General features: G+C 33.7%; 3 protein-coding genes across 3 annotated transcripts; all 3 read right to left on the minus strand.

The window, feature by feature from the left end:
* Positions 1–5,580: 5,580 nt before the first annotated feature.
* LOC134251436 (uncharacterized) lies at positions 5,581–69,223 on the minus strand (the record flags this gene model as incomplete). Its single annotated transcript, XM_062733857.1, has 3 exons — positions 68,711–69,223; positions 10,165–11,287; positions 5,581–5,996 (listed from the first exon to the last, which is right to left on the minus strand). Coding segments are annotated over exons 1-3 (1,998 nt in total), but the record flags the coding sequence as incomplete, so codon positions are not given.
* Positions 23,394–34,732, minus strand: LOC134251432 (angiopoietin-1-like). The gene is made up of 5 exons (XM_062733842.1): positions 34,227–34,732; positions 29,414–29,556; positions 27,401–27,497; positions 27,076–27,240; positions 23,394–23,656 (listed from the first exon to the last, which is right to left on the minus strand). The coding sequence occupies exons 1-5, from the start codon at positions 34,717–34,719 to the stop codon at positions 23,406–23,408; spliced, it is 1,149 nt and encodes a 382-aa protein (XP_062589826.1). The 5' UTR covers positions 34,720–34,732; the 3' UTR covers positions 23,394–23,405.
* Positions 69,224–90,217: 20,994 nt separating the features above from the next.
* Positions 90,218–107,807, minus strand: LOC134251454 (uncharacterized; the record flags this gene model as incomplete). Its single annotated transcript, XM_062733881.1, has 15 exons — positions 90,218–90,276; positions 90,450–91,724; positions 95,718–95,845; positions 96,660–96,914; positions 97,102–97,353; positions 97,505–97,753; positions 98,108–98,623; positions 98,790–98,951; positions 99,364–99,639; positions 101,013–101,036; positions 101,138–101,380; positions 101,830–101,889; positions 103,784–104,064; positions 104,175–104,241; positions 107,684–107,807. Coding segments are annotated over 15 exons (3,945 nt in total), but the record flags the coding sequence as incomplete, so codon positions are not given.
* Positions 107,808–144,179: the final 36,372 nt, after the last annotated feature.

A 144,179-nucleotide genomic window follows, 5' to 3' on the forward strand; every position in this document is an offset into this window, starting at 1 on the left:
GTTTTTGTGAGCTTCCCTCCATAACAGTTGATAAGAGTTTGAAAGACTCTTTTGCAGTCTTCTTAAACCCGTCAACTGCTTTTTTCTATTAAAAAAATTAAAAGATAAAACATCTTTATGTTTATGAATGAAAATGTGATAACTTCTCAAATTGTTTTTCCTCATGAAGGATATGGAGATACGGAGAAGTATTCAAGCTCAAAGTCCATGAAACAATACGAAACAGGAGCAGAGCACACACAGACCTCCAGAACATCAGAGGTGGGATCAGGTGCCACGGAGGAGTGAGCATCCCCCTGTCAACCGGTCGCACCCACCGTGTGCTCCTTGTCATGATCGGGAAATATCGGAAAAAACTGTCGTCATTTCAATGTATAAATAAAGAATTAACAATATGAAAAACGTCAGTCAACATTTGACTGAATGATAAATTGTATTTGCTGACTAGGTTATTGTATCGACCAAAGAACGTACGAAGTGATGATTTCAAACGAGACTGCTGATATTCTTTTTTTTCATCAACTTGATTGTCAATAATTTACCTCTTTTTAGAAATTGTTTATACGAAGAGCATGCTATTGCGTTTCGAATCAATTGACATATATAAACTCCGTATGCATTTGATGAAGGTATAATGCTGCATTAGTAAGGGGAGTTGACGATTGAAAAGTTAAAGTCATCACGTTTATTACAGAGCTTGGTTGTTAGATTACCATTAACATCTTTTTCCAGTTAAATATCAATTATGAAATAGATGTGTCAGATGTGTCAGACTCTGTGGTATCTTTTATCTCAAGCTCAAACAAAAGGCCCAAGGGCCACAGCGCTCACCTGAGCACATCAGCTAGGAAAAAGCACATATCATGATTTGGACAAACTTGAATCTACACTACCTGAGGATAATTCTACATAAATATTACTAATCATGGCTTTGAAGTACTTGAAAAGAAGATTTTCAAAGGTTTCCCTATATATTCTCATGAGAATTAATTTTTATTCGGCCATTTTGGCCCCACCCTACCCCCGGGGGTAATGATTTGAACAAACTTGAGTCTACACTACCTGAGGATAATTTCACATGAGTTTCATTTTTCCTGTGTAAATGGTTCTTGAGAAGAAGATTTTTAAAGTTTTTCCCTATATACTCCTAGGTAAAGCTTTGATCAGCCATTTTGACCACACCCTACCCCCGGGAGTCATGATTTGAAAAAAAAAAACTTGAATCTACACTATCTGAAGATGAATCCGTATGAGTTTCATCTTTCCTGTCCCAGTGGTTCTTGAGAAGAAGATTTTTAAAGATTTTTCCTATATTTCCTATGTAAAACTTTGATCAGCCATTTTGGCCCCACCCTACCCCAGGGGGTCATGATTCGAACAACCTTGAATCTACACTATCTGAGGATGATTCCACATGAGTTTCATCTTTCCTGGACCTGTGAATCTTGAGAAGAAGATTTTAAAAGATTTTTCCTATATACTCCTATGTAAAGCTTTGATCGGCCATTTTGGCCCCACTCTACACCTGGGGGTCATGATTTGAATGAATTTGAATCTACACTACCTGAGGATGATTCCACATGAGTTTTATCTTACCTGGCCCAGTGGTTCTTGAGAAGAAGATTTTTTAAAGATAGCATTAATTTTTCTCAAATTCATAAGTATCTCCCTTGGAAAAGGCCGTAGCCAACTTGAATCCCATTTACCCAAGGATACTTTATAGCAAGTTTGGCTGAAATTGGCCCAGTGGTTCTTGAGAAGAAGATGAAAATATGAAAAGTTTACGAGACAACGACAACGACGACAGACAATGGACAAATTTTGATCAGAGAAGCTCACTTGAGCCTTCGGCTTAGGTGAGGTAATAAAAAGAATGATAAAATATTGGTTATGAGTTGAAGATATAAAACACTGCTTCTAGCAGAAAAAAATTGATTTATTTTTGTAGCACGATTTAATCAGAGCCTCTCTCTAACCAAGGAATTTCGAGTTTATTGACTGTATTTATTTAAACGCTGACGACTTTTCAACTATACACATCCATTCCACACAGGGAATTGAAGTCCAGGCCTCCGATATTATTGACAGCTGCTTTTTCAATTAAAGTACTGAAAGTACTGGGAAGCGCTAAGCACATTGCAATTTAGAATCATCAGATTTTATTTAATCTAAATTGCCTGTTGTATTGGAATTGAAGCAGTATCTTGAGAGTGCGGCTGCACTAGGACGAGCACAGTTGTTTGATTCATAATCAAACATGTGAATCTACCCGTTGGGATATAATTTCAACATTGTCTTATGCCTTTTTATTTAAAGCATTTTACATTTTCTTCTTCTGTCAAAGATCAATCAATTTTATATACATAAAATCGCAGAAAAATATTTCTCCTTTTTCTATAAAAAAAAAACAAAACAAAAACAAACAAACAAAAACAAAAATATGTACACATTTTTATGGCAGATATCTAGTCCAAACAGCCATGTATTTTCCCAACCTAATATAAAAAAGAAAAAAAAAACTTAAAAATATTTTCTTTATCCATCGCCTTATAGGAGTCTAAGAGATGTATATTTGAGTATAATTCGCAATTTATTGGAGGGGGATAGTCGACGAGTTTTGTGACCTTTAGACTATAAATGTAGCTATACATTTGCTGGAAAATGTACATGACTATATATTTCTATATAATTTTGAACATTTGAAAATGTCGCTGAATTTCCTCTCAGCTAAAATGTTCTGGTGATATTTTTTAAACAACAAATTCATTCCGATTTTACACTGTACGAGTACGAAAGTTACAATTGAATTGAAGTATTTGTTTATTGCGTCGATGAAAAAATTCTTATTGACAACATAATTATTTATAAGAATTATGAATAAAACATCTCAGAAATATTCTCACTAACTTTTTTTTACATATTCAGAAGCGATTTATAAATTTACGATTTTATAGAAAAGATTTCACAAAAAATACATTAATGGAGTGTGTGAGATATTTATAAAATCGCTTCGAGCGTCCATGCACTATTTATAATTGATAACTAAAAGTTAGACTATATGTTACATTTTGTTTTGAATATGCTACAGCTGTAAATCATACATTTTAAACACTTAACATTCAGTACCGACACGATTTAAAATGAATTGTTCAACAACAGTGTATATACAGAAAGGCATGACATGAACCGCCCTTATCTACTAACAGTGGATGGCCGTACAATGTACATGATATTTTTACCTACTTATTGACTCCTATTATTAGAATTGCCGAAAGATAGTTGGGGATGTCCAGTTGCATATTTTTAGAAAAACCAGTGGAGTTATCTAACTTGCTTATATAGTGGTGCTGGATCGCGAATGGAAGTAGATTTACGACGACAGAATGCGCTTTGCGCTGCGCTTAGCGCTCAATAAAAATGGGCCTCGTAAATTTACTTACCTTGACATTGGTCATTTGCAAAATTACTTTGTTAAAAAATATTCTGATTACTTGTAAAAGTACTTGCTACTAAAAGCGTTTTTGATTGACTATATCCACGTGGTTTCTAAAGACCAGGTCTTCCAACAATAGATTGGAAAACCCATGGGTACCAATTACGCTCCGTTATTAGCAGACCTTTTTTTGTATTTATATGAAGCAGACTTTGTTTAAACTATTTTACCAGAAAAGAAGAAAACACTTGTTGTGGCCTTTTACTCGACATTAAGATGTATATATACGACGAATTTCAATTAATAACTAGAACTGTCCAAACGGGACAAAATCCCCCCCCCCCCCCGCTGGGTTTTTCAGAAGTTTTTTCCATAATAAAGATATGTATCAAACATGAATAATGAAATTTCACTTCCAGTGACCTTCAACTTCCCCAAATGACCTTGGGTCAAGGTCATGACACACCCTTAGGTCATGGGAAATCTTTGTGTGAAATAAAAACCTACCAAGATTATCCTTTAGGAAGATATGGACCACACACGAATTATAAAATTTTTCTTCCAGTGACCTTGAACTTCCCTAAATGACCTTGGGTCAAGGTCATGACACACCCTTGGGTCATTGTCAATCTTTGTGTGAAATGAGAACCTACCAAGTTTATCCATAAGAAAGATATGGACCAGACACGAATTATGAAATTTTTCTTCCAGTGACCTTGAAGTTTCCCAAATGGGCTTGGCTCAAAGTCATAACACACCCTTACGTCATGGGCAATCTTTGTGTAAAATGACCACCTACCAAGTTTATCCATAAGAAGGATATCAAACGTACACGAATTGTGAAATTTTTCTTCCAGTGACCTTGAACTTTCTCAAATGACCTTGGGCTCAAGGTCATGACAAACCCTTGGGTCATGGACAATCTTTGTGTGAAATGAGAACCTACCAAATTTATCCATAAGAAAGATATGGACCGGACACAAATTATGAAATTTTACTTCCAGTGACCTTGAACTTCCCCAAATGACCTTGGGTCAAGATCATGACAAATTCTTAAGTCATGGGCAATCTTTGTGTGAAATAAAAACCTACCAAGATTATCCTTTAGGAAGATACGAATTATAAAATTTTTCTTCTAATGACCTTAAAGTTCCCCAAATGACCTTGGCTCACGGTCATAACACACCCTTAGTTCATGGGCAATCTTTGTGTGGAGTAGTAGATTCTAATGTCCCTCTGTAAGAAAGATATGGACCGGACACGATTGCACAGACAGACGGACAGCTAGACAGACGGACAGACGGACAAGGTGATTCCTATATACCCCCCAAACTTCGTTTGCGGGGGGTATAATTAAGTCTAATGCTGACAGCCGTTTTTCATAATAATTGCTAGGTCATTATTTACACATTGAGTTGTCCACGGATTTTTTCTGTTTTTTCCAGATCATGTTAGATGGATATCTCTTAATTTATTTGACAATTATATTCACCCTTATCTAAATTATTTCGTTAGAATTTATAAGTGTGGAACCTTAATACATTTAATTTTTGTATTCTAACGTATAATAAGTAAGGGAACTGTCAAATGCTTACCGTATTGGTGGAATTTTAGCGAGATGCAAATTTAGCTATTTTTCCTCATTTTTTTTTATTTTCAGCGAGGAGTAATTTTAGCTATTTAAAAATGCTCACTAAAGAAGCTATTACAAGTAAAACGCAATTAGTTTTTAGCGATATTCGCTGATATTGCGAAAATTAAATCCATGCTAAAAATTCTGCTTTTCAGTAATTATCAACTCCTGTGCTACATTCCAATGGCATAATGTATAACACAAGGTATCTTTTAGGTTGAATGTTGCATTTTACGTTACAGAAAGGTGTATTTTATGATCGGTTAGAATTTGTTTTGTAATGGTCCATGCACACACCTGTTGAGGTTTCAAATTCAGATTATACGAGCATAAGATTACCTTGGCTTGTGTATAAAAAGAATATTTATCATGAAATACGACAACAGCAAGCCCCAGGCTATTATTATTCTGTGCGAGAGTATTTAATAAAATAAAAATGAGACCTTCAGATATAACAAAATGTCATTGTGAATCCTTGTACATGTATCTAAAGATTAAGAAAAAATTGTCTTACTATGTTTTCTAAATCATTCATTTTCTCTTGTGCCTCCTTTTTATGGTAACAGACAAATTCATCCAGTTTTTTGGCGAGGAGATTTTTCGTCTTTTCCACCTCTTGTGTTACTTTCTCTACAGTTGATTCACTCTCTTGCTTAAGATTCTGTTTCAACTTTTGAAATTCCTTTTCCATTTCATTTGTGTCTTGAATAAGTTCACGAAGCTTCTCTAACAGTATATCATCTTCCTTGGGATTCCGCGTTTCCGAAATGTCTTCTAAAGATTTGACATCAACACAAGAACGATGCTTGGTTGCAAAACAAACACTACAACAAAGTTTGGTGTGATCAACGCAGAAAACTTCTACTGTTTTACTACTGTGTTGATCACAATAGTATTCAATTTCAGGGAAAATGTCTTGATTTCTAAACTCTTCAAGTGTGATAATTCTGTGATTCTTTATTGCATTAAACATAAGATGGACATTTTTGCAATCAACACAGACAGGATGTGCACAATTGATGCACCAAAACGATGACTTTCTTGTTCTGTTTTGACGCCAACATGCTCCACAGTTTTCACTGTGGTCGCCAGATTTTTCCATCAAAGTTAAAATTAAATAGTTGTCAGGAAAATGCTTTGCCCAGTCTTTCCCCTGTAAATCTTGATTTGGAGGTTTTATACTTTTCCGACATATCGGACACGCGAAATCAATTTTGGAGGCATTGATTGTTGATTCCACCGAGGTTTCGATGTACGCATTCAAACATACATCACAAAAAGTGTGGAAGCATGGAAGGTTTTTTAGTGTTTTCATTTGTTCCAAACAAATTGGACAATCAAACACATTTCCAGCAATTGATACTTCCTTTTCACTAGCCATTTTAATCTGCTGTTTTGGTAGACGTGTGCACAGCCACCCGGAAATCTGATACCTGATGTATTAACAAGGTTATCTCTACAAATTGCGGGTGTCGTACTGTTTTTCTCTAAAACCCTTTCAAACCGAGGTTTATTCAAAGCAGTGTACTTTAACGGCGATTTGTTTCACTCCACTAGCTACCCATGCCATTTGCACTATGGTTTTAGTAACAATAATCACATATATACACATTACAATATAGAGTAATACAAGCATATTGTTTTAGTTGGGGATTACAACAGTTTGGTTTTTTGTCCAAGTACATTGTATATACGTTTTTGTATGTAAGCGTTCTAATTGTTTTCAATATTATCCATTAATTCATTTTAATTAAAATGCACGACCATATCATTTGTGTAACGAATTAGCAATTCATAGTTGTGAGTATGAGAGTGTTTGCTTTGATTTTATAAAAACTGAAATCCCTTATTGTTATTTTTGTCAAGTTTAATGAATTGTTATTAAAAATGTTAGTTGAATACATTTCATGTTTGTTCACTTTGTGCATTCAAAGTCTCTTTATGTTAAATACATATAATAGTACTTGTCTTTGAAAAATTAACATATTTTCTGTAAATTCAAAATAATATAAAGGTTTTTTTTCTTCTCATTTATAGTTTCTGATAGAGTTAATAGGATTTTATTTAAAATATTTTTACCGTAAAGTACATATTGAGAGTGGGGTCCATTTAAAGACATCTTAAGTTCCCAGGTATCTCTGATTTTGAACATAAAATCAACTGTTTTACATTAAAATCCATTTTTAAAAAACATTTCTAGCTAAAAATAATTTCTATTCACATGTTTAAGAACATTTCTGTTGTATTTGTATTAAAAATCCATCTTTAATTTCTTTGATTATATTTACAGAAAAAAAATTATTATAAATTTTCAGAAATCAGTGAAAATTGTGTTATTTTTGTATTGACCCCAAAATGTCTTAAAAGTGGTTTTTTCGTCAAAATATGTCCGAAAAGGTGTGATTCAATCATAATTCTTTTGATATCTATAATTTTTTGTCCATTATGGTTGGGGCATATTTAGGGTCTTAATGCCCCTGATTCTTTGACTCAGCCTCACCACGTGATTTATAAGATAATTCACAGAATAAATGGAGTCTGTTGAAATTAAATGATTTACAATCTGAGTAAGAATTACATTCCTTGGAACAACCACGGAATCCAATAGGACTGGGTGACGTGATGATATATCCGGTCAGTCGGGAATTCTGGGTTTCTCCAGAGGAGAGAGCAGGGGAAAATAGAAACGCAAACCATACAAGCATCCAGTAACTTTACATTTTGAAAGTGAATATAGTAAGAAAGAAAGTGTTTATATCTTTTAACTCAGACTTGTTAATAAATAATTTCATATCGGTTTATTTGATCACGAAATTTTGTTATTTTATATTCAATTCGAAACAAAAGATTGAGACTTTTTGAATTGAATTATAAATTAAAGAGTTGCCCTTCCTGGCAGAGAATTGAACTACCTTAATGAATAGCCCTCGTACAAATTATACAAGGCCGTTCAAAAACTACGTGGGCTCTGCTATTATTTACTCTTACGAACGTCATAAAATAATGAAGTTTCATAGAAAGTTTTTTTATACAAAGAAAATAAATTTTTGGTAAATATTTTGAATTGTATTTATTTCTTTTTAAGTTATTGCTCTTTTGATATCGCTGATGTTGATGTACGAAGAACGACAATCTTTCCTTTAAAAAAAAATCCAGATGGATACATGTAAAACCTGTCGAAATGCTGATTTATGAATCCTCTCTAGTAGCTGAACAAAGCATAAATGATCTAGAGCCTCCGCTTGCTTTGCTATCAATCTGTATCGTTTCGATGAACTGTTTAGCTTGAATACCCTTTGTTATTTTTATATTTTATTTACTACAATACAAGCATACTCTGTAAACCCAAACAGAAAAAACAGCCTATGGGATCATGCTAACGACTCATGATGCAAAGTCTTTTCTTTTAAATCAGCAACAAGAAAACGTGCACATCTTGTTCAACAGAATTCAAATTCTAACCTAGATAAGCTGTGAACCACTATACTACAGCATGCTGCCCGGCAGGAGAATTGCATAACAAGGTTACTATGACTCTGAAACTGACCAGTGAGCCAATCCTAATCTGATGCCTCAAAGTTAGATTGGGAGTGGATCGCAAATATTATATGGAAAGAAAGATTTTAATAAAATCCTAGCTGTGTTATTTAAACAGTATACTTGTGTGCTAATTTATTTATGAATTATTGTATTAATTTATTTATTTGCAATTTCATTCAACTTAAAAAAAAAGATTGTCTTTGTAACTACCAGTATACGCTGTGTGCATTTAAATTATTAAACTTAATTTTAATCCTGTTCTCTTAAAATTTTAAATATGGCTATTATTGATGTATGCATGTTGTTTGATTCTCCAAGCTAGAGTGAATTTAAAGCTTGCATTTTCACCTATCATAGATGACAAATTTAACAAACCATATCAGGATCATACAACCAATTCTGACAAAGTTAACAGATCATATAAAACTCATGATTCTCAAAAGAGAAGTTAACAGATCATGTGTAACTCGTATGGAGTTTAAAGACAAAGTTAAGAAACCATATCAAAATCACAAACTTTTAGCAGTTAAAGTTAACGAATCATTTCAAACTCATGTTCCTTTGTTTTCTAAGTTAAAGGCACATGCCAGAATCGCAAGAAAATCACAGCAGACTCATACCCCAGAAACAAACCACATCAGGATCATGCTTCCTTATTTGTCATCTATGATTTCAGTATGATCCATTTAATGGATCAGGTCTAAATCATAGTTCAAAACCACGAATTCATGAGTTTGATATGATTTGTATGTGATTTTGGCATGATTTGTTAAGAAAAGTTTTTGTTTGGGAAATATCCAAATAAAATAAACAACATGATGTGCAACAACTGTTTATGAATGCGTATTATTTTTTTTTAGATTATAGAGTTATGGCAGGGATAATTTCAGAACAATCAGACTCTAAACCAAGACAGGTGACGGACAATTTTATAAACAATATCGTTGAAAGACTCTGAGTAAAAGCATCAGCTCGAATTCTATATTGGACATTGACTTGGTCATTCTTTACTGAAAAATGTTATCCTGATTTTTAAGAATAGCCTGTTAAGTTAAGCAATAGAGAGGGCTCATCAGATGGAATTTTTAGAATATTCTCTTGTGTTTGATAAGAAAGCTGTGTTATTTGGTGAGATATAGACCATTTTTTCTGGTCGGCAGAGGACTGCTTAGATATTTAATCTTCCCTCGTTTGTTTCGAGAGCTCCATGTTTTGCCATGTGAATGCCCTGCATTGTTAGCACAATGTTTTGAGTTTCATTTTTTAAAAACTTATTTGACGAAAGGAATGATTTCAGCTTTTCCATCGAATTTTCGTTAGATCGTTATACTGATTTAAAGTACCTTTAATAATAAACATATACTAATACGAAAGGTCGACGGATATAAATATGGGAAAAGTTCATCTCTGTACATGTTTTTAAATATGATCCGTTTAAATGAATTCGTATTCATGAAACTTTGTTCATAATAATGTACAACTTTCCCTTCGTGCATTTTTCTTTAAGTTTGCAATTTAATTCCACAATATATGTTTTATCGATTTTAAAAGTATTTACTTGTTCCTCTAGGTGTTCCCGTATCTTGTTTTGAAAGTTGCTGAAACCATTCTTTTGTCTTATCTTCTTCGGTATAGCCCCTTTTGCCGTCAGCATTTGATGCATAGAATATTTGATGTCCTCTAAAAGGTGTTCCCATATTCTGTGACAGATGTCGCTGAAACCCCTTTTCTCTCTTACTCTCTTCTATGTATCCCTTTTGTCCCTCACTAATTGACGCATTTGACGCTTGATATCCTCTAGAAAATGACACCATATTTTTGTTTTGATTGTCACTGATACCAACCTCATAATTACCAGTCATTCCAAATTGTGCATTCCTTTCCCAATAAGGTTTTGTATCTTTTTCTAGGTAATGATTAGCCTCTGTTTTGTCTCCCCGCTTTTCAGTAGAGTGTCGTAGATTTGCCTGATAGCTTCTAGAACAAGTACCAGTATATATATTGGAATCACTGTTCAAATATGTTACTTCGTTTTTGCAAAGCAACATTTGTTTTTCCACTGAGTATGTAACTGGAATGCTGCCTGTCCCAAATTTTGTGATTTCTTCAGATGTTTCCGTTGTTACGTCTGTTCCCAAGCTGCTAGAACAAATATTCCTGTCATTGTTGTCACTCTTAGTGTTTTTACATTTTATTTCGCAAATTTCTCTTTGTTGTGATGTCTCAGTATCTCTTTTTTCGTTCAAATTTTGTTCTGTGTTATGACATATCCACTCGACTTTATCTTCGGATTTGCTTCCAGAATTCACGCATTCTTTGGAATTTATCATTTTTTCTGACTCCTGATGGTCAGTTTTGCATGGGATTTCGTTTGACTTGGATCTTTCTATCTTATATAATAATGATTGCATCCCTTTTAACGGTTTTCTAGTTGGCTTAACTCCGTTGAAGGTAAAATGCCTTACGACATCCTGACAAATCTCGTCTGTAGAATATGTGTAACCTGCAACCACATCAGGTGGTAACTCAAGGATCTTCTGTAGTGTTTGATTAGATAGCTGTGTTATTTGGAGAGACACAAGGAAGCGTTGTTTTTGTGAGCTTCCCTCCATAACAGCAGATACATGTAAGATTTTGAAAGACTCTTTTGAAGTCTTCTTAAACCCGTCAACTGCTTTTTCCTGTTAGAAAAATTTTAAAGATAAAAATCCTCATGTTTATGAATGAAAATATGATAAATAATATCACAAATGGTTTTTTCTAAGAGTACAAATGAAGAATATGGAGATATGGAACAGTATTCAATCTCAAAGTCCAAAAAACAATACAAAATAGGAGCAGAGCAAACAATAACCTCCAAAATATAAGAGGTGGGATCAGGTGCCAAGAAAGAGTTATCATCCCCTGCGATAGGTCACACCCGCCATGTGCTTCTTGTCAGGATCGGGAGATAACGGAAAAATTCGTTTGACTCGATGAAAATTGTTTTTGCTGACAAGTTCATTGTATAGACCATAGAACTTACGAAATGATGACTTTAAATGAAACTGCTGATATTCGTCTTTCATCACTTGTTTGTCAATAATTTATCTCTTTTTAGAAATTATTCATATGTAGAGCATGCTCTTGCGTATCGATTCAAATGAGATATATAAACTCCGTATGCAGGTGATGAAGGTATATTTCTGCAAAAGTAAGGGAAGTAGCCGATATAAAAGTTAGTATCATCATTTTTATCATAGAGCTTGTTTGTTGGATTACCATTTACATTTTTTTCATGTAAAATATCAAGTATGAAACAGATGTGTCTGACTCAGTGGTATCTTTTATCTGAAAAATGCATTGGTGAGGGTTCAGATTTGACCCTGGAAAAAGCTATGAACTTTGCACGTACATGTGAAATTTCTAAGCAGCAAATACAGTCTATGAAAGACAAATCAGTACATAGAATCTCGAAAGGCAGGACATCCCCCACCCGGAAGTCATAATCGACTAAACGCGAAAGTGAAAGTAAAAAATCAATAGTGAAAGACTGTAAATATTATGGCCAAATGCGTTTAAACACTGTCATGCATATGGTGAAACATGTAGAAAGTGTGGAATTCCAAACCACTTTGCTATTAAGTGTCACACAGTCGAAAAGCGTGCTGTCGCTAGTTCAAAGAAAAACAATAGATACAAGACTATGCATGCAGTAGATACATCAGATGAAGAATTCTTTGTTGGTTCAGTGAATATTAATTGTGAAAATCATGATGTAGGATGGTATGATACGGTGAAGGTGAATGACAATAATGTTCACTTCCAACTTGGCATCGGAGCAAAGTGTAATGTTTTGTCATCAGCAGATCTCACGAAAATAGAAAAAAAACCCTGAAAGTTGCTCTTACCTTTTCATCACGGAAGTCGTTCTTTGGACACTACATTCGTTGTGCTGGTATGTTATACTACCGTGTGTATGGAAGGATGAAATGCTACCATATGTAAAATTCTACATTATCGACCAAACTGTGAATTTTGTTCTTGGAGCTGACACATGTGCCAAGCTAGGACTCTTTCAGCGAATACACAGCATTGAAGGGAAAATCTTACTGTACCACATGGCATTCTCCAGGATTTTTAGGACTTATTCAGTGGACTTGGATGCTTAACAGGTACATACTCAATCAAGGTGGCTGAAAACATACAGCAAGTGATACATCCACCACGCAAGATTCTTATAGCCTTGAGGGACAAGGTCAAGGAACAGCTCCACGGAATGGAATTGAAGGAGTGATTGTGAAGCAACGCGAGCCGACAAGATGGGTCAACTCCATGGTAACTGTTACGAAGCCGAATGGATAGATCCGGATATGCATTGATCCTCGCCACCTAAGAGTTCGCAGCTAGGATGCTTGGAGCCAACATTTTCAGCAAATTAGATGCCACTTCTGGATTTTGGCAGACCAAACTAGATGATGAGAGTTCAAAACTCTGCACAATTCATTCTTCCTTTGGACGTTATCGATTAACTCGAATGCCCTGAAGTGTTTCAACGTGCCATATCCGAAATTGATTCAGGATCTCGATGAAACATGTACAGAAGCGATTATTGATGATGCCATTGTATGGGGGACCACAGAAGCTGAACATGACAGATGTTTGAAAGCCTTAATGGATCGAGCAAGACAACATAACTTGAAGCTAAGCGAGGACAAGTATGAGATCAGACGCTCAGAGCTGACTTACATTGGACACAGATTAACTGTCTCGGGTCTGAAACCCGATCCTGAAAAAGTCCGTGCTTTACAGGAAATGAGCCGTCCCAATTATGTGAAGGATTTTTGGGCTCTGTTCAATACTTAGGAAAGTTTATGCCCAATCTATCAGAAGTTGGCAGTCCATTAGGACAGTTACTGGAGAAAAGCACACTCTGGAAATTGGAAAATGAACAGGAAGAAAACTACCAGATATTGAAACGCATGACTAGTAGTGTACCAATCCTTGAGTACTTTGATCGAAACAAGACAGTGATGTTGTCAGAAGATGCCAGAACCTATTGGAATTATCGTGATAGACTTCAGTGTATTGATGGTATTCTCTACAAGTCACACAAAGTGATTGTCCCAAAGTCGATGGAGAATGAGATGCTAGAAAAGTTATATATTGGACACCAGGGAATTGTGAAAACCAAAAACAGAGCGAGAGACATTCTTTTGTGGAACGGTATGGGAAAAGACAGAGAGAACCTTGTAAGTGCATGTGTAACTAGTGTCAAATATCAGGCGCGAATCCTATGGAACCAATGATCCCAAGTAAACTTCCATCAAGACCATGATCTAAGATTGGAATGGATCTGTCTGAACTTAGTGGAAACCATTACTTACTGGTAGTATTTATCTAAGTTGCCAGAACTTGCAAAACTAGAGTCGCTTACCGCTAAGTGCGTGTTAACTCCTTTGAAATGCATAGTTTCCATATACGGATTTCCAGATATCATGATTAGTGATAATGGGCCACAATTTAGTAGTTATGAGTTCAAGGAGTTTATGAATTCTCATTACATGTCAACTTTATACACAACCATTCCCCACAATGAATTGTAGTCCAAGCTTTCTGACATTATTGACAGCTGCTTTTTAAATAAAAATGGGTCTTGTAGAATTACTCACTTTGCCATGGGTCATTTGCAAAATTACTTAGTTAAAAAATATTCTGATTACAAGTAAAAGTACTTGATACTAAAAAATATTTTATTGACAATATCCATATGCATGTGGTTTATAAAGACCAGGTCTTCGAACATTCGATTGGAAAACCCATGGGTACCAATTACGCCCTGTTATTAGCAGACCAATTTTTGTAGTTATATGAAGCAGACTTTGTTAAAAATATTTTACAAGAAAAGAAGAAAACACTTGTTGTGTCCTTTAACTCGACATTAAGATATATCGACGATGTATTACAATCACTAAGTCAAATGCTGACAGGCGTTTTTCATATCAATGGTTAGGCAATTATTTACTCACTTTGTCCACGGATTTTTTTCCGCTATTTATTAGATCATGAAAAGATGCACACGGCGAATGTGACCGGTCCGCTGGGGATGTCCAATCCTCCATGGCACTTGATCCCACCTCTGATGTTTTGGAAGTTTGTTTTACTTTGCTCCGATTCTGAACTGTTTTATGGACTTTTGATCTTGAATACTATTTGTCATCTTCACATATATCATTCTTCCAAATTCTACTCCGCTAAATCCAGTGCTAGGTAACATATTAAACAATACATATGAAAATACGTAACGAGTGAGCAAATGAGTTTATTACACGAAATAATTGGTAAACAAATAGTTGTGCTAGTCTGTAAATTCTATAAACATTAATATTTTCTTTTTTCGTGTTAAATGCAGGTGACGATTCTTTACACCCTTATCTAAATTATTTCGTTGGAATTTATAAGTGTGAAACCTTAATGCATTTCATTTTTGTGTTCTCTTCTCACCTATACTAAGGAAGGTGAGGTGTCAAATCGATACCGTTTAAGTAGAATTTTAGCAAGATGCAAATTAAGCTATTTTTCCTCATGTTTTTTTTTATTTTTTATTTTTAGCGAGATGGAATTTTAGCGATTTAAAATTGCTCACCAAAGAAGCTATTACAAATAAAACGCAATACGTAATATCGTGTTCCTCGCCGTCATCTAACTTACTACCGCTCTTTTGCGGGGGAGTCGAGAAGCTCAAATCTCACGAGATTACTGGGACACATGGCATATGGTTTACAGAAATGACAATCGAATGGTTTGAACAATTTAACGTCGAAAGTACAATGTATTGCTAAGAACTGAACTCCAAATAGTAGATTGTCAAATAAGGAAAGGTTTAGATTATTTTATCAGCTTGAAAATGCGACGATTGTCAATGAAAAGTTAATGAGAAGAGCTCGCTTAATTAAAAAATATTCTAAAAATGTCGTAAAAATGTAACATTTTAGGATTAGCTCATCTCAAAAAGTAATTAGAATCTACAAAGATTGATCTTGCATAGTACAATAGCAGTTTTGTCCCCACCCAACAGACTTTTCCTACCTCCATCGCGAAAGAATTCCGCTAAGTTAAGTAAATACAATATCAAGTAATAGTTTTTAGCGATATTCAGATTTAGTTATTTCAGTACGCTCTCTAATATTGCGAAAATTAACTCCTCGCTAAAAACTTTGCTCTACGGTAATTTTCAACCTCTGTGCTACATTCCATAATGTATCACATTAGGTATTATTATTTGGTTGCATTTTTCGTTACAGGTAAGTGTATGTTATGATCGGTTAAATCTTGGTTTTTAATGGTCCATGCACACATCTTTTGAGGTTTCAAATTTAAATTATACGAGCATAAGATTACCTTAGCTTGTTTATAGTAAAAACATTTATCATGAAATACGACGACAACAAACCCCAGACTATTACTATTCATTGCATGAGTATTTGATAGAATAAAAATAAGATCTTCTGTGTTAACGAAATGTCATCGTGAATCCTTGTACATGTACCTAAGGGTTATGAAAAAATTGTCTTACTATGTTTTCTAAATCATTCATTTTCTCTTTTGCCTCCTTTTCATGGGAACAGACAAATTCACCCAGTTTCTTTGCTAGAATATTTTTTGTATTTTCCACCTCCTGTATTACTTTCTCTACAATCTCTTCACTCTCCTGCCTCAGATCCTGTTTCATCTTTTGAAATTCCTTTTCCATTTCATTTGTGTCTTGAATAAATTCACAAAGCTTTTCTGAGAGTATATCATCTTCCTTTGGATTTCGAGTTTCTGAAATTTCTTCTAATGATCTGACATCAATACAAGAACGATGCTTGGTTGCAAAACATACACTGCAGCAAAGTTTGGTGTGATCAATGCAAAAAACTTCTACTGTTTTACCACTGTGTTGATCACAATAGTATTCAATGTCAGGAAAAATGTTCTGATTTCTAAACTCTTCTAGAGTGATAATTCTGTGATTCTTTAATGCATTGAACATTACATGGATTTTTGCATTCAGTGCAGACAGAATGCGCACAACTGACGCACCAAAACGATGACTTACTTGTTTTGTTTTGACGCCAACACGCCCCACAGTTTTCACTGCTGTCGCCAGATTTCTCCATCAAAGTTAAAAGTAAATAGTTGTCAGGAAAATTCTTTGCCCAGTCTTTCACGGATAAGTCAAGATTTGGAGGTTTTACACTTTTCCGACAAATAGGGCATGCAAAATCAGTTTTTGAGGCGTTGCTTGTTGATTCCATCGAAGTTTCGATATACGCATTCAAACATACCTAACAAAAAGTGTGCAAGCATGGAAGGTATTTTGGTGTTTTCATCTGTTCAAAACAAATTGGACAATCAAACACATTTCCAGCAATTGATACTTCCTTTTCCATTTTACTAGCCATATAAATCTGCTGTTTTGAATAGAAATGTGTACAGCCACTCGGAAATCCGATACCTGATTATATTAACTAGGTAATCTCTGGAAAATATGGGTTTCGCACCGTTTCCCTCTAATATCCTTTCAAACCGAGGTTAATTTACCGCAGCGTACTTGAACGGTGAATTGTTTCACTCTACTAGCTACCTAGGCCATTTGCAACATGTTTGTAGTTTCTTGAATCATTCACATTAAAGAAAAAAGCGATACACGTATATTATTTAAGTTGGGGGTTATAGTTTGTTTATTTGTCTCAGTACATTGAATATAAAGTTTATTTAAAGGCGTTTTAATTGTTTTAAATAATATGTATTAATTCATTTTTTCATTTCAATGTCCGACCATATCATTTGTGTAACAAATTATAATAATTCATAGTTGTTAGTACGTGTGTGAATGATTGTAATAGTGGTTCATTTGCGAATTTGAATGCAAATATACCCCGTAAATTTACTAAATTAGGAACTCCCTTAAAGTCTGCAACACAGTAAATTGAAAATAAAAGCTTGTTTGATTTATCAAAAGCACTTTTAAATACTGGTAGCGGGAGAAATTGTGGGTCAGAGAATTATATTGAAGTCTATAAAGTAACTTAATTGTTGAGGGGAAACTTTCATCTAACAGTACTTACTTTAACCTTTTTCATCTACATTTACTTTTGGATTAATAAATCTATCAAAATATTATAGATAATATAGCTAAAATGAGTCGAGTAAAAATTCGTTATCAAAAATATAAAGTACATGCTAGATAGAAGATTTAGAGAATATAATACTTTTTTAACAGCTCGACCTGTTTAACATTTAAAAACTGTTTTAAAAAGATAAGCATACTGATATAAGACGACTGATATAACCTGCCTACAATGGTGGGATATCATATTCAATGTAATCGAAATGTAAATGTTTTTTTTATAGTGATCAATTATAGCATTGTTTTCATTCACAGTCCCAGTAAGTGTACTTGTGGGGCTTTGGCTTTGTGATAGAAAATTCTGGAGTTCTTTTCTTTTCCTCATCGGACATAATTAAAGATGTTTAATAATTCGTCTCTTTGTAAGTGAAAAATTCTAGAAGGGGACGCCCCAATATCCTGTTGAGATTGATATATAATATACCACTGTCTGACACATGTGTTACATACTTGGATATTTTACTTGAAAAAGACGTTTATGGTAAGCTAACAACCAAGCTCTATGATAAATGTGATGACTTTAACTTTTCTATCGTCAACTTTTTTTCTTTTGCAGCAATATACCTTCATCACCTGTATACGGAGTATATATATCTCAATTGAATCGATAAGCAAGAGTATGCTCTACGTATGAATAAGTTCTAAAAAGAGATAAATTATTGACAATCAAGTTGATGAAAGACGACTATCAGCAGTTTCGTTTAAAGTCATCATTTCGTAAGTTCTATGGTCGATGCAAAGAACTTGTCAGCAAAAACAATTTTTCATCGAGTCAAAGGCTGACTAAAATTTTTCATACTAATTGTTAGTACATTATTTATACCCTGAATTGACGACGAATTTTTCCGTTATCTCCCGATCGTGACAAGGAGCACATGGCGGGTGTGACCTAGCGGCAGGGGATGATAACTCTTTCTTGGCACCTGATCCCACCTCTTATATTTTGGAGGTTATTGTTTGCTCTGCTCCTGTTTTGTATTGTTTTATGGACTTTGAGATTGAATACTGTTCCATATCTCCATATCCTGCATTTGGACTCATAGGAAAAACCTTTTGAGATGGTATATATCACATTTTCATTCATAAACATAAATATTTTTTATCTTTAAAATTTTTCTAACAGGGAAAAGCAGTTGACGGGTTTAAGAAGACTGCAAAAGAGTTTTTCAAAATCTTATCTGCTGTTATGGAGGGAAGCTCACAAAAACAACGCTTCCTTGTGTCTCACCAAATAACACAGACTTGAACTTTTCTATCGTCAACTTCTCTTACTTATGCAGCAATATACCTTCATCACCTGCATACGGAGTGTATACATGTATGTCTCATTTGATTCGATACGCAAGAGCATGTTCTAAGTATCAACGATTTTTAAAACGAGATAAATTATTGAAAAACAAGTCGATGAAACAAGAATATTAGCAGTCTCATAAAAAATCACCATTTCTAATTTCTAAGTTTGTCGATACAAACTCTTTTAAAACCTTATGTTTATGTTTCATTTTACAATTCTCATTCATATCGACGAAACAATATTGTTCTGCATGTGATGCAAACAAATCTTTTATGATTATACAATTGATCAATTGTAAAGCATATCAAATCAAACATTCATGGGTAACCTAAACTTTGATAAATCAAAGCTTTACATTTACTAGTAATATACAAAATCTTTATAACATTGTGATCAAGGTCTCATAATTTTTTTTTGAAATTCTTATAAACAATAACTTCAAACAGATTCACATGATGTATGGGGATCTTAATTTTGACCTTATCATCATTTTGACTGATTTCAGCACTTGATCCCCAAAATAGACCTTTGGCGGTCTTTTTGTCTTTTTGGATGAAGACCTCGTGTCTTCATCCAATGATCATATTAATCTCTCAACTAATTTTTTTTTATTAGGAAAAATTGCTTTCAAAGCCCTATTTCCAATTTTGTATTTTGGTCGACTTTTTCAGTGAAGCAGGCCTACCGATCGAGCTTCTCTCGCTTACCATGCTGTTTTGTTTGCGAAAACTACACATGCGTGTATAGCATGGAATGTGGAAACCGAACACATTGTGTTCTTTAAGTCGGCATCTTTGGTCACTGCAAGAGACGCTGGTGTAACAATTGTTTTTTTTTTTTTTTTTGGAAAAAAAAATGAAGATGTAAAAATGTTACGTTAACAATTCTCTGATCATTAAATCAGTTAGAAATGTTATTATTGAGTAATAAAACGTAGTATTAATGTCATGACTATAGTATGTTTAATGTAAGTTGACAATTTTTAAGATTATTAATCATTGAAGCTGAAAAACTATGCATGAAAATATAATCGCTGCCAAAATATGCGCCTACCTTTACGACACAGATTCATTGCCAGATATACTGTAGAAGCACAAATTTTCGTGGGGATAAAATTTCGTCGATTTGTTATCAAAAAAAGTTTCGTGGTCATTTAATTTCGTTGTTTTGAGAATAAGCCTATTCAATATATAGTCATAAAATTTCGTGTGGGGTTTATTTTCGTTGATAATTGTTAACAACGAAATAAACGAAATTTAATCTTCCACAAATATTTGCGCTTTTACGGTATACACATTATTATAATAGTAACTTGATCCGAAGGGCCGTATCAAGTCTTGTTGACAGGCGCGGGTCATCATGATCAGATCTAACGAGACGCGAAGCGTCGAGTTTGAACTGATGATCCGCGCCTGTCAACGAGACGTGATATGGCTCTTCGGTTTAAGTTAATGTTGTAATGATAATTTATTATATACCTCCTTATAACTAGCAACACAAAAAAACGAAATAAAACTTTTATGACTGTTTGTTTATCGTTCATGATAAGACGCCACCGATCTGTTTCACCATCTTCTGGTCGTATTCTATCTCTGACATGTTTTGTATCAATTGCTAGGTCAATGTTTTATAGTAATTTATTGATATCTCATTATGTGTCATTTGATATGGAGTTTTCCTGTTATCCAGTTATGATAAAGAACAAACACGGTAGATGTGACCTGTCAACTGGGCAGTCGTATTCTTTCGTTGCACCTGACAATGATTCCATAATATAGACTAATCTTATCTTCTCCCTTCGAATTAGAATTTTTTTTTGTTTTGGTAATATATTTTTTTTAATCTCCAAGTTTCTCCACAGATATCTTCAGATAAACCATTGATGATATTTCCTTGCTTGTATCTCATTGAACATTCTAAATTCCTATGCTTATTATTTTTTATTTATTTCAGAAACAATTGTCAGTTTTCTGTGGTAATATATCAAGTTGTTATCAGACATACTATCATTTTTCCCAAGAATTTTCAACATTTCTAAGATTTCGCTTACTTTCCAGGTTTTTCATTTCAAGATTCGGTTTTTCGGATATTTCGGCAAAACTATTTTTTAGATTTCTTTTTTCAAGACGATCTTTCAATCCCCACATACTTTGATATCATCACTCTAGAATTCCCCAATCTCTGATTTACAACGAATTCCACTCTTTCTTCTGATTTAATTTTTTTTCAATTTCTTCATTAATTTCTAGCAGTTTCTTTGATACGCTTGAGAAAATCTGTGAGCTGTCTCTTTCGATTGCTAGCTATTGTTGATAGGACATCCCAGTTAAGATCATCATGGTCAGATCTAGCACATTTAGAACAAATAAATTAATCATAGTCCTCACAAAAATTACTGGGCGTATTTGATTTAAACACGAGCTGCAACTCTCGAGTCGGATTTCTAAATCAAACACCTCGAGCACGACGCGCGTGTTGTATAACTAGGTCACTAACATACTCTCCAATTTTACAAGAGTGAGCAAGAACAAAGATGGCTGCCAACATTGACAATGGAAGGAAAGTGAGGCAAGGCAGATGTTTGGTTAAGAGTTTAGAAATAAATCATCATTATAATTATTAAATAAGGATATTGGCTAATATTTCAGACGAGAGCGTATAAAAATATTGAATCACTCAGAATTTTTGGCTACATTACATCTTTTATTCGTTGATTTTAGGCAGAAGAAGATAAACAATATATTTGTCGTTTTCCTAATATCGCCTTATTCTTTGCTTTTCAAAAAATCACCAATAAAATATAGGCAAAACACTGTCTGGGTATTTTCAATGCACTCGAGTTGCGTTCTTGTCGTTTGAATAAAAAGAGACTGTGTTTGTTTGTGCGCATGCTCAATATCAACCCGACACGACACTAGAGTTGGCAAATCAAATACGCCCACTGAAAAGCAACTCATGTTTATCGCAGTTTGGAATGTGCTTCTCATCGGAGATTCTTGAAGAATTTGTTAGTTCATTTGTTGCCATTTTCTATTGAGCAGAGTTAAGTTGACGATCATAAAAAATGTTGTACATTGTTTTTTAAACATTCGAATACAAAAGGCGAAAATACCAAACCGTTGATGATCTCAAATCGATAAAATCAGATGACATCTTGTATCAAACCTGGTAATATTTTCTGTTTACAAGTATTCCATGTCTGTAATTTAATCAATACATTTGTACCAGAAAGCAACCCATACTGGCACTGATATTTAACGAGGAACACAAAGAAATTGTTTTAATTAAGAAATCAATTAAAATATTAAAACCCATTATTTACTTGATATGCACCCCCCCCCCCCATTTTTTGACATGGAAAGAATCGAATAGGCAAAGATATGAACAATTTGAAAAGTTAATACGAAAAAAACAGTACAAATCTTAGAAGAGGGCATGAAGTACGGAACTTTTGAAATCCCGAAGGTGGAATCAGTTTTCAAGAAGGAGTGAATATCCCTTGTTGATCGGTCACATCCTTCGCATTTATCAGGTTGAGGGATTAATCTATAGTCAAAGTACAAGAATATTCACAATCTTATGGAGCACCTTATTCATGTTATTTGAAACGAAAATCAAAACAACCGCATTAATGATAAATCACAACTTTAAACTTAATTAATGGTTGCCTTTAAACTATTTAAAGTCAACCACGTGGCGCAGTGTTAGAGAGACATCTGAAGAGTCGTGGAATAAGGAGCTGATTCTTTCATCGTAGGTTCGAATCCGCTGCAGGGCAAAGAGACTGGTCCTATGTATGAGGATTTTAAATGACTTTTAAAAATTCAATTAAGTTTGAAATTAAAGGTCTGTGTTTACTCTGTTTTGTTTAAATGGACTTACAGCTTGATCATTGTTCGTTATCTCTATATCTCATCAAGGCAATTGTATCTGTTCTGGTTGTTGCAAGGTCCTTTTCATTCTTTCATTCTTATGCTTTAAGATATTTAATTGAGTCTATTCTTTATTGCTTGATAAAAAATATTTATTCACCACATATCCGCCCAATCCTTTTTCGTGTAAGCAAACCCACTTTGACAGTGATAGCAAGAGATTAAAAGAAGAGAAATTACGTTCATGTTTTATTTGTAAAAGTGCAGAATGAACGCAATCAAAGTACACATATAATTAATATACAATAAATAAATATTCTAATAGCTTAGCTCAAACATTTTCTTTAGTAACTAAAATGAAAATTTGCGTCACATCAATTATTTATAGTACAATAATATGACTTTCTTCATTGAAGTTTTTTTCTGATAGTTTTCAAATAAATGAGACAGATCTCATTTGCAGTTTGTTCAATTTTTTTTTATTTTGATCTTATCATCAATTTAACAGATTTCATATTATCACAATTTCCTCCCCAAAAAGCACCCTTACAGTTTTCCTTATTAGAGGTCTGGTAGACACCGTTGAGATTTGAATATCCACAGCTATTGTACCACCATCCTCCAGTGCGATACTCAACAGCACAGTTAACACCTGATTGACGGTCGTTATCACGATCCTTTGTTGTAAAATACATTCCATTCAAATAATGAGATTGTATCATCATGTCCCCTAAAACATATAAATTTTATATGTAGAATATTATATCGCTGTTTAATAAAGCAGTGTTTCTTTTTTGATATTATTGTAAGTATAGGTGGGTTGTCCGTAAAGTTCGTGGACAAGTAAAATCTTAATAAAAATTGTGTCATTCATATTTATAATTTGCATATTTATCATACAAAATGTAAATTTATATTCAATTTAAAACGTAAAATTACAATTATGAATGGATTATAAAGCTTGGGACGATGACCCCGAGCACGGCAAAATTTAATTAAAAAGTAATTTATCACTACATGTGTATATTTTGTAAATTTCCGTGGAAATTTGGATGACTTGTACAGTATTAGGTTGACAGAAATAATAACATAAAACCTGAAAAATTTGAACGTTCAAATACTGTAGTACTCGAAATGACTGAGAAAATTGCAATTAAGTAGGCAATGTTAAAAAAAATGACGTTTTAGGAAAAAGTGGAACAGCAGTTGTGAAATTTTATGTAGACATCGGGAAAACACAACAGAGATCTATTAATTCTTTAAACAGAGATAACGAACAGAATTCAAGATCAAAAGTCCATAAAACGATTAGAACCTCCGAAACGTCAGAGGTGGATTCACATGCCATGGAGGAGTGAGCATCCCTTGCCGATCGGTCACATACGCCGTGTGTTCCTCGTTGTTATCGGGAAATGACGGAAAAATTCGTCATCAATTGAAATGTATAAATAATGGACTAACAATAAGTAAGAAAAACTTCAGTCAGCATTTAACTCAATGATGAATTATATTTGCTGAAAAGATCATTGTATTGACCGTAGAACTTACAAACTGATGATCTAAAATGAGACTGCTGATATTCTTTTTTAATCAACTTGTTTGTAGATAAACATCGTTTTAGGAATCGTTCATACGAAGATCATGCTCTTGCGTATCGAATCAAATGAGATATATTTACTCCGTATGCAACTGATGAAGGTATATTGCTGAATAAGTAAGGGAAGTTGACGATTGGAAATAATATGGCCTCACATTTATCATATAGCTTGGCTGTTACATTACCATTAACGTCTTTTTAAATTTACAATGGTTACTTTCATTCTTATGTAGATACGTTATATCTCGGTGGGCTTGTGATAATGACGCCACAGAGTATGAAACCTTTTTGTCGCATTTTGATATTTTACTTGAAAAGACGTTAATAGTATTCTTACAGTTTCTAAAAGTTGCTTGTATTCTACAGAGTTCTTAAAATAATTTACAGAAAATACATCCTCAAAATAAGAAATTAGAAAGAAATATTATATAGATATAGCCCTTTGATGAGTTCGATCCATAGATATATCGACTTCACAGAAAAGCATATATCGACCGAGCACGAAGTGGAAAGTCGATTTGCTTTTCTGTGAAGTCGATATATTCATGGATTGACCGAATTAAAGGGCACCATTTGTAAAATTATTTTTTACTGAGATTGACAAAACAAAATTTGAAGATAAGGGGTTCAAGCTTTACTTTTTTGTCTTTTTTAACACTGAAAGACTATAGATCAAAAAAAAAATCGGGGTGTTTAATGTAATTGTTTTCCCCTTATATCAATAGAGTAATTAAGGGAATTTAATAATCTAAAAGTCTACATTTTTTATTATGTTTTGTATTGATTTTTAAAAAAACATTCTGTAATTTGTTTTATTAAATGATAAGGAATTTTGGTGCTCTCTGATTGGTCTAGACGCCATTTACTGGTGTGTACCTCAGAGTGAGTTCACCTCGTATGACGTTCTGGGAGGTTTATTCGGGTTTTAATTAATTCCCTCTCGACCAACCATAGATTTGCTTACAGCTTTTTCGACCAATCAGATTGCGTGTTTCAAAGCATGTGTCGGTGTGAATGTAAACATGTCAGACGCCATTACCAAGGAGATTACGAACTTTTGAAAGTAAATGGTTGAGTATTTATTGTTTATTAATATTGTTTTTAACTTTTAAACTAATATTTGTTTAGCTGTTGAAGTATATAAACATGTAAAAAGTGTAATTACACTTTACATTATGGATGTTTATATTTGATGGAGACAAGAATGAAAGAGTCAGCAGTGTTGTAAAATTCCTCATCATTTAATAAAACGGTTATTGCCTTCGGCCTCGGTCAACCAATACCTGACCAGGTCTGTATAGTCACGAGTAGACCTCATCAAAAGTCAATAATTGTATATTAATATAAAGTAGATTTTTATTCAAGGCATTGTAACGTCGTACCAATTACAGAACATGAGAATTGAAAATAGAATATAAAGTTTATTTTTCTTTTTCAGAAACATCAAGACATTAGCTATTGCTAACAGCAAATTGTTTCCTTTTTTGAAACATCAAGTTGACATGCATTTCAGAATCTATAAATTTCAACACAAGTCTTTATGCTGTTATATACTTGATCGTGTGTTCAAGTTCGAGCAATTCAGAGAGCTTGGAACCAATGAGAAAAATAATTTATGGAAAAAACGAATAGAATTCAAGCTTAAATGTTTATAAAACAATACAAATTAGGAGCAGAGCAAACACGGACCTTCAAAACACCAAAGACGGGATCAGGTGCCATGGAGGAGTGAGCATCCGCTGCACACCGGTCACATCCGACGTATGTACCTTGTCATAATCGCATAATGACGGAAAAATCATAGAGCTGTACTTCAAGAAATAATCATAATATTCTCCGCAAAATGAAACTTATGGAGATATCGAACAGTTTTCAAGATCAAAAGTATATAAAACAGACACAATAGGAGCAAGCAAACACGGGCCTCTAAAACATCGGAAATGGGATCAGGTGCCATGGAGGTGTGAGCATCCACTGTAGACCGGTCACACCCGCCGTGTGCTCCTTGTCATGATCGGGAAATAACGAAAAAATCTGCATTCAATTCTTGTAATAATAATGGACTTAGAATTAGAAAGATTGATTGATTGATTGATTGTAGATTGTTTAACGTCCCTCTTGAGAATATTTCACTCATATGGAGACGTCACCGTATGCTGGTGAAGGGCTTCAAACTTAGACCCTTACTCGGCACTCAGGGCCATTGAGCAGTGAGGGTTCTTTATCGTGCCAGCGCCTACCGTGACACGGGACCTACATTTTTAAGGTCATATCCGAAAGACCCGTGACATTCACTTCTAATGCCGAGCGCTTGGCGAAGGAACAGTCACTACCTATTTTTACGTCTTAGGTTTGACGCGGCGCCGGGAACGAGAATCGAACCCGGACCTCCCGATCACGAAGCGAACGCTCTACCACTAGGCTACCGTGAACGGTAGAATTAGAAAGAAAAACGTCAGTCAGCATTTGAATCAATGTCAAATTGTATTTGCTGACAAAGTCATTTGATATGATGCCATACAAGAACACATAACAAGTATGCAACATTTTACCTGCATTTCCACTGTATCCTGCAATAGACAGTTGGAATTTGTCTTGCTCTCTGCCAACTGAGAAGTTTGAATATCTAGCATACACAAACGAACCAGAGAATTTTTCTAGGTCAATCCATAATTCTTCTTGTCTTCTATCGGTCAGATCATGTATTGCGTCATTCCCTTTAAAAATATAAAATCCCCCATTTTAAATGTAAAATACCTCGATTATCCATGCTAAATGCAAACAGGCAATATCAAAAAAATTAAAAAATGTATATATATTAATCTTTCTTATTTTTAACATTGTCAGCACTGATCATTAAAATTATATTCATCTTACCTAACCAGTATTCTTTGTTAGGATCTCCGAAACCTTCTTTGTAGTCTTTCCATTCTCTGTTAAAATCTGTCGATCCATCAAATCTCCTCTGTATCACCTGTCATACACGTATCTACAGTTGTATATATTTCCAATCTTTTTTTATATAAAATTAAACTGACAAAAAATGCACATTGAAAGTAAAAAGAAACTCAGGGTACATATTCAAAGTAAATTAATGCTAGTTTTTAAGATGAACATGCAAAATAATTAGGCCTACATGTGCGCGAGTAAAAGTATCACTGATGTAAAGTTGCTGCGCTGATGGACTAAAATAATAAGAAAGTATTTCTTTCAATTTCAGAGTGAGTGTAATACTTATTGTTGCCTACTGTATTCAGTGATACACGTAATACCATTCAGATAATACAAGTGGCAAGATGGAAAGCGCTCTCTTTAGATGACCTTAATAGCGACAACGTCACCGAAACGTTTGGTTGAAAAACATTCTTGTTCCTCTCTGACAATGTATATAATTAATTTAACAAATTGCATAACAACATATGATTTTGTTTTCCTTAAGCTGTTCAGTTACTAGACCAATAGGACTTGATTTTGGTTCGACGAGTAGGCTCCAGTGCATCAAGAACTACTTTAAACTCTGTAAAAAACCTAATATAATTAATATGCACTTTTTTTTTGCTTTTTATCACTTTTCCGACGTAATGTCATACCGTTCCAGCTTGACATGACAAGGAGCACACGACGGGTGTGACAGGTCGGCAGTGGATGCTCACTCTCCATGGTACCTGATCCCACCTCTGATATTTTGGAGGTCCTAGTTTGCTTTGCTCCTATTTTATATTGTTTAATGGGCTTTTGAGCTTGAATACTGTTCGTTATCTCTATATACGAGGGTTGTTCGAAAATTATTGAGACATTGTGTATATTTTGCTTTCTAATGAACGTCTTTCAGTGAAAATTGGCATATACGTTTGACAAACAACAAAAATTAATAAGAGCAAGACATATTTTACAATTATTAAATATTTTCTCTACAATGGTATATAAATGTGTCAATAGTAGGGGTACCCGGAGCAGTCGCGGAATCAGATATTGAAAATATGTAACCCCAAAATTCTAACTCTTCGTGGATCCATAATGAGAGCGAAAATAATTCAGTTTAAGTGTATAATATTTCAGCTTTGGTTCAAATTCATGTTGTGCAACTTTGATAGAATTTTGATCAGAAGTACGGGGATAAAAAAATAATAAGCGCGGTAGAGAAATCTGCTAACAACAAAAAAATGGATTTTGACGTCAAGGGCGGAGCAGCTAGCATACCTAAAATTTTGTGTAGCGCAATGCAGAACTCTTTGCAAGACTGAACGACCTGATAAAACAATAACAACGAGAAAAAAAATGATGTGTTAGGGTTTGTTATTTCATTGGTATACATTTTTTAGCAATTAATTTAACAAGAGTAAAATTAAAAGATCTGGACGACCATGAGTTGTTAATTACAGTATTGATATTGTTACGGTATTTAACCCGCGTTGCATAAATTTGCAATGCATGGTTCTAAGTCATCCTTTCCCATAAATAAAAAATTTTGATTGGGGTAGCAACAGCATACATTTTTAAAGAATAGTTTAAGGAAAGAGACTGTTTGATTTTGGTAATGTTATATATGTAATAACAAAGGAAGAGTATTAAACGCTTGCCGATCGTTTCACATGCGAAACAATCTACGTCTAACGTAACGTTAAATGACGTAGCGAGGCTGCTCCGGGTCGATAGACATATGCGTATTTATTACTTCACAGAAACTTTTATAATTATCGTAGGATTAGAAAATTTGCTTAAGTGTTTATGTCGTTCTTTATAAGATGTGGATGAATTTTGATGAAATTATCTCCGTCCTTTAAGAAGTAAATGTAATTGTCTCAATAATTTCCGAACAGCCCTCGCATGTACTTATACATATACCGAATCTGTTTTCAGAGAATTTTTCTATTTATATAGATACTATACCGTCCATCCCCCTCCATTCGTTGTCATGTCACAGAAGATCTTCCTTGGTTTGTTACATCCCAGATAAATCGTATATACACCGTTCTGGTTCATCAGACTTCTATTCTCCTTGAGAATCTCTTGGCAGTCCCTGTATCTTTTATCTAAAAATAATGGCAAAACTATTGGGCTTTTCCTGATTTTTACAGCATTGTTTTGTTAGTTCCGACTTTAAAAAAATCGACATTAAAGTTGATTATTTCAAGTTTATGTTGATAATTTCAGCTTCTAAGTTGATAATAGCAGTTTTTAAGTTGGTTACTTCAACTTTCAGATTAGATCTCAAGTCCATGACAGGTTGATATTTCCAATTTAAATCCTGGTTTTTCAATCTTTAAACTTGCCTAACTAACTTCCGCTTATATTTTTCAATTTTTCCCCATGTTATTCCATTGACCATGCATTTTAATGCTTGACATATATATAATTTTATTAATAGTTTAAAGATATATTTGCACACGATGGGTAAGCAATAAAACTGTGTTTATTATTTTTTTTCCGTGACCTCCCCGATGACGTTACTTGTAACTTACAGTTTAAAAAAACTTGGTTGTCTCTAAAACACAGAAAGAGTTGAATAGATTAATTGAGGACACGTTAACATCATATAACTTTGCATATTAGAATAATTCAACTACATGTATGATTTATGCCTATTTTAGGGTCAAGTCAGGTAGTTTGTTTTGTATGAGAAAAATAAGACCATATCAGAGTTTTCCCTGAAAACTTTTTAAATATTTCATAACCTACCTTATCAAAATTGTTCATTTTTGGCGCAATGCTGGGAATGATGTTTCCTTCATTTTGACTAAATATTATAAGATTATAATTAAAGGCTATTAAACGTCAGTTGTCGACGCACGACAAATTCTCGACTTTTAAATAAAAGCCTTGACCATGATGTTTCTCTTTATAACCAGGCTATTGAGAATTATTATGCTTCCTGTCAGTTTGTCTCTATATAACCCATACCCTACTATTCTCGCATAGTGGTCTAAGGATTTATATAGCGTAAGCATACTATGCCGAAATAGTGCACGGCTTCATTTACTGAATAAAATTCTTCCATGCACATGCCGGGGATCGAACTCACGACCATGAGATTGTCAGTCCGATGCCTTATCGATTACGCCATAGAGACTATCACTGATTTATATAATTTTATCAAATATATAAACTTAATTTATACAATTGACACAAGAAGGAGAAAATAGACAAATATTATTTGAAAACAGTTATATTATTCTAAGGAACTTTAGATTAATGTGTACAACAAACTTTCAAACTAATTACATACAGATCGTTAGATGAACTGATTTTATAGGGTCATTAAAACGCTTTTTTATATGACGCTTGATTGAAGGATGTAAAAGAAAATTATCAATGAGAATCGACGTCTGCAAACAAATAAGGCTTACGAAGAAAACAGAAAATAAAGATGTGTTGCTTTGGGACAGAAAATCCCGACTTATTTAGAGAAAATACTAGTAACCAAAATAACTAAGCATGCAAACAATTTTAGCATGAATATTTTGAATGAGTTCTTGCAAGTGCGCTGTTGAAGCACCGATATATTTTCAGGAAAAAGTCAAATAGATTGCCGCATAAATAATTACAACAGTCAGCATAATAATAACAATAGTGTTGCATTATGCATGTACTATGCCTAAATAGTAGGCAGGGTTTGACACATAGTGCACTCGCCTCCGGCTCGTGCACCATGTGTCAAACCCTGCCTACTATTTAGGCATAGTACATGCATAATGCAACACTATTATATAAATATAATTTGATAGAAATTGTATCATAGAATTTGTATGATCTATAGTATAAGTGTGATAAAGAAATCATACTTTGACATAAAAAATAGAGAAAACATAGCATTTTCGGTAATCAAACAAATTAGCTCCATGATAAACGTGATGACCTATTCTATCGTCACCTTTCCTTACTTATGCAGCAACATACTTTTAACACCTGCATACGGAGTCTATATACATGTATCTCAGTTGATTCGGTACGCAAAAACATGTTCTACATATGAACAATTTCTAAAACGAGGTAAATTATTGACAAGCAAGTTTAAGAAACAAGAATATAAACAATCTCGTTTAAAGTCAACATTTCTTAAGTTCTATGGTCGATACAATGACATTGTTAGCAAATACAATTTATCATTGAGTCAGATGCTGACTTTTCATGCAAATTGTAAGTATATTTTTATACACTGAATAAATGATGAGTTTTCTCGTTATTTCCCAATTATCACAAGGAGCTCACGGCGGGCGTAACCGGTTGACAGGGGATGCTCACACTTCCATGGTACCTGATCCCAACTCTGATGTCTTGGAGGTCACTGTGTTTGCCTTGCTCCTTATTTATATTGTTTTATGGACCTCTGAATTTGAATACTGTTCGTTGTCTCCATATCCTTCATGCACAATTACTATTTGTTCGATATCGTCAAGAATGTGGGTTGTAAATGGCACACCAAATTATCTATTGGTATTTCGTGAAGCGGAACACTAATGTTAAACTTTTACACCACATCAGAGGCTTTTAGATTCATTTTAAAATGAGGGGTTATTAGTTTTAACTCCATAATATCAACAAAAAATATACACACAGAGACAGGTTAAGATCTCTGCATTTAAACTTTTTTCAAGAAAGAAACCAGACTTCTGCAGAAAAAAAGCTTAATGACCTAATATTAAGAGGGGTGATCACAAAGGTTGCGAACTACCTCTATATCTACAAAACCTCAATTCAGATTAGAAAAAAAACTTGGTACACACATAGCCATACACAACTCCAATAAATAGCATATGCTGAATAAAGTTTTGCTCCTTGTGACGTCACAATGTGAAAATGACGTCACTATGTAGGTCAATTTTCTTAGTCTTACTCGTTCAAGAAACTGTAAAATTTAAAGTACATTTATATCTTAGAAATCCCTTAGAAGTTGCCTATAATACTCTGTACATAATTTATTAAGACACATGACTTCCTATAAATTCAATCAATGATTGGATTGATCATTTTAGTGAAGGAAGGCAGATGGTTAGAAATGATACTTGTTATGTTGGCCAGTTAAAGCAAGTTTGAATAGAGATGTGTTTTTAATTAAGGAATTTGCTAACAAAAACCCCCAACTTACACTTTAAAAAATAGTTTAATATTTCAACAACAATATTATTATTAAATTCTAAGATATCTTTTACTTTAGACTTTAAAGATTTTAGTTATTATATAAAGGAGGCAACACTCTCTCTCCACCTTGAATAAACGTCTTTCCCGAGACAGAAAATTTGGATTTTGAAGGTCGACATGCTTATTTTAGATAGGATATTCTTATCCACTCATTTTGTTACCGAGAATTGACCATTTCTGACAAATGAACTGTTCTTGTTTTAAAAATTAACTTACATGGAAAGAAATATAAAACTCAGAAAAATCTTTCAGTTTTTGTGACAAAACGCTAGGAAGGGGGTCATATGCCCGCTCATATCACGTAATTCGCATATGTGCAGAACGATGGCAGATGTGCATTAAAATCGGAGAGGACTGATTTAAAATATAATTAATACTGAAACCAAATATAGTTTCTATTATGGAAGTTATTTAATTACTTCGCGAACTTTTTGATCACCCCTCGTATATGTATCTTTTTTTATGCTTCACATAAAACAGGTACCTAGGACGTGTAAGCATTCCCTATTCACCGGTCAGTCTGCCTAAAGACCCATGTAGTGTTCAGATAAACTGAATAATCCCAACTTAAATCTCATACTAGTAATAGACAACGGTATAGCAAATGGTATACAATATCATGCTACAATCATTTTCGATCGCAAAACATAGATTATCTGATAAATACGGTTTCACGATTTGTAAACTATGGTTTACAACTCTTAGCAATAGTTAACGATCGTAAATTATAGTTTACAGACGTGAATCTATGATTATCAACAAAATCTATTGTTAACATTATATTACAGACAAATAAACTTAGATTAGCATTCGTAAACTATAGTTAACAACCGTTAAATATAGTTTTACAGATGAAAACTATAGTTAACTATAGTTCATGGTTTGTTAACTATCTTTACAGTCGATAAACCTAGTTTATCAATTGTGAAACTAGGTTTAGCTCATTTTTGTGAATTTGGCGTGCCATAGATATCTTCATTTAACATTTTCAAATGAAAAATATGTCATATTTATTTTTGTACATTGTGATTATACCGATATCTTCCATGTTCAAATGAAATCATTAAATGTTTATCTAATTGATTTTCATTTAATTTTCTTGAAACTTCAGAGTCTGTTATTTTTCTGCTTTATATGTAGATGTTTTACTGAGTATTCACAATAAAAACTAAATAAGAGCAAACCTGTATTGGAAAATAGGATGAATTCAGCCGTTCCATCAAATTTCTTACTTATCTTTACAGCTAGGGCCTAATTTGTACATGTGATACATTTAAACATTAAGGGTCTCCTATGTTGTAGGTCGATTGGTAATTAAAGGGTATCTTTAATTTATTTTTTTTTCACCAATATCACTATTTTAACAAAAAATGCCCCTTATATATACTTTAAATATCACAGATCTACAATTTTGCAAGTGCAATGTAAACTATTTGGCACTTTTTTTCATCTAGAAATTAATATTAATTTTATTTTGAAAGTTTTCATAAGATTTCAACTTTGTGCTGAGTTAAGAAGACGCTTAATTTGCAATAGATTATTTTGTAATTTTTTTGTTGCTTACCGAGAACGTCGTTATCCAACACAGCAATCTTTTGCATCGGGTTTATTGTCACGTTCATATTTTCAAGTCTCTCAAAGCCTCTTAAGAGAACTGATGAAAGCTTGGTAAAATTTTCAGATAATTTTGAAAATTGTTCTCTTTGTAAAGATATTTCATTTCTCATTTCCTCTATTTTGTGATTGTTGACGTTCTCTGCAAGAGTCTGAAAAAATGATGAGTTAATAGAATTCCCCTCTTCCGATGAATGAAGAATTCCTGAAATGCCATTTTCTTGGTTTGTGGCTTCTTTCTGTTTTGATAAAAGGTATTGTTTTATGTTCTCGACGTCTTTGGTCAGAGCTATTCTGAATAAAGACTCCTGGTTCAACAATTGTCTGAGGATATCGACATCCTTAGTTTTCGCCTCATTACTTCCAGTAACTAGAGAATGGGCATTTGAAAGAATGCAGAAGTCCATAATAATGATGATAAGTTTATAACCCAGTGTAATCATTATGTCTTCTTTGCTTTTCACTGCACTCTTTACTGTATGTAAGAAAATCCTTTTTGCTGAAATTGTCAGAATTCTTACTGTTTAAAGGATTCTTCCCAGCAGATTTTTAGCTAGCCTTTTACTACTTTCTTGAAACTTTTCAATGCTTCGAGGGAAAACCATGTTCACAAAGTTTCACTAGTAAGAAATCTGAATCGGTCATAGGACTAAATCGAAAGAAGCTCAGAGGGTTCATCAGAACATAAGAACTTGTTCGAAAGATCATTTTTGAGTATATCCCATTTTTTTTATGTTTTAGTACATCATACGTTTTACCTATTTCTTGTACTAGTATCAAAAACATATTCTTCACGAAAATTTTAAAAGGCTAAATATTGGCTATTAACACAGTAAAATATATTATATATCATCAAGATTATCGGTCACGGTAGCCTAGTGATAGGGCGTTGTTTTCCCCCGATTCTCCTTTTCTGCGCCAGATCAACATAGGCTGAAAGTTCATTCAACAATTGATCCGAACATGAACAAGAAGTGAAAGACACGAGTCTTTCTTTTGAGGCCGCCTGTCATATGAAAGAAGGATATGGAGATAACGAACAGTATCCAATCTCAAAGTCCATAAAGCAATACAAAAAAAGAGCAGAGCAAACATGGGCCCCCGAAAATCAGAGGTGGGATCAGGTGCCATGGAGGAGTGAGCATCCCCTGCCGACCGGTCACACCCGCCGTGTGCTCCTTGTCATGATCAGGAACTAACGGGAAAAATCTGTCGTCAATTCATTGTATAAACAATGGACTAACAATAGGTATGAAAAACGTCAGTCAGCATTTGACTCAGTGATAAACTGTATTTGCTGACAAGGTCATTGTATCGACCATATAACTTACGAAATGATGACTTTAAACTGGACTGTTGATATTCTTGTTTCATCAACTTGCTTGTCAATAATTTACCTCGTTTTAGAAATTGTTCATAAGTAGAGCATGCTCTTAGGCATAGAATCAACTGAGATATTTATACTCTGTATGCAGGTGATGAAGGTATATTGCTGCATAAGTAAGAGAAGTTGGTTGACGATAGAAATGTTAGTCATCACGTTTATCATATTGGTTGTTAGATTATCATTAGTCTTTTTCAAGTAAAATATCCAAGTATGAAACAGATGTGTCGGACTCTGTGTTATTTTTTATCTCACGCTCACCAGGATATATCGTATCGACGTAGGAATGGAAATTATCATTATTAATTGACAATACGTCGTCGATATATCTAAATGTCGATTTGAAAGCCACGGCAAGTGTTTTCTTCTTTTCACTCATAATATTTTGCATAAATTCTGAAATAAAAGTATTTAGATTCAATACAACATACGTTCACATTATAATTTCAAAAGCACGAGTAATAGATGTTTTTTTCTTTCAATGTCGAAGTATCATTATCTTCTTTTCTTGTAATGTGAGATAAACAGGCTTGGTTGTATATAGATATCAGCGTTAGCTGATTGTTATCCTTATAATCAGAGAAATCGGTTAAACAGGGCTTTGAAATTTACATTCTTTTTTACTCAATACAGTTTCTTTATGCATCTGCATTAAATAAATGTTAACATTTTAATATCTTAATATCCAAAGTTACTGTAATAATTATTGTGTTCATCATATTACATGTAGAATGCAATGAAAAACAACTGATAATAATTATTCATTTTAAGAAAGCCATCATAAACATTCGTGAAGAAATTAGAAACTTTAAGATACATAATGTTTCTTTTTATATGACCAATGGAGTACGTGTTCCTGTTTCGAAAATCAATAATTAAATTCTTTATTTATAGTAGATATAATTTAGGTCAGACATAGCGTTCCTTAAATATATGATTTTTATCTCTTAATATTGTATATAAAATATTTCATAATTGTGATTCTTTTCTGATTTTACTCTAGTTTTAAAATGTTTGTTAATTTAAGTCAACATGATTGTGATTTAGGCTTATCAGAAGATAAACCATAAGGATTCTATGAAGAAAAAATAACACCCTCTTGTATCTTGTCCAGAATAATTGTACATTAAATTTGAATTTGATAACAATTGTTTTGGTACTTCAAAAATATATAATACTTCTTGAAGTATTCTTGAGAAAGAAAATACCATTTATTGGTTCACCTGAGCTGAAAGCTCAAGTGAATTTTCTGATTATCCATTGTTCGTCCTCTGTCTGTCTGTCAGTCCGTCCGTCACATATTCAACTTTTTCTCAAGAACTTCTGGGACGATTTTACTAAATTTAGTAAAAACCATCCTTGGGTAAAGGGGAGTTTGAAATTGTAGAAAAAGAGATCAAGCCCCTTCACTTTGGGGAAATAATTAATAAAAGACCAAAAAGGTAGACTTATAAGAAAATCTTCTCGAACAACACTTAAAAATTGACAAGAAAAGCTTAAAGGTACTTGGAGAAACCAAGCAGTTGTGTGAATTGTAAACTTTTAAAGTATTGACCCCGTGGGTTGGGCGTATTCACAACAGGGAATTCAAGTTTTGCATTAAAATATATAAGAAAATCTTTAAAAAGTTCCCCTCTCAAAAACCCTAAAGTTGAAACTTATTTGGAAGCATTATGGGGTATTGTAGATTCTAAATTGTCATAATCTGACCCCTGGGGTAAGGAAGGTGCCACAATAGGAAATCCAAAATTTATCAAAAAAAAAAAATTATAGGAAAAATCTTTAAATATCTTCTTCTTAAGAACCATTGGGCTAGAGAAGCTGAAACATTTGTGAAAGGGTAATTCAGATTTTAAAATGTACAAATCAAGACCCACATGTATGGTGGGGCCGAAATAGGTATTATAAAGGATGGGGAAATCTGGTTAAGAACATGCTTAAAAATTCTCAGACGAGCGATGTGGTCCATGGGCCTCTTGTTTTCAAATGCAATTAACATTGCATACATTGCATACATGCTGATTCATAAAAACTTGGAACACTGTAGCAAAAAAACTAAATGAATAAATATTAGAATAATTGAAAATCAAATTCAAAGAGAAAATCAAGAAATAAAAAGGTTCAAATTTCCTCTGATAGGAAACATGCACTTAGTGCATTTTGAAATATTTGCCAAATCGCTAAATGGCCTTAAGAGTTGTTTTTAATTAAAGCATCTGTATCAAACAGCGAGTCAATATATTTACACAAATTAACCGATTTCAAAATAGAAGCAACACTGCGGGAAATCTAAGCAGAGATTAGATCTCTTATCATAAGTGTTTATTTAATGCATAAACATTGAAAGGTTCGCTGTTTGCAAAGAACGAAATTGATAAATGTAATCAATATGTAAAGATAACTTCAAAGAAATTTGTAACTGTCGACGTAAATATTTTCTTTCAAAAAAGAGAAAAAAATAAGCGCCTTCCCTTCGCATCAATCTTAAATTTATTAAGCTTTAGTTTACAGTTAATGTGACGACTGATATCGTAAGTGTAAATTTTTTTTCACCTTGTCATTAGTAATTTGCATTTAATGATTTTACTGAAATGAAATATGTGGAGATAACAAACAGTACTCGAGCTCAAAATTCCATTTAACAATACCAAATAATCGCAGAGCAAACACGGACCTCCAAAACATCAAAGGCAAGATCAGGTACCATGGAGACCGGTCACACCCACCATGTGCTCCTTGTCATGATCGGGAAATAACGGATAAAAAATTCGGAGACATCTCAGTCGGTAAATAATGGTCTAACAATCAATCAGTATGAAAATCGTCAGTCAGCAATTGACTCAATGATAAATTGTATTTGCTGACAAGGTCATTGTATCGACCATAGAACTTATACAAAATGATGACTTTAAACGAGACTGCTGATATTCTTGCTTCATCAGCTTAATAGTCAAAAACTAACCACGTTTTGGAAAATTGTTCATACGTGGAACATGCTCTACCGTATCGAATCAACTGAGAGATATACTCCGTATACAGTTGACAAACGTATATTTCTCCATAAGTAGGGGAAGTTGACGATTCAAAAACTAAAGTCCTCGCGTTTATCATAAAGGGTGGTTGATATATTAACATTAAAGTATTTTATGTTAGACTCTGCCATTTATATTTTTATTTCAAGCTCACCGTGATACATGTATATAGTATCGACATAAGAATAGAAATAATTATTGTTAAGTTAAACTACGTCGTCAATATATAGAAATGTCGAGTTGAAGGCCACAGCAAGTGTTTTCTTCTTACTCGTAAAAGATTTCCGTTTGAATTCTGCTCCAAGGAATACAATAATAGTGTGCAAATGACGGGGCGCAATTGGTACCCATGGAAATTCATATCGATTGTTGGAAGACATAGTATTATTTAAAAATGGAATCCACTATGCATAAATTACCACACCTTATCCCACTTTACCAAATATTCTTGAAGTGCCAACAAAGTAGACAGTGATTGATTCTATTGACAATGTGAAATAGAATTGTAAATTTTAATTTAATATCGTCTAAAACATTTAAATTACACGAGGTTTGCCTTGTTACTTTCAATAGGCTCCGCCCACTGACGTAAAATACAAAGTCAAACACACGATATTAACTTAAGACTTCTTAAGCTTATGACATTTCGCTTTGCGATATTAACATGTCGATTGAAATACTGTAGACGTAATTTTTCACGGGGTCATAATTCCGCGGTATCTCAATTTCTGTTTAATCCGCGTGTGGAAAATTAAGTGAATTTTTTAGACTGTCACTATATGCCTTACATTCATATGAAGTACGACCAATTTCCGAGAAGAATTTGTGACCGCGTACATAAGGTAAATTAATGCCACGCGAAAAAAAGTACTTCTACAGTATTTAAACATCAACAAACAAACTTTTTAAGAGGAAAATTGGAAATTGGAAATTAATTGCTCTGCTACAATTTTGTAATGTTTAATGGAGTTTTGAGCTTAAATACTGTTATCTCTTTATATTTCACTGAATATAAACTCGATGTCTTATCAAAATTGTTAATATTGCGATGTCCATGATATAGACCTAGAACGGTAAACAATGAAAGCGACGTTAATATGATATTGATAATAACATTGCAGTGTCTGCAATGCAATGGTTGGATTAAGATGTCATAACAGCGTAGATAATATTTTCAATCTACTCAATGAAAGATTTCTTCGATATCATATTACTAAAGTGAATAAAACATGGAAAAAAAATGAAAAAAAAAATCACTGGTCCTCTCGTCCAAAAATTTAAATTAGTGGCAGAACTTAAACTTATATCAAAACACAATTTACATCTTATCATATTTTGTCATGACTTTTTCGTTTAAAGTCATTTATTTTTTTAACAATAAATCTTATTCACATATTTAACAATATATCATTTAAATAATTTGAATTAGAAATGGAATATATGTTAATATCAATCAAAGATTCAAGACAGCAAAAACGAGGTCACGGAGCTGGATTAATTTTGAGTTATTTATTAATTAGACACTCGTAATCCTACACAAGCATTTATATAAAAGTTTATATTGTTTTATTGTTTCATTTCGATGTTTCTTTCAAAGATTCCAATACTGTACACCGCTTTAAACCCTTTCATTACTACAAAGCGATCCGTGTGAAACCATATCATCATCGCGTTTTTGCTGCTTTTCAAAATATAATCTGGTTTTTTGTCTGTATATAGGATTCGACCGGATGAATTAGAAGATCCGTCAAATACGTCTACGAAGTCGCATGAGGTTTCCAAAAACCTTAAATAAAAGAAAATAAATCAGCGTTAACTTTCATTTACGTAAAACTGCAATCAGTCAAAACATATTACTGTTACCGACTTATTGTCAGGGTAAGGGTTTTTGCCTTTTAAAGCCATTACTTTGTGACAGTTGTTTTTAAATACACTCCTCAATGGTACCTGATCCCGCCTATGATGTTTTGAGGTCCGTGTTTGCTCTGCTCCTATTTTGTATTGTTTGATGAACGTTTTGGTTTGAATGCTGTTCGTTATCTCGATATATTTTATTCATCAATATTCAGAAACTCCATGAGGACATTGAAAATGGTTTTTAATTAATTTTTTTCGAAAGATAAGGTAATTAGGATGCTTTAAAGGTTGCGTGGTCAAACTCCAGATGTAAAACAGGGTTTGATAAGAAAATCATAATTCAGTATGCAAATTATGAAAAAAACTAAATTATTCATACATGGCAATTAAGGCAAATATTCACAATAATATTTTTATTTTCTTATTTTATATACAAGTGTTGTCAAACTAAAATGATTGCAGAAGAGGAAAGAAGCCTCGTCTGAGATAATTAAAGGATATGGAGATAACGAACAGTGTTCAAACTCGAAGTCCATATAACAATACAAAATAGGAGCAGAGCAAACACGGACCTCCAAAACATCAGAGGTGGGATCAGGTGCCATGGAAGAGTGAGCATGCCGACCGGTCACACCAGCAGTGTGTTCCTTGTCATGATCGGGAAATAACGGAAAAATCCGTCGTCAATTTTGTGTATAAGTAATGGAGTTAATCATTTTATCGACCATAGAACTTACGAAATGATGACTTTAAACAAAACTGCACTGATATTCTTGTTTCATCAACTTGATTATCAATAATTTACCTAGTTGTAGATATTGTAGAGCATGCTCTTGCATATCAACTGAGATGTATAAAAACTCCGTATGCAAGTGATGACGGTATATTGCTGCATAAGTAAGGGTAGTTGACGATTGAAAAGTTAACGTAATGTCATTACGTTTACCATAGAGCTTGGTTGTTAGATTACCATTACTGTCCTTTTTAAATAAAATATTTAAATATGAAACGAATGTGTCAGACTCTGTGGTATCTTTTATCTCAAGCTCACCAGGATATATCGTATCGACTTAGGAATGGAATACTATTGTTCACTGACAATCAGTCGTCGATATCAAAACGTCGAATTGAAGGCCACGGCAATTGCTTTCTTCATTTCACATATAAGATGTTGCACATATTCTACTGTATATGAAAAGAAAAAAGGTCTGCTAATAACAGAGTGCAATTGGTACCCATGTGAATTCCATTAGGTTGTTGGAAGACGAAAAACCAAATAGATATTGTCAAACAGAAACTTAACGAGTTCCATTGTAAGGCAAATTACAAAGAATTAATCGCTCATATTCCATAATGAATATCTAATGTTTGATAATACCAACTTTAAAATAAAGATATAATTCTGTAAAAGACTAGCACAATAGTAATAACTTTTGTTATATAGTTAAAGCTTATTCGATGTATGATAATGAATAAAGTTAAAGATATAAAATCTATAAGTTTACCTGAGATATATCACTTTGTTAAGACTTGTTGTAATATTCCAAACGACATTAGCATACACTACTGGACGAAAAAAGTGCTGAGAATCCCAAATTTTACTGATAAAGTTTGATAATTACTGATAATGTGCTGTTGTTGCTGATAAATACTGATATTTACTGTTATTATTACTGTTGTTGCTGATATTTTTTGTTGTTTCTGATAAATACTGATAATTACTGTTGCCTTTTACTGTTGAGTCTGATAAATACCGATAAATACTGTTGAGGTACTGTCGTTGCTGAGAATTGCTGATAATTACTGTTGAGGTACTGTCGATGCTGAGATTTACTGATAATTACTGTGGTCATTGTTTTTAACCTGGTAATTGGTTTAAAATAAAACAACGGGCTATAAAAACCTTCAATTATTACTTTCTTTTACTTGAATTATCATGGCAAAATTTTCATATTTTTTTTAAATGTTCTGCTTATGGGTAAATTACATGACTGTATGTATGTATGCTGATCTCAATTTCTACATTACGTTAACTTTGTGAAAATTTTGACAATAATCAAATGAATTATTAATAGAATGAATATATAGAAATAGAATTAATAAAAAAAAATTAACGGCAGAAAAAAATGGAATTTTACTATTGCATAAGATCATATTGAAAAATAAACTGTAAATAAAACGAAAAGTATGCTATCTTAAAAAAGATACATCGCCGCATTTCCCGACTCCAAGAAAATAATGAAGGGAGATCGGTGATCTTTTTTTTCAATAATAAGAAAAAAGTTCGTAATGGATGGGAAAAAAAATCGGGATAAAAAATAGTTTCCTGCAGGTTAGAAAAGTTGGATTTTTCCGTTTTCACTAGGTCAACTGGTCGAGTTTGGATAACATTTTGTTTTTGAAGGCCTTTTTTCTCGAAAACAATTATATTTATCTTGTTAAATGTTCAGTTTTCTGGTCTCTTTTTGTCGAAATATTTGAAAAATTTGCTCGGAAATTAGAAATTTTATCCCTTTTAAAAAGTAACTAAGAGGTGAAAACAGGTTTGAATATGTTCAATCTGTGGGCACTGATTTTAATTAATAATTTATTTATTTATTCATTTATTTTAATGTTATGTAGACGTTTGTAGATCGTCCAAGAATTAAACTCCTCCACAAGTACACACTGTATGCATGTGCAACCGCAAATGGGACGACCTGATTAAAAATTAGAGGTTAAGAATCCCTAGTACAAATTTAAGGTACATGTGTTTAGTTTGTCTTAAAATTTAAATACAAAATCATTTTTATTCAATCAGTTTTGAAATCTCATTAATTTTTTTTATTTAATTTTATGGAATGGGAAATAAGAATTTCAATGAGACTTAGTGTAATCTAAGTATATGATCAAATTAATCGATTTTAAATTTTGCATGGTAAAAAGTTGAAAGGAAAACACCTTTAAATTGATTTCAATTGATCAGAAATCGGTGATCGACCTGTGATTTGGCTGTATTGTGTACATGTCTTCAGCCCCGGGGTAGAACGGGGTACAACTTGTATATTCCATGCAAATTGTAGTGGTCAGCGTAACAATGGGCACTAATTACCTATTGTTCTTCGTCTGCGGCTACCGGTGTTATCAATAAACAAACTACCTACACTGTACATGTACTCGCTACTTTGGAACAATCTTAAAGTTTATGGTCGCACGAAAAAAAAATTCCGTAATATTGAATTTGATGACGAATAAAATTGATAGAAAAATATTTAGAATAGAACACTTTGGTACTATAATGAAAAAAAGAAATATACATGTACATCATGTACGTTGTACAGACTTAATTTCATTATTATTTCAATTCTCAAAGATCTATCTTCTTCAGTATTTAATTTCATTTTTTAGTTTTACGCATATTTCTTCAATCAATCAATCATTTAAATTTGAATCTTTTTACCATTTTACCTTAGTATACATACTGTAGACCACAAAAACATATAAAATGTATGTGATTTTATACATAACAGTAGGTCTAAAAGGCATGCGTTAATAAGAGACTAAATAAAAAAAATTTCATAGGTTGCTATAAATGCGAAGTAAGGGAATTTAGGCCGGGAGTATATCTTGTTTATCAGATAAAAGAATATTCCGGGGGAGGTGGTCACATGTATTTTCAATTCTGAATCTCTGCTAACGATTGTTTGGGACCGGTAAATACGTAGACGAGAAATTGACTTCACTTTTTAATAAAAAAAGGGTGCAAAATATACAATCATATAGATATAAACATGATAAAGAGAAAGATTGTTTAGTGAAGCACTTTTTTTGAATTAATATCAGCATGAATTGTTCCCAATTCAGATACAGGGAAACTCCACTTCGCTTAATCCGAGAAAAAAAAAACCCTTAAATGTATGGATTTTGAATGTCAGAAACATGCATGACGTTGTGTATCGCACTCATGAATTATGTTATAATTACTTCAGTTCTGAAATGTGTATGGTTCATTGCAATTGATTCTCTAAAATAATTTTATTCATGCATATAAAAAATTCGATGAGTATAATATCATAACTTGCATGACTTTTAAAACACACAACTAAAGAACAGACCTTGCCCTATCGGCTATCAGTATTTCACCCCTCCTTTTTGTGCTACATTCAAGTAAAATCATATAAATAAGCACCAAGTCTGTACTGATCGTTTATACAAAGGTCTCGGAGAAAAATGGAATTAAAAAATAATTATAATCACTGCACAAAATTCTAATTTTACAAAAACGCAAGCCGTAACGATATTCCTATGTCAGAATGTACTAATAATTGACCCGATTCTAAAACGAAAGTAGAACTTTTACACGTGGTTGACTTACATGTTCAATAACAACAAGCACAAAGTTTGCATTAATGGAAAAAGTTTATTCAAGTTATGATTTATCTTATTTAGTTTTTTAACTGACTGACCGCATATAACATGTTTAAGGAGTGGCGCATAATATTAGAAGCCATATGCCCACAGATTAAAACTGTATACAATGAAAAAAGAATTAGTCTAAAGAAAGACGTATATTTCATTGACTGAAAATCACTCTGCATAAGATTTATGTCATGTAGTGTACAATCCTTAAGCCTTAACAAATAATTTAAAATAGATTGAGAGAGAGAGAAAGCTAGAAAGCGACACGATATAAAATTCGCAGAGAGGACATCGGAGAACTAGAGCGCGCTGTCTACATAATCTATAAAAAAAATAATTAAAGATGCTTCAATTTAATCATTTAACCCTGTCACATTCTTCTATAAAATAACAAAGTGTACGCTTCAAGACTAGATTTTAGGAAAAATATTTAATACTGTCTTGTTAAAATGAGAGCTGAATTTAAAAGTAATTGGAAAAGGGGGGGGGGGCCGTTTTCAACTTCATGTGCTCATGCATGTTCAGTTCTCCACACGGTAAAATAAATTGATATTTAAAACCATTGACTGTATTGAAGTATTAAAGAAATCCACAAAAAGCTTTTAATGACAGTAGACATACATGTGAGAAAAAATATGAGATGAGATTTTTTTGAACAAAAATTAAACTTTTTAAAAAAGTACCTGGGAAGAAAAACCACTGCAAATACAACAGAATAATTTTCCTCAGATAATGTCATCTACGTGTAAGGAGAAAATTAAAGAAAAAACACAAACATTTATGAAAGCTTATGTTAACATTATGGTAAAAAATTATTATAATGAAATTAATATATGAAAACTGAAAACAAATTAATAAAATGTGACTTTTTATTTAGAATATTTTATTTTGTAATTGACTGTAATGAATTTGTTAAAATACTTAAAAAAAAACAACAAATAATCATTTCTCGGGCTGTTTAAATCCATTCCCAGGTTAAAAACAATGACCACAGTAATTATCAGTAAATCTCAGCATCGACAGTACCTCAACAGTAATTATCTGCAATTCTCAGCAGCGACAGTACCTCAACAGTATTTATCAGTATTTATCAGACTCCACAGTAAAAGACAACAGTAATTATCAGTATTTATCAGCAACAACAAAAATTATCAGCAACAACAGTAATATTAACAGTAAATATCAGTAACTATCAGCAAGAACAGCACTGTATCAGTAATTATCAGACATTATCAGTAAAATTTGGGATTCTCAGCACTTTTTTCGTCCAGTAGTGATAGTTATTGTAATCATTAGGGTAATTTGGTGACAATATTGTACCACATCCCCGCGAACAGGAACTGCTGCACTCTATAAAAGAAGCCAAACTCCATAATTATAATTAGTTTGCATTTATGCTGTATACTGTGAAATCACTTATTTTCTTGGGGGGTTCCACGAGATCCACGAATTTATGACTGCTACGAACATTCTCTTGCCACGAAATCAATTCCCCACATGCCAATATTTTTTCCGCAAACCTCGAAAATTTGACCTCCCGAAATATTTGATTTTGTTTTTGTAAATTATTTTAATGTACTGTGGAAAGCATTTACAAGTTAAATGGGAAAAGGAAAGTGAATTTCAAAACAAATTGCATTATCCAAAGGAACGGTCTCCACGTCCCACAGTAGGATTCGAACCCGCGAAGTATAATCAACTTCTTGTTCGCGACTCTAGAGCAGACGCTCTAACCACTGCGCCACGCAGGCGACCACTTCAACATGCAAACAAAATAAATTGGCTTATTATTGTGGTCGTGAATGTCAATGCAGTAGATTTTTGCTACTTTTTAAGCATATCCTTTTTAGATCACATGAGTAAACTCAGGTGACCTATTGCTATCGGTTTTCGTCTGTCGGTGTACGTCGAGCGTCCTGCGTTTACTTTGACCATTTTCAGCTTCTTCTCTTCAACCACTCAACTAAATGTAACCAATTTTGGCATAAAGCATCTATTGGAGAAGGGAAACAAACATTGCGAATTTCATGGTCCCTGCCCCCGTGGGCCTGAGGGATGGGACCAAAACCACTGAAATTAATGCAATATTAAAAAATCATCTTCTTTACTCCTGGATATTGCGAAGTCAAACTGTTGGCATGATTGTAAATAGCATTGAGTCACTAAAAATATTGTGAAATTCATAGCTTCAGGGTCAGGGGTTCTGGTGCTAGGGCAGGGTTAAAGAGATGATATGGTGAAATTGCAATATTTCTTTGAAAATCTTCTCTGCTCCTGGGTATGAAATAAACTAACTGAGTACATAGTTATATTGAATAAGGCCGTCTCTTCCTAAATTGTAAATTTAATGGCACTAGGGTCAGGGGTTCTCAATTCTAAGTGAAAATGAATAATTTCTTTGAAAATCTTCTTCTCTGGGGGGTGAAGGTGTTTACATGGTCTGAAAAAGAATTAATGCTGCTCTTTGGTATTAATCAACCATTAATAATGAAATAAAATTTTTGATAAAATTTCCAAAATTTTAAAATATGTGGCCCCAGGTTTGGTGATTCCTGAGGGGCGGGGTGCAAAACTGGTTAAAACGACAATGTGGAAATGTATTTTCTCTTTGTTACTGTTATTTTCCTCTGGGTATTAAGTAACCAGAGTAAGCGTGGTAGGTGTATAGTTATGATAAGCAATGGTGCCTCTTTCAAAATTGTGAATTTCATGGCCTCTAGTTTAATACAAATCAAACTCAATTGTTGGAACATTGTTACATGGTGCTCAGGTGACCTATCAGGCCCCTGGGCCTCTTGTATTACACAAGGTCGGACATTTCATTTCTAACCTCTTAAAGATCGAACAGCAGTCCAAAATATATAACTTCATATTCTCAAATATAAATAAGTACACTTCGCTTTTGTTTTCTTTACACAATCTTATTTAAGACGTGGAATTATTCATTTTTCAAATGATCTTAAGGAGGCTGGGGGGTCAACAAATTAACCATAAATTAACCACCAGATTTAACTTATTTTTTTTAGATACGGTATCTTAAGCTGTCTACTATCATTTGGCAAAGGAAAAATTCATACATTTTAGTTTTAAAATTTGATCATTTTTGTATATTTTTATATGGAGCTCTTCTTTTATAGGAGATCAAAATAGTCTGAAAATGGCAGCCACACCCCAGCCTCGTTAAGCCTACAATATTGAGTAACATTAGCTTTTTTAATTCTCTTTTTCTCTATCACATATTTGATTCCTCTCTTATACAAACCGCGGTAAAAAATGCACAACTTATTTTGTTGGAGAACTCCCCACGATGAAATTTGAATATCTTGAAAATTCTTGAAAAAAAGGTAAGTCAATGTTCTAACATCCCCAATAGATTTCGAATTCTGCAAAGCTATATGCATGATAGAGAGAAGATATTATGACTTTTGTTGTTGCATATTGTTTTATCGATAAATATTTGTTTTCGAAAGTGAGTAAGTGTAATACCGGGACAGCTTGTGTTTTCCTGTGTCCAAAGTCCTTCCGAAGAACAAATTAAAATAGAGAAGTTATAGTTGCTAAAGTTATTTTCATTGCCATCTTCCTCCTGCAAGGCTGTTGTGGAACCAACAAGTGTAGAATTTAAACCAGAAGTTGCATTTCTTATTTCCATGTTACCACAATCTACGTAAAAAAATACAAAAAAACATTGAAACCCGTCCTCATAGAAAGACTTGTTATTCTTTTTTCTCTCAAAAAAATATTTTCATTAAATGAAAAATCCTATCGTAACTGGAAACAATTGATGTTTGGTTATGGTTGTCGTTGACTTCGATACTGAGTTTGGAGTGATAGTTGTTGTGGAGGGATATACAGTGTATATCTTCTTCCACTGCCTATGCATGCAGATGAATTTTCCTATGAATATTCATGATAAAAGAGAGGTTCAGCATTTGAACATGTACGTCTACGTGTACCTGTAAAGCCTAGAAGTGATTTTACACATGCACGTAACTAACGTCATGGTCTAATTAGCAAACTGTACGTGTAAAACGTTTAGTAATAACACATTTCATTGGATAAAAGAATCTAAATAAGTGCATGTTTCTGATCAAAGGGTGATAAACTTCATAGGTTTATAATACACATAAGAATACATTTTTTAATTTCAATCTTTATTTATAATTTGTAATTTCCATATTGAAATAGGTATGAATCTGAAACACTGATGCCCCGTTTTGCAACTTTTGGGTTGAAGTTTCTCAAATGAAGGTTTATCTCTAAGGTCAATGTAAATTTGTCGAACTTTTTGATATCCAAAGGAAGGTCACGTCACAAGAAATGCACCTGTATGAAAGTCCTTCGATATACTGTTCAAAAGATATGGCCAATATTAAAGTACTCAAAGAGTTGATAAAACTCTAAGAACGGTAAAAAGGTCAAACTTGTAAGAACAGTAAACATGTATCAAAAAAAGAAAAAAAAAGAAAAAAAAAAGATTATTACAGAATCAGATATGACGAATATCTTTTCAATTCTAATTAGCAGAAAGTCATAAATAGATTTATAGCGCGTAGAAAGTTAGCATATAAGATGGGAATAAATCAATTACCATTTGACGTTTGGTTGTGACGTACACGTGGCAACATTCGCTATGTTCTATGTTTTAACCATTTATAAGATAAATCCAGTTGAATATCATTAAATGGAAAAAAAAATATTAGATTTACAGATGTGCATCTTTTGGTATATCATATTTGATAATGTGACACCAAATTTAAAAGATATGGACGCTGTGACATTACTTTTAGATCAACCCTCATAGAAAGTTCTCATAAGATTTGTCTTTAGACTCTGGGTCAATATTACTTTTTTGTTACTTCTAATTGTACAGCAGCTTTCTAAACGTTAGATAAAAGTGATGATAATGATGTTGAAAATACCTTTTGCTGCGGTTTTTCTAAGTAAACAAAACCTTGATCCTCCACTAAATTTGACTCAGCCTCACCCCGTGATTTATAAGATAATTCACAGAATAAATGGAGTCGGTTGAAATTAAATGATTTACAATCTGAGTAAGAATTACATTCCTTAGAACAACCACGGAATCCAATAGGACTGAGTGACGTAATGACATATCTGGTCAGTCGGGAATTCTGGGTTTCTCTAGAGGAGAGAGCAGGAGAAAATAGAAACACAAACCACACAAGTAACCGGTAGCTTTTCATTTTGACAGTGAATATTGTAAGAAAGAATGGACGACTTTATAGGTCAGCTTGGTTAATGAATAATTTAATATCGGTTTATTTGATAATAAAAAAAAAATGTTTTTTTTATTCTTCGATTTGTAACGAAAGATCTCAAGGTCTTAAACATTTAATAATAAATGTTTATCGATTTGACAAAATTTTATACTGCAAATTTTTATTTACAGTTTAAAGTCCACATGTGAAATTGAATTAAAAAACCACATATACCCTGTCCTGAATAATGCAGAAGTGAATCAGTAATGAGATAGATTACACGATCGTTATATAATTGTTTCAATGCAAGTACGACTGGACGAAAAACGTGCTTGGAATCTCAATTACATTGTATATTACTGATATTTTACTATAAATAGTACATATAATATGGTCACAGCTTATTTGAGGGCAGTTTTAACCAATTACAATCTTTGATTTTAATAAAGTGCCTAAAAATTCGAACAAAATCAAAGCAGTTTATTGTTTTTACAGTGCGTTTATCAACATTCTTTTAATTAAGACAGTAAACGCACTTTGAAAGTATACGTATAAGAAAATAATAAGTAGCCAGCAATAACTTTTTTCTTAAATTTTCCTACATAGCTTTTCTAAAACCCTCCACTTTTTGCTCTTATTTAACCACAAGATTTTTTTTTTATTTTTTACTTGAAAAATCATTATTCTCTGAATTAACAATGATATTAAATCAAAATCAATAAGCCTTACTTTTTCGTTTCGATAGTTGAAATATAATTTAATCTCATAGTTCAGGTGTATATATCAAAAGTCAATATTTAAATACCAACTTTCTCTAATACAGAACATTATCTCTCGGCGTTCTTAATTTAAAATTCATGTAAATAAATTTGAACACACTGCAGATTTTATGAAACGTATATGTTTAGCAATTAAGATATCATTTTAATAATATTCCACTATATATAACTTTAAATTGTTTCCTAAAATCAATGCCGTATGAATGAAGGATATCGAAATAACGAACAGTATTCAATATCAAAGTCCACAAAACAAAACAAAATGGGAGCAGAGCAAACACGGACCCCCGAAACATCAGAGGTGGGATCAGGTGCATGAAGGAATGAACATCCTCACCATGTGCTCCTTGTCATGATCGGGAAATAACGGAAAAATCGGGGTTATTCGTCGTCAATTCAATGTATAAATAATGGACTAACAAAAGGCATGAAAAACGTCAGGCATCATTTGACTCAATGATAAATTGTATTTGCTCGTCATTGTATCGACGAGAGAACTTACGAAATCATGATTTTAAACGAGACTGCTGATATTCTTGTTTCATCTACTTGTTTATCAATAATTAGTTTTAGAAATTGTTCATACATAGACATATGCTCTTCCGTATGGAATCAACTAAGATATATAAACGCCGTATGCAGGTGATAGTAGACAAATCATATTTTGAAAGTACCATGATTGTGTCATGGAGATATGTATAAAGAGAGGTTTCAACATTTAAGTTTGTTATCTGAAGGGAGATTTGGATAAATATATTCAAAGTATATTCAAGGGCAATTCAAAAAGCAACTTGGACTCTGTTATTTTTTACTCTTAGGGACGTCAAATAGTAATTTAATACCACAGAAACATTTTTCTCAAAGACTGCAATAAATTTCAATGAAATATTTTGATTTGCATTCATTCTTATAAAATTATAGCTCTTTTAATATTGCTGATATTAATGTAAGGAGCATGACAAAATGCCTGAGAAAAGAGAACGCTTGATTGATAAAACCAATCGACATACTAACTCACGGATCCTCTATAGCATCTGATCCCAACGTTAATGATTTAGAGGCTTGTGCTTGCTATGCTACCGACATGTTTCTTTTCTGTGAATTGTTTGAATACTCTTTGTTATCTCCATACTTTGTTTATTACAATATAACATGTTTTTAAACAATATCCTTTAAAGTCTCTGAGCATCAGTATCAGATGGAATTCTATGTGGGGCAGTGGCTTGGTCGTTCTTTACTGACAAATTTTATCCTAATCGTTAAGCCTGTCTATTTGAGCAATAAAGGAGGCTTATCAGATGGTAACTCCAGAAACATCTGCTATGTTTGATTAGAAAACTGTGTTATTTGGTGAGATATGGAACATTTTTTTCTGGGCGACAGAAGGCTGCTTAACGACGACGGACCTAATTCATTTCTACAATAGAAAATTTACTCAAATTTTAATATGAGGTAAAGTGACTTTTTCTAAGTTCAAATCGATGAAAAAAATGTATGGTCATCGATATAGATTTTTAATAGGGAGCTTTTCAAAAGTAGGCAACGAAAATCGTTAATTACTATAGGAAGTAATGGGAAAATGCGAGTTTGTGGTATAAAAGTAATGACTAAAAAATTCTGCAATAGAATTTTTATTCATATTAAGAAATAATGTTAACAAGATAATTTAGTAGCAAATAATGCCAAAAAATAAATAGGTCATCGGCCTAGATTTTTTAAGGGAGTGTGTCAAACTCTGGTGAATGGCATATTTTGGGGGAAATTTTCATTGAAAATACCTTGGCAAAATAAATTGTGTCGTTTTATTTCCTTATTCTTCAATTTACTTTTACACTAAATAAAAATAATAATTTAAAGTTGTTTAAAACTCTAGGGATGGTGATAAAGTAGGATTTATGTGAAATAAATGCGTATAATACTCTAGGGATTGTCTCAAAGTACGATTTTTGTGACCCACGTCCCATGGGAATCAATATCTGAAAACCTGATTATTTCAAAAGTTAATATTTTCTTAGCATACCTGTCATTAACTAAAATACTTGTACCTGATACAGTGTTTGTCAAATAAAAAATAAGCATAGATAGTAAAAGTTTAAGTATAAGGGATTGTTTCAAGATAGGTGTTTTTGATCTTTCGTTATATGCGTGCTTTACTGTATACATTTGTATGATCAAATAGTCAAATACTGATGTATTCATCACGAAAATAGTACAGAAAAACAAAAGGATCATGGGCGACATTGCTCACCTTAGCACATTGGCTAGAGAAAAAAAAAGCAAAAATCACTTCAGTATTGAGAGTTTACATAGGGGAGGGGGGGGGGGCTTGAATTTTAAACAACCTGATGATGCTTCCATATCAATATAACAACTTGCTTTGCTGTTATTGAGCAGATAATTTTTTTAAATTTATTCATTTGACACCCCCTCACACATTATGGTCCAGCCCTACCCCTGGGGCCCCCATTTGAACAAGTACAATTTGTACAACTATTACTACCTTAAGATTTTTATGCTCCCGTAAACGAAGTTTCGGGGGTTTATAGTTTTTGTCGTGTCTGTCTCTCTGTCCGCAAAAACTTTAACCTTGCCCATAACTTTTGATTTATTGGAGCTATGACTTTCATATTTCAAACGTGTATTCCTTGTGACAAGACATTTCTTTGGGTACCACCAAATTTGACCTTTTGACCTTGACCTTGGAGTTTGACCCATTTTTACATGAAAATTTTAAACTTTTACTTTGGCTATATCTTTTGAACAGTAGACACCAGGACATTTATACTTCACATATGTAATGTTTGTTGAAAGACCTTTCATTGGATACCAACAATCTTGACCCTTTGACCTTTGACCCTTTGACCTTGTAGATTTCCGTACTTGTGAAAAAACTTTAACCTTAGCCACAACTTTTGAACAGTAAGGGATAAGGCTTTCATACTTCATAAATGTAATCCTTGTGAGAAGACCCTTCAATGGATACCAAGAACTTTGACCTTTTGACCTTGACCTTTGAGATTGACCTACTTTAAAAAAGGAAACCTTGACCATAACTTTTAAAGAGTTATATATACCTTTCATTTGATACTAATTACACTGACCTTTTGACCTTGACCTTGGAGATTTTTGAACTTATGAAAAAAACTTTAACATTGGCTTACTTTCAAATTTCACAATTGTTTTCCAGTGAGAATACCCTACTCTTGGTACCAATTAATTAAATTTGCATTTAAGAAAAGCTTAATCTTTGCTATGTTGGTATTTCTAGGTAAAACTTTAATCCCCTATTGTGTCCCACCTTAACCCCCCCCCCCCCCCGAGCTGAAATATCTATCAATTTGTAATCTGGGAATGTTTTCGCAAAATTAGACAATAATGCACCTGTGTTATTTTACTCTGAGTCTAGGCTACTATAATTGTAAAAGTATAAGAATTTCACACAAAGGTAAAATACTCTATTAATAAAGTATTTTACATTTCAGGACAAAATGATGACAGGTATAACAGATTTAACTATGGAGTATCAAACAGTACCATTCGGTATCAAATACATATATTAATGAAATTTAATATACAAAAATATTTTACTTGTATATGTTTGTTTATAATGATTTCACTCAGTCATTTTAAATAGCTACATGTATTAGCTGTAACCTTACATACAAACTTTGATTTTGTTAACTAGTTTTTTTTATGAGATATAACATATATATACATGTGGGGTAAAACTAACCGTACACTTACTAGAGTTCCTAATTATTTCATCACATCTGTATATCTAAAAAATGATGTACATGCTGTTTACATGTAGAACATAAACTTGCAATATTGTTACATATGAAAAGTTTGTAAAAATTTTCCCAGTGGCTAATAATACATTCTGGTGCTGTAAAGTTGGAGGTCTTTTGGTTGAGAGAGTAAAGGTTGGAACAGCAGACATTGGCATATTAAAGAACCCTCACTCCTCATTGCTCCCAAGTGTCATTCATAGCATCTTGTGACTTCTCATCAGGGTTAAATAATCTTGTAACATGTGTTAAGCTACAACAATCAATCCATGCCTGCAAGGTGCATTTTTGGAATTGCTGGAAATTCAAGAATAATTCCTGACGACGATGGGTGCTCCAATAGATGCAGCAATTTGAACTATCGGTATATTGTTGTTTTTACCTGAAATACACAAAAAAACTATGTGATATTCAGATAAATAAATAACATTCAATCAATCAATATCAAGTGTACATAATATTTTGCATTTTGTTAACAAAGGTAAAACAAGAGGCCCATGGGCCACATCGCTCACCTGAGAAGCTTTGACCATTCTGTTCTTTACCAGATTTCCCGCTTGTAATACACAATGCATCCCCAACCGACCCCACTGATCATAATTTAGTCATTTTGAAATCTAAACTATGATCCTTCCATGTGCACATAAGTTTCAGCTTTTCTGGCCCAGTGGTTCTTGAGAAGAAGATTTTCAAAGATTTTTCCTATATATTTCTATTTAAAACTTGGATTCCCCATTGTGGCCCCGCCCTTCCCCCGGGGGTCATGATTTGAACAATTTAGAATCTACACTATACCAGGATGCTTCCACATAAGTTTCAGCTTTTCTGGCCCAGTGGTTCTTGAGAAGAAGATTTTCAAAGATTTTTCCTATATATTTCTATGTAAAACTTGGATTCCCCATTGTGGCCCCGCCCTTCCCCCGGGGGTCATAATTTGAACAATTTAGAATCTACACTATACCAGGATGCTTCCACATAATTTTCACCTTTTCTGGCCCGGTGGTTCTTGAGAAAAAGATTTTCAAAGATTTTTCCTATATATTTCTATGTAAAACTTTGATTACCCATTGTGGCCCCGCCCTTCCCCCGGGGGTCATAATTTGAACAATTTAGAATCTACACTATACCAGGATGCTTCCACATAATTTTCACCTTTTCTGGCCCAGTGGTTCTTGAGAAGAAGATTTTTAAAGATTTTTCCTATATATTTCTATGTTAAACTTGGATTCCCCATTGTGGCCCCGTCCAATCCCCGGGGTCATGATTTGAACAATTTAGAATCTACACTACCCTAGGATGCTTCCACATAAGTTTCAGCTTTTCTGGCTAAGTGGTTCTGGAGAAGAAGATTTTTTAATGACCCCACCCTATTTTCATCTTTTCTTGATCATCTCCCCTTGTGAGGGGACTTGGCCCTTTATTTTAACAATTTAAATTCCCCTTCACCCAAGGATGCTTTGTACCAATTTTGGTCAAAATTGGCCCAGTGGTTCTTGAGAAGAAGTCGAAAATGTGATTAGTTTACAGACGGACAGACGGACGGAGGGACGGACGACGGACAAAATGTGATCAGAAAAGCTCACTTGAGCCTTCGGCTCAGGTGAGCTAATAAAAAAAAACACTATGCACCCAGAGGCAACAAAGATTTGAAAAGCTATTTTTAGCTTAAGGGTCACAGTCAAGGTCAAACTAAGGGTAATTTACCTTGGTGTCTTTTGAAAACTTAATTAGTGGAGTATGCATACCAAATATGAAGTCTCTATATGTTAAAAGTTATGGCTAAGGTTAAAGTTGACAACAGAGAGACAAACAGATAAACAGACAAGCAGACAGGACAAAAACAATATACGCCTCTGATCTATCTTTTAACATTTATCTCCCTTTTGAAAAAGTCATGAGTGAAGTTTTCATTTCAAAAGACTTCAAAAACATACCTAAACAAGTCTTGAGTTTTTTCTTCAACAGCAGGTACAATGAAGCGCATTGAAGTGGTAAAATTTTCCGTTTGAATGGAATGTTTTGAGCTATCTTTAGAACGTTTATTGTCATCTTATGACACGCCCATTTCTTTAGAAATGGAGAAAACGGTCAATTTGTTTATTCGAATACCTGTAGAACAGGTTTTCCATAAATATAATAGCCAATGAAATTAACGGTATAAATAAATACCGAGTAAACACGTGTTCCACCGAAACATGTGTTTTGGTAACTTCAATAGGCATCATAAGTTCAAAAATATGTACATATTAGTTGCAATTTGTGTTTTACAGAAGCGGAGACTCTCTAACTCTCTCTTCTAATTTTTTTAAAGCTCCATTTCAGTGAAACTCATATTGCTTGTCGCGAAGAATGGGGTGCCCTAAAACATTACGACGAATATTTCTTTCTCGTTTCTAAAAATATGGGCGTGTCATTATGTTATAATTGACGTTCAAAACATGACTCAGAACGTTTCATCCAAACGGAAAATTTTACCACTTCAATGCGCTTCATTGTATTTCCTCAGTACAAGTATCTCAGTCTGCAGATTTTTTCTGTGGTAAAAAAAAATAAAACATTAAATTTGAAATGCAAAATACATTTGAGTATTGTGATCTACATACATGTACATGCATCTTAAATTTGTATAAAATAGTATTATCAGTGTGATTCAGTTTTGAGTTGTTAATTTTTTAAAGCCGCAAGTGCATGTACTGTAAAAGATGAAGGCAACTTATTATTATCTTTTTTTGGAGGAAACAATTATAAATGATACACAACTAATAATTCAACAACTTTTTGCATTAAAACAAATGATTCAAGGGTTCAATTACCATATAATCCCTATTAACCGCCCTGGGCGCTTAGAAAATTGTAAAAAGGGGGCGTTTTTTGGTATTCTATTTATGAATTATGATATTCAATGTCATATTTTAACTTAAATAAATCTTTTGAAAAAAAAAATAAATACAAGGAACCAATAAAATAATGTCTAACTTTACTTAAAGTGAAGATCATCCACCCAAATTATGCTAAATTATTAATTACCATTGAAATATTGGATAATAGATAAGTTTAATTTTCACTTTCTTCAATATTTTGATATGATTCTTGTTGATTTTAATCATTTTACAGGGGGCCCTTATTTCCTGACTATTGAAAAAGACCTAAGGGGGCGCTTATGGGGGCAGGGGCGGTTAATATGGATTACACGGTATATGACATATAAGATAGCATACTGCCATATTTGATTCTAATGATTACATGTTGGTAACACGTACAGGGGAATTACCAACAACACACATGTAAAATCTTTAAAGAAGTTTGCTAGTTTCATTTTATTGCTATATAGGAAAATTTTATCAATGATTGAATGAAGCTAGCACAAAATACATATATTTAAAAATAAAGTGATGAGCCTGTTTCAACATTGCTGGTACTTTACTTGATTCATCTCTAAGCAGGTAAATAGCCAGGTTTATCTGCATGGCTTTATATTTAAGCTTGGTTGAATATTCTTTGAGAATTAAGTATGCTTACAGTGTATAAATTAACTCGGCTACTCTAATAAGGTATTTTGCTTAACATTTACAACCTATTGCAATTGCATCCAAAATCTTTAACATTTTTACACAGACCTAAAGATGCATTAAAAGAAATATATTCAACAATAATAATAAAACATAATGAATAAATGCAACATTTAGCCTAAAACAAAAAAATCTAAATATGGTTACCTGTTCCAAATGAAATACTGAATAGTGTTGATATCACATCAGAAATTTCAAGCTTTGGCAGCTGTTAGGTCCTGGCATTCCGGGCTCTTGTTTTCTCCTTCATTTACAAACACTTTTATATTCATTTAGCATCATGCATGTTTAGTTCATCTTTAGGACGAAAAGGCAACGTAACAGACATTATTCAGTAAAAGATCTTTCCTTACAAATCGTCTCCATCAGAAACATCAACTTGAACTTATTGTCTCAGGCCACGGTCCAGAATCCGCTCTAGAATCGTATCGATAATGAGCGACAGGGGGTCGTACATTTGGCCGTAGTCTATGACAATGTTTGTACTTGCTGCACTTCATTTTTTAATGAAAAACGAAGCTTCAAATGAACAAAGCCAGCCTAACTGGCGAGTCAGGAAAGTCATCAACATCACAACACGTTTTTGTTTACACGCCATGCGCTTATGGCAAATGTCGTAAAATAATCATTTACTTATAGAATCAACAAATGAATGTAAATCGAATTGTGTAAAATATTTTTGAATTGGGAATAAAGGTATGAAACTCTTTGTAAACATTAAAAAATGTATATCAATCATCTTTAGCAATACCTAATTACGTCAACCTGATTCAAGGCAGATGCGCGACTTCCTGCGCAGTGGCGCGAAATTTCGAATTAGGTCTGTCGTCCTTAAGTCTCCTAGATACATAATCTTACCTCTGTTGTTTCGAGAGGTCCATGTTTTGCCTTGTAAATGCTCTGGATTAACACCATGTTTGAGTTTTCGTTCTTTAACTTTAATTGAAGAACGGAATAATTTTCAATCTAGTTTTCGTTAGATCTTTATACTAATACATAGCTCCATTTTTGATATGTATATATGCTGTTATGGATAATATATGGGAAAAAATCAGTACTGTTTTTTAAATATGATCCGTTTAAATAATCAATTGGTATTCATTAAATATTGTTTATAAAAACAAAAGAAAACTATCCCTTCGTTCATTTTCTTTGCAATTTAGTTCCACAATATGTCTTGTCGTTTTTAAAGTATTTACTTGTTCCTCTAGAAGGTGTTCCGATATGCCGAAACCATTCTTTTGTCTTATCTTAATCGGTATAGCTCCTTTGCCTGTCACCATTTGATGCATAGGATGTTTGAATTTCTCTAAAACGTGTTACCATATTCTGTATTGAATCTCGCTGAAACACCTTTACTCTCTCCTACACTCTTCTGTATATTCCTTTTGTCCTTCACCTATTGATGCATTTGACATTTGATATCCTCTAGAAGATAACAACATATCCTTGTTTTGAATGTTGTTGGTACCAACCTCACAGTTACCAGTAATTCCAAACGTTACATTCCTTTCCCGATCAGGTTTGTCCATCTGCTCCTCAGTAGAGTGTTCTGGATGTGCATTTGCCTGATAGCCTCCAGAATGAGTATACATATTGGGATCACTGTTCAAATATGTTACTTTGTTTTTGCCAAGCGACATTTGTTTTCCTACAGAGTCTGTAACTGGAATGCTGTCTGCATCACATTTTGTGATTGCTTCAGATTTTTGTTAGGTTGTTAGGTCTGTTCCCCAGCTTCTAGAACAAAACTTCATATCATCTCATTTGTTGTCACTCTTACAACTTTCAAATTTTATTTCGCAAATTTCTCTTTGTTGTGATGTCTCAGCATCTCTTTTTTCGTTCAAATTGTGGTCTGTTTTATTACACATCCACTCGACTTTATCTTCGGATTCGCTTCCAGAATTCGCACATTCTTTGAAATTTATCATTTTTTCTGACTCCTGTTGGTCAGCTTTGCTTGGGATTTCGTTTGACTTGGATCTTTCTATCTTATATAATAATTATTGCATCCCTTTTAAAGGCTTTCTAGTTTGCTTAATAGTCCATGAGCCAGGTCATGAATTTTTCGGTATCGGTACAATCTCGGGTGAATAATTTTCATAGTTATTTTTTGAAGGACATACATTTCTACGTAAAGAAAATGTATGATAGTATTCAATTGATGGTGGCTTAAATGGTGTATCAACTGTTTATATACACCAACCGAACTTCTTCGTTCTCTCAGCTATGTCTTTGAAAGAAGAAGGTTGGGTTTCTAATACTTAATTTCTATCTTATGTTGAATGATATTTTCTTGAAAACTCTTTTGAATGCAGACAATACCATTACCCTGTCCACTTATCATTTAATATTGGCTCTGTAATGAGCCGTCTAAATTAAGAATATAATTCCACCCTTGATCATAAAAGTGGAATACGCAATTTTGAAATTTTGATCAAAGGAAAGAAATTACTACTGTGACAATTTTCACACCAAAAACAAATTGCATGGTCATTTTATTTAAAGAATTTTTATCACGAATTAGCATTTCAAAACATTTTTCAATAACAAATATATATAACTTGATTTAATGGTAAATCTTTATCCCCATCTAAAAATGAAAATTGAAGGAAAAATCCCTTGATTTATTCTGTGCGTATATTCTTTATTTATTTAACAAAAATATTGTGAATATGTCATATTTTAAGTAGAGCCTTTACGTAAAATGTTTTATTAATTTAATCTCGTGCTAAACAATATTGATAATGGACACTTGTTTGTTAGGGATTGCCTACCTATAATGCATGTAAAGACTGTGCACCAGCAAACTGTGGGGAGGAAACTGTCATGGTTCAACGGAGAAGAAGGCGGACACAGCAAGCACCATGGAATGCTTGGAGCAAGGCAAGGCACATATAGCACGTCTCGGTCGTCCGCTGTATCTGTCTCCATCTCCAGACGTCCTGACATCTGTCTTGCCACTGGATCTAGTTAATTGCGGGTGAGAGAGTGAGGTCGGCAACGTGCAACCCTTCTTCATGTTAATCAAACTCATTGCGCAAGTCATTGATCATCTTCCATCCCTTCTATCCCTTCTATCATCCATCCCAAAGCCCTGTGGCGACAGGCGAGCAACAAAGGTGACAGGTACGGGTTCATTGGAAGTCGGTAGTCGCGGACCTGCACACAGGCGGCACAGGCCATATGGTCGCTCTTTACTGACCGGAGCAGCGAAGGAGTTCGGCAGCCACCTGTGCGACTGAGCAGCCCTCTTTAGGAACGCACTGCTCACCTCCATAGCAAGAGGAGCGGATTAGAAGAGGTATCCCAAACGTTGCCTGATCCACCCTTCCCTAGGCAGTTTACCGCTGCTGATGGGGACCCTACACATGCGGTCGAACAAAGAAACAAGAAGAAAACAAGGATCAGGACTAAGTCATTGTCAGGAATAGAGGCAGACATACAGATTGTTTGTTCACCAAGGCTATGTACGGCACAGAGTGCTGAACAGATCATCGTCTCACAGTCTCTAAACTTCACCTCTCAACTTCCGGATCAAACTCAGGATACGTCCTCGGAAGACTATGGCTTCAACGTTGGTAAGCTCAAGTTGCCCTCCACCTCTCAGTACCTTGCCGACACCCTGAAAGAACGCCTGGAATCCACCCTGCTGGATGGCCATGACGTGGAAGCAGCATGGAACACACTTTGTAATGCAGTGTACAATACAGCCTTCAAGAGTCTTGGACCATCCACAAAAAACACAAAGATTGGTATGAGAATCTTTCTGAGATCACATAGCTTCTAGACGACAAGCATCGTGCTTACAAGGCTCATATAGATGATCCCACCTCCACAGAAAAAGACGCTCTGAGAAACGCTCGCAGCATAGTACAGCAAAACCTTCGGGATATGCAAGATTCCTGGCTGAATACCAAAGCTGACGAGATCCAATGCTACGCCAAATCTCATGACAGGCCCAGGAAGTACTTTTACTTTGGACTTTGGAAAGTCTACGGGCCAACTCCATCAGGCGCATCCCCTCTCCCTAGTGATGATTGGTTAACACTCATCACAGAGAAGGAAGAGATACTCGAAAAGTTGGCGGAACATTTCAATGGCGTTCTGAACCGCCTTTCTACCATCAACGACGAAGCCATCAACCGACTGTCCAGGTAACCATCAACCAGTCACTGAGATCCAGAAAGCAATTAGTATGTTGTCAACTGGCAAAGCACCTGGCGGATACTCCATCCCAGCTGAGATTTACAAAGAAGGGTGCGTGACTCTAGTCGAAAAACTCCATCATCTGCTTGTGCGAGGATCGGCCTGACCAGTCATCTCCGCACCCACCGTCCAGGTCATCCCCCTCCCCGATGAAGATGAGACTGTGGTCATCGTCATCACCGAGGGACAAATAATTAAACTAGTATATGTGCGTTGATACTCATCTTCTTCGTTATACAAATTTTTTAGGTACATGTAATTGTTGAATAAAATTGGTAAAAATATGCATTTTCTGTTAAAATTAAGCCTAGTAACTTAATTAATGCTCTTTTATTATGTTCATCATATCTCGGAGTAATTCTGGTAGAAATTTGAAGTTTCTCTCACGGTTGGCAACTGTGTGACAATTACTTTCCAGGTTGCAAATATATTTAGCTCAAAATACCTAATTTTAGCAAAAAAGGGCAATAATTGTGTCTCCAGCATTGAAGCCACAACAGATTTGATGCTATCATACATTTTCTCACTAGTTAGGGATATCCCTTACCAAATATCACTATAAAGTTTATTCACCTAAGATGGTACCGACCACCCCCAGTGGCTCATGGACTATAACTCCGTTGAAGGTAAAGTGCCTTACAACATCCTGACAAATCTCGTCTGTAGAGTATGTGTAACCTGCAACCACATCAGATGGTAGCTCCAGGATCTTCTGAAGTGTGTGATTAGATAGCTGTGTTATTTGGTGAGACACAAGGAAGCGTTGTATTTGTGAGCTTCCCTCCCTAACAGTAGATAAGATTTTAAAGGACTCTTTTGCAGTCTTCTTAAACCTGTCAACTGCTTTTTCCTATTAGAAAAATTTAAAAGATAAAACATCTTTAGGTTTATGAATGTAAATAACTTCTCAAATTGTTTATTCTAAGAGCCCAAATGAAGGATATGGAGATAAGGCGCAGTATTCAATCTCAAAGTCCATAAACAACACAAAACAGGAGCAGCGAACACACAGACCTCCAGAACATCAGAGGTGGGATCAGGTGCCATGGAGGAGTGAGCATCCCCTGCTGACTGGTCACACACGCCGAGTGCTCCTTGTCATGATCGGGAATAAAGGAAAAATCATTTTAGTGTATAAATAATGAATTAACAATATGAAAAACGTCAGTCAACATTTGACTGAATGATAAATAGTATTTGCTGACTAGGTTATCGTATCGACCAAAGATCTTACGAAGTGATGACTTCAAACGAGACTGCTGATATTCTTTTTTCATCAACTTGTTTGTCAATAATTTACCTCTTTTTAGAAATTGCACATATGTAGAGCATGCACTTGGGTATCGAATCAATTGAGATATATAAACTCCGTATGCAGATGATGAAGGTAGAATGCTGCATAAGTAAGGGAAGTTGACGATAGAAAAGTTTAAGTCATCACGTTAATCATAGAGCTTGGTTGTTTGATTACTATTAACATCTTTTTCAAGTTAATATCAAGTATGAAACAGATGTGTCAGATGTGTCAGACTCTGTGGTATCTTTTTTCTAAAGCTCAAATAAAAAGAATGATGAAACATTGGTTATGAGTTAAAGAAATAAACCACTTTGCTTCTAGCAGAAAAAAAATTGAATTACTTTTGTAGCACGATTTAACCAGTGCCTCTCTCTAACCAAGGAAGGATTGTTGCAAATTTTATTACAGCTCTTTCATCTGTTTATAGTAAAACAGTCGGTAGATGAAGATGTAGACATTAGACAACAGACATACTTGATCAGAAAAAAAATATGTATAGCGTTTGGTTTAAGCAAGCTGAAGTTTTCTAGCTGTATATATTTGTTATGTTTAAAAATATAGTTGTTTTCCAATTTATGCTCATAGTTCCCTTTCTAAGGAAGAAATTCCTCAAAACCATTTATCAGTTTTGAATATTTTCAATATCCCAAAGAACCCAAGTGAATTTGATCTACCATATATATTGACTGAATACCGAAACTTTATTAAAAAAAATAAAAATCCTTTTAAACAAATATACATAGCGGTTTCCAGTATATGTACCACCAAGTCTCTTTCTTTACTCCTCAAAAAAATATATACATTAGTGATGGAGAAACTTGAAGAGAACCATTCAACGATATAGGTGTAAATCAGACGCGGATACTAAAAATTTTAAAGGAACTTTATGAACACTTGTAATCACAAATTTTATCAAAATCAACAACATACACACTGACGACATTTCAACTTTATACACACCCATTCCCCACAGTGAACTGAAGTCCAGGCCTCTGATATTATTGACAGCTGCTTTTTCAATCAAAGTACTGAAAGTACTGGGAAGCGCTAAGCATATTGCAATTCGAAATCATCGGATTTTATTTAATTTAAATTGCCTGTTGTATTTGAATTTAAGCAGTATCTTGAGAATGTAGCTGCACTAGGGTGAGCTCAGTTGTTTGATACATAATCAAACATCTGAATTCAACATTGTCTTATGCCTTTTTATTTTAGGCATTTTACATTTTTATATTTTCTTCTTCTTTCAAAGATCAATCCATTTTACATACATGAAATCACAGAAAAATATTTTCCGTTTTCTATATAAAAAAAAACAAAAACAATATGTACACATTTTTATGACAGATATCTAGTCCAAACAAGCAATGTATTTTTCCAACCTAATATAAAAAAAACTTTAAAATATTTTCTTTATCCATCACCTTATTGGAGTCTAAGAGATGTATATTTGAGTATAATTCGCAAATTATTGGAGGGGGATAGTCGACGAGTTTTCCGACCTTTAGATCATAAATGTAGCCATACATTTCCTGGAAAATGTACATGACTGTATATTTCTAAGTAATTTTGAACATTTGGAACATCGACAGCTAAAATGTTCTGGTGATATTTTTAAATAACAAATTTATTCCGTTTTTACAAGTGTTACAATTAAATTGAAGTTTGACTCTTAGTGACTGTTTTAATTTCAGAAACTGCAATTGGAAAACAAAGATATTTTTTGTTTATTGCGTCGATGAAAATATCCTTATTGACAACAAAATTATTTATAAGAATTATGAATAAAACATCTCAAAAATATCGAATATTAGTATTCTCACTAAATTGTTTTTCTTTTTTTTTAAATACTCTGATGCGATTTATAAATTTACGATTTTGTGGAAAAGATTTTAGAATAAATACTTTAATGGTGTGTGTAAGATATTTATTCAATCGCTTCGAGCGTCCATGCACTATCTATTAATGATAAATAAAAGTACTAGTTAGACTATATATATTACATTTTGTTTTGAATATGCTACAGCTGTGAAATATACATTTTTAACACTTTTAAAACATTCATTGCGCTGCGTAGCATACGTACTATCGGCATCATGTTTGTAACATCTTCATGTGACAAAACTCTGTGTCAATGAAATGAGCACCCGTAGAGATTACGTCTTTATTGAGTATAAAGAAATATTATATTTGTCTTTTTCATTTGATGATAAAACATTCGGTGCTATCACTTTTTAACTGTTTTTCATGTCATGGTTATCCAAGAAAAAATTGTTTTTTCTGTTGATCTCACAATATGTGTGTATCAGATTTTTAATTTTTTGTTTTAAATAAAAAATCCGTACTTTTCTTCTTTGGATTAAACATGTTATTAAACCCCCTAAAGTATTCTTGGACTATTGTTGAAATACTTTTGATGCTTAACAGTCTTTAACTACCACGCAAAACGTGTTTAGAGTAAAAATATCCATGTAGCACTATTGTTGGTTTTGTAAGTTGTATAGGAATACTTAAAATGATTGCCCGTAATTTTTCTGCTATTTACTTGATAAATATTCAACAGCTTAAGATAGAAAATACGGTATATATATCAAGTTTCAATAAATCTTCAAGATGGTATACAACATTGTTTAATTATGTAATTGTGTAGTCCTCATTAAGTTGCTTAGCAGTCAAATCGACAACAAGCACACATCTTTACATAAACTATTTATTCCTAGTTTCCTAATCAAATGTCACCGCGGTTACACTATTTATTTTCAACTTCATCGGTGCTATTCCTGTCCATTGCTAGGGAAGTTTAATTAAAGTTTTTGCATTTTTCTCTATATCTTGCGCACTGTACACACAATGTCAAAGCACAATATTCTGAGAAATTAGTTTTCTTCTTTGAGGGGATTCGCTAAAAACACAGCCGCTATGTGTCCTACATGTACGTAAGCCGCAAATTGCTTTCACTCCGATTTATTTACATCACATTTTTACCCATATTACAAGTAAAGAGTACAACAAAAAGTGTAGACAGTCTGTTATTAATTGAGACTGAGATGCAAAAATCAACTTCATTGATAGCTCTCTGCGTGGTGCAAGGGTGATAATAGAAGACTTGTTTTTACATGTAGTTGAATTGCCTGAAAGTAGGGTCTACGCCTAGAAGAAGAAAAAATAATTTATATGGATATACGTTATATAGAATGTATATATGGAAGCACATTGTAAATGATTTTATGCGAAATTTTCTATTGAATAACTCAATTCCAGTTTGATTTTAAATACTTATCAAAATTGCATCTGCATCTTAAAATATGTACTTATTTGATCATTACATTAAATTATAATACACCGTTTTTGATTAAGTATTTGCGCCACAGATGCAATTAATTGAGAGCTACATAGTAAAGATGTGATGAGTACCGACACGATTTAAAATGAAATGTTCAACAACAGTGTATATACAGAAAGGCATGACAAGAACCGCCCTTATCTACTAACAGTGGATGGTCGTACAATGTACATGATATTTTTATCTACTTTTGACTTCTATTATTAGAACTGCGCGTAACTCAATATTACACTATAATAGCCGAAAGATAGTAGGGGATGTCCAGTTGCATTTTTTAGAAAACCAGAAAAACTTGCTTAGTGGCGCTGGATCGCGAATGGAAGTAGATTTACGGCGACAGAAAGCGCTTTGCGCTGCGCTTAGCGCTTAATAAAAATGGGCCTCGTAAATATATTTACCTTGACACTGGTCATTTGCAAAATTACTTTGTTAAAAAATATTCTGATTACACATAAAAGTACTTGATACTAAAAAAGTTTTTGATTTTATAAATCCATGTAGTTTATAAAGGCCAGATCTTCCAACAATCGATTGGAAAACCCATGGGTACCAATTGCGCCCCGTTATTAGCAGACCTTTTTTTGTATTTATATGAAGCAGAGTTTGTTCAAAATATTTTACCAGAAAAGAAGAAAACACTTGTTGTGGCCTTTGACTCGACATTAAGATATATATCGACGACGTATTTCAATTAATCATTAAGTCAAATGCTGACAGGCGTTTTTTCATAACAATGGTTAGGCCATTATTTACACACTGAGTTGTCCACGGATTTTTTCTGTCATTTCCAGATCTCGTTAGATGGGTATCTCTAAATGTATGTGACAATTATATTCACCCTTATGTAAATTATTGCGTTAGAATTTATAAGTGTTGAACCTAAATACATTTAATTTTTGTATTCTCACGTATATTAAGTAAGGGGAACTGTCAAATGCATACCGTATTGGGGGAATTTTAGCAAGATGCAAATTTAGCTATTTTTTCTCATTTTTTTTTTTTTATATTTTTAGCGATTAGAATTAAAATTTTTAGTATCCACGTCTGATTTACATCTCCTTAGAAATTTTAAAAATTTAAGATTTAAGATTTAAAAATGCTCACTAAAGAAGCTATTACAAGTAAAACGCAAATAGTTTTTAGCGATATTCGCTGATATTGCGAAAATTAAATCCACGCTAAAAATTCTACTACACAGTAATTATCAACTTCTGTGCTACATTCCAATGGCATAATGTATCACACAAAGTATTGTTTTTTGGTTGAATGTTGCATTTTTTGTCACAGGTAAGTATTTTATGATCGGTTAGAATTTGTTTTGTAATGGTCTATGCACACACCTATTGGGGTTTTAAATTAAGATTATGCGAGCATACGATTACCTTGGCTTGTGTATAAAAAGAATATTTATCATGAAATACGACAACAGCATGTCCCAGGCTATTATTATTCATTGCAAGAGTATTTAATAGAATAAAAAGATCTTCAGTGTTAACAAAATGTCATTGTGAATCCTTGTACATGTAACTAAGGGTTATGAAAAATTGTCTTACTATGTTTTCTAAATCATTTATTTTCTCTTGTGCCTCCTTTTCATGGGAACAGACAAATTCATCCAGTTTTTTTGCGAGAAGCCTTTTCGTCTTTTCAACCTCTTGTGTTGTTTTCTCAACAGTTTCTTCACTCTCTTGCTTAAGATTCTGTTTCATCTTTTGAAATTCCTTTTCCATTTCAATTGTGTCTTGAATAAATTCACGAAGCTCCTCTAAAAGTATATCATCTTCCTTGGTATTCCGCGTTTCCGAAATGTCTTCTAATGATTTGACATCAACACAAGAACGATGTTTGGTTGCAAAACATACACTGAAGCAAAGTTTGGTGTGATCAACGCAGAAAACTTCTACTGTTTTACCACTGTGTTGATCACAATAGTATTCAATGTCAGAAAAAATGTTCTGATTTCTAAACTCTTCTAGAGTGATTATTCTGTGATTCTTTAATGCACTGAACATGTCATGAACATTTTTGCAATCAGCGCAGACAGGATGTGCGCAGCTTACGCACCAAAACGATGACTTACTTGTTTTGTTTTGACGCCAACACGCCCCATAGTTTTACCTATAATCGCTGATTTTTCCATCAAAGTTAAAAGTAAATAGTTGTCAGGAAAATTCTTTGCCCAGTCTTTCACCTGTAAATCTTGATTTGGAGGTTTTACACTTTTCCGACAAATAGGGCATGCAAAATCAGTTTTTGACTGCCGTTACTTGTTGATTCCATCGAAGTTTCGATATACGCATTCAAACAAACCTCACAAAAAGTGTGCAAGCATGGAAGGTATTTTGGTGTTTTCATCTGTTCCAAACAAATCGGACAATCAACCACATTTCCAGGAATTTGCATTTCCTTTTCTATCTTACTGGCCATGATTATGTACTATATTCTGAAAGAAGAGTGTGCTGTCAACCGGAAATCTCGTACCTGATCCTCGTGACAGGTAACTAGGTCATCGATTGAAAACACAATTGTGGGTGTCTTGTTGCTTCTCTCCTTAACCTGTTCTCTTCTAGGTTAAATCACCTTAGTGCACTTCATTGGTAGATTGATTCAGACTACCACCTAGATTATTCTGCACTTTCTATGTACTTGTCAGTCATTCTTTTGCTTGTTCAAATAAAGAACAAGGTTCAGTTTCAATACAAATTAAGCCTTTTATTTTTCTAAAATATGAAAGTGATATTAGAGATTTGAATTCATTCTTTCGGATTCATAGGAATTATATGCAGTAAGAATACACAAATTATTTTTCTCATATGACATCCTAAATGTTAATCGTGAAGTCATTAAACTTGTGCATTTTCACGTAGTAATACTATATAAGGGTAGTTGTAATACTATTAATATATTACAACACTCGCAGGTCAAAAATTTTGATACTACTGTTACAAAATAATATTTTGAAAAATCTTGTTTAAAAATTTCAAACTGGAAGATGTGTACAAAGAATCACTACATTGATCACATCTGTTGATATTTCGATAACAATTCAATGGAAGGTGTTTTACCAAAATATTGAATAATGATTTAAATGTTTTCTTTGTAAAAAGCTGTTTAAGATATACCTCCATATTCATTTCAGGTTGAGGGACTCGATCAGAAATATTCTGAGTATATCAAGGCTTGGGAATCAATACATGCAGGCCAACAAACCCTGGGTCTTAGTGAAAGGCAACCACACAGACAAGTAAGATATCATAGACCAACAAACCCCGGATCTTACTGAAAGGCAACCACACAGACAAGTAAGATATCATAGACCAACAAACCCTAGGTCTTAGTTAAAGGCAACCACACAGACAAGTAAGATATCATAGACCAACAAAACTAAATATGTTCCCCCTACTTGTGACTTGTTATATGAAGAATTTAACCATTGCTTTATAAAATATACACAGATTATGTGTTTTATTTTCATAAATATTTTCTTTATTAAAAAAATAACGAATTGTCTATCGAGCCTTTCTATGCGCACTCTTTTCGAGACATTCATATTAAATAGTTATTAACAGGAAATATAAAACCATAAAACAATTCTTTGCAATGAAAACTAATTTCATTTTGTCTGAAAAAAGCAAATAACATTTCTTATAAAACAATTAAGAGTTAAGGTTTTTCAATGCTAAAACCATAGTTTCAGCATAGTTTAAAAGGGATGTCTAAAAGATCTATTAAAGTAAATTTTTGCTATGAACTGCAAAATTTGCTAAAAATATTTTAGCAAACAAAGCAATTCATGAAATTTGTTGAAAGCAGTACTCATTTTGCACAGCAACTGATTTTGTTTTAAGCAAGCAAAGCAGACCAGTTCATGAATTTGTTAAATGCAGCACGCATTTTCACAGTAAATGAATTTGTTTTAAGCAGCGGCAGCACAATGAATTATAGCGTCAGTTTTATGGCTTAGCGCAAACTGACACTTGAGATGACAAAGAAAGTTTAAGCTAATTCAATGGAATGTCAAGCTGGAACTCATCGAGCAAGGGTAAACACACAATCAAAATAATAGCATACACAGACCAATGGAATACCACGACGAAAATCTTCAAGTGACGTGACTACACAAGTCAAAACCTGAAATGATAAAGAAAACCCAACAGCAGACAAAAATTTCATGAAGCTGTTTAAGACATGATGCAAATTATCCCATTATCTACCTTATGGGGTGGATTGGAGTGGGATTTAAGAAACAAATGTGATTGAAAGTTTATTTTTTTTCAAAGTTCTTTAATATATTGCAAGGAATTGTGATTTCCTGATACTAATAGGTAACTCATTCCAGATAATAACCAATGAATATTGTAAATAAATAATTTTTAAGGTCAGATGCTACATTCTCAAATATCTGTTTTGTGTATCTTCATAATATTTGAAAAACATAAAAAAAAGTTTAGTTATTTTCTGATTTCTAAATCGGTTTTTAATTGTTTTTAAAAATTGAAACACTTACAATGTGATTTTGGCAAACTAATTTTTTTCCATGAAGGATTATATAAGAAATGCTATCCTCTGGTATCTCGCACAAATGCCTGGTATAAGGCAACTCAATTTTTTGTGAGTAAATTTGTTAAAGTAGCAATTCTTCAATGACAAAATAGGCATTGAAGGTTTATCATATTTTTCATTTAAAATAATCCTAGCTGCTCGTTTTTGTAATCTATAGATTATATTCAGTTGCATCAAATAGATAGACTATACAAAATTGTTGGCAGAATAAAAATATTATAAAATATTTTTCTAGTATGCATTGGAAGAAACTTCTAAATTTTTTGTAAAGTAAATAATTTATATGCAAGAGTTTTGCAAACTGCATCTACATGACAAGTATATTGAAGATTATGATCAATGTAAACACCCAATAATTTCTCCACTTCTACATTTTCAAGGAGATGACCGAAAAGTTGTAAATGAAGATTAACGTTTTCTTTTGTTTTGTTCCCATTAATATACACTTTGTTTTATTATTATATAATTTAATTTTATGTCTCAATGACTTGCGTCAAAAACGCATTAATCCGCCTGATGTTACATTCAAATTTTGTACAAATTGAAGTCATTTTTTAAAAACGATCATTTTCTTTCTTATACCAAATGAAAGAAAATTAAATTATAAGGAATGAATTTAATAGATACCCATTTTATACGGTATAAAATCGCGGTTTATAAAAAGGAAAAAATATTCCAACCCAGTTTGTACCGTATAAAATGGGTAGCTTTTAAATTCATTCCGTAATATAAGTAATCTGATTTTGTTTGACACCACTTTTGTATTTGATAGAGGTCGTGATTGAGAGTTGTTTCAATAAGGGACATATATAGGTCCTTGTTTCAATACGCCAAATACTGTTACCATGAAAATGCATTGTAGTGTCATCAGCAAACATACTTGTATCAATATCAAAAATGAAATGTGAAAAATAAGACGTTGACACTTTGTCAGAATGGATTAAATGTATCATATCCGTGGTAAAATGGCGTATTAAAAGACTGAGGGCAAAATGAAAACCATATATCCTTTTGTATTCAATAATCTAGAAGTAAAAAAAAAAGCAAATTAGATAGATTACATGAGCAGCACCTACTGGTCCCTGCTGAAAAAGCAGGTAACAATATTGTATTTGTAAGGCTCATTATCTAAATTGTATTTTAGAAGAACTTGGATTTAATTTTAAAAGTGTAATCCAACTTATGCTCTTTGTTCCCTTTCTAAGGAGGAAATTCTTCAAAATCATATGTTAGTTTTGAATGTTTTTAATATTCCAAAGAACCAAAATAATTTTGAATTACCATATATATATTGGATTCCGAAACTTCATAAAAATCCTTACAAACAAAGATACCTAGCGGGTTCCAGTAAATGTTCAATCAAGCCTCCTTCTTTACTCCTGACTAGGATATTGACAGTAGTGAAGGAAAAACTTCAAGAGTACTGTGCAACAATATATTCAAGAAGTGATTTAAATCAGTTGTGGATACTTAAAAATTCCTAAGAACTTTTGAACAATTTGAAATCTCAAGATTTTACCAAAATCAACAGCGTGAAAACTTGACTTTTCAACTTTATACACAACCATTCCTCACGATAAATTAAAGTCCAGGCTTTTTGATATTATTGACATCTGCTTTGCAATAAAATGGAACTCGTTAATTTACGTACCTCTTTATTTGTCATTTGAAAAAAATATTTTGTTAAAAAGCATTGGGATTGTACATACAAGTACTCTGAATTTGACATCAAAGGATGCTTGAGTTTCTGATTGACAATATCTATGTTATTTTTAGAGACCAGGTCTTCCAACAAACTATTGGAATTTCCATGGGTACCAATTGCGCGCCGTTATTAGCAAACCAATTCTTGTATTCATATGAAGCAGAATATGTAAAAAGATCTTGCGATGAAAGAAGGAAAAGGAGTAAAGAAGTAAACACTTGCTGTGGCCTTCAACTTCGAAATTTTACTTGAAAAAGACATTCATGGTAATCTTACAACCAAGTTCTATGGTAAACGTGATGAATTTAACTTTTCTATCGTCAACTTCCCTTACTTATGCAGCAATAGATCTTCGTCACCTGCATACGGAGTTTAAATATCTCAGCTGATTCTACACGCAAGAGGATGCTCTACGTATGAACAATTTCTAAATTTCTGATTTATTAACTAACAAGTTGATGAAACAAGAATATCAGCAGTCTCGTTTAAAGTCATCATTTCGTAAGTTTTATGGTCGATACAATGACCTTTTCAGCAAAAACAATTTACCATTGAGTCAAATGGTGACTGACGTTTTTCATACTTCCAATTATTTGTCCTTATATATTCCAGAATTGTCTTGTACTTGTGTAAATTAAGGAATAGCCTAGGAAAGAAAACTTCATGTATATTATATAATTATTTAATTGCTAATTCACAATCTGAAATTGGTAAGAATCTTTGGATTGACTGTGTTCGTGCGTGGTATTTTTGATTCATGTTGACTTTCGAATATTTAGAATAAATTTTACAGTTTTGTTCTAATCTTGATCTAGACTGGGTTACAACTGCTGTTAAGCAAAAATTACATGATCAATTGATACAAAAATGGCCATCTGATATTAATAGTTCATCTAATGGTATTGTGTAAATACGTTAAAATAAAAAAAAAATACTTGTCAAATTCCGTACTACAAATTACCGTCCACCAGTTGAGCTGGGAAAATGGGCATGTTTTCCATTTAAATGAAATATTTTGTACACTTTGTAATGCTAAACGTTTACCGATGAATTCCTTTTTATACTTAAATGTACACTGTGCTGCATTGTCAAACATTAGGAAAAGTCTATTAACGAATACTACTTTACTAGACCAAATAAAGTTAAATTTTCTCAATGACAAAACAAGATGGTAAGACATTGCGAAACCTCTGTATGTTATATTAAAAGTATATGATTAAGTCTTTCCTCTATGAGTTTTTCCTCATTTAATTCATTATTGAATGTATGATATGTATATTCTTTCTCTTTTTCCCCTCTCTCCTTATATATTTTTTGATTATTATATCATATACCTGTACTTTTGACCTGAATTTCTATCTGTAAATATCTTTTCATTGTCCTCATGTACAATGTATTTTAAAATGATGTTGAGTGAATGAATGAACTTGAAAAATCACGTGGCATTACTTATTTAAACAATTGAAGGGGGTGCTCCTGGATAGAATTAAAAAGGTAATGGGGTTATTGTATTTAAACTGTATAACAGAGTTAATTATTAATCAATTACAGTATAAAGAAGATGTTGTTGATAATATTTAAATGTGTTGTATTGATCAGTACAATATTTTCACGTATATATATCGTACCTCTGCATTTAAAAATATCGACACGTCAGATAGTATTTATCGGGAATACCATTTCTGTTTATAAAATAAAACAACGCTTACAATAATTTTAATCTAAAATAGTGGTGCATATCGATTTAATATATGGCACAAGCAAATTTTTTAATGTATGCGGAATATAATATTTTTTCAATTAAGTCAGTTTTACCATACAAAGTACCAAAACTACAAATTACACCCGTATTTTCTTTTTGCAAATGAGATACTTGTGCAAAAGAAGAAAATTTTCTCTTTTAAATATAGTTTACTTTGTTTTTATACCCGCACTTTCTAAAGAAAGTTCGGGTATATTGTTGTTACTCATGTCCGTCCGTCCGTGTGTCCGTCCGTCCGACTGTCACACTTTTCTTCCCGGAACTCCTCCTACATTTTACACAGTAGCCTAATCATCTTTTGGGAGATGGTTGGTGGTGTCATGTAGATGTGCAGTAAAGTTTCGGAATTTTGATTTTGCCCCGGGGGTCAAATGGGGGTAGAAAAATGACGTTTTTTATGCAAAAAGCCCCGTCTTCCCTGAACTCCTCCTACATTTTACACAGTAGCCTAATCATCTTTAAGGAGATGGTTGGTGGTGTCATGTAGATGTGCAGTAAGGTTTTGGAATTTTGATTTTGCCCCGGGGGGTCAAATGGGGGTCGAAAAATGACGTTTTTTATGCAAAAAGCCCCGTCTTCCCGGAACTCCTCCTACATTTTACACAGTAGCCTAATCATCTTTTGGGAGATGGTTGGTGGTATCATGTAGATGTGCATTAAGGTATTGGAATTTTGATTTTGCCCCGGGGGGTAAAATGGGGTCGAAAAATGACGTTTTTTATGCAAAAAGCCCCGTCTTCCCTGAACTCCTCCTACATTTTACACAGTAGTCTAATCTTCTTTTGGGAGATGGTTGGTGATGTCATGTAGATGTGCAGTAAAGTTTCAGAATTTTGATTTTGCCCCAGGGGGTCAAATGGGGGTCGAAAAATGACGTTTTTTATGCAAAAAGCCCCGTTTTCCCTGAACTCCTTTACATTTTACACAGTAGCCTAATCTTCTTTTGGGAGATGGTTGGTGGTGATATATAGATGTGCAGTGAGTTTTCGGAATTTTGATTTTGCCCCGGGGGGTGAAATGGGGGTGGTAAAATTACGTTTTTTAAGCAAAAAGCCCTGTATTCCCTAAGTCCTCCTTAATATTACTCAGAAGCTTAATCATCTTTTAGGAGAGTTAAATATTTTGAAAATTAGGTAAAGCATCAACGGATAAAAAAGCATCGCATGCTGGGAATCATCTTGAATTCTTATGAGTAATTAATGTACGTGTCAAATATGTGAGAGTCATATCTCTTCTCAATCAAAAGTTATAAGCAAATGCAACATTTTTGAAATGTAGGTTAGGCTTCAAGGTCAAGGTCACAGAGTTGCTAGTCATGATTTATTTGGAAAGGTCTTATCACAGGTAATAATATACATGCATTATAATATGAATGCCCTAACTTTTCTCTTTCAAAATGATGAATTTATAACAATTTATCTTTTCTGCTAATAGGTCAAACTTCTAGGTCACATGTAAAAAAAAAACATGCCATTCTCACAGGTGAATACTAGTACATAAGTTTAATATGAATGCCTTGTCTCTTCTCATTCAGTTGATATGACCGTGATGACCAAGGTTAAATTTATTGAGACAGATGGACAGTCTGACATACAAATGTACATATTTCTATATGAATTGGGTAAAATTGGCCCAGTGGTTCTAGAGAAGTTAAAAATGTAAAAAGTTTTCAGACAATCAGATGGACGACACGTCACAACAGACCAGAAAAACTCAAACGAGTGTTTTGAAAGGGTTACAATATGGTTACAGTATTTGAAAAGCTGTTTTTTTCTTGCAGAGATATGCATGACCAACATATTCATGTTTTATATCTTCTTTAATAATTTGTTTGTTTGTTGTGAATGCATCTCTCTCGGGAATCTTTCCCTCATATGAGACACCACCAAATAATAATGAAGACAAGAGATGTTTGTGAAACACTGATGCTCCTGTATGGAAGCCTATGGCGAAGGTTGAAGTTTCTCAAATATATGTCAAACTCAAAGGTCAAGGTCAAATGGTTCAAATTGTTGGTATCAGAAGAAAGTCTTGTCACAAGGAATATACATGTGAAATAAGTAATCCCTAGTACTTCCTGTTCAAAAGTTAATTGCTAAGGTTAAAGTTTTTTTTAAGTGGTTCAAACTCTAGGGTCAAGGTCAAACATATTTATACCTGTTGACAGTTCACAATGAATACACATGTTAAGCATGAAAGCCCTAGCACCTACTGATCAAAATTTAGGCCAAATTTAAAGTTTGTTATTTTTCTTGTAAAAATGTGTAAAAATCCTAGGTCAAGCGATCAAGAGGTCAAAATGAAAGGTCTTGTCACAAGAAATAAACCTATGTTTGTAGAAACCATGTGTATAGCCCATCCCACTTAAAACTTATGGGCAAGGTTAAAGTTTCTGCAGACAAATAGACACTAGAAGACATAATATAAACACAAGAAACAAAATGTGTATAATTAGGGAAAAAGGGAAAAAATCTACTATTTAATTGGAATCACAAAATAGATTGTTATGTCAGGGACAGGGAGTGGCTAGGGAGATTGGACCCCCCCCCCCCCCTGGAATTTGCTTTGTTATTTAAACAAGACTAAATATATATAGACTAAATATATATATATATATATAGAAGCAAATAAAAAATGACTTTGGACATCCTTCCCCTAACTTAGAAAACATTGACCCCACTATCATTGTTTTTTTTTTTGTTTATTTGTTTTCAGTTTTTTTTTCCTGCTTGTCAGGAAATTCTGGGCTGGATTTTTTTGACTGAGATGTGAACCCCTCTCCCCACTCCCGAAAATAAAAATTCTGGATCTGCACCAGTATTGGCAGTAACAATATCACATCGACAACGGGAGATAACTTCGCAATATGAAATTCGTCTAGTGTGGCATGCGATGAACTCTGACCCTTTTTGAACTTTAACCTAATCGTTTGAGCTTATTTTACCCCCACTATACTTAAACTTGTACTTACCAACTGTCATAGGTCTTGTTAACTTCATGAAATATAATCCAATTATAACACAAAATGAATTAATCCAATGCACACCAGACTGCAGCATGTGTTGTTGCTGTACCATTCGGCAAATCTTCGTCGATTCCGTCACCTTATCAGATGAAGTGGGAATCGGCTGAGGTGTGCCGACTGCTGTTTAATCTAAAAATATGATAATATGGGTGACGCAACCCAATGTGATGTAGAAATTTTTCCAAAGGTGTATACATGTTAACATTTGTGGTGTCGAGGGGGGGGGGAGATTAGTAAATCTAAAAAGGTCCTATTATGAGCAAAACATTTATCAAAATATAATTTACATCATTAATTAGATTCAAACTGGTAATGGATTAAGCATGTAAAATACATATAAGAGGTTCTGAGTCATAGGTCACAGGGTCACAGGGTCTGAGAATTTCATACTCAATTTGACGAATACATGTTCTGTGTAAATTATAGAATTATTTTGACTTTTTCCTTGGAAAGCTGCCCAATATGTAGAAGTGTGTATTTAGAGGCAAACACATTAGTGCGGGTATTACTGTCTCATGACAGCATCTAGTTATATGTTTTTTTTTTATACATTTCATTTCAAAAACTGCTTGTTGAAAATGTATCCGAGTTCAGTAACTTTATAAATGCAAGTTTGAATTCTAGAAATCGATTATGGATAAGAGAATAAACAAGAGGCCCACGGGCATTATTGGTCACCTGAGTATCATGTAACAACTTTTCAGCGATTGTATTTGGTTCGTGTTTTAATCCAAAAGCCATGAAATTCACAAATTTTGAAAGAGGCACCACTGCTTATCAAAGGGCAGATTTCAAAGCATTAATTTATTTTTAGTCAAAGTACCCCCCTGGTACCCCTGACCCAGCGGCCCTGAAATTATCTATTTTGAAAGAGGCCTCTTTCTTCATTATAAGGTCAGCATTTTTTTATGTTTAGGTTTAGTTATGAACATGAGAATAAAAAAGTCCCGAAGGAGAAGGAAATAAAAAAAAAATTTTGATAAATCAATTATTAACATTTGTACATTCTTTTTTATGCTATCCTAATAGGCTCCTTACCACTGGCCACATAATGCTTACAAATAGGAAAGTAGAACATTTAATTGCTTATTTCATCATCTGCCAGTTTGGGCAAGTTATATAAATTTTGTCATGTTGATCAAAATATATTTTAAATAATCAATTCTTTAAAAGTCTTTCAATATATCTTCATTTTTTTAATATGTGTTAGGTGAATGTGTAGACATTGTTCTAAAATTTACTTGATGCCTAAAATTATAATTCATATCATAAAACAGACAAAGAGTATTGGGGAGTAGGGTGAACATTTTTTGAATTAATTGTAAAATAATTTTTCTGGCTGATACGAATGATACTACATGCCTGTATATATTTGTATATTCTTGCCTTTTAATAGTTGAATTATTTTATATTTCTTCAGGTTATTGTTTATTTCTTCCTCAAATGGACTTAACTTCTCCCATAGTTTTATTCATTACATCTGATGCATAAGCAACCCTTTTCTGAAGAATGAATTTAGACTGTAAGCTATAACAGAGACCTAAACAATGTCGCTGGCAATATGCAATAGCTACCACGGGCAGTTTAAAACCTGGGGGAGGAAAATAATTTACAGACAGATACTTTTGAAACGAATACATAATTATCTCACCAGCATGTCATTGTGCAACAAAGTCGTCAGCATTTTATTTGTCCTTTGAACGCGTGAAACGTTTTGAATGGCAGTCTTATCGATGAATTTTACACTAAACCAAGCTATCTTCTCAGATCTAGCTTCATTTACCCGCCGTTTCATCGTAAAACCGGAAGTGCGAGTTCGTAAATTTGAAATCTCGATTCCGACTCAAATTTGACATCGGAAAGAAAAATTTTTTTATTAATATTTTTTTCATAAAAATTAAAAACCTTGAGCGGAGGGTTTGTAAAACTGAAAATAAAATAAATCCTGGCCTTTAATATGTAATTAGATCAATAGCATATTAACCAGGAGCAAAGGATAAGATGTTCGAAGAATTCATGCATTTCACTATATAATCATTAGAGCCCCACCCTAAAACAAGAACCCCTGACCCTGGGGCCATAAAAATCACAATTTTGGTAGAGGCACTCTTGCTCATCATAACTTTGTACTTAGTTAGTTTATTTAATACCCAGGAGCAGAGAAGAAGATTTTCAAAGAATTCATGTATTTTCATTATATAATCAATAGAGTCCCGCCCTAACACCAGAACCCCTGACCCTGGGGCCATAAAATTCACAATTTTGGTAGAGGCGTTGTTACAACGCACTTTGAAAAATTACGCACTTTGAAAAAATTTTTCAAAGTGCGTTAAGTTTTGGGACCAGGTTAACGCACTTTGAAAAATTTTTTCAAAGTGCGTTGAATTTCGGACCAAATCAACGCACTTTGAAATTTTTTTTCAAAGTGCGTTAAAACTGTACATCATAATTTTACACCATGTGAACATTTAACGCACTTTGAAAAAAATTTCATGAAACAAAAGGAATTAGACTCATATTTTAGAAATAGACAACAGTATTATCCCCTCGCAACGTATGATGGGATATAGTGATGCGATTATGTGTGTTACTACTTTATGTGTATGTTAGTTTTTTCTGTGTGGAATTGACGTAATTTGTATCGGGATCGATGTGAAATGATTTTCTGAACATGCTTTTTTGGGAAGGAATGCTCCGCTTTGCGGTGCCCTTACTTTGATGTGTTTCTTTCTAAAAACTGATGGATTGAAGAAAACCAAGAAACGGAAAACGAAGAAAAGACTGGCTGAATTAAGGTCTATCAGCTCCACTCTTTATCATTACCACCCAGATATATCTATTTCTAAGGTATTTCCGTATGCGTCCGATGTTTCTCAGCTGGTGGTAGGCAGATCTACAGACAGTGTTGACGTGTTTCTACATGTCCATTTGTGGTGTGAAGTGAGCACCAAGATTTCTGATGCTGTCATTTGATGCTGAAATAGATGTCTTACCAACCGTTATAGTCATATTTTCTACATGTTTGAGATTGTTTTTGGAAGAAAACAACATCACTTCTGTTTTCTCAGCGTTCAGTTTTAGCATGTTTCCATTCATCCACATAATGATTTCCGTTAGACAGGACTCTACGCGGTTTATTGCTTCAGATTTTGACACAATGTCTATGGGTTTAAAGGAAATGTACAGTTGTGAATCATCAGCATAAAAGTGATGCATTAGACCATGTTTACCACAGATAGCACCTACTGGCTTGGTATACATTGTAAAGTATTTCGGCCCCAATACGGATCCCTGTGGAACACCAAAATTCATAGTAACTGGATCGGATAGCTCTCCTTCAACACAAACAGTTTGTTGTCTACCATTAAGGTACGCTGAAATCCAGGAAAGGGCGTTATCTTTGATTCCGTAGAGGTTTTCCAAACGGCTCAGTAGTGTGGTATGATCTATCGTATCAAATGCTGCTGACAGGTCAAGCAACACAAGAACAGTGACACAGTTATTATCTAGTGACTGAAGGATATCGTTATGCACTTTGAGTAAGGCTGTTTCTGTGGAATGAAGTTTCCTGTATGCAGATTGATGTGGTTCATGTAAACTGTTTTCAGCTAGATGGTCACCGATACGTTTATCTACAACTTTTTCTAAAACCTTTGATACAAACGGGAGGTTAGAAACGGGTCTGTAGTTTTTCAGTACGTTAGGGTCTAAATCCGGTTTCTTCAGATGAGGTCTTATAACAGCACTTTTAAACTCCGTTGGTACATGGCAAGAACTGAATGATTCATTGATGATGTTTGTGATTACAGGCAGAAGTTTGTCAAGACATGATTTAAGAAGCCATGTTGGTATGGGGTCCAGTTCACATGATTTGTTGGGCGAACTTTGAATGATTTTTCTAACTTCTTCTTGCGAGGCAGGTAGAAAGTTTAAAAGTTTAGAGTTCGTTTGCGGTTCTAATTTATGTTCCTTTGCATCACCGGTCTGATTAGATCTGATTTCATCACGAATGTTTTCAATCTTTGATGTGAAAAAGTTACTTAGGTTCTGAGCTGTTTCTTTCGGCGTGGAACCAGAGGGAAGCACATTGTTATCACTGTTACCACCAAGGAGATGTTTTGTGAGTTTAAACAAGCTCTTGGTATCACGGCCTGACTCTTCTACCTTGTTTGCGTAGTATTTTGTACGGGCTTCATGCAACATGATGTTATAGACTATGCACTGATTTCTGTAGATTTGATGGTCAATGGTTAATTTAGTATCTCTCCACTTGCGTTCCAACTTTCGTTTGAGATGTTTAGCTGAATGTAGATCATCATCAAACCAAGGGGACTGAGGACGAAGTGTGATAGTCTTGGACTGGACAGGCGCATGTTTGTCAACGAGTTTTGTTAGTTCATCAGTATACACTTGGGCCATCTTATCCACGTTAGTACTTGATGCATTGTCCCAGTCAATGTTATCTATATCCTGTTTAAATAAGTCAACATCGATCGATTTTAGTTTTCTATATGTCACTGCTTTTCGAACTAGTGGTGGTTTGGTAACATTAGCGGTAAATGTAACGGCAAAATGGTCTTTTTTTATATTTCCCGCATGATCACAGAGTCCGGGATCGGTAACAAGAATACTGGATAGAATGTTACTGGTGTCTCTAGTTATGATAACGTCTAGTGTATGTCCACAGATATGTGTGGGTTCATTCACAAGCTGTTTCATGCCATTTGATTCAAGGATACTGTTAAAAGTTATTGTGTCACGGTCGGTGGGAACATCAAGGTGAACGTTAAGATCACCAACAATGATTATTTCTTTGTCTGTGACTGTATACTCAGATAGAAATGTAGGCCATTCTTCTTCTAGAAATACGTTGGTCTTTAGTCCGTTTTCTTTTGAAGGAGGGGGTCTATACACTGTAGCTAACTGTAGGATAAATCCATTTATTTCTAATGTACAGTCTAGTAGTTCAAATTGTGAGAATGAGTGATTGGATGTAACTCGTTTAACAGTTATTGAACGTTTGTATATGAGTGCTACACCACCTCCACGCTTTGATGACCCTCTGCTAACATGTTTGATGGTATAACCTTCAGGAACAAGTTCATTTATACATATCTTGTCATTACTGGTACCAAGCCATGTTTCTGTGAGGGCCACTACGTCAAAGTTGTTGGACACAATGTAGTCACAAAGAGAGGCAGTTTTGTTTCTAATTGATCTGACATTAAATGAGCAAACATGGAGTTTTCTATTTTGTGATTGAACAGTTGGGTCATTGTTTTTGGTAAAGTTTATGTTTACAAGATTGTCATGGTTAATGTGTCTCTCTACACACAAGCAGTTATCTCTAGCCATTCGACACATTATTGGTTCAATTACTTGAGGTACAGTTATAATGTTTGTTAGGTTTACACCCTCAGGTTTTATTTTCACAACAGGTTTTGATTCTCCACTACTTTTACCCCTATAGCCATATACACCTAAATCCTTTATCCTATGAACTGTTTCTTTGTCCAGTATGTACGGCCCTTTAGAAAATCTGCCTATTGTATACAATTCTTCACGGGTGTATTCCAACAATGGGCACAGAACAATAGTCATTATAATCCAACAGGTAATCCTGTGCTATGGTGGTTGATTTTCACTCACTCACATGCCACAAAAACATTAGTTAATTGTCTAGTAACATCAAAGCTTGATTATTGTAATTCGTTGCTCTTCGGTATTCCAAAATTGACAGTGAATAAACTACAACGAGTTCAGAACACAGCTGCCAGAATCATCACAAAAACTCCTCGTCATGACCATATAACACCAGTGCTCAAGGAACTTCATTGGCTACCAATATGTCAACGGATTGATTACAAGGTTCTACTGTACACTTACAAGTCTCTCCATGGACAGTGCCCACAATACATTATAGACTTATTGTGTGTGTACCGACCAGCTAGAGACCTTCGTTCTAGCAGTTCTTTAACACTTGTAGTACCACGTACCAGAACTGTGACATTTGGAAACCGTAGTTTTAGCCATGCTGCACCAAGGTTATGGAACGCACTGCCAGAGTCAGTCAGAAACGCCCAGACACTTAACGCTTTCAAAAGACAGCTTAAAACACATCTTTTCCGCTCCTATTATGTTGAGTAACTGGAGGTATTAACAATCAAAAGACATTGGATATATTGAGTAGGAAGTGGTGCTAAAATGTGATATTTTTAAGTTTTTACTTTCTGCTATGTTTTTTTCATGTAAACTTTATAACCTAATTTTTAATCGTTCTTAAAATTTTCTATTTTAAAGTAATATAAATTTTTAATTACAAACTCATCGAAACTTGTATTAAGTAGCCTTAATCTTATTTTATGTTATATCTGTGCTTAATTAATTTTGATAGTCTTATTAGATTTTTACGACTGGTAATTTTAAATATATATTTGTCTATGTTATTCTTAGGTAGAGTTATTGTTTTTAATTTCGATTTGAAACACTGTATTGTATTTGCTATATCTTGTTTGTTGTAAAGCACTCTTGAACATGTCTATGAAAAAAGTGCTATATAAATCTGGTAAAATAAATAAATAAATTTCTATAACTCGTTACTTTAAGTGTCAATGATATTTGAAAAAAAAGAGCAAGAGCATTCTAAATACAGTATAAGCACAGGAAGTCTGTAGTAAATCGAAATTTTGTTCTTTTAAATCTCAAAGTCTATTTTCATTTTCAGGAAAATCAGAATATTAATTACTAGCTGTAAATTCCTTATTTTTCGCGAGTGTTTTTATCGCGAACTGGCTCTCAAACGTCAAATCGCTAAAATTATAATTCGCAAATGAACGGTTAATGAACAGATTTTACATAGATTTACGTACCAGAAAAATAAAAGCGAATTATATTTTTTTCGCGAGTGATACTTCTCGCGAAATTACGCAGAAATTAATTCCTCGCTTATATTAAGGAATCTACAGTACCTGTCTGCTTTTCGATGCTAATTTGATACCAAGTTTTGCCAAAATTATAGAGTTATTTCTCTTTGGTATCCCAAATAAGTAAGGTTTTATGAAAATTCATATAAATATCTAAAAAATTTTTTTAGAATCATTCCAATACTTTTGAGAATTGACTAAGAGATAGGCGGAAGAACAATACTATCGATCGTAGTTCTTTACGACATTGAATGTTGACCTTTTGACCCCAAATTCAAAAGGTGTCTTCGTAAGGCCACATGGATTCTGTTATGTTAAATTTCATTGCAAATGTTCAAAGGGTTGGCGAGATATCGTGTGGAAACGAAAGCGTTACAGAAAGACGGATGGACGGACTGACAGATAGACCCAAATTAATATCTCCCACTTTTCAAGCGGGGGACAAAAAGTATCAAATCGGGTTCAAATGATAATTTATCATACCTAAGATTTGTAGGAATATTGACTTAGCCATGCAGAATTTTTTTTTTCAAAGTGCGTTAATATGGTCGATATTAACGCACTTTGAAAAAAAAATTATTTTTTCAAAGTGCGTTAACCTGGTCCCAAAATTTAACGCACTTTGAAAAATTTTTTCAAAGTGCGTAATTTTTTCAAAGTGCGTTGCCACAAGGCACTCTTGCTCATCATAACTATGTACTTAGTTGGTTTATTTAATATCTAGGAGCAGAGAAGAAGATTTTAAAAGAAATAATGCATTTTCACTTAACCTACTTATTTAGCCCCGCCCTAGCACTAGAACCCCTGATCCCAGGGCCATAAATTTCACAATTTTGGTAGAGGACTCATTGCTGATTACAATCATGCAAACAGTTTGACTGCTTGATGTCCAAGAATAAAGAAGAAGATTTTTAAAGATTGCATTAATTTTAGTGGTTTTGGCCCCACCCCTCAGGCCCCAGGGGGGCAGGGACCATGAAATTCACAATTTTTGTTTCCCTTTACCCAGAGATGCTGTATACAAAATTTGGTTGAATTTGGTTTAGCGGTTTCAGAGAAGAAGCTGAAAATGTTCAAATGTTAACACACGACGGACGACGAACGACGGACGACGGACGCCGACGGACAAACACGGATGGCAATAGGTCACCTGAGTGACTCAGGTAAACTAAAAAATTGGACGATAAATGTATCATTTTATTTGTAATACTTTCTACCTTCTTATCTCTTTGTTTAACACAAATGGAAACAAATATAATTGAAACATTCTGCTATCATTTATGATAGACTTGATAAACCAATTATCTAAGTAAGAAAGTGCATTTATCAAAGTTCCATAAAATTATAATTGATGTACATGTTTGTATACAATTTTCTTTAAATGAATATTACAGGTAATTCATGTTCCCGTCAAAAATAGAGATACCAGATATAAATGGTAAGAACAAAATCCATTTAAGCAATTATTAACCTATGATCAAAGAAAATAAGCATTTCCTATCTTAATTTCTATCATTGAACGAAGTTAAAGTTTATTTATAATTTATAATTTAATTTCATTGTAGACAAAAATCATGTTTTCAAGAAGGAGCAGGGTTTCTTCGGTAAGAATGTATACCTTAGAAAATGAGTCATTCAGTGCAGTTCAAGAATAGTTGAGAAATGTATGTTTCACAGCAACAAGGTGCAGACAGTATCCGGTCACCAGGTTATTGTCTGAAGTCACATCACTTAATAGATTGTATTGCTTTGAAATAGAAAGACACTCTAACATTGCATAATGGGCGTCATGGTCTACCGAAAATTATTCTTTGCAAAATTTGCAAAATTTGGACTACGACATAATGGATAACATATCATCCACATTAATAAAAACGTGCAACAAAAACAAATTATTTTTATCTTGCTTTGGTAATATGTAAAAGCAACTGTATTGTCTGTTGTACTTTGTTTTAGGATATCAGGAATGTTTAACAAGTTATGATAGTGTTGGAACGATTCAATACCTCCGTGAAATTGACTCTAAAGGAGAAGTTCTAGATTTCACCAATAAAGAACCATGTGGTTTCGAGAAAAGAGTCCCAAATAAGGACAAAGAAGACATTTTAGCCTTTGAAGAAATCAAACAGAAGTCCTCGGTCAATGGCATAGGTAATTCTCCACTTGCAAAATTAAATCTTTCAAATTTAAAATATACTTGGTTTCATTGTTTTTATCGATGTACGGACTATCTTTTCTCATTTCGATGCTTCTTCTGGTTTATGAAATACCGTGGTACTAGCTTTTTTGGGACTTGTTTGGTACTATAAGTTATCGTTTTCATTTGAAGGTCCGAGAAGGATTGACATGTATGTCTAATTTAAAGAAATTCTCATACCTTAAGATATCAGGAATGTTCAAGATATTGTGACAGTGGTGGAACATACCTCAATTTAAATGAAGAAATTCTAAATTTCACCAATAAAGAATCTTGTGCATACGAGGAGAGAGTCCCAAATAAGTACAAAGAAGATATTTTAACCGCTGAAGAAATCAAACAGAAGTGCTCGGCCAACAGCAAGGGTAATTCTCCACTTGCAATATGAAATTTTTCAAATGTAAATTATACCTGTTTTCGTCTCTTTTTTGCGATGTACAGACCATTTTTCCTTTCAATTGATTTTCCTTCCTTATGAAAAGTGTCGGTGCTAGTTTTTTTGATTTTGATACTTGTTACTTTAAGTAGGTCTTTCATAAAGATTCTCATACCATATAGGTGGGGATCGTGAATATAAAGAAAAATGATTTAAAATATAATAAGGTCAAAAATATATGAATCAGAAACAGCACAACAACATGGGCCATTTGAAAGAGCAGTTATGTGGTCAGGACACCCTTTAAGGAGAAAGCATTTCCTGTTAACCAATTAGTAGAGATTTTTCATTTCCAGATTTTCTTTTCAAATTGAAATTTCTTCATAAAGGCAATTCAAAAGCTTTTATTTTCCCATATCCATTTATTCCTCCGAAATGTGGATCAAATATATTTGGAGATTCAACTTAATAACAAACCAAGTTTCTATATTACACCCTAACAAATATTTAGTTGCACTAGAGTAGAAATCTAAGGTGTTTATGCTCTAACTTATTTTAGTTGTAATGAACAAACTAGCACAGAAGTATTAGTATCAGTTTTGCTGTATGTTGAGAATTTTTTTGCTATGTCGCACGAACAAGATCACACTAAGTCACAATGGGCAATCAAAGTATACGGATAATGATTAGTTATATTAATACATGAGAAACCTCAAGTAGTGTGGACTCAAGATTGAAAAAATCAATCAATAATCCTTCGTGGTAGGACAGGACTACAAAAGAGTATAAAACTTACTGCCCAACGGCCCTGAGTGACGAATAAAGGTCAAAGTCTGAAACCTTCACCGATATATGGTAACAACGCTACATGAATGAAAAATTCACAAATGAGACTAAATGAGACAATACAATATCTACAATCAATCAATCAATCAATCAATCCAAACTGCTCAAAACTTATTGGAAAAAAAATTCTATAGAGAATCATTTAGGGTTTGTGATAATGGAGTTATTGGAGTAATGTATACAGGGTTATTTTCACCCCGCGTTATTTTTGCCCTTTTCACACTTGCAGACAATTTTGCCCTGTTTTAAATTCGTCCAGTCATAGCTTTATTTAAGAAGACATACTGTGTTCTTTGAATTCGCCCAGTTTTAAATTCGCCCAAATGAGGGTAGGGTGAAAGGGGCGAAAATAAAACGGGGGCGAAAATTTCCCCGTATACAGTAATTTTATGCGGTCACTTCTGGAAGCCTCAGGATCGTACATAAAATGAATTGGTATTGACAATTCTGGTAATTGGTATTTATAACTATGGAGTATGTTCTTTGTAATCAAAAGATATTTTTAAAAAAGTTCAGCTAAAAGAAGAAAAAACTAGAGGCCCACGGGCCACATTGCTCATCTGAGAAGCTTTGACCATGCTATTCTTAACCAGAATTCCCCCTTGTAATACCTACTGTGACCCCATCGTACCACACGGGTCATAATTTAAACAATTAAGAATCTACACTATCCCAGGATGCTTCAACATAAGTTTCAGCTTTTCTGGCCAAGTAGTTCTTGAGAAGAAGATTTTTAAGGTTTTTCCCTATATATATTTATGTTGAAATTTGATTCCCTTTTGTGGCCCCACCCAATCCCTGATGGTCATGATTTGAACAATTTAGAATCTACACTACCCCAGGATGCCTCCACCTAAGTTTCAGCTTTTTTGGCACAGTGGTTCTTGAGAAGATTTTTTTAAAAAGATTTTCATACGTAGAGCATGCTCTTGCGTATCGAAAAAACTGAGATATATAGATTCCGTATGCAGGTGATGAAGGAATATTGCTGCATAAGTAAAGGAAGTTGACGATAGAAAAGTTAAAGTCATTCGTCATATAGCTTGGTTGTTAGATTACCAATAAGTCTTTTTCAAGTAAAATATCCAAGTATGAAACAGATGTGTCAGACTCTGTGGTATCTTTAATCTCAAGCTCATCAGGATATATCGTATCGACGTAGGAATGGAATTGACCATTGTTAATTGACAATACGTCGTCGATATATCTAAATGTCGAGTTGAAGGCCACAGCAAGTGTTTTCTTCTTTTCACGCATTAGATTTTGCACAAATTCTGCTTCATATGAATATAAAAATAGGTCTGCTAATAACGGAGCGAAATTGGTACCCATGAGAATTCTAATAGATTGTTGGAAGACCTGGTCTCCAAAAACAACATAGATATTGTCAATCTGAAACTCAAGCATCTTTTTGATGTCAACCTCAGAGTACTTGTGTGTGCAATCAGAATTTGTTTTAACAAAATAATTTTGCAAATGATCAATGACCCGATAAGTAAATTTACGAATTCCATTTTTATTGAAAAAGCAGCTGTCAATGATATCAAAATGTCTGGACTTTTATTTATCGTGGGGAATGGTTGTGTAGTAAGTTGAAAAGTCGTAGGTTTTTAAGCTGTTGATTTTTGGAAAATTCTTGTGATTTCAAATTGTCCAAAAGTTCTTTGGATACTGTTTACATGAATTTCATCAAGGTAACTCCTCGTTTGTGGCAACATCAGCCTGAAAAAAAAGGGTATATTAATGATAAAAAAAAATGTTTTTAAAGAAGTGCCCTCACTGGCCGGAAAAAGGTTCATATACAGAATCATATACCTAGAAATCTAATTCAATGAATTCATACTTTCCTTTTATTTTTGTTTTTTTTACTAGAATTCAAATTCATTTACTCATACCTGAAACCAGTAGTGTAATAAATTATCACGCACTATGTTGTGTTTCCAGTGGTTTATCTTATAATATCGTGGGCATACTCTTTCATTAGTTTCAAGTTCTTTAACTTCTTTCTCTGTCAGGAAACAATCTTCATCCTTTTCCGTAATCCCCAGATCCTTACACGCATAACCAACTTCGTACAAAGCTTTCTGATGGAAGGTCGTGGCAAGTTGCTGAATCATGGTTTCTACATGTTTTCTGATCTCCCTGGTTTTGTCTGCCGTCAGCTCAATGTCGCAACCAGGCGTAAATACTTGAAGGTGAATAGATGTTTTGTTAACACCAATAGCAATGTTCCTATCCCCTCCCTTTTCTTTATAAAAAGTGAGATTTTTACAGAAAAGGTCATCACTTAAAGAGTCCCACACAGAAAAACATGTAACAACAAGTCTGTAAAAGAAGAAATGCGGGAGATACGTTTTGAAAGAAAAAATTAAAATTGGAGTCTTGTTTCCATTGCTGATGACTTCTTTGCACATTTTTGTAACGTCAGTTTTGTTTATACTAGGAATATAATAAACTGATTCTGTTTGATGTTCAGATGGAACCTTCTCATGTTTTTTTCTCTCGACCGCTTGCGTTCGAATTTTTGCAAGAATGCCAAGTTTTTCCATGTATGGCATAATTTTGTCTCTTTCGGAAATGTACGACTCCTTGTTGTTTTTTCTCCAAACTTTGTGAAGCGTTGAATCGGAAATTCTGCCGGTTTTCATGAATAGATCCCAATCCATAACTCTTCTGCAGAATGCGTGAACATGAAATGGATCCGTTATGATGTTTTTGAATGCATCAACAAACCACTGAACATCTAGTATGATATGTTCTCTAAGACCTTTGTCTGAGAAGTATATAATCTGACCAATCTCCTGGTAAAATCTTAGCATATCATCAATGTCGTTTTCACTCATTGACCTGAATTCATCCATAGATTTCAACTCCTCCATAGCCACAATTTTCTTCTTTTTATTTGATCGTACATAATGCTCAAATATTGACCACTGAACAGGAATTTTTTCACCCCAATGTGGTAGACTCTTTGCAGTTTGAACGATGCATTTTCTAATGTCTTCTATTGCCTTTGCTTGTTCTTCACGTAGACTACCCTTTGGACATTCAATTTCGAAATAACGCTCAGTTGAGATGTGGTCTTTTAACGTGTGTTCCTTTGGCAAGCAATTTTCGAGTTTGTCGTAGAAAGAATTGTAAGATTCCTCTTTAGAAGTTTTATGCTTTCTCTCATGTTTTCTCTTCTGAAATTAAGATAATGTGAAACATCACTATCGTTATCGTCATCATAACATATCATAACATATATATATTTACATTCATTTTAATTTTCTTTATGTTATTCATAAACAATGCACGACGTTCAAATCTCTATAACACACGCAAAATTGTGTCACTTCGCCTTGGAATGCTAGGATTTTACCAAGAGACTGGAGAAGAGGAAATTCCATGCAGTTTCAGTACTCTAAGAACACCAAAAAAAAAAGCACAATGTTTTATCTCAATTTTATAAAGAACTACGTTTGGATTATGCTTCCCGTTGGATAAACCTATGCTTTATCCACGGGTAGATGCTTTATCAATAGCACTTTTGGTTTTGACACGATCCCTCACTTCAAGATTTTTTTAATTTGAAACTTATTTGTAATAATCCTTGCCTTTATAAAATGAATGATAAAGAGCAATGATGGTAAAAGCAAAAAAAAAAAAAGAAAAAAAAAAAGAAGAAGAAGACTCGCATATGTCAAAGAAGGATATGGAAATAACGAACAGTATTCAATCTCAACGTCCATTAAACAATATACAAAATAAGAGCAGAGCAAACACGGACCTCCGAAACATCAAAGAAGTGTCTTAATTTATCAAGGTACCTGTATTGGCTACTTGAAGACGGATGTAACCCCCTTCCTTTTAAGGTAGGACACAATAGGTAGGCCAAATTTTTCCGCAAATTCAACTTTTCTGAAACTTTGATATTTTGTTCTAGGATACAAAATCTCTCTTTATATGTAATATTAAATAAATTCAAACACACATTTTTTGCCCACATAGTCTGAAATATGGCTTATCAGACCCCTGTAAGAAGATCGTGAAATCAGACATTCGACTTGAGAATAAGCCCTATTTTAGAATTATCAATTGACCTATTGCAAATTTGTGAAATACTTTTAAAAAAGATACCCATTTTGTTTCTTTAAATCAGTAAGTCATATTGATACTGGAAAATTTGAGTAAAATATTAAGTAAAAATAGAACATACATAGCGTCGGAATTGAACATTCGCATGTAAATATCCGACTCGTAAGTTTTCTTAAGAGAAAATGTATAGTTCAATTTTTACAAAAAAGCAACAGAATGATTGAAATGGGTCCTAGAATAAAATGTGTAAAAATAAAGAAAATTGAACCAGTGGTTTAAGATATTTTGGCGATTAAAAAACATTCAAGGGCCAAAAAACTTAAAGATTTAGTAGAAGACATCACAATATTTGACCTCTTGATGTGACCTTGACCTTTGCAGTACATAAAGAATGGCAACTCCTTATATATGTGTCCAAATATCAGCCTATTACTATTCATGGAACAAAAGTTACACTGCATTTTATAACAGACTGTAACATGCTTGTTTATTGAACTTTGATAGCGTAAACACATTCCAAAATGTAAGCTCCCAAGTGACCCATATATAGAATTCTCTGAATTTTTAACAAAATATGACACAAACATGCCAGAACTTATTATTTTTCTTACAGGGCTCATTCATTGTTGTCAATATAGGAATAATATCCTTTTCCCCCGTACTTTTAAAGAAATTGATTAAAATAGAATCCACGGGTGTTTTGTCCTACCTTAATCATTTTCGGAAAAAGAAAAAGCTTAGCAGTTAAGTTGTTGTTATAAGATTCCTTTAACATCTTCAACAATGCTTTCTTATATTACTGTATACTAAGTATGCCTACCTTGTAATGTAGGTGTAACTTACCACGGATCAACAATGAATCTACAAGTAGCCTTGCGTAGCACGGATTTAATTGCTACCGTACAAAGAGTTAATTTTCACCATCACTTGGTCCTTACAACTTTCAGTCAGAAGTTCGCTTAATGAAAAGCTCCAGCAATTGTCACATAATGTTTTCAAAGACGTAAATGGCAAGATTTCTAAATTTTAAACACGTTCTACTTTCTTCCGAGGCATGTCAACACCAACAGCGCTACGTCATCAAGTTATACATCACTAAATTGAATTAGAAATCATTCATGTAGTTCCACAAGGGAAGTCTCAAAATTTTGTTAAAACAAAAGTAGTTTGAGATAAATAGAACATCAATAATTGTGTGATTTGATATTGGCTTTATCTAACACGTTGAAATGGTATATATGCTCGACTAAATTCACACTAAATATACATTTGTAAGCATTGAATTCACATTTGGCAATGTGTTCGGTCCGCAACACAATTAAGGTTACAAAAAGGGATCGGAACCTATTTTTGTACGGGAAAAATTAACTATGACATCATACAAAACTAACAATTCTTAAAAATACCACAAAATGAGGTGATTTGCTATAGGAAACTATCAAAACGTACTACAGCATGCGGTTTTGTTGCTAGTTAAATTTCACATAACAAGTTATAAACAAGTCACTGATCGCAATGCACTTGTTGATGTGACGTCATTACGTAAATCCTGATGCAGTTTGTATGCAGTGAGAGGCAAATCAAGTAATATTTTCTCAACGAAAAATCTATTCTATATTAAGAAAAAATATTATTTACAGATATTTATTGGCCATTAACTTGGATTCAACGTCTTTTGCAAGGTTTTATTCATATATTTTCCTATTTAATTGGTACTGCCGTATATTTATATGCAAGTACATCAGAGGGTTATTTGAGTTTCTTAATAAATCGGTCTAGTGCAAGGGCATACACTCAATGGATCATAATAATAAGTGTTTACAAGTTAAATCAAGTCTAGAAGTTTAAATATATCTGAAAAGTGCTGCGATTCTGATGAAATCTTGAAAATAATTTAATTATACACGTATGAATATTTCATTCCGCTGACCAGCAAAATATACAGCATTTGGTCATACAAATATTATTTCAACAAGGAAATTTCGGAATCTATATAGGATCGCAACACTTTCCAGAACCTACAATGCGTGTTAAAAATGTTTATAAAGTAAACTTAGAATTTTAACTTGGTTATGCCATTGCACTAGTGAGATTTATAGATGACCTCAATACTGCAAGAAAATGGGCTAAAATCACTTGACTGCCGCATCACGTGACAAGTCTAGATATAAAATCTAACAGTCTTCATTATATGTAATTATTAACCATAATTACAGTTATCCGATACATGTGCATAAATAATGTACTAAAATAATCCCCATCCTGATTATGAATACATTTTTATTCACAAGTAATTGTCGATATTTCGATTGCGCACCTTAACTGTACTGCGTCCAATAAGACATCTGGCCGTGCCGACAAATTATCATACCGCGCTTTATCCTATTTGTCGGCACGACCAGGTGTGCTATAGAACCGAAGACATCCCAAAATATGAATTGAATGCTTAATTAAATATCAAGGTTACTTTAATTTCTGATGATCGGTCAACATTATATAAAAGTTGTACACAATCTTAAAGGCAACTCATGTGGAAAATAAATGTTTAACTAGTGTATCCCTTTTGGTTTCCTTGATGAATATCCCCTCACAACGGATCTCTCAATTGATTCGATACGCAAGAGCATGTTCTACGTATAGAGAATTTCTAAAACGATGTCCGTTATTGACAAAGAAGTTGATGAAGCAAGATTATTAGCAGTCTCATTTAAAGCCATCATTTTGTAAGTTCCAGGGTCGATACAATGCATCTTAGTCATATGCTGACTGACTTTTTTTTCATACTAATTGGTATGCCAATAGTTACACATTATTTTGTCCACGAATTTTTCCGATTTTTTCTGCAAACAAGACAAGGAGGAAACGGTGTATGTGACCGGTCGGCAGGGGAGCTCAGTCTTCCATGACACCTGATCCCATCTCTTATCTTTTGGAGGTTTGTGTTTGCTCTGCTCCCATTTTGTTATGTTTAATCGACTTTTGAGCTGAAACTCTATTCGTTATCTCAACATATTTCATCATCTTGCTTTCAGGAAATAAGGTAAAACATTGAGTTTGTTTTTAATACTAGTATTTAGTTTCACCTTTAATCGGTCGTGATGAGAGGCTATAAGGATGACGGGATTTGGCCCAGCTTTGTCTCCGTACTTTTCCTCCATCTTCTCATCATCACAATACGTCTTAATGGATCGAAGCCAGAACACAAAATAATCTGTAAATAGAGAAAGAATAATCTGCAGTTTTTGGAAAAAAATAACCATAAAAAATAAATTTACTCATCGTCTAGTACATTAGTCTGGGTTATTTTTTTTCCTGGAAGATAGGAATTTGATACTTTAGAATAAGGGCTGGAATCTTAATTTTTTTTTATTTGGCCTAGAGCAAGAGATATATAGCTAAGGGTGTTCAAAAAGTATGAAATCGCTTGCTCACTGCGTGTAAATACCGGAAAATGCTAAAATACGCTTTAGAAATCCATTTTGTAATCGTAATTAGATATATACACATGTTTTCAACTTAAAAATGTTCCTTAAAAATTATGTGTTACACAAAGAAAAATTCTCGAAATACTATAGCTAGTAATTCGTTTCACAAAACTTTAGTCGGTAAAAGAGTTTTAAAGCTAATGTTCTTTGTTATGTGTATGTAGTTCGACTATAAATAAAATTTACTACTTACAACTACTACTTGGAATTGAAACCCCCCTCCTGAAAGTAACAGTAATCTAGACATAACGAACAGTAATCAATCTGAATAAAATATCCACAAATATGTGAATATTGCATAAAACCAGGCCCCCTTAAGTGGAATGAGGTGTGTAGTCATCTTAAAACGACGGACACATCCACCTAGATTCCTTAGTATTGATCATAACATATCACAGAAATAAGGATTAAATTTAACTTTACCCTCAACAGCGAGGGATATGAGGGTTATTTTTTTTTTTTAAATATAACTGAAGTTCTTTCTTGCAAATAAAATTCCATTGGATTAACATCTCTTTTAATGCGAGTAATTTCTCGAACCTTCGTATGTCCAGTTTTCAAACAAAGATCCCATCGGGTCATGGCGATCTTTTTGGTAGGCAACACCCTTTAAGTCCTTGGACATGTCGACGACCAGTATGTAGAAAGCTCTTCTAGAGAGGTAAATCTGATGACAGGCATAGTAGGCGACTTGTCCAGCAAAGTCCGTCATACTTAAGAGTTTCCTGTCCACGTGCAAATTGACGGGAGGATTTTCCATGCTGCTTTCATGCTGAGCATCATCGGGGCTGTAATCTTAATATACAATACATCAAGTTAATTTAATATCATAATTGTATTATAAAAATTGACCTACTAATTTAAAATTCCATTCCATTTTAATTACTCAGAAAGCAGCCTAATTACTACAAAAGACCTAATGCAAGATGTTTTACCTTCACATGTATCCTACCTAATAAGACTAAATGTAAGATTAGATTACCTTCAATTGTGTCTGAGTCAATCAGGAATATATTATCATGAACTTCAAGCCCTATTGTGCTTGTTGTTTCTTTTTTAAGATCCTTTCTGTTTCGGCGTTGTAAACGTCTGAGCAGAGTTGTCTTTCCTGCCCCTGCACATCCTACGATCATTCCACGAGCTCGATACATTTCAATGTTACCGTCTTTAAAATGTTTAACAAATCTTTGCCTTTGAGCAAGGTTCCATGACATCACTTCCTCTGGAACATGCACTAAAACGTGTGAAAATACAAAGAATTAGAATTTTTAGAGTCATTCGTTTAGAACCAATTTATGATTTCTCTCTTTGTGCTATCCATTTCAAGATTCGTGTACGTATTTTGATTTTGATTATATAGTTATAACCTCTGTATTTACACATACACTTGTTACTAATATCTGTATGGATTTTTGTATCACTCATAGTTTTATGAGTTAGAATATCTATATCCATTCTTTTGATTAGATCTGCGTTATACTCTGAAGGGACACAAATACACAATTCCTTTTCCTGGGGTTCATATCCCGATGTTCTGAAATACTTCCCTAAACAGTCAGGAGCTTTGTCTCCAGCAATAAACGTGTAATATATGGCACACTGTGCAAAGGTGCTCTGTCTTTGATTGAATATATCTGAAGATTAAATAACAACATTGTATTTAATATCAACCCGAGAAAAACGTTCTATTTAGCTTATACAGTGTGTTGAGGAAAGAGTATTATAAAGGGTCATGACATCTTATATTAAATTGAATCTGGATGAAATACATGAAGATATCAAACCGTATTCAAGCTCAAACGTTCATAAAACAAAAAAAAATAGTAGCAGAGTAAACAAGTCATTAATAATCAATTCATTTTTTGCAAAAGTGACAGATAAAGAATTGAAGAGCAATTCATTTGTGAAGAAAACCAAACAAATTGCTTTGCTCTTTAATTGACAGGACTCCAGCTGCAAATATACAAGCTTTAAACGATATAACTCACATCCTTCTTTTTTCATTTCCAGGAGCTCTAATCTGTGTTCTTGAGACATCTGCCCTACTCCAGAGTCTTCAATAAATTGCTGAATCAGAAATTCCCTGAAGTCGTCACATAACATATCAGGTAGGAAAACACAGGTCTCCTCATTTTGTATTTCATAATCAGGTGTTCTCAGATATTTAAGAACAATGTCTCTTTTTTCATGCTCAAACAACCAAGCAATTGTTCCTTTTGAATTGTGATTTTGCATGAGAGCCCACATTGTTTGCAATTCTATTTCTTCGTTTACAAAATATATTCCTTTTTCATCGACTAGTAAACTTGAGCCAGATAATGTATTAGCAGCATCCTTATAATCATTGATTGTTATTTGTTGCATGTGTTTCATTAGTTTTCTGATGTCATCTAGTAATTCTAGGTGAGCCTTGTTATTCCATTTTATCCTCTGGCCTTCACTTAAAAGGACACCGAAGAGCAAAAGACGGCGGATATCGTCATCTTCAAAATGGCTGAATGTGTCTGAAATTGACATTAAGGACTTTCACATGCCTGTGCAACTTAAGAATCATATGAAAATAAAAACATAGAAATTTCATTTCTTTTGAAATTGAAATAATAAAATGAAAGTTTTGATCTATTTAAAATGTACTTTTGGCTTTTGAAATAAACGTGTCTAAAAACTTACCAAGTGTACACTTTTTCGTGGAGGCTTCACACTTTGTTATCACAAGGTGATAAGTTCTGTCTTTGGAGAAAATTGTGTTTTTCATTTTGTCAACCCTTTGTGATAAGGTCTTGTCTTTTTCAACTTTGATGTTTGGTCCGGTGAGTCTAAGAGCTTCTAAATCTACGGAAAATATATACGTAAAAATAACAAATAGAAACAACGTTCCAACACCCAGTGTGTACGTGTTCTGAAAACAGTATTCCTAAATCTGAAGAATATTACATTATCTACCTACATTATCTTACATCTTGAACTCAGTTCCTCTGAAAGCTAATATCTGAAGTATTTTTTGATACATAACGAGGCCTTATCTAGTTAAAATTATAAAAGGCAAAAAAGAACTTTTCTTTTCAGTTCTCAGAATATAAACTAAGCAAATATCATGTAATTCAAAGGATAAAAAATAGCATTTGCCGTGAATATAAGAATTAATTTTCGTTCAGTATTGGTTAATCAAATATAAATAAGTATGTTCAATTTGCATTCATGTAAAAGGAGAAAATCGTGTTCTGGTTTAAAAACTGTAACTTACGAATTTTGACCTCGGAGCTTCCACACTTTAACGTAACACCATCTTCGACTTCCGTCCATGAGGCTTTGTATGAACCAGAGTCACTCAGATCAGATTCCAAAATGTACAGAAAGAAATGTTTATCATCTTCGTCTTTTCCTATCACAGAGAGGTATTTGTTTGGATTATCAGAATATTTTATTGTCTTCCCGTCTTTAAACCACGTGACTTCTGACGGTGGATGATTTGTAGTCACACGTATACATATGTCATTACCATACTGTCTCAACATATCTACTAACAATGAAGAAGTGTAAAAATAAAGCCTGTATAGTATATGAAAAATATTTTACAAAATGTCAACGCCAAACAATGGCATAGACAATGTGCTGCTAAACACGGTTCGACTTTTATTTCGTTCTTTTTTAAAAGGTGATACTTTTGCATTCATTCGTAAAATAATAGTTAGCAAATTTTGCATAATTGTGAAAGTAAGATATTGTCAGCGGAACAAAGAAAGGTTGATGTGAAACGTGTTCTATTTGGATACGATGTAACATTTTCCACAAAAGAGACTGGGTATATATCGAATAGAATCATAAAACACTTCTATTAGCAAACAAACATATACTTTTCAAAATTTCTAAGTCCCACTTTTATATTTTCAAAAAAATTAAAAACCTTAACATCAATTTACTAGTTGCTTACAATTATTTTGCCTTTGACTTGCAATACTAACCTGTCAAGGCCAAAAAATTGTAATCGAATGTGTAATTACTCTACTGTGACCGTTTTTGGTAAAAAGCATGAAGTTCAAATTCCATATGTTTTTTCGGGCGTATTCTTCATTTTTGTACTTCCATGTGTTCTCCATCTTTATTTAATTGACGAAAAACAGAAAAAGGCTTGATTAAAATGCAGTGTAAATCCACACAACAATGTGCAAATGAAGTTGAAATGGCCCATGCTGGTCGTAGTTAACGGGAGTTCTGTTTCCTTTCACTGTATGTCTTTATTTCAATAAAAACCTTTATAACTACCTCCCGAAAGACCTACAAAGCACATCTGAATTCCTTTTACTCATTAGAAATTGCTAGATTTTTAACAAACACCACAAAATCTTCCTAGAGTTTATCCGAGAAAAATCAATGGAACCGGAACTGGAAGTGCCCTCCCCTCAATGTGAGGAGTGGGGAATACATGTAATTGGAAGTTATGTTACTACAGTCGGCAAGGCACAGGCATTTCCAGTAAGCCCCCCTTGTCATCCTAATCACAACCCTAACTAACATGTATGGAAGAAGATAGACCGGAGTGTGAGGCAGATTTTCCAGCAACAGAATTAAAGGACAACCTAGTCTCCACATGAAACCACATTCAATAAAAATAATTTTCCTTAGATAGTGAGAACTCTTATAAGAGCGGTTATCTTGCTGTGAAATCGTTTGAATGAAGGGTAATGCAATATTTAACATTGTGAATTTTTAATTCTAGGGTGCCTTAACGTTTCTGCATATTTTGTTAAAGCGCTCCAATAAAATAAATTAAGTGAGAAAAATTGTTTTGCTACTTTTTTATCCTATATACTAACCATTTAATACCTATAAAAATACATTAACTCTAAAGGAACTGTTATTGTTTTTTCTTTTACAGCAGAACTGTACACTTACCTGGCTGTTTTTGCCATGATACATCTGAAAACATAGAAACCAAAAGTAGCCTTCATCCGAAGTAAAAAGATGATTTAAAAATGCATTGTCTTAAGTACTGCCTTTCTCACGTTCTTTCTTCTAACCTCTCTTGTGCTCTACATCTCCCTCTTTCCAAATAGCCGTGTAAACCCCAGAATCCAAATTTGTTGTGTTGTAAACATTCAAATGTATGTGTCTGTCTTTAACATGTCTGTGGCTGATAGAAATATATTTCTCCGAGTCTGAAGTCTGTATGTCCTGTCCGTCTTTCTGCCACCTGACAGTATCATCATCTAGAATGCGATGTATGCTGAATCGAATATGCAAATTTCCTCCTTCCTCTTGCACTGAAAAGGTTGTATAATTGTAGTCCACTCTTAGTCCATTATTTACACACTGAATTGACAGCAGACCTTTTTCGTTATTTCCCGATCGTGACAAATAGCACTACGGGTATGACCGATGTGTAGGAGATGCTCACTCCTCCATGACACCTGATCCCATCTCTGATGTTTTTGAGGTTTGTGTTTGCTCTGCTCCTATTTTGTTTTGTTTTCTGGACTTTTGATCTTGAATACTGTTCGTTATCTCCATATGTTTCATCAAGGAACTTGAACGTAAAATCAAAAGTTTAAATTTTAGTGAGTTGCTAGTTGATTAAAATGTATAATACTGGACCATGCAATGCATATCTTTTCGTCGCGACGAAGTTGTAAATAAAAATATTTATTGGATTTACTATTAATATGGCAAATACAAATATTCATTTGCAATATTTCAATTTTCAATTTCTTACCTTCAACATCAGAACGCCGCCTATGATGAGTTGGCCAATGCGCCTCTGAATTAGGATACACTTTAAATCAAAATGAAATTTGCAATTATTTTTCAAAAAACTCATTAACTTGTATGGCTGAATTTTACCTATTAGACTGCGTTGTAGTTATTTGACTATCAAAATTTTGCATAAGACTAATCAATATTAAGACTGGTCGATAACAGGAATAATAATGTTGAAGTCAGAGCGAAAGGTCACCAAACATACCCGAATATCACTATATCAAAACTAGTACCAAATATAAGAATGTTATATTTTGATAAAACATTATCTTTACTGTACAGTATAAATATATATATATTTTGATATAGTTTACAGAAGTGTAGTCCTCGTTTAACAAAATACGGGGCATGTATGTGTCAGGAGCTTACATGTGTATTTAACACTCATAAAGGCAATAAAAATAAATCATAAACTAAAAATCATTCATTTAACACACGCATATATCTTACATTAAATCATAAATGGGGTCATGATAAGATTGCAATACATATAACTAAAATCCATCCTCCTTATTTTGCATACTTTATGAATGGAAAAGCTGATTATTTGAACATCTTTAAAATATCAACAAATAATACAAATATATCAAGAGGACATGAACATTGTCCCACAGAAAATCCAAAGGCGGGATCAGGAGCAAAGGAGGAATACTGTAAGACATTTACAACACATGCAGCTAGGTAATGCAGATGAAAAAATAAGTGCTTAGAATTGAATTGAATAAATCGATATAACAGTTCTTTAAAAAAGTCTCTTGACTAGATTTTGAAAAGCAAAAGCCTATTAAGTTCCTGAAAAAGAATTTGTACTGGCTAATTTTAAATGCCAATTTAAGCAAAATATAAACTCTTAGAATACGATCAAAATATATGATATTCCCACAAAACAGTGTAAACATTTATTATCATTATTCCAATGTATTGACTCAAATAAATGAATAAAACATTAGTAGAAGTTAGTTATTTTATTTATCAAGATTCATTGCCAAAAAAAAAGAACCCTTAACCAACTTACAGTATTTTTAGTTCCAAAACAACTGTAGGCTGTTGGAACCTAAACTTAACCTCTATTTCAGTAGGAAATCATCAAATTCAAACAGATAAATATTATACAATTATGGACTATTTTGGTGTTGAATATGGTTTGTTATTCACCAGAAAAATATTCATATTGACCGAGGCAAAGCAACATCAAACATCAACATCAAAAGAGTCCATAATTGTTTTATTATATAGTCCGAATTTGAATAAATAAGACATTGAAGGCTGAATGACGACACCATTTTCATTAACTAACTTCCGTCGTTTTTTTTTTTAATAAAAAAAATCCAGATTACAGTTTGTCACCTCCGTGTTTTCCATTTTGAGTTTCTCTGTGTTAGATGTCCAAACGTTTTAAAATAATCCTGCAATAGGTTTGTATAATATTTTTCCTGCTCAGATACGTAGCTCGCTGCGGCCGTTGCAGCCTTTGTTTACAACGTTGTTTGAGGTGTTGATTGTGACGTCACAATGCCGCTGCACGCGCAATGACCCTCCGGTGAATACGGCCTCAAATCCGGTGAATATGTAGTGTTATGAACTGTTTGCACTTGTATAGATAATATAGGGAATATAAATAGACTATACAATAAACATGTATAATGACTATATTTAAGTACATGACGCTGCAAGTCCATTGCTCTGTGCTCACTGTTAATTAAATTTAACTGAAAATATGAAAGTCTAAAATAAAAATTTTACCCGAGGGTTGTTTATTTTAGAATTATTATAAGGTTGAGCTCGAGATATATAAGATATCATAAATCATTGAAATAAATAGATCTTAAAATTTAACAAATAAAATGCAAAAATGTTTAAAGACATGACAGAAGAAAATCTAAAAAAAAAATATGTAAAGAAATATCTACCTTGAAGCAAATGGGTTTCTTCGCCAGAACCGGACTCTATTTTACTTCCAGAGAATCGTCGCCGCCTTTTGTAGTATACAAATAACAGGACAGATACAATAATGGCAGCAACAACCACCGGACATAGGACTATAACCACCAGCAGACCCCCGGACATACTGTGTTCATCGTCGGAGATTGGAGGGACTCCAGATGAGGTGGAGGTGTTGAATAGGATGAACGATACGAAGGATGTATTTGTTGCTTTTTCAAAAGGAGTCGTTGAAATCACCGAGGAGGTCCTCGATTAAAAACATGGAAAATAATGCAATTCCATGAATTCACAGGAATCATTGTATTCTGTACACATACTTCACAAATTACAGAAATAAAATTGGAATACACTAAATACCTCTTTATACAGCTTGGATCGGCAAGAAAACAACGTTGTATGTTGTCTATCTGTTGGCATCGCGGATCTGTTCAGGAAACAAAAAGGTTAGTTTTCAAACTGTCATTGACACATTTTATTTATTGGATCAATTCTTTCATTTAAAATTCTTTCTTTTTACTACAATGCTAACATTTTATTTATTGTCGACAAAAAGCTGTTTATCTTCATTTTTTCTTTAAACTACCTTTAAGTCTATTTAAGGTATATCCTAGTTTCATAAAAAAAATCAAAACTCCTTCTGGTCAATACAACCAAATATATACATTTGTGGTATCTTTCCATTACATAAACATACATAGAGAAAATATCTTCAATTCTGTATGAAGTTTGTCAGAATTCAGAGGTCAATATATGGCCGAATCACATGGCGCAATAATATCTACCGTTATACTTATAAATATAAAATGACTTGCTTTTCAATAGTTTTCATGTATAACAAGAGGCCCATGGGCCTTATAGGTCACCTGAGCATTATGCAACAACTTTCCAGTGATTAAATTTAATTCATCATAACAATACACTTAGCAGTTGCTTAGTTTGTTTACTCAATACCCATACACAAGGTAGGGGAACAAAAAATGCATTTCAACTAATCAGTTATATTCAGCAATAATCAGTAGTGCCCCTACTATACATGAACCCCTGACCCTTAGGCCTTGATATTTGATTAATACCAAGGAGCAGATTTTAAACCATTCATTCATTTTCAGTATATAAGTACACCCCCCCCATATTACCCCTGACCCTGGGGCCTTGAAATTCACAATTCTGGAAGATTAGGGCCCTTGTAGATAATAACTATATAGGTAGTTCATCTGCTTAATACCCTAGAGCAGAGAAGAAAATTTTTAAAGATTTAATGAATTTTCACTATATAATCTATAGAGCCCTGCCCTAACACCAAAACCCCTGACCCTGGGGCCATAAAATTCATAATTTTGGAAGAGGCACTCTTGCTCATCATAATTATGCACTTAGTTAGTTTATTTAATAGCCAGGAGCAATGAAGAAGATTTTCAAAGAATTCCTGTATTTTCACTATATAATCAATAGAGCCCCACCCTAACACCAGAACCCCTGACCCTGGGGCCATAAAATTCACAATTTTGGTTGAGGCACTCTTGTTCATCATAACTATGCACTTAGTTAGTTTATTTAATACCCAGGAGCACAGAAGAAGATTTTCAAAGAATTCATGTATTTTAACTAAATAATCTATCGAGCCCCCCCCCCCCCCCAGCACTAGAACCCCTGACCCTGGGGCCATAAAATTCACAATTTTGGTAGAGACACTCTTGCTCATTATAACTATGCACTTAGTTTATTTAATACCCAGGAGCAGAGAAGATTTTCAAAGAATTCATGTATTTTCACTATATAATCAATAGAGCCCCCCCCCCCCTAATACCAGAACCCCTAATCCTGGGGCCATAAAATTCACAATATTGGTAAAGGCACTCTTGCTCACCATAACTAGGCACTTAGTTAGCTTATTTAATACCCAGGAGCAGAGAAGAAGATTTTCAAAGAATTCATGTATTTTCACTATATAATCAATAGAGCCCCACCCTAACACCAGAACCCCTGACCCTGGGGCCATAAAATTCACAATTTTGGTAGAGGCACTCTTGCTCATCATAATTATATACTTAGTTAGTTTATTTAATACCCAGGAGCAGAGAAGAAGATTTTCAAAGAATTCATGTATTTTCACTATATAATCAATAGAGCCCCACCCTAACACCAGAACCCCTGACCCTGGGGCCATAAAATTCACAATTTTGGTAGAGGCACTCTTGCTCATCATAACTATGTACTTAGTTAGTTTATTTAATACCCAGGAGCAGAGAAGAAGATTTTCAAAGAAATAATGCATTTTCACTATATAATCAATAGAGCCCCACCCTAACACCAGAACCCCTGACCCTGGGGCCATAAAATTCACAATTTTGGTAGAGGCACTCTTGCTCATCATAACTATGTACTTAGTTAGTTTATTTAATACCCAGGAGCAGAGAAGAAGATTTTCAAAGAAATAATGCATTTTCACTACCTACTTATTTAGCCCCGCCCTAGCACTAGAACCCCTGACCCCAGGGCCATGAATTTCACAATTTTGGTAGAGGACTCATTGCTGATTACAATCATGCAACCAGTTTGACTGCTTGATGCCCAGGAGTAAAGAAGAAGATTTTTAAAGATTGCATTAATTTTAGTGGTTTTGGCCCCACCCCTCAGGCCCCTGGGGGGCAGGGATCATGAAATTCACAATTTTTGTTCCCCTTCACCCATAGATGCTTTGTGCCAAATTTGGTTGAAATTGGTTCAGTGGTTGCAGAGAAGAAGCTGAAAATGTTCAAATGTTAACGCACAACGCACGACGCACGACGCACGACGACGGACGAAAACGGATAGCAATAGGTCACCTGAGTTTACTCAGGTGACCTAAAAATGAACAAAATATTAAAGCAAGTGAAATAATTGTTTTATTTACAACGTAAACAAGTACTTCATACATTATTGGTCATCGATTTCATTTAACCTGTGTATATAGAGAATATACCGATAGAAACTAGCCTTTGTTTACAAATTGTACGTCACTTTTGTCAGCTGCACAGTCTCTAACTTTTATCCTAGCATCGTAGATCTTAAGCTAATTCTTCATGATATAGGCTAAAACTATATTTTTCCATTAAATTCTCCTCACGATAAATGTGTAAATCTATTGGAAATCAAAGCGATGCAATCACGCAACGAACCGCTGAGAAACACCTCGATCGGCGCTGCCGTACTACAATGTAAGCTCTCGCCAGTGTCTCCGTATTAACACAATAAATATGCCTTTAGTTACTGAAATCGTAGATTAAATGTTTTTGATCAAATTAAATACCTGATTTGCAAATTAACCGTTTCGGACAAGTGTCTCAATCCATCGGATCCATCCATCCCTTTCAGGCGACCGAGATTCCTCCAACTTTTTAATCATCAATCCTCGGACGTGGGTCTTGTATCTTTTTCGCATTAATTATCAATTTTCACAAATAAGAATAATCCCGAACAAAAATCTGTTCACTATTACTGATCACAAGTAGCCTTTAACAAAGTATTCCCTTCGAAATAGAATTCTTAGCCTGTCACGAATTCGAAACGTAACGGCCTTTCAAGCCGATTTACAATTTGCGTACTTTTGAAGGAAATCTACGGCGAACGGTTAGTGCAATATTTATGCTAATATATCGAATTTGATATTTAATTGTCCGTCTCAAATGTATATATAAGTAATAAATAATAACAAATTTATAAACTTCAATGGGAATTGAAGTGGTCGGTACGTGATCAAATCTTCTGAGAAGGCCTTCGGCCTTCACGGGATTTGATCACGTGACCGACCCACTTCAATTCCCATTGAAGTTTATAAACTTGTTATTTATTTCTTAATTGAAGTAAATTTAGCCACACAACCTTACATTGATAAATGTTGTTACTAAGATATGGTAGGTCTGGGCAACCCTCAACAAAGAAACTGCAATTCTCCTGATTCAGGTAGCTAGAAGTCGATAGGTGTAAACAGTATCCTAGAATTAACTCAAAATTATTACATGTATAACAATTAAAAAATAAATATCTTTATGGGTGTATTTAAAAAATATGAAAGAAAAAAATCTTGCCATTTAGTACAAGTCCCAGGAATTTGTCGTAGCAGAACTCCAGTAATACTGTCTTTTCCTGATTAGGAACACAGAAATAAGATGGATGGTTATTCCGGTCCGTGGGACATTTTAACCTAGCGGAAGCCGAATCTCGGGCCTGGAGTGTTGATGGGCAGGAACTTACAATGGCCACGGGGAAGCGATAGGAGACATTCATCTTGATCTGAATATGTTCAACAGAAGGATGATATATATGTACAAGTCGCAAAGGCATAGGGAAACTATAGGATAAATTCACCTTGATCTACAAGTGGAATATATACTATACAAATCCAAAGTCAAGAACTAACAGATCTGCCTGCAGTAGATACAGTCCTTAGTGGTGGGCTTGTGAAGAAAAGAAGGACACTTTTAATGATTTTAATCTTATTCTGTATGATTATAATGATTATTTATGTTTCTATTATATGCAGCTAACCCATTCTTTTTGTTAAAGTATTTACCCATTACATATATTTTTGTTAAAGTATTTAAACATAGATAATTACCATTTTGCTGTTGCAGATCAGAAACACAAGAGCAGCAAACACCTTCAGCACCATGGTAACAAATAAGCATTATTCAATGTGTTGGCAGTAAGTCTTCAATTAGCAAAAATCCTGCCCAGTGCTGTTAATCGAGTCGATCAAGGAAAACAATATAAAAGATGAATCATTTCACACAAAAATAAGCATCTTCTAGGCACAAAAAATAGAACTTTGAGTTTTCAAAGATTAAACATAAAAGAAAACAAACCAATTCTTCGTAAAATGTCTCTTTTTTTCTCCTGTTGTGAATCTTTTATTCAAAACGAAAGTGGACAAATAGACAAATAACTACCATAACAGATAAATGTAAGTTAAGAAAATAACATATCCAAACAGGAAATAATCCGTTTTTTTCACATTACTATCACTAACCTGTCTCAAAATATCTAAAAGGAATAAATAATGTATCCTATGTTTAGCCATAATCAATGGATACGTAGATGTACGGCCTTTGTTTATATATATTTTCTATCCGCCATTACCCTTTAGGTGACAAGTCGATACATTCAATTTGTTAGATTGTACAGATATATTATTAATAATCGATATTGCCTGAAGTATTCAGTGCAGTCAAGCAGGGTATTTAATAATGATTAATTCATTTATATTCTAATGAAACAAATAAAGAGGAAGGATATGTATAGATTATCACATATTTTTTTATCGCTAAAAAAGTAAAATAAAAAGATACTTGACTAGTTCTATTTTGATTAACTGATATTTAAGTAGATAACGCAATATAAAGAGTTCGACATGATTTATATTTCAGGTGTGGGACAGTTTATTTTAAGGTCTGTTTTTAAGTTTTGTGTGAGTTATTGGTGTGCAAATCACACAGACTTGTCACGTAGGCATATTTCATGAAGCGAGCTCCTTTAACTTTTTTTTTCAAATGAAATATCTAAATAAGAAATAAATGTGTCAGATTAAGCTGTATCTTTTATTTTAAGCTCACTTGGAGGTAGTATATCGACATAAGAATATAAATAGCCATTGTTAATTGACAAAACGTCTCTGATATATCTAAATATCAAGCAACTTTTCTTACTATGTAAAATCCCAAAACCAACTTTGGTATCATTAAAAAAGTAATGAAATTTTGAAATAACAAAATTTAACCAAAATTTAACCAAAAAATTACAAAATATTACCAAATTCCTCACGGCTTTTTGATATCATTGAAAGCTGCTTTTTTCACAAAGAACTCGTAAATTAACTTACCTTGCCATTGGTCATTTGCAAATTGAGTTTCCTATTGACAACATCTATGTATTTTTTAAAAGGACACAATGAGACAAAATCATGTATTTCTTTTAAGATATCTGTAGCATACAGAGAAAGAACTATGGAAATTAGTTCAATTAGACTGCACAATAAAAAACGACAATGGTAATCTTACAACAGGAATATATGATGAACCTGATGATTTTTACTTTTCAATCGTCAACTATCCTTACTAATGCGATGCATATATCTGGGCAAAAAAGAGGTACACAATGCATGTCGGGAAATTGGTTTTGGGCAAGAAGGTCATTTTGTTCTGACATTAAGACATTTGCCAATCCCATTGTACTGGAAAATATGGCGTTTTACATATACTAATACCGATTAGGCAAATGTTCAATTCACAAAGAAGAATTTTTAGTGGTGCGTTAGCAATTTTATCTAGTGTATAGCTAAGATATAACAATTAAACTGCAAGAAAAGACTGCACAATAAAAAACGACAATGGTAATCTTACAACAGGAATATATGATGAACCTGATGATTTTTACTTTTCAATCGTCAACTATCCCTACTAATGCAGAACATCTACTCGTAACTATATCACTTGCGTTATACGATTTGTAAAAGGAAAAAGAATTACGTGTCTGCCATTTTTGTTCGCGATTCTCGCTTCTCTGCAAACCCGTATATAAAGGGCAGGAGTTAATCACTGTTCAGTGTAATCAGTCGACACCGGTGTAGACGGACGTATGCTACACAGGACTCAGTAGCGAGAATAATAACGTAATACGTCGTCTAATGCAGCAAAGTAAAATACCAAATAATTTAACAATTATAGTTGTACAAGTCAGTGCAGTATACAAACAACACAGATACACATAACTGCAATAAACTGTAAACAAAGGGAATGCAAGATAACCAGCACGAACACGGGTCGCCATTCCACGCCGATACCCATGGCAATAAAGCAGTCAGATGTAACGAATGCGACGAGTATACCCTAGTGTTAATGTATCGTAGATAATGCTATCGAAAATGGCGAGTCATGTTCAGCTTTAATATCTCTCAGTTGATTCTGCTCTACGTATAAACACTTTCTGAACGAGATAAGTTAATGCAAATTTGCTGATGAAACAAGAATTCTAATACTCTTGTTAAAAATAATCACTTCGGAAGTTCTATGGTGGATTCAATGATTTTGTCAACAAATACAAATTATCATTAAATCGAATTTTGATGTCGTTTTTTAATTCTAATGGTTAGACCATTATTTTGCACACTGAATTGTCGACGGATTTCTTCCGTTATTCCCCATTATGACAAGGAGCACAAGGCGGATGTGACCGTTCGACAGAGGATGTTCACTCCTTCATTGCACCTGATCTCAGATCTGATGTTTTGCTCTGTTCCTATTTTGTAGTGTTATATGGACTGTTGATCTTGAATACTATTTGTTAATTCCATATGTTTCATTTCATTGCAAATATTTCTCTTTTTTGTAAGCAAAAACGAGACAAACAGCTATCTGCAATCAAACGTTTCAGTTCTTTTCTCTTATTTTGTTCTAAAAAAAGAAAATAAACCCTGAAAAAGTCAGTTTCTGTTGATTTATTGAACAAAGTGAGATGTACACGTCAATTTTATCTTTTTTCATTTCTTTCCGATTCAAATTCCAATACACCATTTTGCGTTTACATGGACCAAATACGCCATCTTTTTGAAGACCTGGTGCACTCTTTCGAAATTCTGCATGCACAATTTCACCATTTAATATTAAAATTATTAAATAATATTTAAAAGTATGAGATTAAAACTTGTATGATAAATGAATAACACTCCAGAAACTATTCTGTAAAATTTGAGCTTTTTGAATATTATAAACTTCTTTTGATATTCGGAAAAGGAAATTGATCTAATAAATACAAGGGGTCAAAGTATTTCCAATCTTTTTCTCTTCGGAAATACTGAGATAAACTTTGATATAAATTACAGGTAAAATACTCCTATAAAATTCAATAATTAAATTAAAAAACGAGAAAATTGACATTTATCATTGCAATATGATAATCAATAAAAAGAGATTGTCTTCTTGAAATATTGTGTGAGAAAAAGTTTGAGTCCATATTGGAATATAGTTCTGAACTGATATACGAGGGGCGTTCAATAAATAATGTCATTAGCTCGATGACATACAACATAGTAGTCATATGACATAAAGCTTGACTTTCTCTAATTATTGAATCTTTAATGAATTAATAACAGTTTATGTGACCACTTTTCATCACATAGTTTTATCGTAAGAAGCTGGGAAACAAGGGCTATTCGAGACACTGCATTATAAATGAATGGTAAAGAATCAGTAAACTAGGGTGAAAATAAAAGGTACATTAAAGCTGCTGTAAAACTTGTTAAAAATCCCAAAGAAATATTCACTGAAATATGTGACATTTACAGCAACCGATGCCTGTTTTTTAGACAAATTAGCAGGTGGATTTCACAGATAAAAAATTATATAATGGGCATCAAAAATGGGTACCCACCTTGCCAACAAAAATTATAACAACTTATGTACTATTTGCCAAATTTCAACAAATAATATTTGATGTTGTATGATTGACTTTAAGACACATAGCAAATATGATAGACATCATATCGGGAGTAGTTTACACTGTTTTTAAGAAACGTTTGACAGTAATTAAGCTTGGTACTCTAAGGTCACCCTGTATTTTGAAAAATGAGTGAAAACGACAGCGTGTACAAAAGTCTTAACAATTATTTTAAAATATCAGTAATTGTAGTAATCCACGTTTGTTTCATATTCAAACAGATATTAAAACATGAATCTATTGCTTAAAACCATTAAAACAAAATTTACCATAAGATGTACTTGATAAAAACGGCGAAGGTCTGTCAAGAGCAAAGGTATGCAAGAGCACAAAAACAGATTTATATGCAATTTTCTTAAATATTAGTGGTATTATTGTTCAAATTTGTATTCGGGGAGACAGTTTAATATCTGGAGGTGTCTAAAAAGCAGTTTTTTTGCAAAGAAATCGAAAGGTTTATCAGAAAAAGGACCCAGAATCAGGAATCCACTACATTGAATTTCTTCATGACAGCGTTTAAACCCGCATGCCCTAATGAGTAAAGGGGTTTACGGGATAAACAGAAAGTTAATGTTTTTTCACATTAACAATATTTGCCAGATCTTTGACCTTTTGACTTGTTTTTATTTCCAAACTTGAATAAAACACCTTTCAGAAGGAAAAAACAAGTCCAGGAAATCATTGGATCTGCCATTTTCCAGTATACTAAGGGTCATACCCAAAATTGAGTTCTAAAAACAATCAGAAATTGGATAAAAAATGTTACGGACATGTGTTTGAATTAAAATAGATTAATAAGTAAAATCATGAAGACTAGATCATTGAAAAGCGTCGTTTGCTTCTTTCTGAGCCCCAATGACATTATTTATTGAACGCCCCTCGTATTTTTCAAATTATTTTCCTTTTAGTGTTTTTATTTCATTCTACATGGTCTTTTAATACGGACATAAACATTCTATTCACTTTCTATAATATAAAAGGAAAGCAGCAAGTTATTACTTTGTCTATCAATTATCAAATCTACAAGTTTAGCTACTACTGGATTTCACCGTTGATAGCCAGTGCTGGTCAACGAAATTTAATTTACATATTGAGATTAAGTAGATTCCATCTTATACTCACACTTCACTCTTTAGGTGCAATTCTTCAAAATCACTTTTCAGTGTTCAAAATCATAAAATTATCCGAATGTTTACATCATTCCATACAACTTTTTTAATATATATATTAAAGGCATTCATCAAGAAAAACTAAAGACTATGAGTTTTTTTTATCATAGAACACAATTTCTTTTAAAGAATGGAATTTAAAAAGTTTAATCTATTTTCATCAACAAAGTTTCTTTAATTCAACGTACAAATAGAGATTTGCACTCCCGTAAAAATTATAGAATAGCGCCCTTTGCCATGATTCTACAAGTGATATTCTAACTTATACTTTTGGCTCCCTTTCTAAGAAAGTTATTCTTCAAAAATCATTTGTCAGTATTGAATATTTTTAATATACCAAAGAAAATGAATTTGAACTACCATATATATATTGCATTCCGTAACTTCATAAGGATCCTTACAGACAAAGATATATTGCGGGTTCCAGTAAATGTTCAACCAAGCATTTTTCTTTACTCCTCACTAAGATATTGACAGTAGTGAACGAAAAACTTTAAGAATACTGTGCAACAATATATTCAAGAAGTGGTGTGAATCAGATGTGGTTACTCAAAAATTCAAAAAAGGAGAACTTTTGGACAATTTGAAATCACAAGATTTTACCAAAATCAACAGCATTAAAACTAACGACATTTCAACTTTATACATAACCATTCCACACGATAAATTTAAGTCCAGGCTTTTTGAAATCATTGGCAGCTGCTTTTTCAATTAAAAAGGAACCCATAACTTTACTTCCTTGGTCATTGGTCATTTGCAAAATTATTTTGTTGAAACACATTCTGATTGCACACACAAGTACTCTGAAGTTGACATCAAAATGATAACTGAGTTTCTGATGAACAAAATCTATGTGGTTTTTGAAGAACAGGTCTTCCAACACTTTATTGGAATTCTCATGGGTACCAATTGAGCTCCATTATTAGCAGACCTATTTTTGCATTCATTTGAAGCAGAATTTGTGCAAACTCTTGTGCGTAAAAAGAAGAAAACACTTTCAGTGACCTTTAATTCAACAATTAGATATATCGATGACGTATTGTCAATCAAAATGGTATTTTCCATTCATATGTCGATACGATATATCCTGCTGAACTTGAGATAAAAGATACAATAGTTTCTGACTTGGATATTTTACATGAATAAAAACATTAATGGTAATCTCACAACCAAGCTCTATGATAAACGTGATGACTTAAACTTTTCTATCGTCAACTTCCCTTACTTATGCAGCAATAAACCTTCATCATCTGCATAGGGGGTTTATATATCTCAGTTATTTCGATAAATCATGTATAATTTCTAAAACGAGGTAAATTATTGACAAACAAGTTGGTGAAACAAGATTATCAGCAGTCTCGTTTAAGGACATTATTTTGTAAGATCAATGGTCGATACAATGACCTTGTCAGCAAATACAAGTTGTGACTTAGTCAAATGCTGACTGGCGTTTTTCATACTTATTAAGGTCTTCCGTTTCCAACGGAAGACCTTCCACTGATTCTGTTGGTAAAGATTATTATTCTTTTTTTTCTTCTGCTTCCTAGACCGCAACTTTGAGGCCTCATATCTCACTCATTTCTCAACAGATTTCGCTCAAATTTTCAGAGGTTATAGACGTTTATAAATTCTATCAGAATGCTGACTAAAATTTTATAAAGTCACTTCCGGTTTGAGTTATTTCCCTTTAAACGAAAAATTATAGGCTTTCGTTTCCGGATAAAGGCTCAGAGACCACAAAAGCTGGAGCAGAAATTTTACTGGTTTTAGATAACAGAAGAATTGAAGTTGTGCACATCGGTTTTTGTTTTTCGATTTCTGCATTCAAAATGGCGCTATATAGGGGTCAAAAATTAGAACGCCTAAAAGAGCGAAAATTTGCATATATTTTTCTTTTTATCTTGAAAACTAAAAATATTTTGTAAAGACATGTTGAATAAAAGTTGTGCATAATTGCAAGAGATTCATTTGATATCATTAAAAAGGGGCTGGCCCCTAAAATTAGGGATCTAGAGCCCTTGACAGTTTTTGCTTTATATCTCAAAAAGTATTGAGAATTTGTAATACGTCAAAGAAGCAAAGTTGTTCAAAATGTCAAGTTTTATCTAATGGGATCGTCAAAATACGTCGGGGGACGTAACTTCCGGTCAAACCGGAAGTAGTCAAAAATTGCATATTTTTGCTGTTCTTGACAGGTTTTTGGATATCATATGTCACTGGAAGCTTAAATCTTAATTTTTTGTCCGTTGAAAGTACTTCCGGTCAAACCGGAAGTTGCGAAAATGGCTTAATTTTGCAATAATTAACATAGATTTGGAGGATTAAACCATTTTTCAACTTCATTACTCTTTTTTTTTCAAATAAAAGTTACTTCCGGTCAAACAGGACGGAAGACCTACTCGTTGCTTTGCAACGAGCTCGGCTCTAGTTGTTAATTCATTATTGATACACTAAATTGACGACGGATTTTTCGATTATTTCCTGATCATGACATGGAGCACATTGCGGGTTTGACCGGTCGGCAGGAGATGCTCACTCCTCCATAGCACCTGATCCCACATCTGATGTTTTGGAGGTCCGTGCTTGCTCTGCTCCTGTTTTGTATTATTTTATGGACTTTCGTATTGAGTACTGTTCGTTATCTCCATATCCTTCATTTTGAAAGATACTAATAAAATAAATTGTAAACAAGTAAAACGATCAAATGATTTTGAAAGACCTCTAACTGACTCAAAGGTTAAAAAACGAAACCAAAACAGAAAAAAGACCGAAAGAAACTCAAGTGGTTTCATCCGTTTGAATATTTTAAACGTCTGTTTTGTCTGCTTTTTGATTGAGATTTCTCTCATAAATATTGCAGCGGAGTTGCGTGATTCATTTTTTAAAATATACATTTATTTTATGTAAGATTTATGTGTCTCAAGCGGATTAAAGGCCTTTAAAAGTACTTTTAGCTTCATAGTTTAATATATATGCGTTACTCATCGACAATAAATATCTTTGTAGTTATAGATTTTTCAAATTCTATAACACTGTCCATGGGTATTGTAATTTGACTTTGGTTGTTTTTTTACTTTCTTCTAATTTTTTTACTCTCCCAATATACGGAGTTCTCATCTCTGAATAATTAATCAGTAAAGTAAAACTGTTGGTCGATGATCAATGATGACCATTTGGTGCAGAAGTCACCAAATGGATGACGTCTGGTTGGATAATTCATCATGATTTATATTGGTAACACTGGTGTCCGGTGAACATAGTATATATAGCCCACGATTTACCAGTTGGAGTCCGGAGACAAGTCGTCACCAAGCATAACAACAAGGTAGCTGTAATTACATACTGTTGGTTCAAGTCATTATAAGCCTCATCATTCCTTTTCCCGTCTGTTTAAAGTTTGTTCAGCAGAAATTTGAAACATTATATGCGAATCAACTAAGATTAATACGTATTAAAATATATTCCATATTGGAACTATGTCTCTAATCCTGTAAAGGAAATTCATCGAAACTTACAAAATATTGTTTTATTGACATTTTCATTTCACACTGAAAGTCTCGGGTACATTAAAATATCTACTAAGCCAAAGTTTCTACCAAAATGAAGTCTTTTGCTGTGGCCTCAAATTCAACAATTATATATATAAGTAACTGTTTAATCTTCAGTTGTTTCCCCTATTCATGTAGTAATTAAACATTATCATCTTCAAATGGGTTGTATGTCTACCAGATGATTTGATATATAGAAATTTGCTGAAACGATGCAGACTATAAACAAACAAGTTAATGATGATGTGCTCGTTTAAAAGTTTTATTTCCTTTTCATGGATTTCAGAAATTGAGTTCTTAAGTATTTGTACATCATTTAATGCTTGTTTTATAAATATATTTGAAATCTGCTTGAAATGCACATCCTTTGTTCGTGTATTATGTGTATTGTTGATATTAATTTGGTTATGAAATATAAGTATACTAATATATTATACAATTTAAATAATTGTAGTTCTTCGTAAGGTTCAATCAACCAGTGGTGCAGGGAATTGATTGTATAGTCAGCCTTGATTGCATCAGATTCTTCGCCCGTGAAAATTATACAAAGGAATGCAACATTTGTAAGTACACTATGTCTATGTATGTCTATAACATTTCTTCTTTAGAAATAATTATTTATAAGCGTACTAATACGAATTTTAACATGAAGTCAACTATAATTCTTTTTAATCATGTTAATTAAATCCAAGTACCGGAAAATATTCCTTTGTCTTTTTTTTTTATATCATTCATGTATTTTTATTTTTATCGTTTGAAATAACGTGTTACGTACATTGTATATCGAACAAATGGCTTTAATATCTTTATTTCTTTTATAAATAGGCTTAAATTGCTTTAGAGGGTGGATTCTCCTGTCCATTTCTTTCATTCGTGGGACTTAACTATATGCGTGATTAAAATCAATGGATCCGCCACTTTGTGGAACTTATTAGTGTAAGACAGGCGCGTACTTTGAAGAACCTGGATGTGATTACTGTGATCCCCTTTTCACTAGGAATACAAATTTTGTCAAGCAGTGATTTCTGAGATTCAGTGATTGAATCCGAATTTGTGTTTGTCTTTAAGATACAGACTAAAATAAATTCTCTCACAATCGTAATTCTGGATTATAACTTATATAAATATTATGCAACTTGAATAAAAACAAATTATTAGAATTTGAAATGTATTTGTTTATAAAGGCGAAAAATAATATGAATTCAACGTGATTTCAACCAAATATCAACATTTGTACAACCAAAAAATTTCAACCAAATCTCAACCAAATTACAACCAATGTTCATTTTGTTCAATGTTGATATTTGACGTTGAAACAACGTGAAGCTTCAACGTTGCATCAACTTTCATTTGCAACCAAAAATCAACGTTGATTCAACGTTGAAGTGCAACGTTGATTCAACGTTGAAATGCCTGCTGGGAATATATAATATTTATACATAAGCAAATATATTCCATTGAAGCGAAAAAATTCTTATGCATAAAAGAAAAAGAGAAAACTGGTAATCTTATAGTTCCTCGGATCTTTCCACCTTTAAAGTGTTTTTGGGTCATTTGGGTTGAAGAAAAAAAATAAAAATAAAAATGCACCAAACCGGTATCGATCTCAAAATTCTTTGCTTGAAAGGCATACGCTCTAGCCACTACGTCACGAGTTCAAACTACACGAGTTCGAGTTCAAACTTCCCGGTTGAACCAGACAGTAATCCGTACTAAATAGTTTTGAGAAAAACGATTGGTGTAAAATAAAATTGCAGACTTTCTCTGTAAAAAAAAATTATCTGGATTTGTTTAAACTTTGAACAAATCGAGTTTAACTATTTAAAGCCTAGGATACAATAGAACTACCGTGTCGTTACTTTGTTTACAAATTTACGCGTTTAATTTGACATAATATGTTGAGCTAATAGGTGACATTAGATAAACATTTCTATGTGGAGTGGTCAATACTGGATGACACAGGGCCCCTCTATTGCCTCGATAATCATTTGGTGAACACTTAAGAGATAAGGCGTATAATGGCTGCTCTTCCCCGTTTCACAATATACAATGATGAAAAACATCAAAGTTCAGGTTAGCTAACTGGCCTTTTAAGCCCCTGGGACCCTTTGAAACCTTGACAGGGGATACCCCCTAAAACCCTTAACCCATCAAAAGTGATAGTTTGTTTAGGTGCCCCAGAATGGAGGACAAATGAATGCTTCAAATATGACCCATGCACTTGGAACCACTTGGTGGTGCCACTACCGCCCCATTTCGAAAGTTGGAAATGATAGCCTTAGGGTCCCTCTACCTTGACCCAGTCATCATTTGGTGAACACTTCAAAGATAAGGCGTATAATGGCTGCCCTTTCCCCGTTTCACAATACATGTATACAATGATGAAAAACCTCAAAGTTTAGGTTAGCTAACTGGCCCTTTCCAGCCCCTGGAACCCTTTGAAACCTTGACGGGGATACCCCCTAAGACCTTTAACCCATCCCGAATGATAGTTTGTTTAGGTGCCCCAGAATGAAGGACAAATGAATGCTTCAAATATGCCCCATATACTTGGAACCACTTGATGGTGCTACTACAGCCCCATTTCGAAAGTGGGAAATGATAGCCTTAGGGTCTCTCTACCTTGACCCAGTATTCATTTGGTGAACACTTCAAAGATAAGGCGTATAATGGCTGCCCTTTCCGCGTTTCACAATATACAATGATGAAAAACATCAAAGTTCAGGTTAGCTAATTGGCCCTTTCCAGCCCCTGGGACCCTTTGAAACCTTGATAGGGAATACCCCCATAAGACCCTTAACCCATCACAAATGATAGTTTGTTCAGGTGCCCAATAATGGAGGACAAATGAATGCTTGAAATATGCCATACGCACTTGACACTATTTCGTGGTGCCACTATAGCCCCATTCTGAATGTGGGAAATGATAGCCCTAGGATCCTTCTACCTAGCCCTTGTAATGATGTGTTGACACTTTAGAAATCATGAGTTTAATACCTGTGTGTAATATTGAAATGCTCTTCGAACCACTTGGTGGCACCACCACCACTTATTACTGAAAGCAATAATTAATAGTCTTATAGACCCATTAATTTACCCCTGTAATATTGTTCGAAACATTCTTCAACGTAGTTTACACTTGTGCCATATTTCGGTTCACAATCGTTAGATTAACCAAATTTCAGGTTAGCTTATATTCGCTCTGTCATAATCTTGAGGATTCTGAAAGAGTTGAAAAGGGATTCTTTCTGAAGTGTTAACCATTTCCTGGTGCTTGTTTGTTCAAGTGGATTAAGATGATAAAATAATTTTTTGTTCAGGTGAGTCTTACGGCCTCCGAATGTCTGATTTATTATGTAATTAACTGTTGCATTAATTATCCAATCGTTAACCATTAATCATCTAAAATAAAGTATCAAAAGCAGTACTGCGTCCGAGTACTCTCAGTTCTTTGATGAATTTCCTGATTGGCTGCTAGCTTCTACGGGCCTAGTGGCTGCTGTTATTGGCTGCTAGCTTCAGCCTGGTAAATATACTCATAGTTTGTCAACATTTATATTTTTATTTCTTTGGCAAGAGGGGAAACACACTATAATGTAAAGAGTTAAACAAACTTTTGTGATCTACTTTATGCATCTTTCTTATTATTTAAGAGCAATCATTAGAATAGATCACAAACCTATGTAGGACTGTGTCGTAAAATAGGGAGTCCTACAGAAGTGAGGATGAGGAGAGAAGTGATAGACACTGCGGAGGTGGTGTATAAGCCTGGTTTATCAAGAGGGGATCTTTTAAAATGGAGAGTGGGCGTGTTACAGTAGTACTTCAATGATAAATTGTGGAAAGTTACATGTTTGAAGAACGTGTAGTTTGACCTATTTTTCAGCTTTTGAAAATTAAAAAATATATATATCATAAAATTTGTAGTTGCTGTTAGAAACAATTGTGTTCTTGATTGGCCCAGGTGTTTCAATGAAGCAGTAAAACTCTACTCTACGAAACATTTTATTGTGCCTCAAAACTCTTTGTTGTTGTGCGTGTATGCAGAAAAGAAAAATTTATAGGGAACACTTCTATGAGCATATTATCTACATGTCTGTGCTGTAACGTTTTTAATTGGGTTTCATATATTCATTAGAAAGAAAAAAATTACAAACAATTAAAGGAAACAATGTTGAAATGAAAATAAATATTTAAATAGTAATATACAGTATCTTTAATACCTGTCCAATGAAAACAAAGAAAGGAAAAGAATAAGGTGGATATCTACGGTAATAGTAAAATGATAGCAAAGAAAATATTAAGAGAGAAAGAATGTCACTTACAGAAAAAAAAATTATATACAATGTATTTCATGTTTTACATTCTGTCTATCATTGTAAAAAATAACGATAGAGAATTGAAAATTGAGAGAAGAAAGTAATTATTAAAGGTCAAGTACGGAAAAAATTGATCTTAAAAATAATGTTTATAATTCATTAAAAGCATTAAATGAAAGTTTATGGTTGTGTTTGTTTAAAAAAAAGTCCAGATATAGACGCAATATACCTGTTCAAATATCGTTATTTATAGACATGGGCGATAGAGTTATCACTCTTTTTCATGACGTCATCAGAGACAATTGCTGTATAGGCGCTATTCTATAAACAACCAATAATTGATTAAAATGACTAGTTTCTACGCTATATCGTGTTATTGAAGGTAAACTCGAAGATATACGTGAGTTTACAGATTCAACCAATTATGTTTGAGCCCATTACGAAGCAATCAGAATATTAAGGCCTGCCTACATGGATATATCATCGAAGTAAGAATCCGAGAATAATGAAAGTAAAACGGGAAATTCTCCATGAAGCAATGATTTGTTATGTTTTTTTTTTATATTGAAAATAAATTAAAACGGATATTCAAAAACGTTCACCATGAAAATCGAAACCCTTAAGTCATTATTTGCATCTATGTAGAATACATTGTTTCATTCGTTAGATTACTAATTAATAAACTAGTAGACTTGATGAGTATTGATAGTCAGCTGTGAAACCATGTAAACAATTAAAAGCAAAGTTAAAAGTGATCAGCAAATAACTCTGTGGCCGCATGTGGTTGCTTCAAACCGTACCCCCCATTTCACTCAAAATAAAAATAAAAATAGAACATTCAGCATGCAAACATGTCTCATTTTTCAATAAAAAGGCGGCATTTAAATTTTTGAAAATTAATTTCCGAAATTAAAATAAAACAGCAAGAGAATCCTGCTATAGAATTTATGAGGGCCGTTCAAAAATTACGCTGACTTGTTGCACAGAAAAATATATATTATATTAAATGACATAATCAGGCAAAATGTCACATTTAATATAAACGATTCTTTACTCATATGGGCTTCAAAATTTCATATCAAAATGTTGTAAATTGATATCAAATTTGGATGATTTATCAGGACATATCATTAAGTCACGGAGCAGCAAATTCTTCGATTTCAGGGCATTATAAAAAATATATTACCTTTCATTTTCTCAACATTTTCCTTAGAGTTCCTGTTAAGCTTGAGTTACCTTATCTACTCATCATCCATACACTATTTCTTGTCAAGCTTAAAATCTATGAAACAAGTAAAGCAAATTCTTTTTTTTTTCTTTTTTTTTTTAATACCAAAAACTGCAAAACAGATACGTATTTAATTTTGAGATATGGTGTGACAATTGTCACTCTAATTTTACAGTCCAAATAAAGATTTCGCACAGGCGCCTGAAGTATGGATCGATACCTCCCCCTCTCTTTTTCTAAATAAAATCAAAAGCCTGAAAGGCTTCAATGGCGTCGAACAAGAAAAACAATTTCAAAAGATCTGCAAATAGGTCAAGTGAGTGAATCCAGTAACATAATAATAAAATATAAAAAAAATAGTCTTAACACAAATACAGTATAGTGCCTGATAGCCTTGTGTCCTGGTCCGAATGAGTCAGGGTTCGAATTGACCAGACATCGTCAGAAATGTCCATCCTCTATATCAATCTAATTTCCTTTCAGTCAATCGAAGACATATGAAGGGTTTCATAAATTATTTTAATTAATTGCCATTGTCAGAGTGTTGTTCTGTTGTATAGTGATTGCATCTTAACTACAACCATGACTCTAATGTCACAAGTACGATCGACTTACGATAAGGCGCGGTAAACAAATGGAGGAAATGGATAAATAGAGTAATACTGGCATTTCTGGTCAATATCAATCTCCCATGCAGAGTTGTCGTTCGTTTCTCTCTCAGACACCTCTGCAATGGGCTCACGTCAAGATTTTTGACATAACGTATAAAAAGTGATATTTGAAGAATTGTTTCAATTTAAATTAATAGTTCTGGATTGATTTAGTAAATATCTATCTCAAAACCCAAACATAAGCAAAGAAATTGAATTGTAATGAATTAAAACAAACGCACTATTTCTCGTGTTTAACACTGTGTATACGCGAGCCAACGACAGAGGTGAATGTATGAGCCGATGGTAGAGAGTGGGTCAATATCGTAGGTTGTTCGGCTAAGATTGGATTGAAGATCGTAAAAGTAAAGCTAAGATTAAGAAATTCAATCTTTATAGTCTTGTTGTATTCATGTTTATTTTGTAATTATTTTACCGTACTTAAGATTGTTTGTATTACAGTAATCGGTCCCAAAATGTGATTCATGTCATTCGACGCACCCTCTCAGTAGAAATTCATCCGCAACAACCATAACGTTTTTCTTGCGTAAAAATTAAACATAATATCGTTGTTTTGTAGCAGTATTAATTGAAGATACAATTGATTTAATTTTATATTCAAGCTATTATTCATTGTGAACGTTTTAAAAGAAATTGGTTTACAGCTGTTGCTATTTTCTATTGCGGATGCATCCACTGACACGTGCGGTCGCGTAAACCTGACTGATCGCTAGATGACGATCGGGCAAGCCCGACGCCATAAAAATCGAAAGAGCATAAAATATCTCAAAAATATATTTTAAAAAAATCCCCGTCAATCACATCTATACATGTATGTCGTTCTATGCAAGCAGATTGTGCGTTTTTTTCACGTTTAGAGAATGGCCTTATACGGTATAATTTTATTGCCTGTGGGTATTCCCCATCAGCATACTAGTCCCTCTCCCGTATATCCATAGAAACCTATAACCATGCACGATCCTGCTGAGGATCTCGGAACTTCACATATATAACTATGAATAAACCATGCTCGTGATTTTATGTCCCTAATTTCAATTCTCATGCCTCCCCCTCCCCAACTTTTTATTTAAAAAACAACCACATTCACGTATATTTGTACATGTACCTTGACGACATTGTGAGTGAATTCTATGGTTTAGAACACATATTCTGCAAATGCAATTGCCATTTTCACAATGTAAAGATTTTGTGATTTCGGAAGATGTAGCGGTAATGAGCATCCGACAGATGAAAAGCAGCGATAGTGAGATGGAATTTGTTGCAAGGTAGCGATAATATTGAACCCCTGTATCTTATCTTTGTTAGAGTGTATTGAAAAATAAGATGAGACAGAGTAAATATGTTTTAATTTTTAACACAAAGTTCAAGTTACTTTTAAAAAAAAGACTTCGATTTACGTGTGATAATATATTTGCTATATTTTAACAAGAACACAATCAACTCTCTGCATTTTTTGTCAGTGCAAACTCAATAACTCTCCACTGCCCCGTTATGCCGGTCCCATATAAAAAAAAATCAATATAAAATTTATTGATCTCGTCAGTTTGAAATAATAATGCGTATGCCATGGTCTCTATATTTTCGGGATACGTGTGTATTTTTTTCTCTGTACGTGATATGCTGTGTGCTCTACCTCTTTTGGGTCCTTCGAGAAAAGAAATAAATTTAACACTCTTTATAAACTTTACATAAGAGTTCAAAGCTGCGCACTGCACCATAACCCTGGAAAGGATTTTTACAAAGCACTTGTAAACAACCAGTATACTCCCAATCTGTCTTTCTCTCGCTCAGTCACTGCGGTCAAAAGTTGTCTTTTATGACGTAATACGTTATGGGCGATAACTCGCGTCACTAAAAAAATATTGATAGTCCAGGTAAATTTTAATCGCGCAGCATAAGTCATGCCAGGCAGTTTTCAATTAAACAGCTATGGGAATTTAAATCATATGTGACCGGTAGACAACTCTGTATATATTATCCCAATTTTACAAAGATCTCCGTACTTGACCTTTAATACAGTAACTTTGTTGTCAAGAAGTGAAAGTCAAAAAAGAAAAAAACTTAACAAGAATATATTTTAAGTTAATCTTATCAAGGATAAAAATGAAAGGTTTTCATTAGAAAATGAAAAAAAATATGTTAAAACGGAAGAAAAGAGAACAAAATTAGAAAAAAATCCTTGAAATCCAATCTTCTGACGTATGTCCGCTGGTGAAGAATCCAAGATATCAAGAGTAGAAAATAGCGGAGGAAACTGCTGCCAACAGATAATGAAGGCAATTCTTTGAACAAAGATAATGGAAAAAAATGAAAGGAAAAAATGTGAATTCATTAAAATTATGGATTTTCAAATTTTCAGTGTTCAACCTTTTTTGGCACTTTCCAAGTAAACAATTTATGACAAAAACATTTCATTAATTTAGATTTAAAAGAAAAGCATTCAAAGAAAAAAAAAACAAAAAATAATCTGTTCTAGATTATAACACTAATGCTTGTAAACAATGTTTCACTTTACATTTTAGTACACTTATTAATATAACTCAAATTAATTCATGAGTTGAATATTTAAAAGGAAATGACTAAGACATACTTGGAAGAAGATTTAATAATGATCAATTTCTCAATCCGCCAAGTTAATGATGAAAATTTTATTTTGATTGAATCTGTTATACATAATTATAAATTATTCATCCAGTGACGTGTTTAATTATTTTCTTTTCCTGGAAGAATGTTTAAAAATTCTACCTTAAAAGAAAGTTTTGTAATTCTAATAAAAGAAAATAGTTTATAAATATAGATCAGTTAAATTACTTGATTGGACGAGCTGTAATAAATCATTTTCTTTCAATTACATCTCAAATTCCTAAAATTCTTATTGGACATATCCAGTGATATCTCTCTTACCAATATAAGTATTTATATCTAGCACACTTTGAATGTTTCAGTTACCAAACATCCTCTTCAAGACTTGAGGGTAAAAGCTGTGAAGAGTGCGTTCCGAATTAATGATACCCAATACAACATTTTGTAGATGATGCACACCAGTCAAGAGATAAAAAAACGAAGTGTTTTTTAGCTCTAACTGGATGTTGTTTATCATGATTTTTTGTGGCAATACAATTCGACAAATCTTAAAATCAGGTAGATTTTCTTTAAGATATGAACAGTGGCGCCGCGCGATAATCCGGACGATATTTTGGGGGGAGGCGATATTGTCTCTTTGTCCCGGAAATCTGAGTTCCGCATCCGGACGGTCAATTTCTACTATTAAACGTAATCTTTCGTTATTTTTTTTAAAGAACGATGTTTTTACAGCTGTACACTTTCTTCCAGAAGTGACAATGTTTGAAAAAACATTGACACTGTAGTCAACTTGAAAACACATCTATTATGGAAGCTGGAAGACTTCAGATACTAGCAGTCCTGTTTAATGAATATACTTGGGTAGTTAATAATTAAACATTTTCAGTGATGACGCTGAACAGTTTTATCATATTATTACGATCTTGAATAACTCTAAAATATGGCGAAATAAAACAGTAGCAAACCAATATGATCAGCCTTATCATGCATTCAGAGGACAAAGAGAAGGCGAGTAAATATTCTTGTGTTAAAAAAGGATGTCTCAGCATAATATTACATCCTTTTTTTATCTTGTAAAGTATATTTTTATAGATTTTTTAAAGATTTTAAGTAATCCTTTTTAAATTTAAGAAATAAAATCAATAAACCAAGTAGTAAAGTCTTTTTCTTTGCCTTCACATTCTATACTCCCGCACCAGTGTGTACATATGTACATGTTCTGAGAGTTTTTTTTCAACTTATCTGAGGTCGGTTTATTTATCCAGATGATTTTGTTGGAGTCAGAGGCGTCTTCACTGACGAGGCGCCACTGTATTCATTTTGTATTCATTAACAGGTATTATTGGACCTTGAACTACAGTATCTTTTTCAAATCCTTCAGAAGAGTACTAAGTACAATCTAACGTACAATCCAAAATGTCGTATCAAAACCAAATGTTTATTATTTTTATGTTGAAAGTAATGTCTATAGATTTTGTTTCTGAGATTTTTAAATATTGTTTCATAGATATTCTCGAGTAAAAGTTTGATAAAATATTGCGGTCCCAGTCTTTCCCCTAGAGCCATGATTTCAATAAATATGAATGCACACAACGAATGCTTCCTGCTTCCATATATTGATATGACTAATAAAGGATTTGCTCTTCTTGAAAAGGATTTTTATTTTAAAATCCTACATACAAGTATTTCTAAATATATAATAAAGAATAATATTATAAATAAATGAATAAGTAAATTAATAAATAGAATTATGGAATGCCATATACGACAGCCAACTGCTTACTGCCAACTGCTGACTGCTTACTGTCAACTGTCAGCAGCTTACTGTTAACTGCCACTAAATGACCAATATGTTTATCCTATTTAATATTTATTCAATATATGCGATTGATAATGTACATTTTTTATTTGTTTTCTTATTTGAAATAGGTAATAAAATGACTATTTTCTGCTTTTAATCTTTAAAGAATTAAACCCCCCAACCCCCGGAGACAACAAAAACCTTTGAAGAGAGAAAAATGAAAAAAAAAACAAAAAAAAAACAACTTGTTGTTTTGCAGGGAAAGATGTTTTAAAAATAAGTTTACATTTTCCATTATATTCTAAATCTAAAAAATTTCCTCAAATTAAAGATTTATATCTCTGTATGTTATAATGTTTCTCATGCAAATATCTTGGGATTGGGGTGGGGTGGGAGGCATTTAAAATTTGTAGAGTCTTGGGTTAATGTAAACTAAACGAACTAAAACTGATCTTAGACCCTCCACGTAGAAAACGCCGATCAAACATTTATATATCTTTGTTTTTACAAATAAGGTATGTTTTACATGCATAGATCTAGAGAGAGAGGTCCGGACCGCCCCTCTGAAATTTGTAAAGTTATTTAATGCACAAACTAAACCAACTAAAAGTTATTTAATGTATAAAATAAATCAACTTAAAAGGACCTTAGAACCCCCCCCCCTCCCCCCGAAAACGCGGTTTCGTGTTAAGTTGGTATAAAAAATGTCATAGACATGAAGGTATGACGCATGAGAACCCCCTTTCCCCGGCCGAAATAAATTTTCACACTAAGGAAAGGACTTAAGTTTATGTTTCTTTTTTCTTGTCAAGAAATATCTGGGTTGGATATTTATTTAACATGAGTGACCCTCTTGGAAAAAATGTTCTAGATCCGCGCATGTTTTTTTTTCTTTTGGAAATTCACATAAATATCAATATAAAAATAAAATTTATTCAAATATGTGTGGCAGTTAGCAGTAAGCAGCTGACAGTTGGCAGTAAGCAGTCAGCAGTTGGCAGTAAGCAGTAGGCTGTCGTATATGGCATTCCATATAGAATAGATATATGTAAGTAAGTAAAATTTAAAACACTGAAAATAATGATTGAATGGGACAATATTAGTGTTTAAGTTTATAATAATAATTGTTATCTCTTTCGCAAAGGAAATCACTCAGAATATTTTTGCCACGTTTTTTTTTTTTTTTTTTTTTTAATTTAGAATATTTAGAAGTTTAGAATACCAAATGATTTGAACAAATCTTTTTCAGAAATGTTTTAGAAACATAGATAAATGAGCTGCTCTTGTGCAGAGGAGCCAAGAAGGATATGGAGATAACGAACAGTATTCAATCTCAAAGTCCATTAAACAATATACAAAATAAGAGCAGAGCAAACACGGACCTCCGAAACATCAGAGGTGGGATCAGGTGCCATGGAGGAGTGAGCATCCCCTGCCGACCGGTCCCACCCGCCGTGTGCTCGTTGTCATGATCAGGTAATAGCGGGAAAAATCCGTCGTCAATTCAGTGTATAAATAATGGACTAACAATTGGTATGAAAAACGTCAGTCAGCATTTGACTCAATGATAAATTGTATTTGCTGACAAGGTCATTGTATCGACCATAGAACTTACGAAATGATGGCTTTAAACGAGACTGCTGACATTCTTGTTTCATCAACTTGCTTGTCAATAATTTACCTCGTTTAAGAAATTGTTCATCCGTAGAGCATGCTCTTGCGTATCGAATCAACTTAGATATATATACTCCGAATGCAGGTGATGAAGGTATATTGCTGCATAAGTAAGGGAAGTTGACGATAGAAAAGTTAAAGTCATCACGTTTATCATATGGCTTGGTTGTTAGATTACCATTAGTGTCTTTTTCGAGTAAAATATCCAAATATGAAGCAGAAGTGTCGGACTCTGTGGTATCTTTTATTTCAAGCTCACCAGGATATATCGTATCGACGTAGGAATGGAAATAATCATTATTAATTGACAATACGTCGTCGATATATCTAAATGTCGAGTTGAAGGCCACAGCAAGTGTTTTCTTCTTTTCACGCTTAAGATTTTGCATAAATTCTGCTTCATATGAATATAAAAATAAGTCTGCTAATAACGGAGCGCAATTTGTACCCATGGGAATAGATTGTTGGAATACCTGGTCTCCAAAAACCACATAGATATTGTCAATCAGAAACTCAAGCATCTTCTTGATGTCAACTTCAGAGCACTTGCGTGTGCAATCAGAATCTGTTTTAACAAAATAATTTTGCAAATGACCAATGACCAGGTAAGTAAATTTACGAGTTCCATTTTTATTGAAGAAGCAGCTGTCAATGATATCAAAAAGCCTGGATTTTAATTTGTCGTGGGGAATTGTTGTGTATAAAGTTAAAAATTTCGTAAGTTTTTAAGCTGTTTAAGCGAAGCCATGATACCTATTATAACACACAATATCACCCATAATTTTTTCATATCAATGTTCTGTAGCAAAATATTAAATCGAATTTTTTTTTCAGAAAAGTAAATATTTAAGTTTCCTCTTTAAAAAAAATATCTGCTTAGTTTGGGACATTACGAGACGATATTTACAATCCGGAATATTGAAAGACATTTCTTAGCGGCGGACACAATGTGATCAGTGACGAGTTTACCGAGAAAAGACGGACATTTCTTGGCGGCGGACATAATCTGACGATTTTTTTCGAAAGAAAGGCGGACTTTTCCTGGCGGCGGACAATATTACGATTTGTTTTAGAAGGTATGTGGGCATTTTTTGGCGGGGGACATAATATTACGATTTGTCGGTTCATACATTGTAGGAAGCTACAAAACGTAGAATATACCTATGTTGTGAGATGTGTATTGTTTCATTATGTATATAATTAGTAACATTAAGTTTCTTGAACATTCCAGAGTGGTCAACATGTTCGGTCATTTGATCTAGAATATTCTTAAATTTTGTGTATGTCCAGATTGTTCCAGTAATATCATGTTTTAATAATTTCTAGAATATTCTAGATTTACGATACTTTATAAATACCCTGTCAATTCGATGCATATACAATACTTTGTCGTATAAGCACTATTGAGATATAAATTGGATATATTTTCACTGGGACATTGTGTGCAGCAACGGACACTCTGATGTATGTATTTTTAGATTCTTGCTAAGTTTGTACTTTATGTTTGATATATTTATTATATATTACTGTAAATAAATTATTGTTAAGTTTAAATTGTGTTATTGATCTTTGCTGGCATTTCGGGTAATTCTGACCCATAACAGAATTGGGGGCTCTTCCGGGATTAAGAATTTCTTGCACTTTTGCAGTTTATTGTCAGAATTTTGTTTATTGAACCGTTAAATTTGATTATAAGCCAGCAAAAATCAACATGGTATTTTCGGTCACTGACTTTCTTAGTTCACCAAGTGTTCAGGTTTTTGATACGTTAAAAAAGGATGACTTGATCGCATTAGGCTTGCATTTTGGGTTAGATGTTAAATCCTCTCAGAGAAAGCAAGACATTAGAATTAAGGTTGCAAACAAACTAGTAGAAGAAAACATCTTTGAAAAATACGATCTTCCAGAATATACAGTTAAATCAGAGTTAGGCTCTTATAAAATGGCAGAATATCAGTTTCAATTAGAGTAAGAGAAAATGCGATTAGAAAGAGAAAAATTAGAAAGAGAAGAACGAGAGCATGAACGAAAATTTGAATTAGACAAATTAGAAAGAGAAGAACGAGAGCGTGAACGAAAATTTGAATTAGACAAATTAGAAAGACAAGAGCACTTTGAGTTAGAGAAATTAAGATTACAGCACCAACCAGAACCGTCATTTGTCAAGAATGAATTTGACGCAGCAAAAAATATTAGGTTAGTTCCGAAATTTCAAGAAAAATCTGTAGACAAGTATTTTCCCCAATTCGAAAAAGTCGCAGAGAATCTTAAATGACCACAACACGTTTGGTGAACAATGTTACAAAGTGTACTGGTTGGCAAAGCAGCTGAGGTATACTCTGCACTAGGGGTAGCTGAAAGTTCAGACTATGAGAAGGTCAAAGCAGCAATATTAAAAGCATATGAATTAGTACCTGAAGCATATAGACAAAAATTCAGAAAGTATAGGAAGTTTGATAATCAAATATTTGTTGAATTTTCACGAGAGAAAGAAGATTTATTCGATCACTGGTTTAGATCTAAGAAACTTGATAAAACTTTTGCTAATTTGCGCCAAGTCAACCTGGTAGAAGAGTTTAAGGAATGTGTTTCTCAAGATTTGAAAACACGTTTAGAAGATAAGAATGTGAAAACTCTTGAAGAGGCAGCAGTCATATCTGATACTTATGCTCTGTCTCATAAAAAGAATTTTGTATCAAGATCTCAGACTAGCACGTAATTCTACCAATTCAGACACATATTAAAAGAGTGGTTCAGGGTCTCAGTCTTCCACAACTCTCCAGTCTCCATCACAATGTGATTCTAAGTCCGGTCCAGGACGTGTTGAAGGATCTTCTGGAATAGGGTCGCTTCCTACTTGTAGTTATTGTAAGAAAAAAGGTCATTTGATCAGTGAATGCTTTAAACTTAAGAGAAAAAATGATTTTGATAAAACTCAACCACACGCTTGTGCGGCAGTTAGAGGTGATAGAGAAACCTTAGTTTCGATTTGTTCTGACACTCCTGATGTCCAGGGTTCACAGTCCAGTTCTATTGATTCTATGGAGGATTATAAGCCCTTTATGTCTCAGGGATTTGTTTCACTCGGTGACTCTAGCGAAATAAAACCTGTCCAGATTTTGAGAGATACTGGTGCTGCACAGACGTTATTGTTAGAGGACGTGCTTCCTTTGTCTGAGCAGACTTCTACTGGTGGGTCAGTTTTATTACAGGGTGTGGAGCTAGGCGTCATTGATGTTCCCCTGCATAGAATTAATTTGAAGTCAGATTTAGTTACTGGACCTGTTATCGTAGGTGTTCGACCTACTCTTCCTGTTCCAGGCATTTCTTTGTTGCTAGGCAACGATTTAGCTGGTGGAAAAGTTGTACCAGATCCTATAGTATGTGAGAAAATCACTTCCAATGTCATGTGCGATGATGAAGATGATGACATTTATCCAGCCTGTGCTGTTACTAGAGCGATGGCCAGAAGACGAGAAATGGAGGCAGACCATACTCAAGCCTTTGACGAGACGAATTCCTCTGTTGATATTGATTTGAATGCCACTTTCTCATCTGACCTTGATGGTACTCAAACAAGCATGGAACCACACAATATCAAGAAGCAAAAGAGGAAAGAACTTTTACCAAAATTTGGTGGTGAGGATGATGAGTTGCATCCACTAGTTAGCCAAGGCAAGGACATCCTCAGCCGTGAACGTTTACTCTCTGAACAACATAAAGACCCAGATATCATTCAACTTAGTAAGAGGGCACTTCCACCAGAAGAGGCTACTAAAATTGGAGAATGCTTCTCTATGAAAGATGGCATCCTTATGCGAAAATGGCGACCACCTGACGCTTCTCCAGATGAAGTGTGGCGTGTTGTTCACCAGATAGTGGTCCCAGCTGCTTATCGTCGAGATGTCATAAGTTTAGCTCATGATACACCTATGGCAGGTCATTTAGGTGTCAATAAGACTTATAATAGGATTTTGAGTCATTTTTATTGGCCTAAGCTGAGAAAGGATGTTTCGAAGTTTTGCAAGTCATGTCATGTTTGTCAGATGGTAGGTAAACCGAATCAGAAGATACCATCCGCCCCTCTCCAACCAATTCCAGCTTTTGAAGAACCGTTTAGTCGAGTGTTGGTGGATTGTGTAGGACCTTTGCCTAGGACCAGTATTTACTTACCATTATGTGTACATCCACTCGATTCCCTGAAGCCATACCTCTTAGGAATATAAAGGCAAAGAGCATAGTTAAGGCCCTAACCAAGTTCTTCAGTTTTGTAGGAGCACCAAAGGCAATTCAGTCAGATCAAGGCTCAAATTTTATGTCGGGATTGTTCCAGCAAGTCATGCATGAGTTGGGTATAAGGCAATATAGATCAACTGCTTATCATCCTGAGTCCCAGGGAGCGCTAGAACGTTTTCATCAAACCCTAAAAACAATGCTGAAGACCTATTGTTACCAGTATGAGAAAGACTGGGATGAAGGGGTTCATCTTGTACTATTTGCTGCACGAGAGGCAGTCCAGGAGTCTCTTGGGTTTAGTCCTTTTGAATTGGTGTTTGGTCATACGGTTAGGGGTCCTTTGAAATTGTTAAAGGAAAAGTGGCTGACTGAGACTAGTGATCTTAATCTTTTATATTATTTGTCTGATTTCTAAGAAAAACTTTACAATGCTTGTAAATTAGCACAAGAAAATTTGATGAATTCTCAGATGAAAATGAAAATGTGGTATGACAAAGACGCCAGAAATAGGGTGTTTAAGCCAGGTGATAAGGTTCTTGTATTTTTACCTATTCCTGGTCATCCTTTACAGGCCAGATTTTATGGCCCTTATGAAATTGAAAGCAAGATCAGTGATGTAAACTATGTAGTTAAGACACCAGGTCGACGTAAAGAGAAACGGGTTTGTCACATTAACATGTTAAAAGAGTATTTTGAAAGGTGTGACCGAAATTCTATAAAACCAGTTTCCACTTTAGCCAATGCTAAGACTGTTCAAAATTGTATTGAAAATGATACGAGTAAAGAAATGAAGGAGAAAGATTTTAATCAGAGTGTCCGCTTGAAAAACTCAGAAATTTTGGCTGATTTTGATGCCAAACTTGGACATTTGAACATTCACCAAAAAGAACAAGTTAAAAACTTGATGAATGAGTATCATCAAATCTTTTCGGATGTTCCAAAGAAAACTAATGCAGCTTGTCATGATGTCATAGTGAGTGACGTTCTGCCTATCAAACAACATCCTTACCGTCTGAATCCAATAAAATTGCAGTACCTAAGAAGGAAAGTGCAGTACAATTTGGACAATGACATTGTTTAACCTAGTAAAAGTGATTGGAGCTCACCGTGTATTCTTGTACCAAAACAGGACGGTTCGTACCGATTATGTACAGACTTTAGAAAGGTGAATTCTGTTACCAAAACTGATTCATATCCAATACCTAGAATCGATGACTGCATTGACAACATTGGAAACGCGAAATTTGTCAGTAAATTTGACCTGTTGAAAGGCTACTGGCAAGTACCGTTAACAGAAAGAGCAAAAGAAATATCTGCTTTTGCTACACCAGATGGACTTTACCAGTATAAAGTAATGCCTTTTGGCATGAAAAACGCACCGGCTACATTCCAAAGGATGATTCACTCCCTTCTTCAAGACCTTGAGGGATGCGAGGCCTACATTGATGATGTCGTCATATACAGCAACACATGGGACGAACATCTCCGAATCATGAGTGCTTTATTTGACATTTTAGCTAAAGCAAACTTAACTGTGAATCTTGAGAAGAGCGAATTTTGTCATGCTTATGTAGAGTATTTAGGTCATAAAGTAGGTCAAGGTTATGTTACACCCATTATGGCTAAAGTGGAAGCTATTGCAAAGTTCCCCATTCCTACAAACAAGAAAGAATTAATGAGGTTTTTGGGCATGGCTGGGTTTTACAGAAAATTTTGTCCAAATTTTTCCTCAGTTGTTAGTCCACTTACAAATCTTTTACAAAAGAGGGTTAACTTTAAATGGACAAAGGACTGTGAAAAATCCTTTCATAAAATCAAATCTGTCCTTATGAGCAACCCAGTTCTGTCAACTCCAGATTTTTCTAAGCAATTTAAGCTTACTGTTGATGCTAGTGATGTTGGAATCGGGGCAGCTTTGTTTCAAGAACATAGTGATAAGGTAGATAGAGTTGTTTCTTATTTTTCAAAGAAACTTACAAAATGTCAACAAAAGTATTCCATCATTGAAAAGGAATGCCTTGCTTTGTTATTAGCCTAACAGCATGTTAAACATTGATGTTTATCTGAATGTTACTTTGCATCCAATTGTTGTATATACAGATCACAACCCCCTGACATTTTTGCACAAATTGTCAAACAAGAATCAAAGACTGACTAGATGGAGTTTGTTGTTACAAGAATACAACATAACAATTAAGCATATCAAAGGCAAAGACAATGTTATTGCAGACGCCTTGTCAAGAGTATCGTAAACATACTAGATTTTGTATTAATGTATATGTTTTACAATTTAAGTTTTTCATTGACATTCAAACTTTTTAAGGGGGGAGGTGTTGTGAGATGTGTATTGTTTCATTATGTATATAATTAGTAACATTAAGTTTCTTGAACATTCCAGAGTGGTCAACACGTTCGGTCATTTGATCTAGAACATTCTTAAATTTTGTGTATGTCCAGATTGTTCCAGTAATATCATATTTTAATAATTTCTAGAATATTCTAGATTTATGATACTATATAAATACCCTGTCAATTCGATGCATATACAATACTTTGTCGTATAAGCACTATTGAGATATAAATGGGATATATTTTCACTGGGACATTATGTGCAGCAACGGACAGTCTGATGTATGTATTTTTAGATTCTTGCTAAGTTTGTACTTAATGATTTGTACATTACTGTAAATAAATTATTGTTAAGTTTAAATTGTGTTATTGATCTTTGCTGGCATTTCGGGTAATTCTGACCCATAACACCTAATACAAAATGAGTTGTTTAGAAATGTACATGAATGACTTTAGAATTCAGAAACCATATCAATTTATCAATAAGAAATGTGCAGACGGAAAAAATGAGGAAAGAATTTAGCATAAAAGAATGCATTGACTAACTAACCAAAACCAACAGAAATAAATTGTAATATGTGTTGTTTGTCTGGCCCATATGTATCTTTTTTCTATTTTGAGGTCAAAAAACACCAGTGTATGTACTCAATACATTCAAACTCATTTTTTTTCTTTCAAGAATTGCATGAATGTATAAATTACATGTATGTTTTTTGATCTGCCTATCCTTTTAGAGAAGTTTAGTGTAAATCGTCATTCTGGTGGGAATTTGAAGAAACATGTCAATTTGTAATCCTTCATATTATCTACATTGATGTCTTATTGTTAACCTTATGATAATAATCTGTAACTTTTTATCGCGGTGCACTTCGAAATCAGAGCAATACTAAAAAAAATTGAGTGCTGCCTACCCTTCCACTTTTGGCATATTTTTTCTGCCTTTATCAATACTGCTTTCATGACATTAAATTCAACTTTACTTCTTTAAGTATACTACATCAATTATTATGACATGACAGCATCATTGATAAAACGCGGAATAAATACGTCAAAGCGAAAGGGTGGGCAGCACTGAATTTTATTTTTGACATTGTTCTGCTTTTTATATTAAAAAGACATTGTAACCCATATTTTATTGTTAGCAGTATCAAAATTATTTTATTACAATTTAACAAAAAGATCAATATTCTATTTCAGCATTCTTTTTTTTTTGTATAAATGTTTTTTGGTAAATTGTGGATTTAATGATGCACTTATTCTTCATCGGCATTACTCTTTATCAATTAAAAAATTTGTATTTCAATTTTGACATAATGTTTATTTTAAAAACATTTGTTATTAAATTATTACAATTTAGGAGATTTTATAAAAACATCTGCCCACAAGGAAACAATCCAATAATAAAACATTATATCATCAACTCTAAGTATTCCTTTCATTAATTTTAACCCCTTTGAATCACTAGTTAGCAACTTTCTTTCCTCCCTCAACCACAGATAGCCTTTTTTTGAAAAAATTAAATACTTTACTGTGAGATTTCTCACTAAATATCTTATGAATTAGCCAAACAATTTACAATTCTCTTAGCAGTAAAAGCAATTATAATAGGTTGCCAAAAATATTATTTTTATGATTTAAGAATGTATTGAAGTGAAATTGCATATATGATTATATATACTCACTATGACCTTACACCCTAACCTTGTTACCCCCCATATCCGTGCTGGAAAGCTTCCCACATCAGTCCAGTCGCACCAGTTAACCCTTTCACCACATTGTTCACCTGGGTGTTCGTCTTCACCTCTTTACGAAGGTTGGCGACACTTTAGTAAAATCCACTTTTTAACCACATTTGCGTCACCAGTTATTTGGTGGAGGGAAAATTGCGTATTTTATTTGCAAAATATTGTCATTCGTGAATAGATCTAGATCTAGATATTCTGAAGGGATGTGTCAGAAAATGTTTTTAACATTATCCGACTAGTTTTCATATTCTTAGGAAGCAGATTTTCTTCAAAAACTCCTACATTAGAAGAAAAACATAGGTAATCAAAGATTACGAAGCTCACCTCGACGAATGTTATCAGTTTAAGTAATGCAAATCCTACATCATATTTTCTTAATATTAAGTATTCATCCCAACAACAATATTTTTGCAAGTTGTGCTTTACCCTCTACATGGCATATACACATTTCTATGCGCTTAGTGTGAAAAACATGTATTGTGTAAACAAATATTCATAACTGTTAAAACTGCAGATATCAAAGACTTCAAGTTCATTCGGATTGATCTGTTCCCAAAACTTTAACCTGGTCTCTTGTATGGAAAATATAGGTCAGATCCAGCATCCCAAGCAAGTCTGATAGTGTCCATCCTAAGATGCATCATCCATGCAAGTTTGGTTTAGCTAGGGCTTATAGTTACTTGGGAATGAAAATGTAGGTCAGATCCAGCATCCGAAGCAAGCCTGGTAGTGTCCATCCTAAGATACATCATCCATGCAAGTTTGGTCTAAATAGAGCTCATAGTTACTTGGGAATGAAAATGTAGGTCAGATCCAGCATCTGAAACTAGTCTGGTAGTGTACATCCCTAGATACATCATCCATGCAAGTTTGCTTCAGGTAGGGTTCATAGTTACTTGGGAATGAAAATGACGGTCAGATCCAGCATCCGAAGCAAGTCTGGTAGTGTCCATCCCTAGATGCATCATCCATGCAAGTTTGGTCCAAATAGGGCTTATAGTTCCTGAGGAATGGACCTGCTCCAAAAACTGTAACCTGGTCACTCATCTAGACAATGTAGGTCAGATCCAGCATCCGAAGCAAGTCTGGTAGTGTCCATCCCTAGATGCATCATCCATGCATGTTTGGTCCAAATAGGGCTTATAGTTCCTGAGGAATGGACCTGCTCCAAAAACTTTAACCTGGTCACTCATCTAGACAGTGTAGGTCAGATCCAGCATCCGAAGCAAGTCTGGTAGTGTTCATCCTTAGATGCATCATCCATGCAAGTTTGGTTCAGGTAGGGCTTATAGTTACTTGGGAATAGACCTGCTCCAAAAACTTAAACCTGGTCACTCATCTGGAAAATGTAGGTCTGATCCAGCATCCGAAGCAAGTCTGGTAGTGTTCATTCATAGATGCATCATCCATGCAAGTTTGGTCTGGGTAGGGCTCATAATTCCATGGGAAAGGACCTGCTCCAAAAACTTTAACCTGGTCACTCATCTGGAAAATGTAGGTCAGATCCAGCATCCGAAGCAAGTCTGGTAGTGTACATTCATAGATGCATCATCCATGCAAGTTTGGTCTGGGTAGGGCTTATAATTCCTTGGGAATGGACCTGCTCCAAAAACTTGAACCTGCTCCAAAAACTTTAACCTGGTCACTCATCTAGAAAATGTAGGTCAGATCCAGCATCCGAAGCAAGTCTGGTAGTGTACATCCCTAGATGCATCATCCATGCAAGTTTGGTTCAGATAGGGCTAATAGTTACGTGGGAATGGACTTGCTCCTAAAACTTTAACCTGGGACGCCGACGCTAACGCCGACGCCGACACCGACGCCAACGCCGGGGGTATAGCATAAGCTCATCTCGACTTCGTCGAGGTGAGCTAAAAATGCCTTGGTGGTCATCTTAACATTCAGATTCATCGACGACGTTTTATCAATATACAGGTTTTTTTCCCGATCATGAAAAAAGTCACACGGCAGGTTTGACCGATCGAATAGACAGGGGATGCTCACTCCTCCATGGCTATTTATTTCAACTTTGATGATTTTTAAAGGTCTGGGTTTGCTGTACTCACTATCGATATTGATTGAACTTACTTCAGATTTTATTTACAAAAATAATATTTATAAAGAGAGAGAAGAAATTTATCTTGATTTGTATTTTTATTATTTGTTTTTTTTTTTTTTTTTTTTTTACATATGTACAAAAATCATCTATTTTTCTGTACGTGAAATAAAAACATTTTAATTTAGATTGCATAAAGAATATGGAGATAAGGAAGAGTATTCAATATCAAAGTCCATAGAACAATACAAATTAGGAGCAGAGCAAACACGGACCCCCGAAACATCAGAGAGGGGATCAGGTGCCATGGAGGAGTGAGCATCGCCTGCTGACCGGTCACACCCGCCGTGTGCTCCTTGTCGTGATAGGGAAATAACGGAAAAATCCGTCGTCAATTCAGTGTATAAAAAATGGACTAACAATTAGTATGAAAAATGTCCGTCAGCATTTGACTCAATGATAAATTGCTAACAAAGTCATTGTATCGACTATAGAACTTACGAAATGATGACTTTAAAGGAGACTGCTGATATTCTTGTTTCATCAACTTGCTTGTCAATAATTTACTTCGTTTTAGAAATTTTTCATACGTAGAACATGCCCTAGCATATCGAATCAACTGAGATATATATATTCCGTATGCAGGTGATGAAAGTATATTGCTGCATCTGTAAGGGAAGTTGACGGTAGAAAAGTTAAAGTGATCACGTTTATCATATAACTTGGTTGTTAGAATTCCATTAACGTCTTTTTCAAGTAAAATATCCATATATGGAACAGATGTGTCAGACTCTGTGGTATCTTTTTTCTCAATGTCACCAGGATATATCGTATCGACGTAGGAATGGAAATTACATGTACCATTGTAAAATGACAATACGTCGTTGATATATCTAAATGTCGAGTTGAAGGCCACAGCAAGTGTTTTCTTCTTTTCACGCATAAGATTTTTCACAAATTCTGCTTCATATGAATATAAAAATAGGTCCTCTAATAACGGAGCGCAATTGGTACCCATGGGAATTCCATTAATAGATTGTTGGAATACCTGTCTCCATTAACCACATAGATATTATCAATCAGAAACTCAATCATCTCTTTGATGTCAACTTTAGCGTACTTGTGTGTGCAATCAGAATGTGTTTCAACAAAATAATTTTGCAAATGACCAATGACCAGGTAAGTAAATTTACGAGTCCCATGTGTATTGAAAAAAGCAGCTGTCAATGATATCAAAAAGCCTGGACTTTAATTTATCGTAGGGAACGGTTGTGTATAAAGTTGAAAAGTCATAAGTTTTTAAGCTGTTGACTTTGGTAAAATCTTGTGATTTCAAATTGTCCAAAAGGTTTTTTTTTTCAATTTTGAGTATCTTAATATCATCACCTGCATACGGAGTCTATATATCTCAGTTGAATCGATACGCAAGAGCATGCTCTACGTATGAACAATTTCTAAAACGAGGAAATTATTGACAAACAAGTTGATGAAACAAGAATATCAGCAGTCTCGTTTAAAGTCATTATTAATATGAATTATTGCAGACTGACGTTTTTCATACCAATTGTTAGTCCATATTCTACACACTGAATTGACGACGGATTTTTTCCGTTATTTCCTGATCATGACAAAGAGCACACGGCGGGTGTGACTGGATTTCGAGGACGCATCACAGCCTGATGCAGAATTAACCTCTGCTGCGTTACGCATGGATTGGATCATCTCGGCTATGTTTTTCTGTGTGGTATGCTTCTTTTGCTGTCTAGAACTCTGCTTTGGCTGACTCCATTGGTCACTCCTTTTACGCTTTTTTGGATAAATTTGGCTGCATCCAAGTATCCGCATCTTAGAGCTTTTGAATATTGAAATGCGTGCTCTGCCGATTTATGGTGCATTCCAAAAATATTAAGGTCGCATGGAAAAAAGTTTGACAAAATGTTATTATCACGGTTAAAGGCTACAACATTATCTTGATTTTCATATAAGGGGTTCGATGTACATGGATCTATTTCCGTTAAGGACGCTGGTCATTTTGTTAGTCACAGGGTGTCTTATTTTTTCATATATTATTTTGCTTTTCAGATTGACTCCAAGCTTGTCTAAAAGCTCAGTAACAGCAGATTCATCTACAGATAACGGTAATCCGCAGATGCGCAATTTAAGTGTATTTATGGATTTGTATCAAAAAATGATACTGATATATTTTGCAGTGAGATGCCCTCCGTAAGAAGTTTTTCTCTGCTTTTCTGGTCTTTTAGATAGACTCGCCATAAGTTCCGGTTCAGCTGTATACTACGAAAGCCCAAAAGGCTCATTCGAGATTCAAGTTTCGAAATACGAGATTCAAAATTCGAGATTCGAAATTCGAGTTTCGAGATTCAAGATCCAGATTAACCAATCAAAAGGCTCATTCGAGATTCGAGGTTCGAAATTCGAGATTCGAAATTCGAGTTTCGAGATTCAAGATCCAGATTAACCAATCAAAAGGCTCATTCGAGATTCGAGGTTCGAAATTCGAGATTCGAAATTCGAGTTTCGAGATTCAAAATCCAGATTAACCAATCAAATGCGGGTTCAACATTGATTACTCCCCTTTATTATGTTTAATCTATCAATAAATCGTTTAATATATTTATAACAAATGAGTCATTTGAATAAATTACAATGCAAGAAAGAGTGTTATATATATTAGAAAGAAAGTTAAATAATCATTTGATTTTTGATCAGCAAGATATACTTCAATTTTTATTATGACTTCTTAAATATTAAATAGAATACATAATCAGGAATATACATGTATATATTTTTGCATTGTCTACTATATATAAAGGATTGTTGACATAATAATAAAGTTATAAATAGTGACTAAAGATTAACAAAATCCTTGTAGCCTTGATAAATAAAAACCGAGTATATTTTAGTCTTTGACCATAACGCTATGGTCAGAGACTAAAATATAAAACCATAACGCTATAGTTCTGCAGCTAATTTAGACTAATCTACTGTTTGATATCAGATAAAATGAATGCTGCATTTATTCTAATTCATATTTGCAATCTGTATTGTATATATAATTGTTAATTAGTTCAAGAAATCAAAGCCTTAGATGAACATAAGTAATTGAAAACTTTATTTTAATGTATTCCCTCTATTAGGAAAACGAGCGCGGTGTTTTTTTTATCAAGGCTACATTGCCTTTTAAAGTTTTAAAGTAACATTTTCAGTGTCGGGAAAAATTGGCAGGTGTTGCCGGTAGGGGTGGGGATTTTGTTAATCTTTAGACACTATTTATAACTGTATTATTATGTCAGCAACCCTTTATATACAGTAGACAATGCAAAAATATATATATTCCTGATATATGTATTCTATTTAATATTTAAGAAGTCATAATATAAATTGAAGTATATCTTGCTGATCAAAAATCAAATGATTATTTAACTTTCCTTCTAATATATATAGCACTCTTTCTTGTATTGTAATTTAATCAAATGACTCATTTGTTATAAATATATTAAACGATTTATTGATAGATAAAACATAATAAAGGGAATTGAAGTAATCAAATGTTGAACCCGTATTTGATTAGTTAATCTGGATTTTGAATCTCGAAACTCGAATTTCGAATCTCGTATTTCGAAACTCGAATCTCGAATGAGCCTTTTGATTGGTTAATCTGGATCTTGAATCTCGAAACTCGAATTTCGAATCTCGAATTTTGAATCTCGTATTTCGAAACTTGAATCTCGAATGAGCCTTCTGGGCTTTCGTACATTCGAGATTCGAGTTTCCAAATACGAGATTCGAAATTCGAGATTCAAAATTCGAAATTCGAGATTCAAAATTCGAGTTTCGAGATTCAAGATCCAAACGAACCAATCAAAAGCGGGTTCAACATTTGATTATTTCCCTTTATTATGTTTTTACTATCAAGAAATAGTTCAATATAATTATATCAAATGGGTCATTTCATTAAATTACAATACAAGAAAAAGTGTTATATATATTAGAGGGAAATTTAAATAATTAATGGATTTTTGATCTGCAATGAATATTTCAATTTATATAATAGATTCTTAAATATTAAATAGATTACATATATCAGGAGTATATAATTATATTTTTGTATTGATGACAAATTACCGGCCGCCAGGAGATGGTCGGTTATATGATATGAAAGTTCGAAGTCGCTGTGCGTTTCTGCGGAGTTAAAACAATTTAAATAAAAAATATTTAACATTAATATAATAGTATATTAAAAAGACGGTCTTAAGGTTAAAGAAAAACGCACAATAAACATAAAATTAAAAATTCTTATGAAGAATGAGGTAAATAATTCATCCAATACTGACTTAGAAATTTAGATATGTTTGAAGTGCGGAGAAAATTAAGACATGTGTTGGGCGTAGTCTAAATCAAAGACCGCGTTATATTACACAATTTTACTTTGTCTCTTCAAACGGGATTTGTTGTACGTATTTATTTTAAAATGACGTGTACATATGTACACATAT

Source organism: Saccostrea cucullata, unplaced genomic scaffold, assembly GCF_032062105.1.
Source record: "Saccostrea cucullata isolate Sc308-1 unplaced genomic scaffold, CSIRO_AGI_Scuc_v1 ctg3420, whole genome shotgun sequence".
Classification (NCBI taxonomy): Eukaryota; Metazoa; Mollusca; class Bivalvia; order Ostreida; family Ostreidae; genus Saccostrea; species Saccostrea cuccullata.

Excerpts from the sequence above, each read along its gene's own strand:
- LOC134251432 (XM_062733842.1), bottom strand. The coding sequence starts at position 34,719 with ATGATTACACTGGGTTATAAACTTATCATCATTATTATGGACTTCTGC. Across the intron at positions 27,498-29,413 it reads CGAATGGAGGGGGATGGACG|GTGATACAGAGGAGATTTGA; the intron begins GTATAGTATCTA and ends CGTGTATGACAG. Across the intron at positions 23,657-27,075 it reads AGGATACAGTGGAAATGCAG|GGGACATGATGATACAATCT; the intron begins GTAAAATGTTGC and ends TATATGTTTTAG.